The 129896-nt window shown below is 44.7% G+C and overlaps 1 protein-coding gene and 1 long non-coding RNA gene across 7 annotated transcripts in view; both read right to left on the bottom strand.

Annotated features, from left to right (window-relative positions):
• Positions 1 to 37267: 37267 nt before the first annotated feature.
• On the bottom strand, positions 37268 to 100397 carry LOC144268642 (uncharacterized). 5 transcript variants are annotated; one of them, XR_013346823.1, is made up of 4 exons: positions 80871 to 80989; positions 79143 to 79222; positions 39669 to 41354; positions 37268 to 37885 (listed from the first exon to the last, which is right to left on the bottom strand). It is a non-coding gene; the product is annotated as an uncharacterized LOC144268642 (long non-coding RNA). The 5 variants fall into 5 exon arrangements; XR_013346822.1 differs by lacking the exons at positions 79143 to 79222; positions 80871 to 80989 and adding an exon at positions 100069 to 100397 and having other exon boundaries at positions 37268 to 37888; XR_013346820.1 differs by lacking the exons at positions 79143 to 79222; positions 80871 to 80989 and adding an exon at positions 100069 to 100397.
• Positions 100398 to 115493: 15096 nt separating this feature from the next.
• Positions 115494 to 129896, bottom strand: part of LOC144268875 (organic cation/carnitine transporter 2-like) — a 40109-nt gene continuing 25706 nt past the window's right edge. For both annotated transcript variants that reach the window (XM_077824161.1, XM_077824162.1), the window contains 6 exons: positions 126055 to 126181; positions 121829 to 121929; positions 119040 to 119254; positions 117429 to 117611; positions 116543 to 116678; positions 115494 to 115581 (listed from right to left, as the gene is read on the bottom strand). In XM_077824161.1, the coding sequence (XP_077680287.1) occupies positions 115494 to 115581; positions 116543 to 116678; positions 117429 to 117611; positions 119040 to 119254; positions 121829 to 121929; positions 126055 to 126181 (850 nt within the window). The remainder of the gene's footprint in view (positions 115582 to 116542; positions 116679 to 117428; positions 117612 to 119039; positions 119255 to 121828; positions 121930 to 126054; positions 126182 to 129896) is intronic.

The following is a 129896-nucleotide window of genomic DNA, read 5'->3' as shown; positions in this document are numbered from 1 at the left end:
TGCTCTGGCTCCCAATATTGCTAATACCAGTGGAGTCAAGCTGGTATCAGTGAAGATGAGACGTTTTTAGAAGCGTCCTGAGTGTAGATATAGCCGGACAGGCTAGACCACTCGAAGTAGAAAAGCAAATAGACATTTAGCTGCAAAAAAGAAGCTTAACTTTTTACTTGGTTTTGTTTTTCCACATGCTGGATTGCAGTAAGCACTACGCTGCATTAGAAAACACTCCTTCTCCGGCAAGCGGAGAGAAGGGGCAGATAGGGCAGCACACGTGGCCTGAGTTAGAGACCCTGAAATCCGATACTGCTTACAACATGGTGTGTGGAACTCTTGCGTGCAGCTGAGTTTGGGACAATGCTAATTCAAGCTCTAGCTGAGGAAGAAGCTGGGTCAGATCAGTCTCTGGGGTCAGTGACATGTTTGAGGAATAACACCCTTAGTCTGAAGTGAGAAAAGAGATTGGAGAAGTCAGAAGACAGCTGGCAAGGATGCACACACAGACACAACCAGTAAATAATGCTTCTATCCCCTGTCAGCTGGCCTTGATGTGCAGCGTGACTAATGCTGAACAAATATCAGAACATTTAGAGAACTTACGCTCTTGCTAAGGCTTGATGCTTCATTCCTTGCTTACTCAGACAAGATTCTTATGGACTCAAATGGGAAGTTTTGCTTGAAAAAAAAAACTACTGCAGCATGAAGCCCTTAAAGAAACACCAGGATAGGAAGTTAAGACCAAGATCTAAACACTGGGGGCCTGATCCAAAGCCCACCGTGGTCAATGGAAAGATTCCTATTGACTTCAGTGGGTTTTGACTCAGGCCCTTATTGGGCATGAAATAGAGTGTAAAGAAACATGGGGAAGTATACCCCAATAGTCAAAAGTGTGTCATGTAACTCACCACTAATGGAGATACAGAGGAAAATAGAGAAATAAAAGCGAGGCCATAAAAATTAGGGGTTACTGAAAACTAGCATATTTGTGCAAGATTGATGGCCTCTGGAAGCACAGGGAATGAAGTGGTGAAGAAAGATTATTTCATTATCTGTCACTATCACCAACTCATACATTAACTTTGATGCAACTCAAAGTGGCAGACAACTGTGGGCAGGGGAGAAAAGCGCCTTTCCCTCAGCTAGGTATCAAAAATGTCACAAAAGTCTTTCCCCATCATACTGGCGGTGCTTGTGGTGTAGCTGCAGAAGGGAATATTGCGGTTAACCCATTACTGATATCAGCCTCTATGCTTGCTGGTGCCCAGTAGTAAAGGTAAGAATTTGAATGGTGTCAAGATGGATGTTCAGTAGTTAGGTGGAATCAGTTGATCCATGTGGTGGGTTTTACTCAGCTGGAGAGTACATGTCCTTTAAGCACTGGGTTCATTTACATGGTCTTACATGCAGTTGCTGCTCAGAGCAGATAGCATCTCACCTGCCCGATGTGAACTGTATCTACTAAATAGATATTGGTGACGAAGACATTGTGTTCTCCGATGTTCCCCACAAGAGGGGCTATTCCCACTTGCATGGTAATGAAGCACTCCCACAATGCGCCCTGCAAAATCTTCATGGAAGCCACCTAGAGAACATGCTGGCTGCCCTCTGGCTTAGATCACAAGTAGGACTGGAAGCGGGGAAAACATTTTTGCTAAGTGTAACGCAGCATCGATATAAACCTAGAGCGGGATTAGGCTTAGCGCGTAGCAGTGGAAGGAAATCAACTTTGTTTAAAAAGCTACAATTTTTAATTTAATTTAATTTAAAAGGCATTAAAATTTCCTATGTAGCAGGGAAAATGAACTATATTAATGAAGATTTTCTTCAGCCCATAATAGTTTATTCAGTTGGGTAAATTCATCTACACATGGGCTGGATGAATGCACTATAAGGTGGGTAGAAAGCTGGCTAGATTGTCGGGCTCAACAGGTAGTGATCAATGGCTCCATGTCAATGGCAGCCGGTATCAAGTGGAGTGCCCCAGGGGTCGGTCCTGGGGCCGGTTTTGTTCAATATCTTCATAAATGATCTGGAGGATGGTGTGGATTGCACTCTCAGCAAATTTGCGGATGATACTAAACTGGGAGGAGTGGTAGATATGCTGGAGGGGAGGGATAGGATACAGAAGGACCTAGACAAATTGGAGGGTTGGGCCAAAAGAAATCTGATGAGATTCAATAAGGATAAGTGCAGGGTCCTGCACTTAGGATGGAAGAATCCAATGCACCGCTACAGACTAGGGACCGAATGGCTAGGCAGCAGTTCTGCGGAAAAGGACCTAGGGGTGACAGTGGACGAGAAGCTGGATATGAGTCAGCAGTGTGCCCTTGTTGCCAAGAAGGCCAATGGCATTTTGGGATGTATAAGTAGGGGCATAGCGAGCAGATCGAGGGACGTGATCGTTCCCCTCTATTCGACATTGGTGAGGCCTCATCTGGAGTACTGTGTGCAGTTTTGGGCCCCACACTACAAGAAGGATGTGGATAAATTGGAGAGAGTCCAGCGAAGGGCAACAAAAATGATTAGGGGTCTAGAACACATGACTTATGAGGAGAGGCTGAGGGAGCTGGGATTGTTTAGCCTGCAGAAGAGAAGAATGAGGGGGGATTTGATAGCTGCTTTCAACTACCTGAAAGGGGGTTCCAAAGAGGATGGCTCTAGACTGTTCTCAATGGTAGCAGATGACAGAACGAGGAGTAATGGTCTCAAGTTGCAGTGGGGGAGGTTTAGATTGGATATTAGGAAAAACTTTTTCACTAAGAGGGTGGTGAAACACTGGAATGCGTTACCTAGGGAGGTGGTAGAATCTCCTTCCTTAGAGGTTTTTAAGGTCAGGCTTGACAAAGCCCTGGCTGGGATGATTTAACTGGGAATTGGTCCTGCTTCGAGCAGGGGGTTGGACTAGATGACCTTCAGGGGTCCCTTCCAACCCTGATATTCTGTGATTCTACGATTCTATGAAAGGAGAGAAAGTGTGTACAGGTTACACCGTGATATAGGAGGATGGGTGTTTGGGAATTTTTTTTGGAGATTACAGGCTAGAGACATAGATTTGGGGACAAAAGTGGGCAAGGCTGAAAGGAGGACACTACCTTGCAGCTGAGAGTCACAAAAAAGACCTCCTAAAATACCCTGGGATTGTCTCTAACCAGCCCCACCTTCCTTAGTGACTTCCTAAATTAGGGTATATAGTTCAGTGCAGCTTTTCTATGTTCTGTTTTGCCAGTCAAATTAGCTTGTATGTAAAAGAGCTGGAATTGGAAGTGGTGACTATGAAACTGGGAATATTTTCGGGCAATAACCTCGGATGGAAATAAACTGAGCTCCGACCTCAGAGGAGGCTATGTCAGGAGTACAGCGCTGGCTGGAGTAGTATTAAAATAGAACCCTGGAACAGTGCAGCATAAACTGAACACTCTGGAGGGTGCCTCGCACTGCTATGCAGCTTGTTCAGCGAGGCCATCATTTCCAGTATTTCACTGCCCTTCTGGTGTCTTTAGTAGATCTTTCCTGAAAAACATTTTCTTTAATGGCACTGGTTTCTTTCAGTATATTTTTAGGAAAGATGCCGTGCCACTTTGGCCTTGAGAAACATCCTGAGCGCTTAGCTTTGGACAAACTTCATGCCACTAACATAAAATGACATTCATTCAAGAAGCTTGACCCTTGGAGCAGCTGGAAAGGCTCAGAAGCTGCACTCCTGAAAGATAAATGCAGAACTTGCCCCACCTGAACATTAGATCTATACAAAGTGTGCATTAAATATTTAATATTATTTGTATTGCAGTAGAGCGTAAGAGGTTCAGACATGGACCAGGCCCCACTGTGCTAGGAGATGTATAAACACAGAACAAAAAGATGGTCCCTGCCCCAAGGAGTTTGCAATCTAATAAGCCTCCATGTGAATTTCCCTAACTAAATGAGAGCCATTGTGGCTGTGAAGTTGTCATAGGAGTTTGCACTGTGCATACATCTGGCATGGGGAAATTCCCACATAACAAGGGGAGCACATCATTGCAGTGAATCCAATTCTGCTCTGATCTCAGCCAAAGTAGCTAGATGGACATCTTTGGATGACATGAGAATATCTCCCTCTCATTTTGCATAGTTCGCAGAGGTGGAGTTTGTTCTCTTTGTTCCCCAATAACGTCACCGTTTAAAATAAACAGAACCCTTCCCCTCCCCCTGTTCCCCAAAGGATAAATCAGTGTCTAAAGTGTTCGGTTCCAACTGCCCCAATGTAATCAATGGGAGTTTTGCCACTGCCTTCTATGGGAACAGAATCAGGCCCTCCCTTTCCAGTTACGTTCATTTTCATCTGCAGTTGTTTTTATTCAGGTGTTTACTGTAGTTCCCCTCCTCCCCCAAATCAGTTCATTTGCTGGAGAAGGAATGACAAAATCTACCAGAAACAAATTCCGATGGACTCCCATAGCCAGCCCCACAACATGACACTTCATGACGTAACGTCAAAACACACACACACACACACACACACACACACACACACACACACCTTGTTGCAGCGACTATGGACACTTTGTGACTTTAAAGGCAGAATTTCTGGGGCTTTAAATCCAAAGGTTTGCGTTGCTGTGGATACACTGCCATGCAAAGATTGGAGAGATCTGCCTTTGGATATTATTGCATTTTCTAGAGATACCTGTGAAATAATGCAGTGAGAGGGTGCTGATTTTCCCTGTGTTTTAAGCCCAAGCTGCTCACACAACTGCACCTGTCATGATTTAAAAAATGGCATGTGCATTTCCCTCCCTTCACCCTATGTAAAGCCTTGTTAATCAAAAGGGTTTGGTGAGAATTGTACAGCCTATGGGTGGGATTGATCCTCCCCTATCTGGCCCCTAAGCTCCACTCCCATGCAAAGGGCGTGGAAAGCATTACCACCCACTTTGCATAGGAGTAACTGCACCAGGCAGTGGAGACTCAGAGCCTGTAAATAACTCTGTTTGCAGCATCCTGAATCCTGAAGCCCGACTAGTTTTCCAGTTACTCACGGGACTTGCCATATCAGATCCTATAATGGCTTATGATTCTTCAGACTAAAGGTGTAAATGTACAATGGGGAAAACAAAAGGGGCATATTTTAACTTGGAGCTGCAAGACAAGCTGTTTAAATAGCAACGTGTTGAATCAGAGTGCAAATGCTGATCTTCTTTACATTGGTGGACCTTCCCACCAGCTGATGTAATCTGATAATTTTGTAGTGCTCTATATTGAATCAATGTTTTCACTGCCTTTTGCTCCTTCTCCAGAATGATACCTTATGTTCTTAGGTGTTATTGCTTTCACCACGGAAACCAACTTAAATGTCTTTATGCCTTAGTTACTTAGATTGTAAGCTCTTTGGGGCAGCGACCAGTTTTTGGTTCTGTTTTTGTACAGCACCTAACACAATCGGGTCCTGGTCCAAACCAGAGGCATCATAACAAAAGTAAATACATAATCTGTAAAATAGAATTCTGCAAAGTGGATTACAGAGATTTATTTTAAATAAAGGCACTGTATACAGAAGTCTCATTCAACATCTCCTTACCAATGCAAAGGGAAAGCAGAGTCTCCGTTTGATCAGATTCCCTATGGTTTGATTTTTAAGTGCATCAATTGTCTGGATATTAATCATTAATTTCGCAGAAGAAAGCGATGGGAAGAACAGAGTGAGGATAGGGAGGCACCAGAACCTCCTGGATTACAATCAAAGTGCTGCCTTTGACTCATTCTGCCTCAGTTTATCCACCCGCAAAATGGGGATATTAACTCCCTTCACAGGGGTGTTGTGCGGGGCTATAAAATTAATAGTCTAAAAATGCTAATTAGTTGTTTCTAAAGTGCTATAGAAGTAATAGGGTACTTTTTACCATTACAAATAATTTCAAAGTGCAGGGGCAGGTTCCCATAAGCACCATGTCATAGCTACCCTGATGAAATGAACTGTACAGGACAAATTCATTGTAACTGCAAGCCCTTGAAAAAGCTATTCAACTGTGATAAGCTATGTTAAATCACATTCATATTGCAGGCAAGATCCCCAGCTTGTGTAAGTCGGCATTGAAGCTGAGCAGGAACTGGATTTTCTGTTTTGTGGAAAATACCACCATTTTGAACTTTTTCCCCACTCCAAAATTGAACAAAATCTAAAAGTTTTGAAATTTCCCATCTAACAACATTCTGAAAAAAATATTTTGGATCAATTGAAAAGTTTTGTTCTGAAAAGTCAAAACATTTCATTCCAATTTTGACTTATATAGTATAAATATTTTATCAAAATTAAAAAAATTAAAACAAAAAGTTGCTTCGGAACAAACAAAACATTCCATTTGGAAAAAGGTCAAAATGGAATGTTTTGATTTGACGGGAACGTTTTGGTCTGATTTTTTTCCACAGTGGAATTTCATCAAAATTGGTGTTTCCACAAAACATTTCGAGTTTGACGACTCACCATTTTTGACCAGAAAAACAGTCTGGTGGAAAATTTCTGACCAGCTTTAATTTGTATAGCTTTGCCATTTATACCAGTTAAGGATCTGACCATTCATGTCACCATAATGGTTACATTCAAGCAAGCAAAGAAGCTGAGGAATAAGGCTCCCATAGCGCCCTAATATCTACCTGGGATCCTGTCTCCAAGAGACAGACCCACAATACAAGACAAAGTCCCACAGGACATGACAGAGAGGAATCCAAACTGCAAAGTTTGGATCAGGATCTGGATTCAAACTTTTCCTAAATTCCAAGGATTTTGCTTTAGGGCTCATTTTTAGTTACATTCCAGGACAGGTTCATGGCGTTTGTATATTCATGCCAGAGGAATACACCATAGCTATAAATCCTATCATTTGAGGTGAGTTCAGATAAAAACAGAATAAAAACAATTTCATTTTAGAAATGATTCTTCGTGCTTTATTCCAAGTGTGGGGAGGTGAAGCACCTCTTAACAAGCTTTCAGGTTACAGAGCTGAGCAAGTTGTGATTTCCGCCAAAATGATTGAGTCCCAACTTCATGGCTTCACCATTATGTACTTAGAAGGCTGATGTTTTCTGTGCCTCTTTGCTGAGAAAGCCCATCCATGTGCGTACTCAGCCTGTGCACACAAACACGGGATTGGGCAGTGAAAATATGGGCATATACACAAAATAGATGCCTCCCTTCTCTGCTGACTGGCTGTTTGCTCCACCTCTCTCCCACCCCCTTCTTCACAGTCCCTTCACCTCAGCCTGACTGCACACCTGCCTTCCACCCTCCAGTTCCTTCTCCCTTTTTCATTCCTTTCTTCCCTTCAACGTCTCGCTCTTTTCCTTAGTCAGCTTTGCTAATTCCTCCCTGACAGGACTTCACCCAAAAAAACAGAAAAGAAACAAGCCAACAAGAACAAAAGATAGTGGAGCGAGCCTGATATTTGCGATCATCACACTGTTCACTCTGCTTGTATGTTAGATCCCTTTTGTGACCTTTGTCTTTTCTATTTTGCTGGCAAGCTCATGTGGGCTCTAAGCCCTGGTCTACACTAGGAGTTTAGGTCGAATTTAGCAGCGTTAAATCGATGTAAACCTGCACCCGTCCACACGATGAAGCCCTTTTTTTCGACTTAAAGGGCTCTTAAAATCGATTTCCTTACTCCACCCCTGACAAGTGGATTAGCGCTTAAATCGGCCTTGCCGGGTCGAATTTGGGGTACTGTGGACGCAATTAGACGGTATTGGCCTCCGGGAGCTATGCCAGAGTGCTCTGTTGTGACCGCTCTGGACAGCACTCTCAACTCAGATGCAGTGGCCAGGTAGACAGGAAAAGGCCCGCAAACTTTTGAATTTCAATTTCCTGTTTGCATGGTCACCTGCAGCTTGCCACGCTGGCCAGACCTCATCAGCAGAGGTGACCATGCAGAGCTCATCAGCACAGGTGACCATGATGGAGTCCCAGAATCACAAAAGAGCTCCAGCATGGACCGAATGGGAGGTATGGGATCTGATCGCTGTATGGGGAGAGGAATCCGTGCTATCAGAACTCCGTTCCAGTTTTTGAAATGCCAAAACATTTGTCAAAATCTCCCAGGGCATGAAGGACAGAGGCCACAACAGGGACCTGAAGCAATGCCGCGTGAAACTTAAGGAGCTGAGGCAAGCCTACCAGAAAACCAGAGAGACAAACGGCTGCTCCAGGTCAGAGCCCCAAACATGCCGCTTCTATGATGAGCTGCATGCCATTTTAGGGGGTTCAGCCACCACTACCCCAGCCGTGTTGTTTGACTCCTTCAATGGAGACGGAGGCAACACAGAAGCACGTTTTGGGGACGAGGAAGATGATGATGATGAAATTGTAGATAGCTCACAGCAAGCAAGCAGAGAAACCGGTTTTCCTGACAGCCAGGAACTGTTTCTCACCCTGGACCTGGAGGCAGTACTCCCCGAACCCACCCCAGGCTGCCTCTCGGACCCGCCAGGCGGAGAAGGGACCTCTGGTGAGTGTACCTTTTAAAATACTATACATGGTTTAAAAGCAAGCATGTTTAATGATTAATTTGCCCTGGTATTTGCAGCTCTCCTGGATGTACTCCCAAAGCCTTTGCAAAAGGTTTCTGGGGAGGGCAGCCTTATTCCGTCCACCATGGTAGGACACTTTACCACACCAGGCCAGTAGCACGTACTCGGGAATCATTGTAGAACAAAGCATTGCAGTGTATGTTTGCTGGCATTCAAACAACATCCGTTCTTTATCTCTCTGTGTTATCCTCAGGAGAGTGATATCATTCATGGTCACCTGGTTGAAATAGGGTGCTTTTCTTAAGGGGACATTCAGAGGTGCCCGTTCCTGCTGGGCTGTTTGCCTGTGGCTGAACAGAAATGTTCCCCGCTGTTAGCCATGGGGAGGGGTGAGGGGCTAGCCACGTGGTGGGGGGGAGGCAAAATGCGACCTTGGAACGAAAGCACACGTGCTGTGTATGTAATGTTAACAGCAAGGTTTACCGTGAAAGAATGTAGCCATTGTTCTAGAAAATGTGTCTTTTTAAATACCACTGCCTCTTTTTTTTTTCCTCCACCAGCTGCATGTGTTTCAAGGATCACAGGATCTTCTCCTTCCCAGAGGCAAGTGAAGATTAGAAGGCAAAAAAAACGCACTCGTGATGAACTGTTCTCTGAGCTCATGCTGTCCTCCCACACTGACAGAGCACAGACGAATGCATGGAGGCAGACAATGTCAGAGTGCAGGAAAGCACAAAATGACCGGGAGGAGAGGTGGCAGGCTGAAGAGAGTAAGTGGCGGGCTGAAGAGAGGGCTGAAGCTGAAAGGTGGCGGCAGCGTGATGAGAGGAGGCAGGATTCAATGCTGAGGGTGCTGGAGGATCAAACCAATATGCTGCAGCGTATGGTTGAGCTGCAGGAAAGGCAGCAGGAGCACAGACTGCTGCTACAGCCCCTGTTTAACCAACCTCCCTCCTCCCCAAGTTCCATAGCCTCCTCACCCAGACACCCAAGAACGCGGTGGGGGGGCCTCCGGCCACTCCACCCCAGAGGATTGCCCAAGCAACAGAAGGCTGGCATTCAATAAGTTTTAAAGTTTTAAACTTTTAAAGTGCTGTTTGGCCTTGTCCTTCCCTCCTCCACCACCCCTCCTGGTGCTTCTCTCCTCCATCACCCCTCCTGGGCTACCTTGGTAGTTATCCCCCTATTTGTGTGACGAATGAATAAAGAATGCATGAATGTGAAGCAACAATGACTTTATTGCCTCTGCAAATGGTGATCGAAGGGAGGAGGGGAGGGTGGTTAGCTTACAGGGAAGTAGAGTGAACCAAGGGGCGGGGGGTTTCATCAAGGAGAAAAACAGAACTTTCACACCGTAGCCTGGCCAGTTATGACACTGGTTTTCAAAGCTTCTCTGATGCGCACCGCGCCCTCCTCTGCTCTTCTAACCGCCCTGGTGTCTGGCTGTGCGAAACCAGCAGCCAGGCGATTTGCCTCAACCTCCCACCCCACCATAAACATCTCCCCCTTACTCTCACAGATATTGTGGAGCGCACAGCAAGCAGTAATAACAGTGGGAATATTGGTTTCGCTGAGGTCTAACCGAGTCAGTAAACTGCGCCAGCATGCTTTTAAACGTTCAAATGCACATTCTACCACCATTCTGCACTTGCTCAGCCTGTAGTTGAACAGCTCCTGACTACTGTCCAGGCTGCCTGTGTATGGCTTCATGAGCCATGGCATTAAGGGTAGGCTGGGTCCCCAAGGATAACTATAGGCATTTCAACATCCCCAATAGTTATTTTCTGGTCTGGGAATAAAGTCCCTTCTTGCAGCTTTTGAAACAGACCAGAGTTCCTGAAGATGCGAGCGTCATGTATCTTTCCCGGCCATCCCACGTTGATGTTGATGAAACGTTCCTTGTGATCCACCAGTGCTTGCAGCACAATTGAAAAGTACCCCTTGCGGTTTATGTACTCGGCGGCTTGGTGCGCCGGTGCCAAGATAGGGATATGGGTTCTGTCTATGGCCCCACCACGGTTAGGGAATCCCATTGCAGAAAAGCCATCCACTATGACCTGCACATTTCCCAGGGTCACTACCCTTGATATCAGCAGATCTTTGATTGCATTGGCTACTTGCATCACAGCAGCCCCCACAGTAGATTTGCCCACTCCAAATTGATTCCCGACTGATCGGTAGTTGTCTCGCGTTGCAAGCTTCCAGAGGGCTATTGCCACTCGCTTCTCAACTGTGAGGGCTGCTCTCATCTTGGTATTCTTGCGCTTCAGGGCAGGGGAAAGCAAGTCACAAAGTTCCATGAAAGTGTCCTTACGCATGCGAAAGTTTCGCAACCACTGGGAATCGTCCCAGACCTACAACACTATGCGGTCCCACCAGTCTGTGCTTGTTTCCTGAGCTCAGAATCAGCCTTCCACCGCATGAACCTGCCCCATTAGCACCATGATGCCCACATTGCCAGGGCCCGTGCTTTGAGAGAAGTCTGTGTCCATGTCCTCATCACTCATGTCACTGCGCTGATGTCGCCTACTCGCCCGGTATCATTTTGCCAGGGTCTGGTGCTGCATATACTGCTGGATAATGTGCGTGGTGTTTAATGTGCTCCTAATTGCCAAAGTGATCTGAGCGGGCTCCATGCTTGCCGTGGTGTGGCGTCTGCACAGAAAAAAGGCGCGGAACAATTGTCTGCCATTGCCCTGATGGAGGGAGGGGCGACTGACGACATGGTTTACAGGGTTGGCTTACAGGGAATTAAAATCAACAAAGGGGGTGGCTTTGCGAGAAACTGAATGACCCCGTCACGGATAGAACTCAAAACCTCAAGGATAGAACTCAAAACTGGGTTTAGCAGGCCGTTGATTTCACAGAGGGAAGGAAGGAGGGAGGAGAAAATGAATACAAAACAAATCTGGTCTATTTCTTATTTTGAGACACTTCATCTATCTTTATACATTTTGCTGGCAGCAGACTGTGCAGTACAACCGCTAGCCGTCATCATCTCCTGGGTGCTCGGCAGAAGACGGTGCAGTATGACAACTAGCCATCATCTTCTGCTGGCTGGAGGTTAAAAGACAGTGCACTGCCGGTAGGACCGAATCGTCACGAGATGAAACAAGGGAAATGATCTGGCTGAGTCACTCCCATGTTTGCCCAGGTGCCCGGTTAAAAGAGCACCCAGGACTACGTCGATCACGGCTACCAGTCATACTGCACTGTCTGCTGCCAAAAGGCAATTAACTGCTGCTGTGTAGCAATGCAGTACCACGTCTGCCAGCACCCAGGAGACGTACGGTGACGGTTAGCTGAGCGGGCTCAGTGCTTCCCGTGGTATGGCGTCTGCACAGGTAACTCAAGAAAAGAGACGCAAAACGATTGTCTGCCCTTGCTTTCACGGAGGGAGGGAGGGAAGGGGGGCCTGACGATATGTACCCAGAACCACCCGCGACAATATTTTAGCCCCATCAGGCATTGGGATTTCTACCCAGAATTCAAATGGGCGGCGGAGACTGCGGGAACTGTGGGATAGCTACCCACAGTGCAACGCTCCGGAAGTCGACGGTTGCCTCAGTACTGTGGACACACTCTGCCTACTACATGCACTGAGAGTATTTGTGTGGGGACACACACAATCAACTGTATAAAAACGCTTTCTACAAAACCGACTTCTATAAATTTGACCTAATTTTGTAGTGTAGACATACCCTAAGTGTATACAGGGTTTAGCACAATGAGGTCATGATCTTGGTTGGGTCTGAATCACAGGGACCAATGACTACGAAGTGAACTGATAACGATGCCTTACCCAGCCTTTTGTTGCATAAGTGCCAGAGAAATACCCAGGATGAAATCACTTTTATGCTGCTCACTTGCAGTGGAGTGATGAAAAGGAGTTTCTCTGGAAAAATGACAAGTTCTGCTGGCACAAGCTGCTCTTCTCGCCTCCTCCCATTCCGCAGGAATGAGGGTGAAATGTGCTTAAAGCAAAGACAGAAAACAACATTAACTGCCCCGGGAGAGATTTTTCTTTCAGAGTCCTGGGTATGTCTACACGGCAATTAAACACCCAGGGCTGGTCCATGCCAGTTGACTCAGGATTGTGGGGCTCAGGTTAATGGGCTGTTTAACTGCAGCGTAGACATTCGGGCTCAGGCTGGAGCCCTGGCTCTAGGACCCCGTGAGTTGGGAAGGTCCCAGAGCTCAGGCTGCAGCCCAAGTCCAAATGTCTACACCTCAGTAAACAGCTCCTTAGCCCAAGCCCCATAAGACTGAGTCAGCTGGCATGGGCCAGCTGCAGGTGTTTAATTGCAGTGGTAGACATATCTGAGAGCAAAGAAAAGTAACTGAAAATGATGGGCTGATCTTCACCCTGACAGCCAGGCTTGCTCTAGGCAGTCTCCTCCCAGAAGAAGGGTGAAATATGCTGATACACGCTATTCATTTCACTCATGATTCATAGAGAAACTTCTTTATGAAACTTAAGGAAACCCACATAAAATCAGCACCCTGGCACAAAGTGAGGGCAGGCATGGAATCCGCGCATCCCATCTTAGCTAACCTGTGGGCCCATCCTTTGAGGAAACCTCCAGATTTTCACAAGGACTGAGAAGATCCTGGGTGGAGTTAAACAGCTGGACACTGCAGCATGGAGTTACACCAGCAAAGAATTTGGCCTCAGAAGTCCAGAGTCTCCACTAGCTGTCTTTTTGAGTAATAGGAACACTTGTTCGAAGAAATTATGGGCAGGTCACTTTTCACATGCACCTGATGCGCAGGTAGTTGTGTCTCAACCATCAATACCATAGTTTTTGGATTCTTCACCAGTGGGATGGAATGAGTTTCAAAAGGGCTTCCCCACCAACAAAAATTACCAAAAAGCAATCAAAGAATCTCTGCCGATATTGATACAGTATAAAGCATCAGTTATTAACCTCTGCAGGCAGCATATTGGATCATACAGACCAACAACCTGCTCTGGTATGGCAAATCCAACATCCCTACTGTCTGTCTCCAATGCATTTTGTTCAATGTTTGTTCATTCAAGAAATCATTAATCTGTCATAAGTGACAGGCCATACTTTGCCATATACACAGAACCTTGGTAGCCAGGGGAGAGGGATAGCTCAGTGGTTTGAGCATTGGCCTGCTAAACCCAGGATTGTGAGTTCAATCCTTGAGGGGGCCATTTAGGGATCTGGGGCAAAAATTGGGGATTGGTCCTGCTTTTAGCAGGGGGTTGGACTAGATGACCTCCTGAGGTCCCTTCCAACCCTGCGATTCTATGATTCTAAGCCATGAATTATGCACCTCCCCTAAGGGATTTTAGGGGAAATCCAGATGTGTTCATATAACCGCTTGATCAGAGGCTGCTGCTTCTTCTACTACTGATGATGATGACAACCTTTGCTTCCTTTACTGCAACTTATCCGATGAGAGAACACAAGTCAGTGGTCAGAGTGTGAGTTTCAGTGCTAAAAAAAAAAAAAAAAAAGCTGTAATTGGCTGTATAGCTTTGAATTTGAGCAACAGGAGAGGACATAAAGGTGTTGCTCATCTCAAATCAAATGATATTTCTCCAAAGGACACAGTGTGGGAGACAAGACTGGGCAAAGAGCAGGATGAGTCCGGCCATCATTCGAAGTTCAACTACCAGCATCTCACAAAGTAACTTGCAAGCCTGTGTGTTCAGCAGGAGTCCCATTGTTTTACAGAAACCTGAGCATTTGAACTTCCAGTGTTCTACCATGCAGATAATGACAAAGGTCTGTTTCACTCTGTTCATTCTGTCAACCACTAATGGATACCATCAACAGGGGTGAAAGTAACTTAAAGGACTTACCAGTATGCAGGGTGGCCGGGCTCCTGGGCAAGGTGGGGGGTGGGACGGGTGGCTCTGGGCCCCTGGAAGGGGCGGGGCCAGGGCCAGACTCCCCCCACCAGCCCATCTGTGCTGCCCAGCCTGTGTCGCCCAGAGCTCCAGCAGCGATTTAAAGGGACCAGGGCTCTGGCCGCTGCCGGGAACCCCACGCCCTTTTAAATCGCAGAGCCCCAGGGAAGCTGCCCCTTCCCCACACCATGTCAGCAGCCTTGCCGGTACGGTCCTTAAAGCGCTGCCGTGGCAGCCCTTTAATGTTGTCTGTGTGCCGGCCCATACCAGCGGCCACTTTCTTACCGGTACACCGTACCAGCCCATACAGGCTTACTTTCACCTCTGACTATCAAGGTCCTGTCCACAGTCCTTAATCTCTTTAATAGCACAGTGTGTACGGGGCTATGCGTCAGCTCAATTGCCAAGCCCAGTTAGCGGGCATCTGTGTTCCAAGATGTTTTTTATACTATGGGCAGGACAACTGTCCAAAAACAGCACTAGGGAACAGACAGGGATGGACCTACAACAGAATAGCTATACAGAGGCCTGCTCCCAATCTTAGTCTCACAGACAGCTGCTGTAGATCTCAGAACCGCTGTTTTTTTAAAACAGATTTTTTTCAAATAAAAAACAAATTGAAGTTATGTAAATATACATTATCCACGGGGGCGGGGGAGAGGGAAGGGATTTACATATCCATATCAATTTGTAAATGGCAGATATTGAGACTGACAAACAAACCATATTTGCAAATCTACACATCATAGTCCCCCTGGAATCAAGAAGCTCAGCCCCATGTAAATGTTCATTTAGACCATTTTTTTTTTAAATTATTTTAGTGCCATTAGACTATGTAGCATTTACACTGCACTGTTCTTTTCCTCTTCAAAGTTCTGCACAAATGTTAACCTTCTGTAGATCATAGGCACGTTACTATAAATTGACTTTACTGCTCTGTTGTGAGCAATTAGGTTAACACTTAAGAACTAGCAGAATTTTGGGTCTCATTCATCCCTCCCTAGCGTAAGTCCATTTGCTTCAATAGTTTTACACGAGGGTTGGATTTAACCCAATGTAATAATTGACCCAACCACTTTCTCCACCAGGTTATCATAATTCTTGGTTTACTCATCATGAATCTATGGAGTATCTTCTCTACAAACCCTTCCCATTCCTGGAGGATACTTTGCTCATCTAGAGCATCGCAGACTGTAATTACTATCCGTCAAATGACCTAAACAAAGTTATTTGCCATGATATAGTGCTCTATACAGCTCTCATTACAAAGCGCACAGCACGGCAGCAGGTCTCAGATTGTGCACTGTAACTTGCTGCTCCAGCTCGTGTAGACTGTGTGAAGGAAAAGGAATTTCCTCTCAGTGTTTTTATTTCCAGCACGCTTAGCCTTTTCAGAGAAAGTCCCCTTCAAAACCCACTCAAAGTGAGCCCTGTAGAAGAGAGGGAGGGAGAGAAAGGGCTCAGATGGGACCAGACAGCTCTACAAAACTGTGTTCAGATCAAGGAAAAAGCATCTTAAATGTTGCCTACAGAACGTTACTTATAAAATGGGGAGTGTTAATGCTTCATGACAGCTACTAATGCCAGACCCCTTACAAAACGGTCCCACGTTATTTGGCAGCAGTGGTCCAAACCACTACAGCTTGTACGGGTGTTTTGCAAGTGTAGTAAGATCCCCTCCATGTGTCCACATGTGAGTTGTTCAGATCAGAAATATGGGTTCTCAAAATCATTGAGTTAAAACAATGAGTGAGCAAGGTCACTGCCCTGGACTACGCTTACTTTGTAGTATCATATTGTACTTGCCATTATTCCACTCCATTGACCCACGGTATGTCTGCACTGTTGGCTGGCCTGTACCAGCTGACTGGGGCTCACAGGGCTCGGCTGTGGGGCTTTCATTGCTGTGTAGACTTCCAGGCTCTGAGTTGCATCCCAGGCTCTGAGTCCATCCCACCCCACAGGGTCCCTGAGCCCAAGAGTCTACACAGCAATGAAACAGCTCCCACAGCCTGAGCCCCAGGTTGTCTTTGCTGTGTAGACATACTCCAAGAGACTTGGGAGGGACAGAGAGAGAGAGGGAAAAAAAAGAAATTCTATGTTTTAAAAATATCTAGGGACCATCCCTGCCACATAGTGACAATGGCTCTTATGGGCTTGATCCTGCAGTGTGCTGAAAGCTCCCTACTGCTACTGACATCAGCTGCACCAGGTCCTTACTTCCCATCAGTCAGTGTAGCTCTGCTGGCTTCAGCAGAGCTGTGCCAGGGTACAGCCGTGAGGATCTGGCCCAACTGGCTTCCTTGGGAGCTGAACGTACTCAGCATCTCTCCCCAGCTGCTCACCACCTTCTGACAGCAATAGCTACCCAGGGAAGCATACTGGAGTTGCTTGCAATGCGCACATCACAGGGCATCTTTGCAGGACACAAACCTTAAAGGGATGTTGTCAGCAGAAAAGGCCCCAATCTATCTGACTTGCTTTTTTTAAATGAACTATTGTTTGCATGTAACACAGAAGAATTACTATAAATGAAAAAAATTAAGGGGGGAAAAAAAGAGTCTCTGTGTTATGTTTCACAGCATACAGAGAAGTTAAATAAAACAAAATACTCTTGCTGGAAGGTTGCAACATAACTCTACTTTATTTCTGCAGTTCAGAAGAATAACACACAAGAACCCCAAAACAGAGAGAGAAAGAAAGAAAGCAGACTGCTTCCTAAAACAGAGAGGCACATCTCACTCCACCACCTTACTCTAGACTGGCTGTGTGCAGACTGACTGCTGGCAGACCAAGATCGCACCATGCTTCCCGGCAGAGCTCCCTAGTCTGCAAGCAGGACCAGGAAACTCCTCTAAGCATTTAAAGTGACAGCCTACAGTTTCAATACACCACATTCTTTTTAATTTGGTTTGTTTACTTTGGCATTCCACAGCATACTGCGTATAATCAGTTTCAGTGTTTTCCCTTATATAGTCAGTCTGTTTCCCTTGCTCTGTGTGTGGGCATCTTTCACTTTATAACAGAGGCAAGAAAAATAACGTTGAAGCACAGGACAATGATGATGAAACCATGATGAAATATTACGTACAGTACTTGACACTACTTTTTAACTAAGTTCTTGCAATTGAAAAGATTTCAAATTTATGGTGTCCCTTTATTTAGAGGCCACTGCTGGCCAGTGTAACATCCTTTCTTAGCTGATTCAGTGTTATCTTCACCTGTGATCTGAACGAGAGTCCACTGAAGTCAATGGGAATCTTTTCATTGGCCTCAGAGACTTTGGATCAGGCCACTAGAACCTGCTCCCACTCCCTTCAGGGGGCATCTTCACTGCAGGAATAACTTTAAATTCTGTTCTTGGTCCAAAAATCACATTCTTTGCAGACTTCACATTGGAGATACACCAGAACTTTGGTGTCAGCTCTGGCCAGCCGGCTGCATGCTGGGAAGATGTCCTCTTGGTCACCATTCCAATCAGATGGAGTTCTGTACTGGAGCTGGAGAAGTGCATTTGCTGGTCCTGGAAGCCAGGTGTGAACGTGGTTTCGAACTAGAACATATTTTTTGCAGTGATTCCCTCTGCATTCTGTCTGAGTAAAACCAGATGTGGAGCAACCAATTAGTCTGAATGCAACTCACCCTGGAGTAAGCAATGACTCAGAGTTTTTTGGTTGTTTGTGTTTTTTATTCCCACCCTCCACCCCCAATCATCATCTTTTACAGGTAGTCTCGCCATGCTGATCTTTATTAATAGCATTCTGTGTGATAGGTTTTTAGAGTCTGAGCCAAGTCAAGTCAAAGGCAAAATTCCCATTGATTTCAGTGGAAGCAGGATAAGTGCCCTGAGGCTTTGAGTAGGCAGCTAGAGACACTTTGGGCCTGGTGTTCAGAAGTGCATCCATAGCCCCAGCTGAAGTCAGTGGGAGTTGCAAGTGATCAGCACCTCTGAAAATCAGGCCCCAAGTTTAGTTCTTAAGAACTGAGACACCTAAAAATCAGAGATCACTTTTAAAGTGACTTGTTTAAGGTGGAAAGGAAGACTTGTGGCACCTTAGATACTAACAAATTTATTTGAGCATAAGCTTTCGTGAGCTACAGCTCACTTCATCAGACGTTTAAGGTGGCACACTGAAATTAACAGGGCGAAATTACAGTTCCCCCCTCACTTCTCTAGTTCAGAGGCTCTTGTTCTTTTACCAACTGGATCATGTCTTGTGGACACATCCCCAGCCATTCGCGATGGCATAATACCCTTGAGCCAACTGTTTACATGGAAAAATAGTGCTAGGAAAGTAATGCGTTTTTAGTTTCTCTTACTGTGATTTAGCAGCTGGAAACAAGGAAGAGAACTCATGCTATGGGACCAGTCAGCTCCCAACAGGACATAGTTTGAGAACCTCTGCTCTAGAGCACACTGCCCTTGAAGGAAGTGTTCATTTAAGGAGAGTCAGTCCACTTTTTGAGGAAACTGCCTCTGAATTTCCCAGCAGGAGAAAAACTAACTTCCCCTCTGTCCTATCAAGATTTCCCATGGGTTGGAGCAGTACATGAAGTAATATCTTCTTGGCAAAGGAAACAGTGAGGGAATCCTGGATGGTTAGCGAAGAGGTAACAACTGAGAACAGGTGATAGCTCAGGGAAAGTAACCACTAGCTTTAAACATCTGTAACACACGGAGTGTAAATGTGTATTGCCTTCTTTTATAAAGTGCTTTACATTTTTATGCACTGTAGAGACACTGGGCACTTAACTCTTGTGACTCCCTATGAAGGAGGCATGTTCCATAGATAGGAAAAGCACGGCACAAACAGGTGAAGTAACTTACTCAAGGGCACCCAGCAAGGCAGCGGCTGGGCCTGGATTAGAACTCTTGAACTACTGAGTCTCCTCTCTGTGCTCTTTCTTCTGGACCATGCTGCCACAAATAGCTCAGCTGTAGCCCATGTCAGATGAATTTGTGGGCTACACTAAAGTTTCTAGTTGTGATGTTCTCTCCCCACATAGCGCAGGATGTTACACGCCAGGTAATTGTCACACGAAGACAAGAATTGTCAGATGAAGTCCCACCCCATCTAGATTGAGGGCTCAAAGAAAGAAACTGGCCAGCGCAACGCACATACCAAATACCAGATAAATCTCAAAACATTCACCAAACCCATACGTGCAGTCGTAGAAACGAGCAAGTGCATAAATCATTGGCCCCGTTGGGCAGTCTCAGCAGAGAGAATAAGGCCTGACTTGAACAAGAGGTAGTTTTTAAACAGCAGGGGTGCACTGATAGGGTGACCAGACTGCAAATGTGACAAATCAGGACGGGGGTGGGGGGTAATAAGAGCCTATATAAGAAAAAGACCCCAAAATCGGGACTGTCCCTATAAAATTGGGACATCTGGTCACCCTATGCACTGATGAGAGTGGGAGCAGCACATGTGGGAAGCTGGCCCTGCATCTGCTGTATGATCAGATGTCCTCAGTCTCATGGGACCCTTAACAAAGCAGGTGGAGGAGGAAGGAGACTTTTTCTTTTGTGAAGCGGGGAAGCAGCGCAGGAAGAGACTTTGGGCATGTCTACACTGCCATAAAAGCCCTGAGGCACCAAGTCTCAGCACCTGAGTCAACTGACCCGGACATGTGTGGGGCTTGGGCAGCAGGGATAAAAAGAACAGTTTAGATGTTCAGGCTTGGGCCAGAGCCTGGGCTCTGAAACCCCATGAGGGTGGAGGGTCTCAGAGCCCAGGCTCCAGCCCAAGCCCGAACGTCTACACAGCTATGCTTAGCCCTGCAATCCCAAGTCAGTTGACCCAGGCTCTGAGACTTGGTGCCATGTGTCTTTTTTGGCAGGATAGACATACACCACACAGCCCCAAATTCAGGTTCTGACAAGCTGTTTCTCAGTTTTCCCAGCAATGACGTAACCAGGTAAGACACCTGCAACTTTAACGTTAGCAGCCGAGAAACCAAACTATTATATCAGCTAACAAATCACAATACCTGGCCAAGAAACACGTGGGCCCAAGCCTTAACTAGGTCTCTCCCCTACCCATAGCGCTGCACTCACCTGCTTCATCTGATTTCCCAGTAACTGTCTGAAAGGAAGCTTACTTCAGCCTGCAGCTAGTCAGTCAGCTGGAGTTAGGTTCTCACCACTGTTTCATAATGAACTAGTTGTGGTTTTCCACTCTCACATTACGGGCACCTCATGTTTCATACAGAGGAATAAGAACCCAGGGTGACTTTATTCACCAGGTTTTAATTAATGAGTGCCTAAGCTAGGCTGTTTGTAGTACTCAGTTTATCCACCTCCATAACAATAAAAATAGAAGAAACTTTAACTATAAGTTCACCTCCTTATAGACCTTTCTAGCACTGAGTAAAGTATGTGGCAGATGGGATTCCATTCAGATTTCTTAGCATTTCCTCTAATATCAGATTTTCGCAAACCTGAAGTTTCCTAGTCACAAGGATTGTGTTCTCCTCAGTGTCTCCCCCAGCTCCCAGCACAGCTTTTTGTTTTGGAGGAGACAGACTAGCAAATGGTGGAGGAGTAATGAGAAGAGCCAGTGTGACTTTTGAGAACACTTGCTGCCTTCTGTACCTCTGCTGAGCAAACCACAGTGTTTCCTGAACTGAGGTGTGAAGCACAAAATACTTGACATAGGCCTAGCAGACCAACCGTCACTGGTAACAAACAGAACAGTGATCATTTCCTGGTCTTTAATGTATAAATCAGGGAGCACCGATGTATCTGTTTGCCAGTGCGTGATCCTTGTTCCACTTAAGGAGGGATGTTCAAGGAATTTTACTCCAGTATGGATTTGTCTAATCCCTTTTTAACCTATTTCCTACTTAGGAATTTCTAGTGTGTCCATTACCACGGTATCTAGGCTCAAGGGGCCTGAACTAATGGCTGCTGAAGCGAGCAGGACTCTTTCCTGTGACTCCAGTGGGCATTGGATTAGACCCTGAACACAGAATTAAGAATCACCTAACAAACCATCTGCAGTGGCATCCTCCTCTTCCCTACCTCTTATGAGGCTGTGACACTGGTGCTTAGGTGCCAGCTCATGCCAGGGCCTCTAGGCATAGGTGCCGGCTTCCTCTGGGCCCCGGGGGTGCTCAACCCCCCACTCCACCCCAGGCCCTGCCTCCACCCTATCCCTTCCCCCAAGTCCCCACCCCGCCTCTTCCCATCCCCGCCCACTCCCCCCAGCGTGCCCAATCCCCACTCCTCCCCCTCCTTCCCAGAGCCTCTTGCACGCCGTGGAACAGCTGATCGCAGCAGGCAGTAGGCGCTGGGAGGGAGGGGAGGCACTGATTGGCGGGGCAGCAGGCGGGCAGCAAGTGCTGGGGGAAGGAGGGAGCTGGCTGCCAGAGGGAGCTGGCTCCCTGGAGCACCCATGGAGTCAGCACCTATGCCTCTAGGCCTCAATGAACACTGACAAATGCATAGATGGAAACCAGTCTGGCTCACCTGTATGTTAGCATTGTTAAAATAGATGTTAAATTGATAAGAATGTGTTTAGACTTTATGAAAGAGCAAGAACTTTTATTTTTATTTTTTTAAATCATCTGGCAATGCCCAGGGATGAATAACACTTTTTTCTACAGACTTCCTGATAGTACCACAACACAGCAATAATATTTGTAGATCCCTTGTCATCCTCCAAAACATTTCACAGCTATTCATTGATTAATTCTCACTACAGCTTTGTGAGATAGGGCTTTGGCACTTTACAGGAAGTGTGGCAGAAAGCATAATTGAGTCAACTGCTCAACACCTCAGAGGGAGTCAGTGTCAGAATAGGGATTAGGGATGAAATCCTGGCCCCATTGAAGTCAATGGGAGTTTTGCAATTGACTTCAGTGGGTCCAAGATTTTACCCTAGAATTCAAAACTTCCTGTATTCCAGTCCTGTGCTCAGAACATCTTCCAGCAGAACTCATTAATGAGAGTGAACTAAAGAGAACAGGACTAATCTCTTCAGAACCCAGCATGAAGGCTTGTAGAAGACATTCTACCGCATTCTTCCAGTTACAGTGGGGAAATTATCACAGGTGATGTGGTTCATGAGAAACTATCCTGCTTTCTCTTCTTGGTTACAGTGTTATCTTTTGAGGTTGGCTTCTACATCAAAGATGGTCTTAAAGAGGGAGCAATTTCCTTGTAAAACCTTGATTTTATTTTGGGCAAAAGCTGGGCAAGGCCTCTCCTGTCTCCTCACATTTTAATATCCGATGGCTATATTTATCAACAGGAACTTGTCCTCTGTGGGATGTAGAAGCCAGAAGCAAAGCATCGCTGTTGCAAAGCGCAGAACAGTACATATTTTGAAATAGAACAAGAAATACTACACTGAGGAGTGAGTTTGGTTTTTGAGGGAGCCTCTGGGGCCCATACAAAAGTACCTATATAAGTTATAATAACTGATGTGAGTCATTGCTGGTTTTCAGACAAACAGCTTTTCTAGCAAAAGCTTTCATGCTTAGCTAAGGCGTTTGTGAAACAGAGACACTATTTTAAATGTGTCACTTGTTGTTGTTATCAAGTATCATGCAAAAGAAAACCCCAAATCCATCATCCAAAAAGTCAATGAAAGACGCAGCAGCATTAACAGGAGTCCATATCTTCCCTCCAGTTAGGACATTCCAAGGTGGTAGTTCCCCGTAAATTGCAAGTAATGTCTCGGTTATGGGTTAACCTTCTCCAACACTGCTCAGAGACCGTAGAGGGATAAGACTGTCAACTGAAATTGAAATTTCCCTGTTATCCGCATGTGTGTTTGGGGAAGGTATAGCTAGAGATTTTGCCAAGTTGCAGCCTCTGTTTATTAATACATCTAATGCATTTGGGTTGTACTTGCAGTTCACCTGCTCACTGAAGCAGAAACCCTAACACTCAAATGATCCATATACCGGAAAATTGAAGTTCAGAAGAAAATGTGCTGTCTGCAGCTGGAGGGTACTGAATGTGGGTCTCGTGTACAGATCTATCTTGCCTATTCTGAGCCAGATATAGGGGCCTAATCCTCCAAGGTTCCCAGTGTCTTCAGTACCCATTGAAATCTATGGGAGTTGAAGACAATCAACACGTGTGAGTGGAGAGGTGGGGAGACATTCAGGGCCAGCATACTCTTTGTCAATTTGCATACATTGGCTTTGCCTATCCGCAGCAGAATTTAATTGCAGAGTTCATTTTTTCCTATCAGATCAAATTATGTTCCAAGCTAAACATGTAATTTTAAACCTAATGGAGGTTAATTAAAAGCTGAATAAATCTGAAACTCTGTGGCTCGGCAGAGCACTAAGAATTGCCAAAAGACTAGTACTACAAATAGAGAAATCCAAAAAGCAACCAAAAATTGAAGACTGGAGCACAGACATTGTTAGCTTGGCCACCGTGGAAAGAAGCTGTCCACCATAACAGAAATACCCAAGAAAAGCTCTCAGAAATATGCGATGCCTTCCTGAAAGTATCTGAATTTTCTTATTGAATGCATGGGCGTCCCTTTACCTTCCCCTCCTCTTTACGCAATTCCTTCCCTCCCTTTCTCTATTCCCCTCCTCTGAATTTTGCTTCTATTCTTTATCTTAATACTTTTAAACAATTGGATTTTTATAAACAAATTTTGTCTGTAAATTGTTTCATATAAATAAATTCTTTGTATTTTAACCATTCATATTATATTTCAAGTATAGCTGCGTTTAGGTAGCAAATGGTTAATATAGGGAAAGTTTATGTATTTTGAGAAGTTTACATATAGTTTATGTTGGTTTTTTCTGTATATATATTTTAAAAAATTAAAAAGTTAATAGGTTTTGGGGTTTTTTTTGCCTTGTCTGCCAGATCTCACCAGCCTCCATTGCTCTGCCACCATTCAGGGCAAGGCAACAAGGGGCCCAACACGCATAAGAGAAATAGGCTGAATAAGGGCTTGTAGGGGGATGGGAGCTAAGTGCAGCACCAGGGGTGGAAAACCAAAGCCCAGGCCTGAAAAGGTTGCCTGCAGAGAAACAAGCAGAGCAAACACCAGATCTGGCGAGTGTTTGGCACCTCTGTGCAAGGCCTCACAGAGCACTGGGAGGAGGGAAAAGGCAGCTTCTTCCCCTTACGATGTTATAATGCAATGTTTTACATGGGAAAGACACACCACAGGGTACGGCTACCTTACGCGTTTTTTACCCCTCTCTCTTGCTCAAGGTGACCATAAAGCTCTCCTCTCAGAATGGTTAACAGCACAGTATTATCAGTCAGTGCCCTAAGGTCAGCCACTATTCTGCCAGACAGCTATCTGTTTCCCACCAAGCCCATACATCTGGGATTTACTAGTTATCTGTAACTCCTACTAGGGAAAACAGAATTAAACACACTTTGCAATGTTATTGCTAATTTAAACTACAGACAATTATAGTTAAAAGTATGATCATTTACTACACACCCTGCTATAAAAACACCAACATAGCCAATTAACAAATAAAACAGACTCAACTGTCACTGAAACCAGGGCTGAGACATGACCGGGTTAGTGTTTTTGTGCCTGTAGGTGATTGAAAACCATGGGAAAAATCTTGAAGTAGCAGCTTGCAGGAAGAAACATTTCTGACCCAGGGTCCTGCAATTTTCCCTACCTGCTTACTGCTCCTTTCCTCCTCTGTGCCCCTCTCACCCACCACCCCAAGCACAGGAAATGCTCCTACAGTGCATTCAGTACACCAAGGTTACATTTCTAGTGGTTCCTGGCAATTTGTAGCCTCGGTGAGCAGGTAATTATATAACATATTCAACACAGAAGTGATGTCAGAGTACCTGCAGTGAAGTGGAGCACACAGACCCTTCAGGTCTGTCTTTGTAGAAGCAGCCACCAAAATCCCAAGAGAGAGTTTCTCAGTAATCCCTCAAGGGAGTAGTACATAGATTACTAAAGGAAATACAAAAGTCCAAGAGGGTAAACTGTTGTTTTTTGCCATACACAGCAAGGAGAAGCTCTCACCAAACTGAATAGCTTTATTGCTGTGGCCTTATACAGCTGGCTGAGCTATCCCAGAATCCCCTGCATTAGGATAAATCAAACTGCTGGTTCATGCCTATCCGTGCCTAGTGCTATGTAGCATCAAACGGAAGCCCCTATTGATAAGAAACAAAAGCCCCTGGGGACTCTCAATTACCAAAAGCCACTAAACAAAACACACAGAATATATAGGTTTCAGAGTAGCAGCTGTGTTAGTCTGTATTCGCAACAAGAAAAGGAGTGCATTTATGCATCCGATGAAGTGAGGTGTAGCTCATGAAAGCTTATGCTCAAATAAATTGGTCAGTCTCTAAGGTGCCACAAGTACTCCTTTTCTTTTTACAGAATATATAGATAGTGAGAGTGTGCTGGATTAACACTGAAGGTAAAGAGACTCACGCATCCACTGCTTCCATCATTCATATAGGAATAGGAGAGAAGGAAAACTCTAGCATAAACAACAACATATTTTAACACATAGTGCTCTGGCCCCAGGTAAGACTTTCTCAGAGCACTCTCCCTCTAGTGACAGCTTCCACTTCCTTGCAACTTTAAGAAGAAAAAGAAACATGACCTTCAGTCATGCTTGAGTGTTGATGTAAGCGGGGGAATAGTCCCGCTATTGTGGAGAACTTTCCTGGCTTCTGCACTATCCCGGTGAAGTGGACTAGCGAAAGGATTTGAGTCCTCGCTCCCACTTCCTTTACCCAGTGGCCTCCCTGCCCTTGAGGGCTCCCCTTCCACTCTCCTGTCTGGCAGAATCCTCGTAACCCCAACAAGGCTGGGCCCAGGATTCCTGGGGGGCTCGACCCCCAACCCTGTTGTGGTCACCTAGGACAGGGGCTAGGGTGTCCCCACTCCGGGGTACTCTCTCTGCACTGGGCACTTCTCTGACCCACTGACCATAACATACAATTTAAAGCAAATACAAGTTATTAAATCAACAATTCATTTTAAAAAGAATAAGGAAAAATGGGAAAGGTTAAAGGGAACACATCAACCTGCTCTGTGGCAGGGAACATCACAAACTGTGTCTCTGGAATGTCAGGGCAGTTCACAGTCTGCTCCTTGTAAGTCCCAGGTCTCCTTCTCAGGCCCTGGCTGTGCTGTAGGGATGCTGTGGGTTGGACACTTGCTCTGGTGGTGGCCACACGCTCTCAGGCTCTAAGGGGTAGGACCCTTCTTCCCAGTGTCACCCCCGCCCTGTCGGGGTTACGATCCAAGCCTGGCCTGCAGAGCCCCTTGGCTGAGGTGTCTCCCTGTGCTCGGCCCGCTGCCCAGGGTCCCCCTCGCTCTCCCCAGCTGCTCAGCGCACCCAGCTCCGGACTGCTCCAGCCCCAGCTCCACCGCTCTGTCTCTGCACTGCTGCAGCTGCTGCTCTGCCTCCAGCTCCCTGGGCTGCTTCTTTGGTCCCTCTGGCTCTGGTTGCTGCAGCTCTGCTCCCAGGACAGGTCTGCTCTGCAGGCTGCTTCTGTGATTCTGCTCCCAGCACTGACCTGCTTCCTGGGCTGCTTTTCTGGCCCCTCTGGCTCTGGTTGCTGCAGCTCTGCTCCCCGGGCAAGTCTGCTCTCCCTGGGCTGTGCCTCTGGCTTTGGGGCTGCAGCTCTGCTCCCAGCACAGGGTCTGCTCTCTCTGGGCTGCTTTTCTGGTCCCTCTGGATCTGGCACAGCTCTGCTCCCCAGCTCAGCTTGGGCCCCTGCTTTCTCCTTAGCTCGGCCCCCCTCTGTCTGACCCAGGCAAGTCCAGCTCACATGGACCTCCGTGGCCTCCTGACTCCCTGATTAGCCTGCCCGCCCTGTCATTCAGGCTGACCTGGAGCATTGGCCTCTCCCCATTGTTCCTGGGGACTGTCAGTCTCAGGGTCCTGATTTCCCATCGACCCCCCTTTTAGTACGGGGAGCTAGCAACTAAAACACCCCCACTGATTGTTAGTAAGGGGGCAACAGTCCCCTTATATTGACATGGGTTCATCTATGGTAGTGCCCAGAAAGGGACTGCTTGGGAACAACCAGACAAGCTCTTTCTTCTAATTATTTTTTAATATTTATATTAAGGTAGTGCCCAAAGGCCCTGACCAGAATTAAGGCCCCATTGTGTTAGGTGCTGGACAAACACAAGGTTAGATGTGGTCTGTATCCCAAACAGCTTTCAGTCCAACCTCTCAGTCTCTTACCAGTCAGTGGAAGTGTTCGCAGTGAAAGGATACTCAGATCTAGCAAATGCAATGAGTCCAAGTCAAGACACACATTTTCCTTGTGTTCAGCAGCACTGTATTCCTGAATTATTTGGTGACAGGTTTCAGATTGGTAGCCGTGTTAGTCTGTATCAGCAAAAAACAACAACAAGGAGTACTGTGGCACCTTAGAGACCTTTTTAGCTGAATTATTTGGCACCTTCATGTATGGAAAATCAAGCTGACAATTGTGTATTGTAGACCAGTATAACTGAAACCATCTGACAACCCATGTGCTTGAGCAAGAAGAGGCAGAGAAGGTGATGCTGCAATAGTATAATCAAAGGCATAGCTCCCAATTAACTTTATTGCCAGTCTCTGAACAGTTTTCTAATGCTCTGGGACTTACAGTTTGTAGTGGCTGTTTGGGGTGGGAGGAGCCATCACTGGCTAACTTTAAATGGAGGGTGGGAGGAGAGACACAAGAGCCTCAGAGGCAGAACAGAAAGAGCAGAGAGAGGGTACTGACAGCAGAGACAGAGCACAAACGTGGGGGAGTGGAGCCTGGCTGCATAGGGAGCAAGGTGGGATTTTATTTGCCTTGCTGGAGAGACACAGCTGCCAATATCCTGGTGTAACTATCTCCCTTGGTCTAGCGTTTGTACAGCTGCTATAGCCCTTATCAAAAATAAACTGCCCACCTGAAGCTGTGATGGAGCTTAACTAAGAATGGAAGGACTGCAGTTAAAAATACTGAAATGCACTTCAGTCCAGTGATCAGGAAGCAAATGACAAGCAAGCGAGTGAGAGAGAGGGGATGAGCTGAAACACTCAGTGCCAGGAAAAGAGAACTGAAGCGACCACCATTCTTGTGAAAGGAGAAGTCCCTGGGCCTGATTCTGATGTTTCTTAGACAAATTTGACATCAGTGTAGCTCTGCTGACTTCAGAACAGCTATTGCCTGATTCCTACTGGTGTAAAATTGGAGTCAGGTCCTGCCAAAGCCAGGGAGCAGCCCAATAGCACTGGGGAGCCCACAGCACTGTGTGGTGATGGACATGGTGGTGTTATATTTTTAAGCCGTTATTCCTCTTCTCAGGCAACATCTTCTCAGGGAACAGGGAGCAGGGGGCGGTTGGATAGGCGTGGGAGTCCCTGGAGGTCTGTCAGGGGGCGGGGGTGTGGATACTAGATAGGGGTCGGGGCAGTCAGTGGACAGGGGGCGGTTGGATATGGGGTGGAGTCCCAGGGGGGTGGTTAGGGGCGGAGGGTCCCGGGAGGGGGCGGTCAGGGGACAACGAGGAGGGGGGGTTGGATAGGCGTGGGAGTCCCAGGGGACCTGTCATGGGGCGGGGGTATGGATGGGGTCAGAGCAGTCAAGGAACAGGGAGCAGGGGGGGCTGGATAGGGGCTGAGGTCCTGGGGGGTGGTTAACCGTGTGGGGTCCTGGGAGGGGGCAGTCAGGGGACAAAAAGTAGGGGGTGTTGAATGGGTCGGGAGTTCTGAGGGGGGCAGTCAGGGGGCGGGGAAGTGGGACGGGGCAGATAGGGGGCGGGGCCAGGCTGTTTGGGGAGGCACAGCCTTCCCTACCCGGCCCTCCATACAGTTTCAGAACCCCGATGTTGCCCTCAGGCCAAAACATTTGCCCACCCCTGTCCTATCATGATCTCTGGGAAACTTCTCTTTCTATCCTTCCTATCCAAGGTCAAGGAGATTAATATTCTTAAATGTACTAGTGAATGTGGAGAAGGCCATTTCATCCTAAACATTCCTTTCATGGTAATTTTAAATGGGTTCAATCAGCCCAATGGTGATTTTGTGTGTATGTTTGTGAAACTTGAGTAAAATGGTTTGGCCAGTTCTGAGAGGCATGCGGGGGAGAGAGGGGAGGAAGGAAATACACTTTGTATTTTTAAAAGCAATAGTTAAAATAACAGAGAGGGCTGCATGGGTCAGAGGATTGGAAATGAAAGACAGAGATGTTGATCTCTACTTTACCGATTCAACTCCACCTCAAGTCAGCAGAGAAAGAAAATAATTACCATCCAATAGCTCTGACTGCATGAAATGATTTGTTCACTGCAGTTCAGTCTGTTCACAGCACAGAAGCTGCCATCACAAATAGCCTTGGTTAGCACCCTTGCTGTTTGCCTCAGAAGAAAGGTGAGAGGTCCAAATGGGCACAGAGACTGACCTACCTACGAGTCTCCACGGGAGATGCACATCGGGGTGAAGAAACCGGCATTAGTAGTATCCTGGGGCTGACTAGACCTGGTCACACTGACATCCTCTAGTCAGCCCCAGGATAAAGGGAAAAACCTAAGTGACTGGAAATGTCACTGCTGCACAACTAATCCATAGCAATTATTTTCAGTCCACTGCAACAGCAACAGTCAGAATGTCCAGGGATTTTGGATGTCTACTGCGATCGTTTAGAACTAAATCCACCACCAATACAGAGACAGGCTCTAAGGCAGGTTAAAACTTAGTAAAAAATTTGAGACTCAGTAGCCTAAAATCACCCACCAACTGCATTTTGTCTTTTTCTGCAACCCATCTAAGGTTCAAATTTGTGGGAGGGGCAAAATCATAGGCCAGCATCCTTCATTTGCCTCTCCACTGGTCCCTGCAGCAGTACCCTCGGCCTTGGCATGACAACTCTGATCCCAGCCTGGTGTGGAGGGGAGTCCCAGCGGTGGGTGGGCTGGAGAGCAAACCCGCCCCACACTCACCTCACATCAATGGCTACTGTTCTGCAGTGCTGGGCCTGATTCCCTGCCTCGGGTGTTCTGACCTGCTGCACAGGGTCACAGTGCCTCACAGGTTTGGCCTAGCTGTCCCCTGTGCCCAATTGAGTGAGTGGCCAAACTGGAGTGGTGCTGTGACCCCCATGCACCAGATTGCAATGCTATTCATTGGAATTTGGCCCAGCTGCCTCTCTGTCATGAGGAAGGGGTGGCTCACCCTAGATCCAGCGTCCCATGGCCTCCCCTCTGCACTAGGACCGGGTTCCTTTTAGAACCTTCCAGCAACCCACTGTTTGGAAAACACTGGCTTGGCCAACTTTTTGTGCCCTCCTATCCCTACAGTCTTCCATTACACAGATCCTCCAACCACTGCAGGCCCCTTTCTTATACCCGTTTACCAGCCATTTAAAGGCGTTAGCAAAATCTACCAAAGAAGTGACAACATCACTGAACTTACGTTGACCTTTGAGCAGCCTGGGAAATGCTAACCACAAACGTGAAGCGTACATCTCCAAAGCCACAACCTCTCTCATCATCAGTCGTGTCATTTTATTTGAGCTTATTACATTACAGAAAAGAAGTAGTGAAAGGCTCAAAGGTGCACTTTAATGCAGATTGAAATATAATCTCCCACCAGGTTCACAGCTTGTTAGTTAGGCCTTTCGTTCCTTGCTATGTATTATTTAAATCCAGGGGAGCTCTCAGATAATGTGAATGAATCTAATGTGCAAGGGATGAATAAATCCATCCCAAGCAGTTTTAACATGACAGATGGTCAGAAAGTATTTGAAGAGTTCAAAACTTCAATGAAAACATGCGGAAAAATATTGTGGAATTTGTTGGCCAATTCTAATTAGCACGTCTAGTTTCACCTTTAAAATGGAACTGTCATATTTTTATACACTCATATAGCAGTTTTCATCTACCAAGTGCTTCGCGAACATTAGCTAATTATGAGGAAGCATAGTCTTATTGGTTAAAGCTCAGAATTAGGGCTATGTCTACACTACCACTTATGTCGGTATAACGTATGTCGCTCAGGGGTGTGAATAAGTCACCCTGAGAGACATAAGTTACACTGACCTAGGCTTCTCCTACTGACATAGCTGCCATCACTCGTTGGGGGGGTGGATTAATTGTTGACAGGAAAGCTCTCTCCCGTCGGTTTAGAATGGCTCCACCGGAGAATTTACATCAGTGCAGCTGCATCATCAGGTGCATCTGTAAGCACTCTGGTACAGCCTAAGCTTCAGATTTGGGTTTCATCACCAGTCCTGGCACAGAGTTCCTATGTGATCGCAGCGTCCCCCATTGTCAATTGGGGATCATACTTCCTTAAATCACTAGATGTTTGTGAGGAGTAAATCATCATTGTTTGTAATAACCTTGGGATCCAGTGGGTAAGCGTTATATAAATTCAAAGGATGAGAATATTAGTAAGGAATTTCATACTCATTCTATTAACAATTTAGGATCTAAAACAGCTTGCATGGTTTTCCAGAACACATTTCATGTTAAAAACAAAAAGATGAGAATCAATGTTTTACAAATCCCCATATTCCCAAATCCACTTCAGTTGTTCATGCTTCAATCTGTTCTGCTCCAGAACCCTCGCAAGGGAAACAACTGAACAGAACCTGGGTGAGCTAGGGACCCACTTTAACAGGCTGTCACCCAAATGGGATAAAAAGGCGTCCTTTCAACCAGCCTTTCACCTTGTTACACAAAAATACACAAGTGATCACTAGGAAAGGAAACTCAGGAAAGGAAACTCAGAAAAGGAGCAGGAGCCTGTATGGAGCTTTGCAAACATATTATTGCCAGGGTGTTTTAGGGCTTTTCCATATCCCTGCTAAGCTCCGTCTGGGCTGTAGCCTTAGCTGGTATGAACTGGAGGTGATTGACACCACCTGAAGACCTGGCCCTCAATGGAAGTGCTAAAAGGCTTCATTAAGCTTTGATGGCAGCAGTGAGGTGTTGGTAGTCTCTCAAGTTGTTCTGTGTCCCCTAACATTTCTCTCAGTGGTTAAGGTCTTGTGGGAGTGATGATCCCCCAAGGTTTTACCCCTGTGTGGTCTATACCTGGGATTGTAGTGATCTCATAATCTAGTGACAGTGAAAGACATACACAGAGATGAGCACACACTGACAAAGGAGTGCTTGTATGAGAATTAACTTTATTTCCTAGGCCTAGTCATACCAAACAGGTCGGGGCCACTGTGGCTACTGTTACCATTATGAGCTAGATCAGGGGTCGGCAACCTTTCAGAAGTGGTGTGCTGAGTCTTCATTTATTCACTTTAATTTAAGGTTTCACGTGCCGGTAATACATTTTAATGTTTTTTAGAAGGTCTCTCTATAAGTCTATATATTATATAACTAAACTATTGTTGTATTGTAAAATAAACAGGTTTTCAAAATGTTTAAGAAGCTTCATTTAAACATTAAATTAAAATGTTGATCTTACGCCGCCAGCCCACTGCCAGCCTGGGGTTCTGTTCACCTAGGCCGTCAGCAGGCTGAGCGGGGCCTAGGGCCGGGATCCTGGCTGGCAAGGGGCTGGCAGCCAGAACCGCAGACCGGCAGTGGGCTGAGCGGCTCAGCCCACTGCTGCTCAGGGGTTCCATCCGCCAGCTCCTGCCAGCCGGGGTCCTGGCTGCTGGCCCCTCTCAGCCCGCTGCTGGCCTGAGGTCCCGGCCCTACTTACCTTCTCCCTAGTTCTGGCCATTCTCTTCATCTCTCTCTGCACTGAGCTGAGGGTGGGAGTGCACTGAGCACAGGGCTGGGGGTGAAGGAGCAGACTGGGGGTTAGGGTGCAGGGTCTGGCTAGGAGCTAGAATGAGGGAGGGGGCTCAGGGTTGGGGCAGGAGGTTTGGGTATGGCGTGCTTACCTGGGCAGCTCCCATTTGGTGGGAGGGGTGCAGGTGGGAATGTGGGGGGGAGATGCACGAGCTCCCATTTGGTGCTCAGGGTGGGGATGGGGATGTGGGGGGTGGAGGGGCTGGGGATGTGTGGGGGTGCCGAGTCAGGGCTGGGTTCGTAGGGGGGGTGGAGGAGCCAAGCAGAGGGCTGGGTGTATGTGAGGGGGGTACAGGGCTCAGGGCAGGGGCTTTGGGGTGTGCGGGGCTGCAGGGCTCAGGGCAAAGGGCTGGGTGTGTGTGTCGGGGGTCAGGGCAGAGGGCTGGGGGTGTGGGCTGGGGTCGTGGGGTGCTCACGGCAGGGGGCTAGAGGGGATATGCCCCACTTCCCCAAGGCCCAGCCCCCGCTTCTTCTCTGCCTCCACTGGGAGCAGTGAGCAGGCTGACTCTGCTCCTCTCTCCCAGGGGCCATCAGCTGATCAGCCGGCAGGGGCAGGGACAGGGAGGGAGAGGAGGAGGAGGAGGAGGGGCAGGGACCCAGCACACTGCAGGAAGAGGCAGGGGAGCTGGCAGGACCAAGCTTCTGCGCCTTGCCCTCTGCCCCCGCGGGAGGGGGCGGGGAGCAGAGAAAAGCAGGCAGGGCAGGGCTGGATTGTTAATGGCACCCTGCTGCCTGCCGGCACCCTGTGCCATTAAAAATGGGCTCGTGTGCTGTCTTTGGCATGTGTGCCATAGGTTGCCGACCGCTGAGCTAGATCCTCAGATGGCGTATATTAACATAGCTCCACTACAGTTAAAGGAGCTGCATCAATTTGCATGTTATGAGGATCTGGCCAGTTATATTTACATCTATACTAATTACCTAAGGTCACTATGGGGAGCTCTTCTTTCTATGGTTTGCATTCACTCAACAGCCAGGAGTCTCGTTAACAGGGTGGATCACAGAAGGCAAACGCCACTCCCTAGAAGAACGAACGTGGGAACATTTAATTTAGCACAGATCTTTACTTTGTTTGGGGCAGGGAAAGGCCTTGCTAAGTGCCACTGCTTTTGCCAGCGCTTACCGAAGGTCGTATCTACATATCTACAAAGTTACGTCGGCATACAGCCGCCAAAGTCTGCATGTCGCTCGGTTACCTGGCTGCTTGTGTTAGCACTGCGACTACTCACCAGGCACGCTTGTGTCAATGCAAAGTGCAATGCACTATGGGAACGTATTCCAATGTGCCACGCTCTGCCATCTGGCGCAATGCCATATGGGCCATTTTTGCAATGTGTTGTGGGATAGTAATGAATCACCCAGAGATCTCTGGGAGCTAGGGGTCAAGTTCCCAGCAGGTAACTTTCTCCATCCCATCACGCCATCCAGAGCCCATAATTTTCAAACGCCTCCCCCTGCAAACTTGCATGACACTTCTCAGTCTCTGCCATCTCTGGCTGAAGCACAGAGTCCGCAGAGCTCTATGCTGTTCTCGTGAATGTTGCAAATACAGAACACACACTTCCCCTGCATTTGAAGACCTTCAGGAAGTACAATAACCAGGAACACAAGAATTTCTTTGAGGACAGTTTGCTGAGGGACACAGTGAAGAACAATTCAAGATTGTTGGTGGCATTCACAGAGCAGCTACAGATGATGGAGTGCTGCTTCTGGACCTGAGAAAAAAGTACTGACTGGCAGAATCATATCATAATGCAGGTTTGGGACAATGCACAGTGGCTGCAGAACTTTGGGATGCGCAAGGCCATATGACTGGATCTGTGCACGGAGTTCACCCGAGCCCTTCAGTGCGTGGACAGCAGAATGAGAGGTGCATCAACAATGGAGAAGCCAGTGGCGATCACACGCTGGAAGCTTGCAATACCAGATTGCTACTGGTCAATGAGAAATCATTTTAGAGTTGGAAAATACACAGTAGGGCCATTGTTGTACAAGTGCGTAGAAACATTAATTATGTCTTGCTATGCAGGCCTGTGACACTTGGCAACAGGCAGGACATAGTGGGTGGATTTGCAGCAATGGGCGTTCCTGAACAGTGGTGGGGTGACAGACAGCATGCAGCTCTCTATTTTGGCACCAGCCTATAGAATACAACAGAAAAGGAACCTTTCTATGGTTTTGCATGCGTAGGTGAATCACTGGGGATCCTTCATCAGCATCAGTGTTGGTTGGTCAGGGAAGATGCATGACACCCATATCTTTAAGAACACATGGCTGTTCAGAAATCTGAAAGGAGGCACATTCTTTCCTGGCCAGTGAATTACCACTGGTGATATTGAAATGCCAATAAAGATGCTAGAGGATCCAGCCTACCCCTTGCTCATGAAGCTACACACTGGCTACCTGGACAGCACCAAGGAAAGATTCAATTACCAGCTCAGCAGGTGCAGAATGAGAGTTGAATGTGCATCTGGTAGATTGAAGGGATGTTGGCAGTGTCTAATCACTAGTTCGGAGCACAGTCAGAAAATAGTTATCCCAATGGTTATCGCTGCCTCTTGTGTCCTGCATAATATCTATGAGGCCAAGGGGGAAAAGCTGCCACCAGGGTGGAGGGCAGATGCAAAGCAGCCGTTGACTGACTTTGAACAGCCAGACTCCTGGTTCATTGCAAGACCCCACAATGGAAACATGAAGTTGAAGGAAGCTTTGAAACAGCACTTTAAATGTCAGCCCTAGTAGTGGTCTGTGGGCCTAGAGCAGGGGTGGGCAAACTATGGCCCAGGGTCCGCGTCCGGCCCACTAGCCATTTTAATCTGGCCCTCAAGTTCCCACTGGGGAGCAGGATCTGGGGCTTGCCCTGCTCTGGTGCTCCAGCTGGGAAGCAGGATCGGAGGCCAATCTGTGCGGCTCTCGGAAGCAGCAGCATGTCCCCCCTCCAGCTCCTATGCATAGGGGCAACCAGAGAGCTCTGCTTCACATGCTGCCCCTGTCCCAAGCACCACCCCCACAGCTCCCACTGGCCAGAAACTGCAGCCAATGGGAGCTGCAGGGGCGGTGCCTGTGGACAGGGTAGCATGCAGCAGAGATGCCTGGCTGCGCCTCCGTGTAGGAGCTGGAGGGAAACACGCCGCTACTTCTGGGGCCCGCTTGAGGTAAGTGCTGCCTGGAGCCTGCACCCCTGAGCCTCTCACCATGCCCCAACCCCCTGACCCAGCCCTGATCCTGCTCCTGCCCTCCGAACCCCTCCTGCACCCCAAACCTCTCATCCCCAGCCTCACCCCAGAGCCTGCACCCCAGCCGGAGCCCTCACCCCCTCCCCCGTGTCCCAACACCCTACCCCAGCCCTGATCCCCCTCTCCGCCTCCAAACCCCTCAGTCCCAGCCCGGAGCACCCTCCTGCACCCCAAACCTCTCATCCCCAGCCCCACCCCAGAGCCACACCCCCACTGGAGCCCTCACCCCCCCCATGCCCCACCCCTCCTGCCCCAGCGCAGGGCCCCCTCCTGTACCCTGAACTCATTTCTGGCCCCATCCCAGAGCCCACACCCCCAGCCAGAGCCCTCACTCTCTCCCCCCGCAACCCCAATTTTGTGAGCATTCATGGCCCGCCATACAATTTCCATATCCAGGTGTGGCCCTCGGGCCAAAAAGTTTACCCACCCCTGGCCTAGAGCTTTACATGCTGCTTGTAGTGCTTACTTTACATTTATGAATATGACTGGGTGTTTTGCAGTAGTTATGAATTCTATGATGCTCGGCATGCATTTACAAATACTGTCTGCTTTGCATTTTTTGCAAACTCTGCATTCTGCAATGTTTGTTGTGAACTCTGCCCTAGTCTACACAGGTGGGGAGGCCGGAGGGGGGGGTCGACCTAAGATACGCAACTTCGAATAGTGTAGCTGAAGTTGGCATATCTTAGGTCAACTTACCTGCTGCTCCCCCATTGACTCCGCTTCCGCTTCTCGCGAGCTGGAGTTCCGGAGTCAAAGGGGAGCGCATTCGGGGATCGATTTATCTTTATCGATAAATCAATCCCTGATAGATTGATCACTACCCGCTGATCCAGCGGGTAGTGAAGACCTGCTCTAATAGAGTTAATTTAATTCTCCAAAAAACCCTTGTTGAGTGGGAAAAAAAGAAACAACGCTGCAGAAAATCAATGTGCAAAAGCCAAAAATCACATAGACCCTATTACACAAGTTTTTAACTTAATGGGGTGAAAGTTTAAAATTATAAAAGGAAGTAAACATGTGTGTCCAGTTGAGGAAACAAGCATAGTCCAGTGTGGCTACACACACCACCTGCCAGGGTTCTCACAGGTCAGTGTATGTAAAGCTGTGGTTTTCCTTACTGTCCCTGGCATGGAGTGGAAGGGGTAAGGATGTGCCCTGTAAAGCCACGTGGTATATTAGGAGGTGCAGGGAGCAGTGACCATGGAATTCTCCAAGGACTGCAAAGGGTGGGCAGGTCTGGGATTTTTGGACTGGTAGGTCAATCAGGGCCTGCAGCACTTGAGTTTGCTACCTGAGAAGACCTACTACATTAGCTACATTTCCCGCTGCAACTCCTGAGGCCTCTTTCTTGTACTCTCTTTCCTTTTCCATGCTGTTGGTCACGGTGGCTCTCCAAGCCCTTTGTTCATGGTCTGATGAAGCACTGGCATGCAGGATCTCACAAATCATGTCCTCCCTCATTCTCTTCTTTCTCCTCCTCTTCAGGGTCAGGTGTTCTGCTGGCGAGGAGGGGGCACCTCTCAAGGCTACCCTGCCAAAAGCTGCTGATAAAAACAGACAGATGTGCCACTGGATTTACAGTCACAAGAGAAAGGGAAAGATAAGTTTCAAAACTCTTCCCATACACACTTTTAATAAGCCATGCTTATCGACACTTCAGCTTTGGAGTGCCTCTGCGTAGCACTGCTCTCCAGTCCCATCCTTGGTGAGTACAGCCTGTCAGGGAGGCGGGGGGTGGAGGAGAGGAAGGATTTTATGTGGCCTTAAGCTATACAAAAAGACAGTTACCTTTTCCGTAACTGGTGTCCTTCAAGATGTGTTGTTCATGTCCATTCCACATTAGGTGTGTGTGCTTGCCACATGCATCAGTGCCAGAAGTTTTTCCTCAGCAGTATCCGTAGGGGACTGGCTCTGGCGCCCTCTGGAGTGGTGGCCACATGGCACAGGATATGGGGTGCCACCGGCTCTCCCCACCCTCAGTTCCTGCTTGCCGGACACTCCAACAGTGGGGAAGGAGGGCGAGTCATGGAATGGACGTGAGCAACACATCTCGAAGAACACCAGTTCTGGAAAACTGTCTTTCCTCTAACCCTCTTGCCGCTGTGCTTTGCTGTCATGACTGGGGGCTTGGCTACACTTGCGAGTTACAGCGCAATAAAGGAGCCCCGGGCACACTAGCTCACTACCCGTCCACACTGGCAAGGCACATAGAGCGCTCTGACTCTGCGGCTACAGTGCAGGGGAGTGCCACGGCACCAGTGTGGATGAGGTGTTGCATTACTGCACTCTGATCAGCCTCTGGAAACATCCCATGATCCCCTTAAGTCAAGTGGCCACTCTTGTCATTGTTTTTGAATCAATGCAGGAATGTGGATATGCCCTTTGAAAGCTCCGTTTCTGACAGCCGGCTGCTTATCTGCTCTGAGACAAAGCAAACCATTAGTGTGGAATGTTGTGTGTGAGAGAGAGAGACCCGGGGGGGGGGAAGAGAGAGGGGTCTGCTGCTGTCTGAACTTACAAGACAGCATGCCGACATGCTCTCAGCCCCCAAAACCCCACTCTCTCTCCGCCCACATATACACAACACACTCCCTGTCACACTCCACCTCACTTGAAAAGCACGTTGCAGTCACTTGCATGCTGGGATAGCTGCCCACAATGCATCACTCCCAATGCCGCTACAAGTGCCACAAATGTGGCCACGTCAGTGTGCTTGAAGCTGTCAGGGTGGACAAACCGCAGCGCTTTCCCTACTGCGCTCTCCGAAGGCTGGTTTAACTCAAAGTGCTCTACATCTGCAAGTGGAGCCAGGCCCTGACACTCATCTCCTATGCCTGAGCACAGCCTGTCCTTGGCACCCAGCAGTGCAGTGGGTATTGACTGGCAGTTTTCCACAGGCTGTGGGGATTCTAGCCGAGATCCAACTCCCGAGAGTCACAAAGGCACAGAGAACAAAGCTGCTGCTGGCATTCAAAGCTGCCTGGGCCCATATGATGCGAGTCTGTTTACCGCCAGCTAAACTCATCACACATGGCAGAAGAAATAAGGCTGCCATAATCAGAAACTTACGGAAGAGGATTGTAGAGTATCTCTCAGGAGGATAAAAGGGACATCCCTACGTGCATAGACAAAGTGCTCTGCATGTCCCCTGCCTCCACCTAACCCAACAAGGAAATGAAAAGCAGATGCCAACTCTACCTCCTCCTCTTCTTATATGAGTAAAACAATGAAAAGTCGATACCTTTGTCTTGTTAACTTGGGGCCAGGCCTGGCACCATCTTTAAAATTAAACCTTGTAAGGAAAAAATGTACGTATACACTTACCTGAGTTCTCTTCCCCTTCATTAGGCTCATCTGTGCTTGCTTGGTAGGACTTGCCAGACTTTGGTGGAGCTGCAAACAGGTCCTGGCTCACAGCATCCTGTTTCCCCCATCCCATCCTCCTCCTCGCCATTCACAGCTGGGGTCTCGGGATCCCATGAGGTATCCACAGTGGTCTGTGGGTTGCTGGTGAGGTCTCCACCACGGATGGCATGCAGTTCCTTGTAGAAGCGGTAGGTCTGTGGCACAGCACCAGATCCATCATAGGCCTCCCTGGCCTTGTGATATCCCTGTTAAAGTTCCTTCACGTTCACACAGCACTGCTGCTGATCCCTGTCATACTCCTTTCTCTGCATCCCCTATGCAGTCTGCTCGTAGATGTCCATGTTTCTACAGCTGGTCCATAGCTGTGCCCAGGAAATCCAATACTTTTTGTCTACTCCAGGCAGGACTGTATCTTGTACCTCTGTGCGCGTGGAGCTGGCATAGGGAGCTAGGCAAGGCAACTGCATGTAACAAAGGTGAGCTGCTGTGTGTGCTTGCCAAGCTGGGCAATCAGGAAGAGGCATTTCAAAAGCACACAGGGGGACTTAAATGGGGGTGTGTGGTTTCCGGTCTCTGTGACCTATAGGCAGTGGAGATTAAAAATATAACCAGGATGGTCACTGTCCATTGGGACAGCTGGTGGAGGTTGTTGGAATCGACACAGGTCATTCAGTGGCTACGCTCACTCTGCATTGACCTCAGTAGGTCAGCCGTGGCTCTCCGCAGTTTGGGCAGGTGTTTTTACTGTGTCGCTGTAGTGGGGCACTTACATCAGCCAGAGACAAATTTGAGTGTAGACACATACTCAAAGAGGCTGATGCAAGATGACTTACATTGACCTGACTTTGTAGTGTAGACCAGGCCTAAGCACTCAGTGCCAGAGAACCAAATTCAGCATTACCCTGAAGTCACAAGAAGTTCTTACGTTGGTTTTGATGTATCAGGATTTGGCTGTTAATGAAGTCATAGGAACAAGCATGCCAGCAGAGTTAAAACCAGTGATGTCAGAAGGTCCAAAGTGAAGAAACTTTTTCACCTCTGTTGTAATTTAGCTGCTTACAGAGGTCTATACCAGGTTGTTCAGAAATCAACAGCATGCAACCTAAACAAACACATGACACTCTGGCATTATCCTGTCAGTTTCCAGTCAAATCTTTTGTTCAAAGCACAGTATGGAAGCCTAGTTATTCTTTGGCTGGAGAAGGCACAAAGTCCTGGCAACAATAAACACATGGGATCTTTACCAGGTCTGAAGCAATAAATTAATAAATTAGTGGGGATTATAATTCACCACAGAGTGCTAATTGCCAAGACAAAGTCGAGGGCCCTCTGTAGATAAGGCCCCCAACAGATGTTTGTTTGCCCTCTGTATCTGGTTTTTAATTGTAGTTATCCAAGTGATAGCCTGAGCCAAACTGGTTCATCTAGTTTCTGGCATAAGAGTTGTTCTAGAGGATTGACATGTGGGAGTTTAGAAATACAGGAGCAGAAGGGGGTCACATTTTCCCTTACAGCTCCCAAACTGTGAATTATTCAGCTCCATTGCAAATGTGCTCTGCATCCTTGGTCCCACGAGGGCAAATTCTCAGGCCTCCATCTCCTCCCGTTTACTCTTCTGGAGATACTTGAATTATGTACTGAGCACTGTAAGAAAATGAGACAAAATTAGTGTCTAATGCCACCCAGGAGATTGTATTGTTTCCAGCTCCTCCAGTGAAAACAGTACTCTTGCTATTCCTCTCTCTGTTATGATGCATTTGCTTCTTCACATGCTGGTTTCTGTTCTCCCTGTACAGTACAGAGGCAGCCCCATTTGTTTTCTGTACTGTAGATGAGAGCTTTGGGTTTATTAATCATCTTTGGTATGTTTCATGTTTCTGCCTAGGTACTTCTATATCTCTCCAATTCCTACAACTGTGAAATCAGTGGACGTTAGGCACCTAAATACCTTTGAGGATCTGGGCTGAGTGCCTCTCCAAGATTAATAAATTCATTCTGAAACCAGCCCCCCGAAGGAAGCAAGTACTATTGTCCCCAAAAATCAGAAATCCCATGGTATAGTATATTCAGCAAGGAGCATGTTGCAGATTGGTTCTGAATAGCTTTGGATGGCAGGCTATTCAGGTGGGGGCTAGCACTTTGCTAATGGCACTACAGAGAACAGGTTTTCTAAAGCAACACAGTCTTCCCTCTCCCAACCCCAGCTGGAGGCTGAAGTCTGTGGGAGAGCAGCTCTGTGGTCTGAACTGCCGATGACTCCCAGCAATAGGGCAGGATCATGAGTATTCAGATAGCAGCTCCCAGAGCTTTCTACAGCTCCCCATGTCCTGAGAACGTGTCCATCCTACCCTTACTTATTTAGTTAACCAGCAAGGCATATCATTTCCTATGTGTCTCAGGATTTAGGGACATCACTCTCCCCCGCCATCCCAGTGTGGGTTTTGCTGTCAAAGGAGATGGGCTTTCCCTGTGATAAGGTTTCAAATACAGAAAAGAAATGGAGGTGTTTCACACACTGTCCAGCTTGTAAATAAAAACCAGCCAGCGGCGTCAGACTCTATCTCCTCCGCTTCCCACCAAGCTTGTCCCGGCTAACAGCTTGGAGTGTCATGAGGTGATTAATGGAGAGTTTGTTGTGTGGTAGAAATGGAGCGGGGAAGGGGTCTGAAGCACCAGAGTCTGGCTTTACAAGTACCGCTTCCATCTACAGCCATGTAGGCCACGAAGCCCATGCATTTCTGTGTCAAGGGGAACATGAACCCACTAGGGGGAATTCTTCACTTTCTTACGATCTGAGCCAGAGAGCAGCTACACTGGCACCCCCACCCCAGCTGGGGCAGTCCCGCTGACATAAGGGGCCTCTGACAGCTTTTCAACCCCTCCCTCCCTGCCCGTAGGGACCCTGATGTAGGAGCCATTCTAGGGGCCAGAGGGACTGAGCCTATATCGCAGCCCTAATGACCTGCCACAGCCGGAGCACAAGTCAGAGTCGCTCTGAGAGCTACTTTAACCAATGCCAAGGGCTGAACCAGATCCAGGCTAGGGGAGGCAAGTGCCACCCTGAACCAAGCTCTGCCCTGGTGCAGGGATAAATTCAGGCCTCTGACTGCATCTGACTTGCTCAGATGCAATTGCCCAAATTCTTTACTAGACAGTACCAGTACAAAAGCACATTTCAAACAGAAGGCGCCTGTGTGACAGGATGTCGCATTATGAGAGGAAGGTATATCCTAGGTCCCGACTCCCTCACAGGAAGCCTCATCTGGCAGGAAAGCAACACGCTATCGGGCTGTCTGAAGCCTTCCTCTCAATACCTCTGGCGGTTTCTTGCAGTTGTACATCGCAGGAACTCCCACCTCTAACCTTCTACTGAGGCTGCTGCAGCTCTTCGGCAACCAGAGCGGTTCTCTAGCTTCTCACACCTTTCCCACAAGCCTCTCGGGGAGCCCTTCAATTGGCAGCCTGCGCAGAGTTCAGCTTCTGCTTTCAACCCACCACAGAACTATCACATTCCCTTCACCACACACCATGAATTAGGTATCTATTATTGTCCCAGTTAATACTGACGGGATGGGTACTGAAGTGCAGATGGGTTCCGCAACTTGGCCGAAGTCACACAGCATGTCAGTCTGTGGTAGAACTGGGAACACAACCAAGATCGCCTGACTCATTAGCTCACATTTCTGGTCTCTACAGGTCATTACCAATCTGATAACGGTACACACAGCCAGAAGAGAACACTAAGCTTGAATAAACATCCCAAATTAAGAAAAAAGTGCATCTTCAGGAGCCCAGAGCACACTTACAAATCTGTTGTAGGAGCAAAAAGGACAAAAATAGTACGTCCCCGAAGAGTAGTAACTTTGAATCCACCAGAAGCAAACAGTTCTACATTGTTGTTATTACTTATCTGTTTATGTTACTTCAAGCTTGCCAGGCAGAGCTGGCTTGGGGGGGGTGGGGGGGGGAAACCTCAACAAAATCAATTTGTTTGTTGTCAATTTTCAGTGTAAAATTTTAACAAAAAAAATTTTCCTTTGCTGAAAACGGAAAAAAAAAAATGAAGAAAATCCAACAACAAAATTTAAAAAAAATAGTGGAAAGTAAAAGTTTCCACACCAAAAAAAAAATCGTTTACTTTAAAACTCACTTCTCCATTGGAATTTTTTTTCCAGCCAGCCCTACTGCAAAGTACTTTTTGGGAAACATAGATCAAGTCACGGCTCCGAGGAGCTTACAGTCTGAATAGTTTTAACTCTGATCAGTCCACGATGAACCACACAATATGCAAAAATGATGTGGAGATACAGGATACTTTATCAGGGCTAATAGGCCAAAAAAAATAAACCAACCAAGACAATGACCCATTTGGAAAATCCTACATCAAAGACTGGAGCAATGTTTGATGTCTGAGCCATGCTCCATCCCAAATATAATCAGAAAAGACTGACGTGCAACTAATTATCAATTGACTAACCATAACCCAACAATCAACACACTCACCCCTCCTCGGAGATGGTACAGCTGCTACAGCAAGAGAATAGGTCGTTCGAGTAAGCAGTGAAAACTAATGATGTCCTCTCATCTCTGCCTGCTAGAAGCTAAATCCATCCTTCCTGAACTACCCACTACCTCTAGGCTTGCTGATCCTTGGGCCACTAGAATGACTGTGGAGCCCAGAGTGAAATATTAGTAGCTGAAGTTCAAGTCTGTACTTTCCCTGAGAGTCCTTGTGTTAAATAAAGGCGATCAACTGGCCAACATGCATGTTATTATTTTAAACATTTAAGTTACGGTGTCTGGTCCTAAAACTGGAATGTCACACATTAAAACTTGGGCATTCCTCATTCCTGCTCCAACCACTAGACCATAACTCTCTCAAACTGGGAATTACCTACTGAAGCTAAATTTTGAAACAAAAAGTTTTTTAAAAACAAGCCACACTTCTTCTTGATGTTGCTGAATCTTCCAAAGAAAAATTAGCATCAGTTACAAATGCAAATGGCCTGTTAGATCATTGAATCCTTTCACACCAAGAGCAGGATGTAGTCCATGACAGACTGTACCAGAAACTCAATTGATACTATAACTTTGATCTTAACCACAATAATTAGGTCTTCCGTACACAATGCTTCCCAAAATATTCCACAAAGGATGGGTGAAATGATTTGGATAAAACTGATCCAAACCTTCCCCAGACCTCAACTAACCTTTCGTTGAACCTATATGGAGACACAAAAATGAGAAACATTAGAGCAGACATGCCAAACCCACAGAAAAAATGCAGAAATTGGGCTTGTTTTTTGCTTAATTGGCTTGTGAGTTGCTTGTTGGCTAGTTTTTGGCTTGTAGCTTGTTGCAGCTTGTTGCTCTTTTTTTTTTATTGGCTCCTGGCAAACAGGGGCAAGGGAGGGGGAGAGTGTCAGGGGTGCACAGCAGGCCAACCACAGTCCCAGACTGCATGCCGGGGGATCTAGTCATATAGTGTGGGGTTCTTAGGGATTGGCTTGCTTTGGCCTTGTTTTGAAATGGGCTGAGCTTGATTTTTGGCTTATTGTGAAAGTCGGGCTGCTTATTTACCACGTGAAAGTTGGCAACTGTGCATTGGAGACACACCGCTGATCTCCAGGTCCTGACCAGAAAAGCCATTAAGAAGTACTATCCCCACCCCCCATTAGTCCCAGTTCCAGCCTAAATAGTCAGTAAACACCCAAAACGTCAAGCCTTGTTTTACAGACCAGAGATGCTGAGAGGGCTCAGATAAACCTCTGATCTTTAATGTCTATATCCATTCCACGCCTCCAAACCATTCAAGGTTTGCTTATGCCCTAAAAGTGACCATTTAAGAGAAGAAATGGGCTTAAGATGCAACATTCAACACCCAACTCTGGGTTCAGATTTCAAACAGCTTCCACGTCAGGTTGATCTGGCCATCTATCTCTGAGGATAAATATTTTGTACACTAGCCTGATCTCACTACTGCTCAAACAATCGGAAGCCTTTTCTATGTAAAACACTAACCTGCACTTCATCCTTTATGCTCATTGCAGAGCTCAAGTCTTTGCAACTCAGATATGAAGATGTTAAAAATTATGGGCCATGTTAATTTTGAAATGTTTCTGTGGTTTGTTGACATGTGGTACACAGTGCCACTGTTACCACTCCTTCATTGTGACTCCTGCATGGAAAAAACATTGAGACTAATCTGGATGTACTGGGAACACTGCACTACCAGAGGCGAATGGACAAAGGCCTCCTCACCCACTTTGGAATAGCCAACACTTCTTACAGAGCAGGCCCCTAGATTTTCCCCCACCCTGTAATGGGGTTGGCACCCAACTCTCATAAGTGCCCCATTCTGGTTGGGCATGCCTGCGTTCTTTAGTTCTAGTGACCCTTTTCAGTGATTTTCAGGCAGTTTTGTCAGCGACACAGTGCTCCGGCCAAGTCACCGTATCTGTATGTTAACCAACACAAACCCCTTCTGGGGTATATGGTTCACCGGGGCATATCTCAGTACCCCTTTGGTGGTGTGTCTCTCTAGCCCTCCCTGAGCTTTGGTCTTTAGTAATCCAGCCCTCATACAGGCTGCAGCCCTCCCCAGGCTCAGTCTCAGCAATCAGCCCCGAGCTCCCTCCATGCTCCCCCACTCCCTGTTAGCAAACCATCTGTAGCCCTGCTGCTCTTCCAGGCAGCCAGCCCTACAGCCCTTTCTTCTCCTGCTCCAGGCAACTAAGTACTGCACTCCTCTGCAGCTCCTTTTATATGGCCTCCTGGGCCCTGATTGGCTGCTTCCCCTATAGCCACTCTAGCCTGCTTGGAGGACCTCTCCACTGCTCCTTCCCTGGGATGGGTGTGGCAGAACCCTGAGGCCTCCAGCAGGGGGCCTTTGGGCCTAGTCCATCCCATCACACCCCCACAGTGAGTTTTCTTTTACAGGTGCTCTGCCTCTGATCTAACCCAACCTAGTTCACACAGAGCTCTATGGGGTTCCACATTACTTCACCCCTATTCCTTAAAGGTATAGCCAATTGCTTGGCTACATTTGTGGGATGTTATAAAGAATGTTTGAGAGACCAGTTAACCAAGCTTAGCCAACTTTTATTTGTCAAAGACAAAGGAGCATAATACAGAAAGTAAAGAGTTCATACTTCACCAGTCCTTCTGAGAAGCAATTCTGGCAGCATCCCAGTTCACCTTACACAGGTGTGCGCTGAAAATATGCACTTAAACTATTTATAGTATGGTTAGAGAGCATACTACATGTCAGCCAAGATTAAAATCGACCAATCAACTTTTGGTCTTGCTTTTCTTGTATCAAGCGTATTTTTTGTTTTGGATACTGCATTCCAAGTACCAGTTGGACCATTGAGGTGCATTCCAATCTGTAACAAGACACACCTTTCATGCATCTTGCCTTTGAATCTGCTGGAGCCAAAGCTGACTTCAGCGTTACAAAGTGTTACGGGTGTTATCTGAGCCTGAGTGGAAGTGAACAGCATTGTGGGAAAGACATAATACAACTTGGTTCACATAACTGCCCAAATGCTCTATATAATACAATATTAATGAGGTGTGCACTACACCTAACATTTGTAGGGCCTAACACCATCTTTCAAGCACTGCACCTCCAACAGAGGTCATTGTCCTTTTTGCTGCAGCTGGGAGCAGTCTGCTCTCGGAAAGATATCAAGATTCTGATGCTACTCTGAGACCAGTTCAAAGGAAACTCCAGGTGTTGAGCAGCCATTGCTGTCTCACAAACACATTCACCAACCACATTCAGGCCAGCAAATCAGATCCTTTCAGATCTCAGTACCAGCATATTAAAGTGGATTGATGCTGTTCTGAGCATTCCTAATTGACCAAACGAAGCAAGTAAAGAATAATTTCAGGCTGCAGAAAAATGCAATGGGCCTACTGTCCTCATTTACTTGGGTGCAAATCAGGAATAATTCCATTGATGTCAACAGAGTTCCACTGGTGTAAGCCCAGTGGAAGTGAAATCAGAACAGGTTAGAGTTCCCTTGTCACTCAGCATTTCATATCCACTCCTGTGATGACTGCTGACCAATGGAAACACATTTTCTTGAAGCAAAAGTTCTAAATTCTGCTGAAGAAAGCCAAGCCATGGAGCTCTTCTGTTGCATAAGAAAAGTCTCATACTTCAAAGAACTGGTGTGTGAAATATAGCAAGAGAACTACTCAGATATGAAGAGCTGTAAATAAACAAAAAAGAATTAAAAATCAGGGGGAAAGCAGTATACAATAGTGATGCTTCTCTCACCTTATTCTTAGCTGAGTTGCCTAAACTCTATGTGCTCTGTTTGAGATGTCTGGTGCTTTTAGGAAACTAAAACATTTTTTCTTCACCAATGAGAACCCAATAGCATAGGACAAGAGTTCCGTGGTGGGAGAACAAGTTGGGAGATATCCAGAGAGATGCTTTCAGCTTGTTCCAAAATCCTAGCATTAGCTCTAGTACTCTGCTGTAAATCCAGGAAGCTACAGTACAGACCCACAGACAGGGCTGACAAAACATGTCTTAACTATCCCCTCAGAATGGTTAAACAGCTTTGTAACAGCTGCTGGGCCAACTGCACAGACATCTGTTAAAGAAGCGTAAACCTCCTGCAACAAAGCCTTTCCTATAGGATTTAATGCTAACCTTGTTCTCATGAGGGTTTGGTATCAAGCAACTGAGGAAAAGAAAGTCCTGTGTCTTTTTTTATCTATTCAGTAAAGCAAGGTGTCTTTTTGGTGCTTTTAATATTAGGACACATGCTGGGGTGGAAGGAGGCATGTTTGATGGGACAAATCTTGCAAAATTAGAAAGGCTTAGAAAGCATATACAGAAGTAATGGGAGGGCTACTACATGTGAATAGTACTGAAAACCAAACTGGCTGTGGGCAATGGGACATTACATTAAGAGATTCATATTACCTGCAGTGTGAATCTCATGAGTGGGACTGAGGGCACAATTTGACCCTAAAAGGAAAATGGAATTTGAACAGACGACCGTATTATTTACATATTTGTGTGGGGAAAGCAAATTTTGGGTGTGACCATGCTCCCAGTCTTTTACAAAGACAAAATTAACTGAGTCATTGGGAAAACAGAACTGCCTGTGATTCCAAAGAAATATGAAAGGTATGGCCAATGGGTCTCTAAAATTAAGGTTGTAAAAACAGTTCAACATTAAGTGCTCATCAACAGTCAGCCAAACCACATGCCCAGGCACTTTGTGGAAGTAATAAAATGTGTCCTACAGTTCATACTGTAGTCAGTGCAGAAGTTTAAAATACTTACTGGTGTGGAAGTCTTATGTGTATGCAGTCTCCTGAATAGGGGGTCTTTTGGCATAACAAAGGTTAGGTGAATGAGAAGAAGCACTTTGCTCACTTTACCCCACTAAACCCCAAACTGCTCACTCTTAGACTCAGTTCCGGAGCTGTGATTTGATTTTGCAAAACCTCACTGGTCAAGGTTTGGTTTCACAAAACAAAATCCCACAACAGGCATTTCTGGGATTCTGAGCCACCAGAGTGTGAAGGCTTTTCAAGAAAATGTTCCAGTTTTGGCCCATCTCTAGCTATCATGAGAGTTGAATTGACAAATGGACATCTAAGGTTAAAACATCTTGTGCAGAGAAGGTGCACAGGTAAAGTACTGGCGTGACTTTATGGCAATCCAGCAGCACACCTAGCTCTACCTCTCACCAGCAACTTGGAAGATGGCTTGGTCCCCTTACAGCTGCACCAATGTTAGCTTATGACTTGCTGGTTGTCAAAGGCATGAGCCAACTCAGGAGACATATCAGTGGGATACCGAGCTTCCTCTGAGACTCAGAGTTCCCCCATCTTTTTGTATAAGAACAGGCAAAATGCCAGAGGGTCAAAATTTGAGCTTGGGTAAGCAAAGCTCTGAAGTTTACATTTAAAACTGAGCCAGACACTGCACAGTAAAATGCACTGCAAGAAACAATCCAGCACTGGCCTAGAGGATGTACTAGATGTCACAAGACCTTTACCATCTTCGATTTCTAGGGTTAGCTGAATTTTTAACTTGAGGCTGACAAACTGAGCTGAAATCTCACAAGAACCACCTCTCTCGGGGTATTCTGGCATTTCCATTCTCTACCCTCACCAGAACCAAGATATGGAGAGGGACATGACAATGACAAATAATAGGTTCGTGGGGGAGGGAATAAACCTACTGTAAGCCTCCACAACTCTTGGGTTTGGCACCAGTTTTGGGGGTTTGTTTTATCCAGCCCAGCCTCACTCTTTGGATGAACGTGCTCTGTTTCAGTTAACAAGGCAAAACCTGAAGCTATCCTGGCAATGGTCACACTGACCCAGTTACTCTAACACACAACACGCCCTTCAACTGAAGGAAAATTCATTCAACAACATTAAAAAGTGACAACCACCATAAAAACCTTGTAGGTAAAGAAAGAACAACTTCCCGCAAAACCCGCAGGCAGTGATGTTGGGACAATCTGAGAGGTGTGTGGCACAGAAGGGTAAATCCTGCTCTGCATCAAATCTCACAGCCAGGACTCAGTTTCTTGGACTCAGTCCCAGGTTACTGCAGGCAAAACAGCATGGAAACAATTTCATTCATTCTGTTTTGCTGATAGTGGCACATTGGGAGCTGAAACTTTGCACTGGCCATGTCTGCCATTAGAGATCACCTAAAAGAAATTCAGTGCTGTGCCAATTCAGTCTAATGGGAGAAATACTTTATCCTCATGCTGGGGGCAGGACTCCTAACTAGATCTTGGTGGAAATGTTTTAATCCAAAACTAATTTAGATGAAAAATGGCTTATTGTGAAAAACAAAACAAAAAATGTGGAGAAATTGCTTTTTGACATTTTCCTAAGAGAAACAGTTTTTGACCAAAAACACTTTTCAAAAACTGAAAATTTTTACTGAAACCCAAAGTTTATTTTCCAAAAAACAGTTTTTTGAAAATCAAAACATTTTTAGTTTTCAAAAAAACTAAAATATTTTCATGTGGAAAAGGAAAGAAAATAATTCTCCTCCCCCCACAAAAATCCTATGAAAAATAATTGCTATTTTCTGACAAGCTCTACCTCTCACCGGTAAACTGGGGAAAGGGGTGGTCCCCTTACTGCTGCACCACTGTTATCTTATGTCTTTTACATTGTGGAAGCATTTCCCAACACTAAGTGTGGTTGGTTTCACCCCAGAAATGGAGGATAGGACTGGAAGGGACTGTGAGAAGACATCCAAGATAGTAACAGCAGGAGTTAGACCATGAGCCAAGTCCAAGAACCCATGCAGTTCACTGGGTGTTTCCAAGGGTGTAGCCACCTCCTGAGGACCCAGACCAGTAGAGCTAGCTGCTCCATGGAGGCTGCTTTATCCCAATTCAGCAGATTCAAACAGCTGCAATGATGAATCAGACTTTCATTCTTTGCAGGAACATATGATGGGCAAAATGTTAAAGTCCAAAGCTCTGGGTGCACTTTCATCACAGTATCATACATATCTGCTGCTGGGGTGGGAGGCTGGGGAACAGAAGATCCCATAAAGCCTGTGTTCTCCCTTTGCCAAGATTTCTCTTCCCATCTACTATTGTGAAGGCTGCCACCTTCAACCCCCATGCTGGCTGTACTTCGTGGGTTAGTACTTTGAGACGGAATAGAAGATAAGATTAACGTTACTGCAAATAATAATCTCCCTCAAGGTCAGGGAAAACAGTTATCAAAGCAAAGTTTATATTAATTTTATTTCTTGGCTCATTTTTGTTTAAGTAGTTGCTCCCTCTGTGTGTTGGGAATGGATTATCTGTGCAGGAGAAGAGAGGTTGTTAATAGAGAGCTTAAAATGATGATGAAATTGATGCTTCTCATTAGTGGTACTTGACTGTTGAATGCCTTTGCCAGAAACCAAAGACACAGTTACCCTCACTGTAAGGTAGTACCAACTTATATACTGCAGTACAGGAGCTTTTAGAAGCTTGATCTCAATTCAAACCACTTGTATTTGACTGGGATTGAATCATGAAGCCTGTGGGGAAGACCGTTATATTTATATTGGTTATTTATTGGGTATCAGATTATGTTTGGGCTGAGTTATCATACACAGTACTAACAGCTGGTGGGTTTCTGCTTGTTTATGCAGCTAATGGAGAGTCATATAAACTGTCACAGCTCTGATTTCTTCCATCCGCTGACACAGACAGAACACAGGGGACACCTGGGGCAATTTAGAGGGACTAAATTGAAGGGACCAACAGTAAACCAGGCCTTCATGCTCCAGCTAAGGCAACTCACACCACCAAATGTATGCAAATACCACAGGGTTATTCAGGTACAGTTAAGACCAAAACCAATGCCTGTGCATTCAAAGTATCATTTGCATTACCAGCCCCGTACCCCCGAATGTCTAGAACAAATGCTTGGCTTAGAAATGATTGGGAACTCTCTCTCACTCTTTTTTTACGTGGTTTCCACAAAATTAACATTTTCTGGGGGTAATTTTTGATTTTGCTGAAATTTTGATTTTTCCACTGGGAAAAATCAAAAGGAAATATTTTGCTTCCCAAGTTGAAAGAGTTTGGTCGGTTGAACTGTATTTAAATGTTTGTGTCAGGTCAGTGAGACATTAATCTGGGTCCCCCTGAGTTGCCCTATTGCCTCATGGGAGTTGTAATTCAAGTGTCTGGGGACCCTGTTCGTCTGTTGGCCAGGTTCCCTGACAAGACGACATCTTTCATAATGCACTCCTGTCTCACTTCTGGCTGAGCCACCACAGGAGTCCGGGGCCTGTGGTGCATGGAGTCTGGCCAGGGAGCCTCACTCACGGAGGAGAATATGGGCATGCAGCACCTGAACTCAACTCCCATGAAGCAAGGCGGCAGCTCAGGCAGATGCAGGTCAATGTCCAACTGAGCCAAACTGCGATGTTTTGATTTGGGAATGTAACAAATTTTCATTTCAGTAAAAAAGGTGTTGGAGCAAAACATTCTGATGTTTCTGAAAAATTTCTTTTTACAACTTTTTGTTCCACAAAACCTTTTGTTTTCTCTACTTTTAGTCCTGATTTGGGATGAAAAATGTCAAAAGTAGTGGAATTTCCCATGGGATGGAAATTCCAGTTCATGTTGAGCTCTAAACAGGACAAAGTGTCAAGCTACCAAAGGAGTTCCACAACAGATCACAGCCAGCTAGGAGTGCATTATACGCTGGAGAGGGCCATATGCAATATTTTCTGACTGATCAGTCAACTACATCTACTGTGAACTGTGCTTTTAATGTTCCCTTTCTCTGTTCTGCAACATTCACCAGTCCCCCTTTATCGACATGAATTTCTTTGTTCCCATGTAAATTTAACGTGTTTATAAGGCAGGTTAAAAAAAAAAAGTTGGGGCCCATAGTTGTCTAACTAGGGCCCAATATTAACCAGTAGAGGAGGCTGAAAACAACAACAATTTTGTCAAAACTTTTTATGTGGGTCTTTTTGTTTTCAAAATGTTGATGAACAACTGCATACACTAACAACCTGATCAATGCATCTCTAAAGTGGAGTACTGAATATGCTACAGTCAATCATTTTGGGCAGCTGTCAGAGATGGCAGATTGGAATAACATACTCACCTCCTGGGCCGATTATTTGCTTAGCCCATACATTAAGCATTGGAAATGCTGCAGCTAGATCATGTAAAGTACTGAGCATCTTTATCTCCCACTGGCTTCAAGAAGCCGGGAGCGTGCTGACCGCCACATTGAAGTCTGAACCTGCAAGGTACTGAAATCAGACTTCTAAGATACCTCAGCTATTAAACCATATCTTTTTTTTAAACTGAAGTGTGGCAAAACCTGCCAGTTTCTTTATTTACTGCTTCCTACACTGAGGAAAAAGTTGCAGTGACCCCTGATAAGACATGCTTCCTACAGAGGAGACAATGGCTGCTCAGTTTCTCAACTATTTTCAGCACCGCCTCTGTGTGCGAGTCATGTTCTGAGAAATGTTTATGGTTTAACACTTTCAAGTTGTTCTTGTTCTGCACCAGGCCCAGCAGTTCTGGAGTTCCTAGATCAGTGACTAGGCATCTTATTTCTGGCACCAAGCCTATCTGTCCAGCCCAGTTGCAGAAGGTTTCTAGAAAAGGCACCATCCCACATAAAGTGTTAGGGAATTTTTTTCTGAATTACTTGCTTAGAGACTGTCAAAAGTACTTTACATCAGATTCAGATCCTTTAGCAGCTAAATGGGCAGGGTTTTTTCTGCCTCTCCAATGATGGGTATCATTGGAGAGGCAAAAATGTTTATGTAAACCCTGGGAATTAAATCCCATTCTTCATTTATCATTGTACCATAATAAAATAAGAATAATAAAAGATCTTTAAAGAACAATGCAGGTAGTAATGTAATATTTGAACATAGAAAGTTTGTGTTGCTAAGATATTGGTATCGGACTCTGGGTCAGTTCCCACCTCTGCAACAGGACTTCCTATGTGACCTTGGGCAAGTCACTTGATTGCTCTGTGCCTGGGTTTCCCAGTCTGTACAATGGAGATAATTATTCCATACCTCACAGGGGTACTGTGAGGAAAAATTCAGTAATGCTTGTGAGGTGTTTAGATTCAATGGTGATGGAGGCTATCACATAAATACCTTTATGGAGTAAGGCCTTGTCTACACTACGAGGGTAAGTCGACCTAAGTTACGCAACTTCAGCTACATGAATAATGTAGCTGGAGTTGACGTAGCTTAGGTTGACTTACTGCAGTGTCTATACCGCACTGGGTCAACGGGAAATGCTCTCCCGTTGACTTCCCTGACTCATCTCATTTCGGTGGAGTACCAAAGTCAACAGGAGATCGATCTGTGGTCGATTTCGTGGGCCTTCACTAGACCTGCTAAATCGACCTTCGGTGCATCGATCACCACAGTGTCAATCCCCGGTAAGTGTAGACATGCTGTAAGCCTAAAAATTATTGTAGGTAAATAGAATACACTTGTCACCAACAGTTCATCAGATAGGCCAAGAACTAAATGGGCCATGGAGATTGAAGTAGCCTCTTACCCTGACATGGTGCTTCCAGGACAGCTTTGTGGTGGCAGCATGAAGGAAGCTGGCTGCCACCTGCGCTCTCAGAAGGGGTCTCTAGAGTTGTATAAATACACTTTGAAAGAGCATTACATTCACTTAACATAGTACTTCCTGAAATTTGACATGCCTGAGTAATGCCTGTGATCAATGACTAGCTGCCAACCAGCACCTCTGTCATGCCATAAGATGCCAGCACTCCTTCAATTTCTCATACACCCACCCTAGTAATGGTCTGGTGGGTAGCACTCTCTTTGGAGTTACCCAGCTCTGCATCAGGAGAAGCTGGAATGAGAGGGATGGAGGCTAAAGCGCTCCCTGAATTGTTTAGACCTCCTCTAATGAGGAGGTTGTTGAGGCTCCTTACATACGAGCTGGCATTGAGCAACGCCTCCCCGGTTTGCCTTGCTTTGCAGTGATCATGCTTAAAGACTGTTAGAAAAGTAGACACTGCAATCTAGAGAGGTTACTTCAGGATTCCCTGGAAAATACTGCCACTACTGAAGTACCACAACCAGCAGAGAACTTCCTCAGGGCTCTGTGTATTATGAGCTTATGCAGCTGCACAAATGGTCATGTAACTGGATTATTTTTAAACTATCACATAACTTTGCACAGATCTTCAGCTGCAAATTAAGGTGGCTTTCTTCACTTGAGTGCAGCTACTATCTGATAACTTACACCAGAGAACAATCTGACCTCTTAATTCTCTAGCCCTAAGATTGTGAAGAAAACCTTCAAAATAGGAACCAAATGTATCCACACACATAGTAAGGTCTGTTTGCAGTCAAATGTTCTGGTTCATCTCTATCGGGTCTTTCTCTGAAGCCCAGAGATGAACAATTCAAATGGCCACATTATTTCACAGCTGATCAGTTTAGGGGAAACGTAGAATTGATGTGCTTATTTGTTAGTTTTGGATCCTTGCCCTGAACACCTTGCTGCCTAGTTTAAGTGGGTAAGTGGTAATTAATATAACAAACAGGAGAAGTGAGGGAAGAATCATGAAAGCATGCAGTTAAATCAGACTACAGGGGGCATATCCTGAATGCTCAAACACTATTAAGCATTTTACTTTTTTAAAACTCTGCCAGCTTCTTTTCTTTTTTGAACACTGTGTGAATTCTCTGACTCTTCCCATTTCTTTTACATTTAAATGTTAGCTTAACACATTCCTGTTTCTAGGTCAGAGGAGTGCAATGAGCCGTCCCACAGCAAAATTATCTAAGCTTTTAAACAGTCCCAACCTCCGCTCAACAGGTAGATGCTGGACAGCAGCTCACTCCTCCACTGCAGGGCTGATGACCCTGAAGGTAAGAAACCACTTTTCAAAGATAAGTACTGGATACAAATCCACCCACACTCTCTAGATGCTGTATCCTTTATCATCTGCTACTAATTACATTCAAGCACAAGAAAGTATGCCCTGGAAATCCACTATCCTGGCCAACCCTTGGGCCTGCTCTGCTTCTTCCCCCATTGCAGAACATCCACAAGCCTCATAGAGCCGGATGTGGTTTCTTGTTTTTGAGCTAGGTGGTGAGAGTGTCCAGAGCTCTCAGTTCAGTTAACAGTGCTGCCTGCTTCACATGCTCATTAATCAGTTTGCCAGCTGCAAGTAATGTGTCCTTACTTGACTAAAATATCTAACAGTTATTCCCCAAAGGGCTACCCAGCACACACACAAAACCAAACACACACACACTTTCCAGCTCAGCAGTGCAGAGACTGGCTCATTCACACAGTCTTGCCCTTGGCCACAGTTCTCATAAACCTTCATTGCTTTACAGCACGCCCACTCTCACCTCTTGGTTCTTCCAATGCAGATGGTTTTTAATTCCCTTATTTGCCCTTCTCCCTCCCCTATTTGTCAAAGATTTACACCTTCAAACGCTGGAGGGTTTGGTGCCTTTATAAGATACTCTGGGTGGGGAATAAGAAATAGGAAGCGAGCACTGAGGAGAGACATGTGCAGATGATTGGATTCTCTTTCCTCATATCACACTACCAGTGCTTGTTGATTGCAAACATCTGGCCCAGCTTTAACACCACTGACAATCTTCAGGGCACCCAAGATACTGCTATTACTTTTTACCCCCTATTTTTGTAATCAACCAACACCACTGTGAGGGTTGGGAAGTATTATTATCTCCATTTTACAGATGGGGAAACTGAGGCAGGAGTGTTAAGTGACTTGTCCAGTGCAAGGGCAGGAGTCATTGTTAAAGCCTGTTAGAACTCTGTGGTTCCTGTTTCCCAACCCCTATTCAGGGCCTGACCACTACAGCAGATTCTGTAGTGACCAGACTAATGCTAAGCACAGTCATGGCAAAATTATGACTAGAAGCTTAAAGAGGAGCCACTTGTGGGGAATGAAGATGACACCCTTCTGTATGGCCACTGGTCATACAATCACTACCAAGTGCAAGGGAAAACAAAGCAACATGGATTCAAACCATGGGAGACGTGAAGGGGACTCCCCAGCAATAAACCAGAATAAACCGAGAGGAGCGAAGAATAAAACTACATCTGCTACAATGCCAAGCAGCACTCTCTGGCGTCCCTTCCAACAATGGCCAGTGGGTGTGAGAAACTGGCAAGCAATGCTGCACAACTCCCAGCACACTAAGAGTACATTCCTGGCCTGCCATGAATGTATCTCTTTTCAAAAATAATTTCTCCATGTCTCTCCCTCTCTCTCCCCTCACTTCTCCTTTCTGCCAGGTGAGCTAAGGCTAACAGAACCTAGATCCCCGGGTGGAGAATGAGGGAGTTAAGTGTAGTATTTTTTAATAAATACCATATATCCCTCAGGTTTCATTTGGCTGGCAGTCAGGCAGGTTAAATCAAGAGGCTGTTAAAGGAGGAAGCAAACAGGAAAAGACAAAATGGCAAAGATAAGGCTCCTTAAAGGAGCAATGGGGAGATCCTGCACTTGACTCCCACTAGGCTGGCATGGTTTACTCTTCCCTAAAGCCTCTGAAAGTCTAGGATCAAAGGGGAACCTAAGCCTTAAAGCAGCTGGCCTCAGGAAGGAGGGGTGGAGGTGCCCAGGGAGCATCAGCAAGAGCAGCCAGGCTGGCAAGGAGGCACACAAAGAGGTCATGCTGCAAGCAGGCCAGTCTGCTCAGAGATGAGGCTGAGCTGGGATGAGGGGAAACTTACAACCGAATTCAAGAAAAGACTTGGGGCAAGTCTACAGTACAAAATTAAGTTGACCTAAGTTACATCAACGTGCAGCCACCACAGCAATTAAATCGCTTTTGCTTGTGCACACTGTGTTCCTTGTGACAGCATGTGTGTCCTCACCAGGAGCGCTTGCACGGATTTAACTGTCATTGTGAGGCATGGAGGGATGGCTTCTGAAAGGCAGCAACGGTCGAGGTAAGCAATGCAGTGTCTGCACTGATACTGCCTTGGCCTAACTACATCGACCTAAGTGCTACGCTTCTTGCAGAGGTGGTGTTATTAAGTCGACGTAGTGGATGACTTACGTCGGTGGGAGTGACGTTTTAGTGCAGACCAGAGGTGGGCAAACTACAGCCCGTGGGCCGCACACAGTGTAGTGTATTAAATTGCTCCCCGTAGGAGTGTGCTACTTACGGTGTACTACTTACGGCTGCGGGTCCTGGTGCTCCATAAGGAGCACATTCCTACAGGGAGAAATTTAATACACTACACCAGCAGCGGGGCTCAGCTGGTGCTTTAAAGGGCCCGGGGACTCCAGCCGCTGTGGGGAGCCCCGGGGACTCCGGCCACTGCGGGGAGCCCCGGGGGCTCCGGCAGCAGGGCTTGGGGGACGCTTTAAAGGGCCTGGGGTTCCCCACAGCGGCCGGAGCCCCTGGCCCTTTAAATCACTGCCGGAGCCCTGCCGCCGCTACCCCAGGGGCTCTGGCAGCGGGGCTTGGGCGGCGCTTTAAAGGGCCCAGGGCTCCAGCTGCTGCGGGGAGCCCAAGGCCTTTTAAAGCGCCAGCCTGGGAAAGCTGGTCCGGTCCTGCACGGTGTACTGGCTCTTGCTGGTAAGCCGGACCATACCATACTGGCTTACTTTCACCTCTGAGGTAAGGGGAAGTTTATATAGAACTTTATTATTTTACCCCTTTGCTCTGCATAAGACATACCTTTGGATGAAAGAATAAATCCTGCCTTGCTATGAAGAAGCTGTTTCTGAGTCACTCTACACAGGTGCTGTCACAAGTCTCTGGCTGTAAAGGCCTCCAGGGGCCAAAGTCAGTTGGGCCTCTTGGGTTAACCTGGTTGGGAAACAGGGAATGCTGCCACCCAGAGATCCAGTTCAAGAGTGGTTGGACCACAGAATTCCATCCTGAGGGAAGTGTAGGAACCCATGTAGGGGACTAGATGTCCCGATTATTTAGGGACAGTCCTGATATTTGGGGCTTTGTCTTATATGGAGCATGTCCTCAAGGAATCAATTCTGAAGCACTTAGACGAGAGGAAAGTGATCAGGAACAGTCAGCATGGATTCACCAAGGGAAAGTCATGCCTGACTAATCTAATTGCCTTCTATGATGAGATAACTGGGTCTGTGGATGAAGGGAAAGCAGTGGACGTGTTATTCCTTGACTTTAGCAAAGCTTTTGACACAGTCTCCCACAGTATTCTTGTCAGCAAGTTAAAGAAGTATGGGCTGGAAGGATGCATTACAAGGTGGGTAGAAAGTTGGCTAGATTGTCGGGCTCAAAGGGTAGTGATCAATGGCTCCATGTCTAGTTGGCAGCCAGTATCTAGCGGAGTGCCTCAAGGGTCGGTCCTCAGGCTGGTTTTGTTCAATATCTTCATTCATGATCTGGAGGATGGTGTGGATTGCACCCTCAGCAAGTTTGCGGATGACACTAAACTGGGAGGAGTGGTAGATACGTTGGAGGGTAGGGATAGGATACAGAGGGACCTAGACAAATTGGAGGATTGGGCCAAAAGAAATCTGATGAGGTTCAACAAGGACAAGTGCAGAGTCCTGCACTTAGGACGGAAGAATCCAATGCACCGCTACAGACTAGGGACCGAATGGCTCGGCAGCAGTTCTGCGGAGAAGGACCTAGGGGTTACAGTGGACGAGAAGCTGGATATGAGTCAACAGTGTGCCCTTGTTGCCAAGAAGGCCAATGGCATTTTGGGATGTATAAGTAGGGGCATTGTCAGCAGATTGAGCAACGTGATCATTCCCCTCTATTCGACACTGGTGAGGCCTCATCTGGAGTACTGTGTCCAGTTTTGGGCCCCACACTACAAGAAGGATGTGGAGAAATTGGAAAGAGTCCAGCGAAGGGCAACAAAAATGATTAGGGGTCTGGAACATATGACTTATGAGGAGAGGCTGAGGGAACTGGGATTGTTTAGTCTGCGGAAGAGAAGAATGAGTGGGGATTTGATAGCTGCTTTCAACTACCTGAAAGGTGGATCCAAAGAGGATAGATCTAGACTATTCTCAGTGATAGCAGATGACAGGACAAGGAGTAATGGCCTCAGTTGCAGTGGGGGAGATTTAGGTTAGATATTAGGAAAAACTTTTTCACTAGGAGGGTGGTGAAACACTGGAATGCGTTACCTAGGGAGGTGGTGGAATCCCCTTCCTTAGAAGTTTTTAAGGTCAGGCTTGACTTTCTGTCTCTTTCACCTCTCCCTCCACACTTTCAACACTGGAGCCACAAATATGTGCAAATATGTGCATAAATATGCAAATATGTGCATAACCTTACTACATTATTACGCAACCAAACACAGCTCATAAAACAATAAAACCCATAAAACAACCCTGGATGCTGGCAGGCCACATAACGCATGGACTTACAGTCAAGCTGGCCTCAAAGAGCCAAACTCAGAGCTGATGTAAAATACCTAACATTAAGGGGTGTGGAAGTAAATTATATGCCTGGTGTGTGTCCATGTTTAAATTATATGCCCCAGGAAAGGAAGGGTAGGGACTATAGCTGGAAAAACAACAAATGAGAGTAAGAAGATGTGAGATAAACCAGAACCCTCATACTTTATCTTAACAATCAACAGGAAAATGTCTCTTCTGCCACATCCTCACTCTCACATCCTTCAGCATGTGCACTTCACTAATTTGCACCCATAAACAGCTGCTTACACTCTCCTTTAAGCTGAATTGAGACCAGAATGTGCAAGCCATATTATTGCTATTTGTATTGCTACAACACAAGACTCGTCCAACTGCTCAGTATTTGTACTGCCACTGTACAAACATCTCCCTCCGATCCCGTGTTTGTTAGACAGCACACTCCCCCGCTGACGATGGGGTCAAGTCACACACACACACCCATTTCCAATGTGGCTTTGTAACGATACTTACCAGGCAACTGTGTAGCAGCATGACTGGAAACCCCAAGACACACTACACTGTGGTTGAGGCAGGGAAGCCCCAGACTTTCCTGTTCATGCTAAATTCCTCTGTTCAGCAACAAGAAAAATGTTACTAATCAGTGGAGTCTTTGAGATTCAAGGACATGTCAACACAGAAAGACTCCCTCTAGCAGTGAAAACATCAGGAGTCTTCCTAAGTGTAACCTACTTGTTAGAGCCTTGAACCAGGATCCAAAGGACCTGGATTCTATCCCTGGCTCTGCCACTGGCCTGCTGGGTAACCCTGGGCAAGTCACTTCATCTTTCTGTGGCTCAGTTTCCCCGTCTGTAAAAGGGGGGTGATGACACTGACCTTCTTTGGGGCTAAATGGAAGGAATCACATAAAAGCGGCATTAGGCGACACAGTGCTGCTGGAAGTGGGATTTTTGAATGAGGCACAGAACTGAGGGTTTCACCTCCGTTGGTCACTACAGATCCATATAGCCCTCCCCTTCCTCCTTCCCCCCCCCCCGAAAAAAGCAGGAGCCTGAGCCTCTGTTTTACATTGCAGCCTTTGGCCCAAACTTCCAGGATTAGCAACATTATGATCCCTTCCCTAGTGTAAATGGAGTTTCAGCTGATGATAGGTTTTCTGCATCACGTTGATTAGATTACCTCCAAAAGTGTTAGCTGACACAGCCTTGATAACACAGCGTTACAACTCTGTCTGCACTGGGCTCTCATTGTTAGCATTGCTAATATCAATTTAATTCAACTGATGTTAGCAGCTACAGGGATTTTTCATAATGTTCCCTAGCATAGACAAGGCTTCACTGCCAAGGCTAAATTCCATCTTGAGTAATTATATTCTGGCCTGCCACCTGCATTCCCTTGCAGTTTCAATGTGTGATTTTACTAGCTTAAGCACATGACAACAGCTGCTGTGTGTTAATAGCCATTGTGTTTCACCCCAGAAGTGGCTACATTTCAGTGGTGGGTGAAGTGAAGCCAGCATTGCTCATCAACACCTTTACCACCAGTTATCAACTTGATACTATGCATATTACCACCCATGGAATAGGGAATTCGCTGCAGTCTCTCAGTGACAGCCATTGGTAACTGTTTACCTTTTAACAGTGATCAATACATAGTGCAGTATATGCTGCTCCAGCAACTAGTGCTCGTCTTAATAAACTTTGGGTCAGATCCTTCCTGTACCAAGGTCCACACAGCATAAGAGTGCAGGATCTCAATGTGGGGGGAGAGAAGAGAAGGGAGAAAGGGGCCATTGGACAATTGGTTATAGCTTCCTGTTTCTACGGACTGACCTCCCCTGGCTGCAGCTCCAGCAGCTGTCACTTATGTCAGCTTAGTTTGGTCCCCCTAAGGGATGATTACACCAGCTGAAAATTGGTGGACCCCCTCTTCATCCCCTGACAAGCCCCCTATTCCAAGGGGTGTGTCTGTGTGTGTGGGAAGAGGGTTGTTGATGTCGGACTAGTATGCACTGGGGCAATTCCCAGCTTTGGCCAAATTCCAACTCCTTTGTACTGACACACTTTAAAAAAAAAAAAGTGGGATTTTAATACATTGTCTACAGAGTAAACACAACAGACCCCTTCCAGAGTGACACAGAAGGTTAAATCTGCTTTAAAATACTCCTCCCCACCCCCCGCTTCTTGTAAACCAAGGAAAGTATTATTTAGCATCTCTCCCTTTTCCTCTTCTCTCCTCTGGCCTACAGCCAGCTGGAGCCTTTCAAGGCAAATTCAAGGGGTTTGCTATCAAAACACAGATAAATATTGTGTAGACAGAGAACAGTTTATTAGATAGGCTATATAAATAAGTCAAAAGAAAATAACATAAGAACAATGGTCCATCTAGCCCAGTATCCTGTCTTCAGACAGCGGCCAATGCCAGAGGCCTTAGAGTGAATGAACAAAACAGGGCAATTTCAAGTGATCCATCTCCTGTTGTCCACTCCCAGCTTCTGACAGTTGGAGTTTTAGATAGCACAAGGTTGCGTCCCTGACCATCTTGTTTGATGCACCTATCCTCCATGAACACAGTTATACTTTTGGCCTTCACAACATCCCAAGGCACTGACTTCCACGGATTGACTGTGCATTGTGTGAAGAAGTACTTCCTTCAATACCAAATATAATTGACATTATTCAGTGCTAATACTAAAAAGGACATTTTCCCCACTGAAGATCTGCAATTTTAAAAAAAGTTTAGTTTAATGCTAATCCTATGGTCAGGAATTGTCTGAACTAACTAGCCTGCTAGAAATGAATTTAAAGGTGGGCTGCCCCTATAGTATTTCTTATAGTCGAAAACATGGCAAGCTTTTTGCAATTCATTAGTAGTTTTTCAAAAATTGTATCAATTATTTTTGAAAATTGAAATGTTCCAACCAGCTCTGTAGCTGGTCAAAAACGTTTTAGAAAAGAAATCTCTATGACAATTTAATTGAATTCCTTTTGCGTCCCTCCTCCCCACCCCCCACATCTAAAATCAAAATTGAAAATGAAAAGAACAATTGAAATGTGCAGAATTCCAACAAGCTCTCGTGAGTAATGAGAGGTCAAACAGATTTTTCAGGATGGAAATTGTATTTGGGCGGAGAGGAAGAATTCTGAAGTGCAGCATAAAACAATGGGGAAGGATTTTTTTAAACTGATTCCTTCAGGGTCTTCAAGGTGCTAATGAGTTGAAGGGTAAGATTTTCAAAAATTTTTAAGTTACTCACAAGCCGAAGGGGACGTCTATGCTACAGCGGTTACAGAGGCATAGCTATGGAGTTACAGCTGTGCCACTGTAGTGCTGATGCTTCCTACATCAATGGAAGGGGTTTTTTCTTGTCAAACTAGTCAATTCACCTCTTCTGTCGACCTAGCTGCATCTGCAGTGAGGATTAAGTTGACCTAACAACAACATACAGGGCACAACATTTTCCAAATCCCTGAGCAATGTAGCTTGGTCAATCTAATGTTTAGATGTAGACCAGGCCTAAGGGTATGTGTCCTCTATGGAGACTATGCCTGCATAGGTACATTCCACAGCTATGCCAGCAAAACCCTGTACAGTTGACACAGCCATTGGACCATCACCTTCCTGAACAACAGTAGGTTGGTTGACAGAAGCATTCTTCCATTGACATAGCTACATCTACACTATGGGTTAGGTCAGCATAGCTATGACAGTGAAGGGGCTGTAGCTATGAATACCTAACTTAAGTATAGACCAGGCCTTAGTCCCATTTTCAAAAGTGATGAAGGTATTAGGGGCCAGGTTTTTAGAAGTATATAGGCACCTAGTGCAATTTTCAAAAGCATCCAGGCACCTAACACCCATTGAAATCAAGGCCCAGATCATCAAAAGACATAAAGACACCTAACTTCTATTGATTTCAATAAAAGTTAGAAGCTGAAACTACTTTAAGGACTGGGCCTTAGGAATAAAGTCTCCTAAAAAGTCGATGGCACTTAGGTGCCTAAATGTCGAAGTCACTTCTGAAAATGAGATGTAGGCTTCTAAGTCACTTAGGCATTTTTGGAAATTTTATCCTTAGTCCCCAGACCTTAAATAATCCAAATACTTGAGCCACGTTCTGTCAAAATTGCTTTGCTTCCTTCATGTACATATCCATTTTATAAACTCAAGGTAGCTAGCAAGTTTTTTTTTGGCTGGAGGGAGTTGAGCTGTGGAAGCAGATGGAGAATATAAGCATTTTAGCAATTAATTTGAAAAACACCCCAAGTTCCTGTTTTCAGAAGTAGTTTTTTTAGAGTGATTCAGCAGTTTACAATACAAAGATAAGTATCTCCAGATGCAGGATCAGGAAAAGCACAAAAACCAACAATCATAATAAATTTTGCAAAGAACCCACAAACCCATGTTCTGGAGGAGATGCTCTCCAAATGTAATGTTAAGGGCAAGCAACGTTTGCCTTTGTTAGAATTTCCAGTGGAGGCAATAATTCTAAGCATTCCTGGCACACTTTCCTCTCCTTGCCTGTCATTTCACAGAGCACATTAGAAACTCACACTTTCCTTAACTTTTAGTGTGATTGTTCTCCAAACCTCTCTCATCTGGCTGGCATCCAGCCCCCCACAACATCCAGCCCTTAGAGTGTGGATTCCAATATTGTTCCATGGCTCAGCCAGCAGAACATGCTCTTGCTGGGGACTGATGGTCTTGAGGATAACCCACTGAAATCAGGAACTTAACTTTCATTTCTAGTGTTGCCATAGACATCTTGTGTGACCTTGGGCAAAGTTTTAAAAATTGCCTTAGATTTTGGGGACCCATATTTAAATGCTTAGGCCTGGTCTACATTTAAAAATTAGATTGACATAGCTGTGATGTTACACCCCATATTCTTCATGGAAATACGGTTCTGATATGAATATGGTATAATGAAGATATACTTTACGCAAGATGGGTCTTGTAAGGTATCATTGGAAAGGTTATAATTTACTGAATGTGTTTACCCAATTTGTATTTTTTGTTTTGTATCTAAAGCTAGCAATATTGACCATGTCTCTGTATTTCAAATGTGCTACGTTAGATGAGGCCAAACAATGTTAGTGGCTTATTGAAGAAATGCACACAAGCTTAAGGATTATCCCAGGAACTATGTGCAATAGACACCTCTCAGAGATAGCTCTACACAGTGGGAACTGTTGAACCCAAGTCACAGCAAAAAAGCTTTCCAGCAAGTGGGGGGAAGATATAAAAGAGGGACAACAACAACAACAAAGAGGGGGCGTCACTCTCCCTACAGCAACACACCTGAAATCACCTGAGGAACAAAGACTGAACTATGGGAAGTGATGGTCCCAGGCTGGAAGGATTTTTAGCCTGTTCAAGAAAACCTGGAAAAGCCAAGGCAACTTGTGCCTTAAGAATCTGCCAGCCTGTTTATCACTCAGGGTGAGAATTTGCTAACTTGTACCCAACCTATCTAATGTGTCAAGCTCAGTTTGCGGCTTTTGTTTATTTACTAAGGTAATCTGCTTTGTTTGCTATTCCTTTAACCACTTAAAATCTATCTTTTGTTGTTAATAAATTTATTTTGTTTATTATTCACCCCAGTTTACGTAATTTCTAACGGTGGGGGGGAGGAGTCATGCACATCTCTGTTCACATTGAGGAAGAAAGCAGATTTTTATGAGCTTGCGCTGTGCAGATTTTTCTATACAGTGCAAGACCGTATTATTTTGGGTTTGTCTCCAAAAAGGGTGGGCACATGAGTGCTGTGGGAGTCCACTCACACACTTACCCTAAGGCTAAAATATTCAGAAATAGGTGCCTAACGTTAGTCACCCTGCAAAATTCCCTTGAATATAGTGAATGCATATTAGTGTGGAGATAATGATGATCCACTCAGCTATGATAGAGCATACATTGTTGACTCTAATATTTGTAGTTTCTTATATTTGGATCAAAGCAGGACTGATTGCAAACCAAGTAGCGTGAAAGTTTTCAAATCCCCAGATTCTGTTGAAAACATATTTGAGATTTATGAACACTCAGGTGTTTTTACAGTGCTGGCAGCATCCTTAGATAAACATATTCCTGGGACAGAGTCCACTTCATGAATACGGCAGGACCACTTCAAATACGGAAACAGACTGCGGGAGTCGTGCCACAGCACACAGGCCACTTCAGCGGCCAACTTCTCACCTAGGAAATCCCACTTGTAGGCTTTTGCAACAGTCGAAGTGAAATCTGGCCACCTGCCTGGCACATCTGTGCAAAGCATTGCATCAGCACTTCCCATGAACAAGTGTAAGTTCATGACACTAGTTCCACATGTTTTCACACACAGCCAGTTTTACTGATAACCTAGCAACAGTTACACCTATCCGAGAGAGAGATTCTTCTTGTGAAGAACTAAAGATGTTTCTCATAGCAATGGTACAAGAACACATTTTGCTGTGGTTATTATAGGGAATCATACTAGCTAACAGGACTGTCACAAAACAGGCACTACCATCATATATAGGCATATCTCAGCTCTGGGCGTCTGAAAGGACAGAGAAACTATCCTAGTAACAGTTAGGGGAAACAGCATCTACCCCACATGAAGCAAGTCAATAGTCACAATTACATTATATTAGATATTGTTGTATCAACCAGGCAAGGTACTAACCAGCTTCAACAGGACTTTATTTTCAAAGTGGAAACCCCTCTACCAAGCTGCTGCTGCACCCTCTGTAGCTTTCTCCTGGCCTCTCAACTCCTCCCCCTCCTTCCTGTCCTTTCAGACTCCCAACAGCCAGTGCTCCCAATTCTAATAATTACAAGTAACGTCTAAACACCACATTTCCTCCTCTCTTAAGAAACTCTCCCAATTAAAATAAACATTATTGTTCTAACCACAGGAACAAATATGAAACTAGAGACTATACTGTTGGCAGAAATATTACACTGAAAACACTGTAGATACTACGTAACAGTCTCTAGTCCAGACAGGTGGTTGTCTGGGTCTGACAGACGGTCTCTCAAGCCCCGGTTCCAGTGCAGTGTCTTGTTGTGTTGGTACTACGGTGAAGTTATCCAGTGCAGACTGGGTGTTGGCATAATCTCCTCTTGGTACACAGGCAGGTGCAAGATAAGAAGCATTCCATACTGGCCCATCAGAAGGTCGATAGGTGTAAGGTCCCTTCTTCTCTATGACAGGTTTCAGAGTAACAGCCGTGTTAGTCTGTCTTTGCAAAAAGAAAAGGAGTACTTGTGGCACCTTAGAGACTAACCAATTTATTTGAGCAAAAGCTCATGCTCAAATAAATTGGTTAGTCTCTAAGGTGCCACAAGTACTCCTTTTCTTCTTCTCTATGATTTTAAGAGAAGCTGTGAATTTATGGTCCCCTTTGTGTAAAATTCCAGGTTTTCGTATTCTAACGAAGGAACCACACTCAAACTTTGGTTCCTAAGCACCCCGCCGCTTGTCTGTGAAAGCCTTAGACTTTGCTTGGTTCTGTTCAACTGTTTTTCTCACATCATCCTTGTTTGGGGCATCAGGTCGTGCCTTAAACAATCCAGCAATGTTCAGTTTAGTATTCATCTGTTTCCCATGCAGTAACTCTGCGGGTGATCTTTGCATTGTGTCATGTTGTATAGCCCAGTATGCTTGCAAGAAATCAGTAGTGAAGGGTATCCACAATCAACCTTCTAGTTTAGCAGTTTGCAAACTCTCTTTCAAACTTCTGTTAAACCATTCGATTTCCCCATTGGCTTGAGGGTAATATAGGGATGACCTTTCTGTGTAAAATGTTCCTCTGTGCTAGAAAAGTTTCAAACTCCAAGGAAGTAAATTGACTACCATTATCTGCAACCAGTTCTTTGGGGTTACCTTCCCTGCTAAAAACTGAAGAGAGGAACTTAATTACTGTAGCAGAAGAGATTTGCGAGGTAAACGTTACCTCAGGCCATTTACTGAAATAGTCTATTAAAGTGATGGCATAATGGTAGTCAATTGGAGCAGTATCAAAGGGTCCTACAATGTCAATCTCCACTTTTTCTCATGCAGATTCAGGAACAGGCTGTAATGGAGGAGTACATATCACTGCTGTCTTATCATGCATTTGGCAAGTGACACAGAATTGTATGAGTGCTTCAGTTTGAGAGTCCATTCCTGGCCACCAATACAGATCGCATAGTCGTTGTTTGGTTCGGACAATTCCTTGATGAGTATCGTGTGCCAGGTGTATGAGTTTTGACTGTAATTCTTCTGGCACAAGGAGCCAGTGTGTACCTCGTAGCACACAGCCATCAAACAAAGAAAGTTCATCCCGAACTCTAAAATAAGTCAGCAAAACTGGGTCGAGGTTTTTAGGGTGACTGGGCCATCTCTTTGTCAGAAATTCCCGTAGTTTTTGTTGAATTGGACACGCTGAACAAGCAGCTTGAAATTGTTCTCTTGTAACTGCAGTGAAAGTGCTTGTAATAAGCGCAACCACTACACCCTCATCCTCCGATGGACCATCTGGTGAAGGCAAAGGCAGACGAGAAAGGCAATCAGCGACCACATTTTGGTTTCCAGGCTTATATTCCAGTTCATAATTGAAAGAGAGTAGTCTTGCAGACCTTTGAGCAATACAGTATCCTGCTCTTCCCAGTCCTTTTGTGGTGAGCAACGTCGTCAAAGGGCTGTGGTCTGTGCGCAACTTGAACGTGCGGCCCCACAGGTAAGTTCTCCATTTTTCAGTAGCCCAGACACAAGCAAGTGCTTCTTTTTCGACTGTAGAATATTTTCTCTCAGCATTACTTAGTGTCCTTGAAGAAAATGCAACAGTCCTCTCTGTGTTGTCCTCATGCAGTTGTGTGAGAACAGCCCCAAGTCTATAACCAGAAGCATCAGTAGTTACAATTGTGGGCAATGCAGGACTGAATAGTGCAAGTACTGGACTAAGTACAATCAAGTCTTTCACCGTTTTGAAACTAGCTTGTGCATCCCTTGTCCACACTAAGGTTGAACTTCTCCGTAGTAATTCCCATAATGGTTCAATGACAGAAGCATAATTGGGAATGAATTTTGCATACCAGAAGGTAAGATCCAAGAAGTAATGTAAGCTTTGCAAATCTGTTTGAGGAGGAGCATTTGAAATTACCAGGATAGGATCTGGATTAGGTTTTAGTCCAGCCTGTGAAATTGTATGCCCCAGAAAGAAGAGTTCAGTTTGTCTAAATTTGCATTTAGACCTATTGAGCTGGAGGCCTGCTGCGCTGATGCAGTTTAGTACAGACTGCAGGTTATTGTCATGCTCCTCAGAAAGTATTTCCAAACACGATAATATCATCCAGATAGCACTGAACTCCATGTTGATTCTTCAGAATCAATTACATCATTTTTTGAAAGGCACTTGGAGCAGATGCGAGACCGTATGGAACATGTTTAAAACGAAATAGTCCCTCATGTGTAATAAATGCTGTGAGGTCTCTGCTATCTTCATGCAACATAACCTGGTGGTATGTGCTCCGCAAATCAAGAGTAGAAAACATATTTGCTCCACGGAGTTCTGCAAATACTTCTTCTATGTGTGGAAGAGGATGGCTGTCAATCACAATAGATTTATTTGGCTCCCTTAAGTCCACACAAAGGTGAATGCCTCCACCCTTCTTCTGCGTCACTACTATAGGTGAAACCCATTCCGAGGAGTCTCTCTCTTCAATAATGTCCTTTTGAACAAGTTTTCTAAGCTCCTCTGAAACAGCTTCCCTGACTGAAAATAGTAAGCGCCGCAACTTCTGTCATACAGGCATCACATTATTCCGCATTTTAACTTTATGCAGAAACCCATAAGCACAGCCAAGTTTCTCCTCAACCTGGTGTTGGGTCCCAGCAGAAACTGGTGTGTGTACTGCAAGAGTGCTTTGCTGAGGAAGATCAATTCATCCATTAATTACCCTGAGATTTAAAGCAGCCAATAAATCTCTGCCAAGGATAGGAGTGCCTTTGTGGACAATGTAGAACTCTGCAATTACACAGCAATCACCAAAAGTAACTATTACTAGCAGGCAGCCATGTACTGGAATACGTTTTTTCAAATAGCACACCAAGTGAAGTTTGGGTTCAGTAAGAGGCGCATCTTTAAAGTAATGCAGATAGATGGAATCAGGTAGTATAGATACTGCTGAGCCAGTGTCCAACATTAGCTGAATAGAGTGTGGTTTGCCTGAGGGTATGGCAGAAATGTTTACAGTGCACTTTATCTGTTCTGGAATATGTGCAGTAGTGATTTTGTCCACACTCAGCACAGTGACAACTGGTATTGTAACTGCATGCACCTGTTGATTGAACTGGCTACTGCGACATACTTTAGCAAAATGTCCAATCTTTTTGCAATGATTGCACTGAGCTTCTTTTGCTGGACATCCTGTGTAGCTTGCAAGGTATTATGGGGATCCACAGTGAAAACATGCTTGTACTATATTTTGAATTTGCTGATTTGGTGGTTTTTCATTAGTTTTCCTCTTGCAATTGTGTGTCTGCAGTGGTAGTGAACTTTTCTGCAAAGGAGTCACAGCCTGGACTGTGCCTCCGGTATCCATGCTCATTATTTTGGCTTCAGCTGTAGCTGACTCAATCTGAATAGCAATGGTTATTGCTTTTTCTAGTGTAAGTTGTGGTTCTAGAAGTAAGCGTTCTCTTATATGAAGCATGGTTGTTTTCTCAATGAGCTGGTCTCTAATCATCTCATCTACCATATTCCCAAAGTCACAAATTACAATCAGACTCCTCAGGGAAGCAATATACTGCATTATAGTTTCCCCTGGTTTCTGCTCACGCTGGCGAAATCTGTAGCCATTAGCTACTACATTCATTTTGGCACAAAAGAACCCTTTAATGCAGTGAGTGCAGTCTCATATTTATCATCTGCAAGGGAAAAAGTGTAAAATATACGCTGCCCTTCTGCAGTGGTTTAGCAGAGCACGCTTTCTTATTCAGAAATCTCTGTAGCACTGATTGCAAGCAGATAAGTCTCAAACATATGGATCCAGGTAGCAAAAGCAATTGGAGGCTCACCTGGGCTTTGCAGAAAGGGCACAGGTGGGTTCAGAGGCAGAAGATACATCCTCGTTGCCAAAACGTTGTATCAACCAGGCAAGGTACTAACAAGCTTCAACAGGACTTTATTTTCAAAGTGGAAACCCTTTTACCAAGCTTCTGCTGCACCCTCTGTAGCTTTCTCCTAGCCTCTCAACTCCTCTCCCCTCCTTCCTGTTTCCTGTCCTTTCAGACTCCCAACAGCCAGTGCTCCCAATTCTAATAATTACAAGCAACATCTAACCACCACAGATATGTATCAAACACGCACAATAGTTGTACCAGCAAGGTATAGAATGCCTAGAACTGAGTGGCCATTTGATTGTGTTGCTGTAAACCTCAACCTTCCTCATTCTATCCCCTCATTGCTGTTTGTTATGCATTGTCTCATGTCTAAACACCAACACACGCTGCTCACATGAGCAACTCTGTAGTGGCTAGGCCTGGATCCAAAGCCCACGGAAGTAAATAAAAAGACTCCTATTGACTTCAGTGGGTTTCAGATTGAACCTTGCCTGAAATTGGGGCCCTTCAGCTGTAAATGGGACCATGTGTTTCTATTTGTTTCTGTAAAGGTTTCACATCGATTTTGGGTGTTGTAAAAACAACACGTGACAATGATTTACATCCCGATTTTATCTTCTATACAATTTTTATGGGACGATGGGAGCTGCACCATAGGTAAGAGTGAACTGGGCTATTATAAACTAGTGTGAAATGCACTCTAGAGTCTAAATATTCATATAGTGTTTGTCTAAATCAACTACATTGTCAAGAAATTAATAAAAACAATCTACTTTGTGTGTAGAATCTGTTCAATAGGGGTAGGCATTTCGAAGGAGGTAGGCAGCCAGCCCCCATTGATAATCAATGTGATTTGATATTGTCTTGTGCTCCCATTGCTGGTTTTGCATCCATCAGCCTTCCTGTCATCACTACTAGCACATTCATTAGAAAGTGAACAAAAGAAGCTATATTGGCTTAAACTTCTTCAGAAACACAGGGAACTAGACACCACAGAAATAAAATGGAAACAGGCCAAATTCTGCACATACACACACACACGGGGGGAGGGGGGGGTATGATTTCAATTTTCAAAGAGGAGTTCACACAGATAATGGAGAACACAAAATGTAAAATCTCTTTAACAGGCCTGACAAAACCCTGTACCCAAGTGTCACTAAACTTGGAGGAAGTTCTTATCTAGAGCCAAGGGTTGCAGATCTGACAAAGCAGTACCTTTCACCTGACTTTGTTTCCCTCTCCAGCTAATGAGGTAGCCACGTAGTGCCGTACGAAGACATACATTACATTAGGATTTAAAAAACAAAACACTTAGGGCTAGATTCCCAAAAGGACTTAGGCACCTGTCCCTTTCAGTGCCTAAATCCCAGAATCACACCCACCCCCCCCAGGATTCACAAAAATGCAGCTCAGCTGCCCATAAACACTGTAGGTGCCTCAACTTGCTCAGGGCCTATATTTGTGCTGTAAAGTTTGCTTGGCTCCCAAGTTTCTACCTTTGAGCATGCTTATGTGGCTCCACACCAGGTGTCCAGATGCCCAAGCCCCAGTGTGATGCACAAACAGGGGGAAAAGATAGGAGTTCCTCCACCTGATTCACCTGCAGCGCCCAATCCCATAGGTGTGCTCAGAGCTCACCGACGAGATCTAGTCCCAAGAGGGGAACTTACACAAAACAGCTGAAGGAGAGAGAGGAGTAGGAGGCCCTCCCTCATAACTTTTAGCCCAGTTGTTAAGGTTCTCACTAGGGTGACCAGGTGTCCAGTTTTGGACTGGAACATCCGGTCAAAAAGGGATCCTGGTGGGTCCGGTCAGCACTGCAGCCTCTGGTGAGGCTCTAGCCCAGGCCAGACTTCCCTTCATAGAACTAGGTCAAGAAGCCTACTCCTTCTTCCTACCAGCCACCGCTGAGCTGGGCTTTTCTTCATTTATCTCTCTCCCAGCTTGACAACATTCACAGGTGTAATGGCCAGGTTGGGGCTGATTGGGACCACACCCTCTCATTAACCCCTCCCTGGTCAGTGTGAAGTCTGCGTACCCACCACAGATACGACCAAGACTTCTGCCTTCCGGGGGCACGATTGTGGGTAAATAAGCAAGCATCAAAGGAAAAAGAATTTTAAAAAATTATGAAGGAAAAGGAAACTTTCTGCAGTGGTTAAAGCACAGGGTAATAGGAAATCTGTCACAATTCACTTAACCTCTCTGTTCTGTACTTTCCTTCTCTGTAAAATGGGAATATTAATACTTGCTTACTTCACAGATTTGTACTTACCATTACCGTTTATAGAATACTTTGAGCGCCTCAGACAAAAGCAACCTCAGCTATGCAACAATAAAAAATAAAGATTGTAAGCAATTTAGAACAGAAAGACGCACCAGGGAATCATACGGAGCTCTAATTCTAGTGCTACTGTTAGGGTTATTTGCAGGATTCCCTTGTAGGCAATGCACCTTTCAGGTTCTTAGCACATCTCAAAGGTTCGTGGTGTGTCTGACTTTTAAATAGATACTTGAACTGGAAGAGTAAAGTGTTCAACCTAAGAAACAAGTGTCCCATTAACATGAACAGGAAGGAAGCAGCAGCTAAACACTCTTAAGGTTTCCCAACTAAATACATATACTGCTGTTTACTGTGTTACAGTGCTGTATAGTGATGTAACTGGAGGGCTCAGTGTTCCCACCAGTGCCTGAAAGTCACATTCACTCATGTTAATGTTACTCATATGCACAAAGTGAGTCTGAGCACAAAAAAAGGCCATTTCAGGATCAGTATAAATAAAGGGGAAATGAAACTAAATCATACTAAATAAAGTTGTGCAAATATCTGCTGAGGCAAAAGTAGAAGGATAAAGCACCAAGTTAAGAAAGCTGTGGCAAATAGCTCCTTCTAATTCAACCACTTCCCTCTTCTATAGTGTTAACAACTTTCTATGCTTCTTAAAGTGGGTTTGATTTAGTAACATGGTCCAGTTCACAAAAGGTCTCAACTCCTTTTTTGTGTGTATTTTATAACACATAGACATCTAAGTACTTTTCAGCGATGAAGACAAGCATTCAACAGCTAAGTGCTATTCGCAGGCAATTAACTGGGCCTGCCATTTTTTGTGGGCCCAAAAATGGGAAGCTATTGGGCTCTATAGCTGTTAAAATTGCTCTTTGCTGTGAGCTAGGGCTGGTCAAAAACTTTCCATCAAAACTGCCTTTCCTGGGAAAACTGAGTTTTGAATTTTAAAAAAACACTTTTTTTTTTTGAGGCAAGTTTTTGCTTTCCAAGGAAATTTTCACTTTCATCCAAAATATTTTTTCAATTAAATATTGACAGACAGGTTTAAAAAAAAAGTTTTTGTCAAAAAAAGTTCAGGAAAATAAAACATTTTCTCAGCAGCTGTAGTATGTAAGTCTATGAAATATGCAGACCAGTTCCTCACATGTTATTTTCATAAGTAGCCAAAAGCTGCAGCACACTAAATGAACAATATCATCAGTGCTAGAAATTCATACAGTAGAACCTCAGAGTTACAAACTGACTGGTCAGCCACACACCTTATTTGGAACCAGAGATACACAATTAAGCAGCAGCAGAGACAAAAAAAAAAAAAATTAACAAAAAAAAAAAAAGCAAATACAGAACAGTACTACTAAACAAACTACTAAAAATATAAAGGAAAAGTTTAAAAAAAGGTTTGACAAGGTAAGGAAATTGTTTCTGTGCTTGTTTCATTTAAATTAAGATGATTAAATGCAACATTTTTCTTCTGCATAGTAAAGTTTCAAAACTGTATTAAGGCAATGTTCAGTTGTAAACTTTTGAAAGAACCACCATAATGTTTTGTTCAGAGTTCTGAACAACCTCCATTCCCAAGGTGTTCACAACTCTGAGGTTTTACTGTGTTTAAAATACTATGAAAATCATTTATGTATGAAACAATTTTAATGAAGTAATGGATATTAGGAAAAGCTTTTTCACTAGGAGGGTGGTGAAACACTGGAATGCATTACCTAGGGAGGTGGTGGAATCTCCTTCCTTAGATATTTTTAAGGTGAGGCTGACTGGCCTGTAGTTCCCCGGATCCTCCTTCTTCCCTTTTTTAAAGATGGGCATACATTAGCCTTTTTCCAGTCATCCGGGACTTCCCCGGATCGCCATGGGTTTTCAAAGATAATGGCCAATGGCTCTGCAATCACATCCGCCAACTCCTTTAGCACTCTCGGATGCAGCGCATCCGGCCCCATGGACTTGTGCTCATCATGCACTTTCCTAAATAGTCCCGAACCACTTCTTTCTCCACAGAGGGCTGGTCACCTCCTCCCCATGCTGTGCTGCCCAGTGCAGCAGTCTGGGAGCTGACCTTGTTCGTGAAGACAGAGGCAAAAAAAGCATTGAGTACATTAGCTTTTTCCACATCCTCTGTCACTAGGTTGCCTCCCTCATTCAGTAAGGGGCCCACACTTTCCTTGACTTTCTTCTTGTTGCTGACATACCTGAAGAAACCCTTCTTGTTACTCTTAACATCTCTTGCTAGCTGCAACTCCAGGTGTGATTTGGCCTTCCTGATTTCACTCCTGCATGCCCGAGCAATATTTTTATACTCTTCCTTGGTCATTTGTCCAATCTTCCACTTCTTGTAAGCTTCTTTTTTGTGTTCAAGATCAGCAAGGATTTCACTGTTAAGCCAAGCTGGTCGCCTGCCATATTTACTATTGTTTCTACACATCGGGATGGTTTGTTCCTGTAACCTCAATAAGGATTCTTTAAAATACAGCCAGCTCTCCTGGACTCCTTTCCCGCTCATGTTATTCTCCCAGGGGATCCTGCCCATCAGTTCCCTGAGGGAGTCAAAGTCTGCTTTTCTGAAGTCCAGGGTCCGTATTCTGCTGCTCTCCTTTCTTCCCTGCGTCAGGATCCTGAACTCGACCATCTCATGGTTACTGCCTCCCAGGTTCCCATCCACTTTTGCTTCCCTTACTAATTCTTTCCAGTTTGTGAGCAGCAGGTCAAGAAGAGCTCTGCCCCTAGTTGGTTCCTCCAGCACTTGCATCAGGAAACTGTCCCCTACACTTTCCAAAAACTTTCCAAAAACAGTCACCAGTCTGTTGTGAGTGGACCCATTTGCTGGGTCCAGGTAGAGTCTAGTATCGCTTCTAGCTCTGGGTCTATAGGGCTCCAAACTCTTGTCTTACACCATTCTTTGTGGCCTGGGCACCACCACCCAGCCATCCTGAACCCCAAATATAGCATCTGAGACCTCCGAGACAACCTGGCAGGAGAGCAAGGAACCCGGGCTTAGCAAAGAAGTTTCTTAACCACAGACACTACCTCGAAAGCACTCAAAGGTTAGAAATCTTTGAAAACAACAACCAGCAGAGTCCTGAGACCCATCTTCCCCATGTCTGATCTCCCACCTGCTGGGACCAACACAGCTACAACAGTACTGCTCCCACCTCCTGTGAGTCTAAGTCTGTCAGCATTTCCGGCTGCGCAGAGTCCCTCCCACCCCCTTTCTCTGTCAAGTCCTTTGTATATGTGGCAATGGTCAGCTCCCCTGCATACAACAGTTCCCCTGTCTCTATGCAATCTGCTCCACTACTGTAGGAGATCCAGCCCCCTCCCTTGCCAGGCTTTCCCCACTTGTGTAGAAAAACCATTGTTCCATGGTGGGGTAGGCAAGTAGCTGAGAGTGATTCCAAGTAGATGGTCCCATATGGCTCTCAGGGACAGTCCTTCAATGAGGTGTCAAACACCTTTCCTGGGCAGGGCAGCTGTCTTGAATACCATGGAGTAGATTGTTTGGGAGTATGTCCAGGCTGGTTTTCAACACGTAATACAAAATGGAGTTCATTCTTTGATGCAGACATATCCAATTCTGTCACACCAGTTTCCCTTATTGTTTTTTTCCAACTGCTCATTTCTGGAACTAATGAGTGTAACATGCCCAGGGACCTGTCAACAAGTTATATCTACTGTGCAGTATCACCAACCGTTAAAAAGCCATGACTGAACACCCCCCAGACCAGGAGATTTTTTTAAAAGTAATAAATGTTGGGTTCTTATTCATGTTCTGGATTTGAGCTTTGGGGGTGGGGGGGAGAATCACATTTTCAAGCTATTCTCTGTAAACATGAGGGCTAGAAACTTTTAAATAAAAGCAGAAATTCTCATGTATTCACATGACTCCAGGAGTGGGAGCTTTAAGGAAAATACCAAATATCATGGGACATGCAATAAAATTATAAGAGCTGGCAACATGTCTTCAACACCAGCCATTCCCAGTGAGTACTTGGTATATGTATGCAGTTTCCAAAATGACAACACAGGACACCTTTTAATCCCATGGAAGCTACTGCATCAGTCCAAAGAAGCCTGTGTTGTTAATTCATAGTTTACAAAATTGCACTGATTGTTTACCTGCACTAATATGTTTGAACATTGACAAATGCTGAGAATTAATTTCCTTCCAAGAATAGTAGCTGCTCAGACATGTAAAACATTTTACAGTAATGTACACTATATATTTTAATAGGTTAAACTCCTGAGACTGCTGTTCAAACAATAATATTATCCAAGTAATCCAAACAACAGGTTTTTCAACTAAAGGTCAGAGGAACAAATCCCGGTTTACAAATTTGCAATGCAGCACAAGGCAGACAAGTCACTGCCAACTAAGTATTCTGAGGAGCGAGATCTATGGGACAAAAATGAGCAAATGCCCATCCACTACTACAGCTTCCTTTTGCCCGGGAGCTGGATCCTGTTTAAACTGAATGGGCCCTAAAATTTGAGATATGGAATTTTCCTCTTTACCCGCTTTCAGCTTGCCTAGTGCAAACTCTGATACATTTAGACAGAATTAAAGTGACCGAATTTCATGTGACCTTCAGTCCTTGTTCAAAGAAAACAAAAACTATCACAAGGCTTTGCAAATTCAGCGATCGTATAGTAAGCAGCAATAACCTTTGAACTTCATATGGTCTTTGATCTTCCTCTCGAGTCTGCAAAAGCAATTTTTAAATGGGTAATCACCTATGAAGTTTTTGAGAGGAGCAACAGCTAAGCATGAAAGTAACAATTTAGGATTCTCTATATCCACATTATATAGCCATCCAGGTAGAAAGCAGGGTGTAGCCAGAGTGGGGCCTGGGCTACATCCACTGTTTAAGTACATAAATTTGTTAAAAGCCTGTTTTAAAAAAAAATACTTGTTAAAGGGATGTATGGGGTGATATTCAATGTATTTTTAATTCAATGAGTTTTAATTGTTTCTAATCATTTACAATATAAATGATTTACTGAGACATCATCGCCCATCCACCATAGAAGAGCTCTGCCCCTAGTTGGTTCCTCCAGCACTTGCACCAGGAAACTGTCCCCTACACTTTCCAAAAACTTTCCAAAAACAGTCACCAGTCTGTTGTGAGTGGACCCATAGGTTGGAACTCACCTAAATTTCCATTCTTAGCTACATCACCGGTAGAAAGCTGCACACATCTTGAGTTGCACTCTGTTCTTCACCACCTAGACCTGGGGGACCAACATAACTAAATGACCATGTACTGTATGGCTTTACAGTTGTTCCATATTTGTGCCTCTTTTTGACCAGTCCCTTTTAGTACAGAATAGCAGATCAGTGAATGGAACTGTACAAAATTTGGGACCACTAGGGGTATTTATCCAAGATGGAACGCAAATCCAGACTGACCAAAATGCACTGACATTGAGAGAGTTAAACCATTGCCAGCCCTCCCAGCTAGACTGTGTCTACACTGAGAATTTTGGTGAATTCTCTCCCACCACTGGTGTAGCTCCATTGTTAGTAATAGACTGGGTGCAGGTGCTTTTTCCACTGTATGGTCTAGACCTGCTCAGAGCGATGACTCAGAGAACTGTAAGTGCAGCAATGATATCAGAATCTGTAGTTTTTCCAAAGGGATGGGAAAGAAAAATAATGGAGACATACAAACCTTTGCACAGCTTTTGTAAGACCAGCAATAAGGCTGGTTGAAAAATAAAAAAATAATTTAACAATTTCAGAAGTTTAAATTTGTGTGTGTTCTGCCTTGTTTTTTATATTTTCAAAAAGCGCTCGTGAAATATTTTTAAAGTCAATTTTTGAAAATGGAAATATCCCCTCAAAATTTCAGTTTTCAAAAATGATGGGGGGAAACCCAAAAGGAAAGATGAAAAAGGAAAAACAAAGGAGGCAAAACCAAACACTGAAAAATGATAAATGAAAAATTCTGAGAAAAATGTGAATAGAAAAATTTCAAACCCTGAATTTTATTTTTATTTAATAAGCCATTTTTCAACAATAAAACTCTAATTAAGTTGACCAGCTCTGTGCTGCAATTGCTTGGACACAGGACAAAGCTAGAATCCTGGGGCCAAATTTGGAGTTGCACCTATTTGTGTCAGCAGAGTGGTTGGCCTTTGGATGAAAAAGCATTTGGAACAATGGCATGAAGACTAGTTGGCCATAAGCAGCATGTAGAGGTTTAGGCCACATGAAGCCCACCACAGTCAATGGAAAGCACATAGTTAAAATCCCACACTGCTCTGAAATTTTACAATAGTAGAGCCCAATCCCATTAGAAACTGGGAGCCTATTGAAACTCCTCCTCAATGCCCGTCAAATTTGCATCACGCAGAAAGCGAGCCAGAGCACAGCCAACTGCAGCTGGGGAGACTGGTTATATTCTGGCTTGGGAATATCTGTTTTTCAGCTGCTAGAGAGTGCTCAGGAAATTCTGCTGATACAGGCCAGAAAACTAGTTTGATGTGTAACAGTAGTCCAATCAGTCAGGGCTATAGCCTGAAACCAATGTGTCTCTGTTCAAGGACGATAAGCCAAGACCAGGAGAACATCCGGAGTCACTTCAGATAATTGTAGTGCTCTTATGGGTTTGGGATGGGCTTTTATGCTCAGCTTCATTAACCCAGGAATTATTTGCCTTGTTTACCCAAGGCAAACTCCTCAGCTGGTCTGTAGTTTGGATCTGCCTTCCAATTTTCTGTTTTCCTGTGATTTCCTGGAAACATAAACTATGTTTGCCAGCCTGATAATACAAAATTTATGGAGCAAATAACATCTACAGGAAATCTATGGCTAGATGACCCAGCCTACCTGACTCCAAAGATAACACGATACTATATAATTTAATGTTTAACTTACACATTTAAAGGAGCAGCAAACACTTGTCTTCTGTAATGCCTTTCACGGCAGCCAACCATGTCACTGCTTGTTGCCTGACCACAGTTGAGCTTGTTCTTTGCATCACATGGTTTGCTGTCAGGGCGTCAAGTTACCGTTTTATTCATGTTATCTAAGTTCTCGTAGTCATGGTTATAAAAAAGAGAGATACTAGGAGCATGGTTCTACCAGATACTGCCAAACTCAGAAGAGAGAGAGGGAGATCTTTCGTATGACACAGAGCGTGCCACACATCCACTCGTAGTTATTATTTTAAGATTCTTATTTTTCCACATGGCCATTGTCACAGTTATATTTCTTCAAAGTTATAATTAAAGAAAGCTCCGGAGTACTATTAGCTATTTCAGGAATAGTGTGGGCTAGTGGCTTTATCTTGGGAATAGGAACCAAGAACACTAATGTTCTAATCCCAGCATTGCCATCAGCTTGTTCTGTTGTCTTGGGCCAGTCACCACTGGTGTGCCTCAGCTTACTCATCTGTAAAATGGGGATAATAATTCTTGGCTGCCTACCAAGGGTGTTGCAAAGAGAAATGTGTGTAAATAAGTCCTAAATATTACTCCTATTTCTGCTTCCAGGCAGAAGTCCAGTGTGATGATGCATTTTGAGACATAGGCAATGGCAGCATTTGGACAGACGAGAAAGCAGGAGGCTTGGGAAATCTAGGTCTGCAATTGGCATCTCGAGTGGCTTAGACAAGTCATCTACTCTTGTGCATCAGTCCCCTACCTATAAAGTGGGGGTGATAATACTGCCCTTCCTCAAAGAAGTGTTGTGGGATAAATTCATTGAGATTTGTGCAGGGCTCAGATATTCATCACCATGAGTCTATGGCAGGGGTTCCCAAACTTCATTGCATCACGACCTCCTTCTGACAACAAAAATTGCTACTTGACCCCAGGAGAGGGGTGGGACCCAAAGCCTTCAGCCCCAGGCGGGAGCCTGTAACCTGAGCCCCTCCACCCAGGACTAAAGCTCAAGGGCTCAGGTTTCAGCTCTGGGCGGTGGGGCTTGCGCTCGGGCTTCAGCCCTGGGTGGTGGGGCTCGCAGGGCGTCAGTAAGTCTAACACCAGCTCTAGCAACCCAATTAAAACAGGGTCGCGACCCACAGTTTGAGAACCGCTGGTCTATGGTGATGGGGCCATATGCATAGATAGATATTAGAGCTGGTCGGAAATTCATCATCAAAATGCGTTTTCAATGGGAAATGCAATCTCCACAAAATCAACATTTTCCAGGGCACAGCTGCGGTACCTCATGGGAGTCCCATGACCATGGTGCATCATGGAAGATGTACAGTCTAGACCAAAGAGGAGAATGGGGATATGTGGCACCTGACCTACAACTCCCATGAGGCACCACAGCAGCTCAAGGTGACACAGATTAATACTGAACCAAGTTGAAATGAAATGTTTTGACATTGCTGTATTATAGTTTTTCTGAACTTTCCATTCCACAAGAAAACAATGATTGATATTTCTACTATTCATCCCACTTCTGGATGAAAACACATTTGAAATATCATTCCCCATGGGAGAGAAATTCCAATTTTTTACTAGCTCTCATAGATCTAATAACACTGTTAAATTAACCAATTAAGACATAATACTTTAGCTAGTATAGCTGGCTGTACACCTGGCTGGTGATCACATCCGGCCAGAGGTATTCCCCCGGTAACTGAATGCACCCCTGTATTCACACCCTACACACTACTATAATGATATTTGTACAAAATATGCCTTGTGAGCTATCATTTGAAAACTAACAACTCAATGGTCAATATGGTGAAATGTACGTAGCAACATGGTGTGTAAAGTTATGAAATCCCCCATGCCTGATGTTAAAGGCATGTTCAAACTCATGTAGCCCCAATTAGGTAGAACTTGTCAATTAGGTAAACCTGTCTTAAACAAAGGGATGTGTGTATACCTCAATTTGCAAATAAGTTGTAATGAATCTCAAACAGCAAGAGCACGAAGAAAGAAGACAAAGAAAATCTGCATTTCAGCATACACAGGTGAAAAGAAACAGTGTAACACCTCTTCTTCATCAGACTTCATTCATGTCTCCTTGCTCTCAGCGGGAGAGAACTTTATCTAGAGGTCATTCTCAGGACAATGCATTTCAAAGAGTGATTGAACGATAAAAGTAAGGGCAAAAAAAAAAACCCCAAGTTATCTCTCCCGCTCTTTTCTACTAAGACAACAATAAAAAAATAGCTGTTGAGCAGATCCTGGCCTGAGAATTTGGTCGGGATTGTCCTGAAAACTTGTGGTAAGAACTTAGGCTTAAATAAACCTCCGTTCATTTTCTTGCAACCATTTCTGACTTTAATGCCTTATACTCACTTAAAATCTCTTTGAATTTAAATAAACTTGTTCTATTGTTTAATCAAAACTAATCCACTCTTGTGAATTGTTTGGGTAATTCCATTTGAGGTGGCAAGCTGAAGTACCTTGATTCCCTTAGAGGGGCAATAGATTTAATATATCTGGACTAAGAGAGTTGGACAGTGCTAAACATGTTTTTCAGGAGAATCGGGATGGAGAGTGTGTTGGGGTCACCCTGTGTGTCATCACCCAGGCTGGGAAGCCAGAGTGTGACTGGACAGCTAGCAGGCTGTTTGCGAGCAACCCAGGTGGGAGCTACAACAGCAAAGCATTGGGAGACCCCCAAGATTGCAGGGCAGGGGCTGACACAGCTCCTCACTGATCTGGATTGCATCCCATTATGTCATACCTCCACACCAGGGCAATTCCCCAACTGGCTAGTTAAGCTGGCTTTAAGCTGTTCTGCACTACTGCCTTTACAAGGGATAGGGTCTGGCCCAACATATCTGTCTGTCTATACACACACTCTCTCTCTCCCCTCCAACCCCACAACAATCCCATAGGGCTGCTTTGATTAGTACTCTGCAGCTTTCCTCCCTTGGCAGGGGCTAGTCACAGTTGTAGTCCTCAAACTGCCCAGGACCAATCCTCCCCCCACTGAAGCTAGCAACAAAACTCCCATTGGCTTGAATAGCGCAAGGGCAGGCTGCCTGCTCACGGACAACCACCAAGAGTAGGGTCAGTCTCTTCAAGGCAGGAGGGGAGAGAGGAGCCACAGCCACATATAACGTGTACTGAGCATGCTCACAGGCAGGGCTCAGATGTGCTTGGTGCTGCACATTTTTGAAGGGCCTAACGGGCTACTTTGGCCTGTGGTCATCATAGCTGGGGGAGTGTGCTCAGGTGAGGAGCAGCAGCCCTGGGAGCTCCTTTTAGGGAAATGTGTGTCTCCACACCAGCAGCAGAGAGTAGCCAAACAGCCACACTTTGGCCTGCATTTGGAGGACACAGTGTGTGTCAATCACTAAGTGTTTCTCTAATAGCTATTATTCCAAGCATGAGAGCAACCACCAGTCAGAACCTTTCCTATGGTTGATTCACTTATTATGGCTTCATCTCCCTGTTGTCATGGAAGCTGCTCCGAGAAACAGTCACCGGTAAAGGAAACCAAGAGAGTTCACAACACAAAAGCCAAACCAAACAGAACTCAGCTCTAGAGTTGCAAAGCAACAATCAGTGGTGCTCTCTGGGACCATAATCCCTCCTCTACTCCAGACACGTAACACAGTGGCATTCTGGCTCTCATCCCAATCCCAGGCTCAAAATGGCCTGACCGCCCTGGCAGCAGCACAAACAATTCATTCTCCAACACGCCAGAGTTTTGTATTGCTTTGTATTGCAGCAGCACCAAGAGGCAGGGATCAGGGCCCTGTTGTTCTAGGTGTCGTACACACACAAAGCAGGAAGACAGTGCCTGTCCCAAAGAGCTTGCAGTCTCAGTAAACACAGCTGGGGACAAACTGACTTCACCATCATTTCAGTAACTGGTTAATACCTCCTCCAACCACCTGATCTGGGCTGAGCCCCATTTGTTACCACCAACCCATATGTTTCCCAATGCAAACCAGCCCTCTATTAGGGGAATTCTTAATATTTTTTCCCAGAAAGAAAATATTTTTTCTTTTCTGTAGGCCACTCCAGCAGCTTCTCTCTGAACATCTGGACTGCCATCAAGCAGGCTGATTTTATTTGTCTCCTATCTGGCTGCAGTGCAATCATTTCTGATTTGGGAAGAGCTCGGCGCCTGTTTCTACAGTTTGCTGAGTAAGAGAACCACAGATCAAAGTTAATTCATGCTTTTGAAGACTCACAGGGGCTCTATGTTGCCCTAGCTCCTCATGCACAAAGGTCCCTACATGGGAACAAATAGCAAACTGTAGCAATGACAAAGCCAGCAGGACACTGGAAAGGAATTCAGCAAATGGAAACACACACACTTTGAAAAAGTATCCAGATTAAATTTGTGGTTGAGCTGTTTAGGTCACAACAGTCTTCTTTCTTTTCAAAACATGCCAAGCAAAGGCTGAGCTAATTATAGCTAATGTACCAGTCACAAACTGGGCGCGTAGGAGGGAGACTGGTTCTAGCATTCCCTAAAGAGCAATGGTTAATCCTATCCCCAGGCAAAAACAAATTAAAAAACAACCTTCCATTAAACTGAAGTTAAGACTGTAAATACTTATTAATTATTTCAAACAGCACTTAAGAGAACACTGTTGCTCTCAAAAATAACCCTAGAAATCCTGGAAGTTCAACTTGTAAGGCTACACTTAGATGAAAGTCAGTGTGAGAAATCCTGGCTCCATTGATGGAAAACTCCCATAGACTCCAATGAGACCAGAATTTTACTCCAGATTTGTTGGGCCTAAAACTAAATTGGAATCTCAGAGTATTATTACTGGGGTGTCCCAGAGGCTATAAAAATGCCAGGGACAGAACGTGGCTGCTCTAATGCCCTTCCATGCAAGAGAAATTCCTGAGCTACCAAACTCAGTTGTGGCAATAATGCCTCACATTAGCAGGTGGAACTCCTTGATTTAAAATGCTCCCTGCCCCAGTCCTGTGGACGTGCTGCATAAGAGTGCTCTTACCGCTCCAGACTCCAGTGGGGAAATTGAAAAAGGAAGCAGAGCCTGCTGATGTTGAAGCACATGTTGCTGACCTGAGACAACTTGCCTCCGCTCGTGCCCTGGAAATAAATTTTCCCCAGCAGTTTCTCCAGTGACATTCTAGAATGCATTTGGAGGCTGTAATTTTAAGTTATTGGGTGGATTAAGATGCAGGCTGTGGTAGGCCCCAGCATTGTTTTGTTTTCAGATGTGCCACTGAACTACACATATTCATCCAACAAAGGAAAAGTGACCTTGCCAAAACTGAGATAGGGGCTGAGACTACTACAGAGATTCTAACATTTCCAAAGCTAGGTTTCTAGATGTAAGTGGGGGAATAGTCCCGCTATTGTGGGGAACTTTCCTGGCTTCTGCACTACCCCGGTGAAGTGGGCTAGCAAAAGGATCTGAGTCCTCGCTCCCCCTTCCTTTACCCAGTGGCCTCCCTGCCCTTGAGGGCTCCCCTTCCACTCTCCTGTCTGGCAGAGTCCTCGTAACCCCAACAAGGCTGGGCCCAGGATTCCTGGGGGGCTCGACCCCCAACCCTGCTGTGGTCACCTAGGACAGGGGCTAGGGTGTCCCCACTCCAGGGTACTCTCTCTGCACTGGGCACTTCTCTGACCCACTGACCATTACATACAAGTTAAAGCAAATGCAAGTTATTTAATCAACAATTCATTTTAAAAAGAATAAGGAAAAATGGGAAAGGTTAAACGAAACACATCAACCATTCACACAGCCCGACATTAAAAAAGGGATTCAAAGAGCACTGTCACAGACTGGCAGTGTAAAAAGTGCCTTGGGCTTTTCTTTTCAAATCAGGCATAAATCAATTGCCAGCCACCCCTATTGGCCAGGTAAATACACAGAAGCTTCCCACTAAAGCAGCTTTTAATGCTATTTAGTTAAATCAGTTCCTGGCCACACATCCCATGTGCGTGGCACTGACTGCATAGGTTACATTTTTACACAGCACAAGCTGTTTTTATTAACATGGAGAAAAGGCAGGCAGCTAAGAATTCATTCCTACACTGCAGCTCTGGACTAAGCAAAGATTCTTCTCAAGGGGTGATGGGAGATCTTTTGGGGAAGAAGTAACCCAGCCCATCCTGTCGAGTGGGCAGGGTGTGCCTCCCACATTCATGCCTGTATTGCAGACTTGTGCACGTACTACTTTTATTAACCGCAGTGCTTGTTTAGAGGAAGGTGATGCAACAGCCACATGGGAAGGTTGAACTGTATTGTACAACACTATTTACTGCTTCTGAAAAGAGTAAAGAAATCTGACGTTTGCTGCTCTGTTTGCTAACCGCCTGGTCTGTGGCTTTCGTTAGCTGCTCAGGTGTAAAAGCATCCGGGATCAAAAAGTAGTGTATCTGGGTGGAACCACAGAGGGAGGGAGAACCATCACTGACACATACTCCCCTGGTCCCTAACCGTGCAAGCCCTTCCCTGGGGACTGAGCTTGGGGAGGAACAAAGGATGGTCCTTTTCCTCTGCATCATTTCTTCCCTGTTGCACTTTCCCTGCAGGGGTTCAGGCGTAAGCTACTTCTGACCCAATCAGCACTAAAAAATGCTGGTTCCTCCACTCCTCAGTTAAACATCCTTTCCCTGCAAGGGGCTTTGGGATAAGCAGCAGCTGGGGAGAACTTGCAGGACTTGTGCTGCCCTGGGACACAGCAGGGGGCGGGGTGGCCTTGTGTATCAGTGACTGAGCCATTTTCTTATTCCATGGAGTGGGGGTAACACTGCTTCCCCCCAGGAAGTGATTGAACAGAATTGTACAGTCCATGGAAATAACCCATGTAAAGGACCATTTGGCCTTCTATGTTTTATAGCTTCAATGGCCAACCTCCTCTTGCAAGATCGTAAGTTCCAGGCTCATGGGCAGTCCTTGGTACTGGCCTGCTCCATGGTCATAAACCCATCGTTTTCAATTGCAGCAGCACAACTAAATCAAATCTAAACCCACAACAAGGGAATGGATTTAAATCAAAGCACAAAATGCCGCTAAATCAGTAATAAGAATTTACGAGATAAAGAGAAACTGGAAAATGCAAATTCAAATGGCCAAGTTGGACCTTCAAAAATTAGTTGAAGATGGATACTAATGAACCTCTAGCAACAGATTCACTGTTAAACCCCAGTACATTCAAATCCAGGCAGGTCTATTCGTGCAAGGCAAGCTGCAGACATGTCGATCTGAAGCAGCATTTCTTCTAGGACATAAAGCAATACGTTGAAGTTCAGATCAACAGGGCATCAACTATCTATTGTAAACAGTGTTCAAGAGGGAGAGAGCAGAGGGCAATTCTTTGTAAGTCATTTGAGAGACACACTGCACTTCCAGAAACAATGGGATAATAGTGTCAATAATGTAACCTTTCCACTGAATAACCTCCTGGGAAGCTGTTATCCTTATCGCTAACTGGGAATCATTAACCCTACAACTGAAAGTTCATCCTCATACAGGTTGGAATGTAGTCAATGGAGCTAGATAATACCCACTTTTCCCACATTTACATATTTAGGGTTCACTTCTCAGAAGGTTGAAGCCTAAGGTCTGTGTAAGTTTGAGCGCATGCAGTTGTATGGCTACTCAGTTATTGCCATTGTCCATGCCAGGGGGGCTAAATCTCCATTTGTACACAGAAAAGCTGATTTTCATTAGCAGTTCTGTGGTGATCTGGACTCGGATGTATGTGACCTTCCATTGAGTTCCATGGGAACTATATCCACCCAAGGGCAGAATTTGGTGACAGGCAGGACTGGACATTAATATGGGTAGAGTCACACTAGCAAGGATGAAAAAGCAAACAAAACAAACAACGCTCTCCCCCCTCCACTGCCATCACCAAGAGTTTTGGAAGGGCTATAAACTAGAGCTCACTGGACAATGACTATTCCATCTGGCGGAAATTTCCACTGGAACAAAAACTAACCTTTTGAATGTTTTCACCAAGCCAGAATTGTGTCAAATGCCTGTTTTTGGATCGAAACCGGCGCGTGCGCACACATCCATGCACGCCCTCGTGGTTAGGGCACTGGCCTGAGAGAATCTGCTGGATTCAGAGCATCTCTAAGTTACATGCACACAAGAATTACTTTACCCACCGCTGAAATACAGCCTCCCCTCTGGGGAGAAACATGGCAGCTTTTAACAGCTGACAGCAATGCTAACAATGGCTTTGGACAGGAAGTGAAAAGTACCACATTCAGTTGCCTCTGCAGAGGAAATTTTAGGTGGACAGTATACAATTACCCAAATTACTGAACAGTAATAAAAATGCAGAAAAAAGAAACCAGAGACTCAAGGTGTTCTTTGCTCCAATACTCTCATGTTCTAACCATATTAACAGTCATGACATGACGCAAAGGCAAAGCTTGTCTGACATGTAAAACCATGAAACAAACAAAGCAGCTGGATGGAATCTAGGCAAGGGTGGCCAGTTGTTATTCCGATAATTCAGTCTTATGAGAAACATATTAGAGACTATCACCTTTCCCGTAACAGGCTGGCAGGACAGGTTTTACAGCACTTCAGGTCAGGTTACCCTGTGCTAATTGGTGGTGGCCCAGGGAGGATAGTAAACCTGGTGTTTATAGCACTATTGTGCTATGGAGAGATCTTTATTCAGGTTAATCATATTTCTCATTGTGATTAATTTTTATACAGGAAGAACACCGTTGTAGAACTATGGCAAGGTGCCTCCAGCAGAGTTCACTTAATAACACATGCCCTTTCCCCCACAAGGCCTTTTAGCTCAGGGGAGTGTAGTATCACTTTAAATAGCTAATAAGTCTTTTATCTGTAGGAGGAAGAACTCTATGGCCGAATGTGAATTTTCTCTCTCTAACTGCTGTGATCTTATATGAGGCTCCTATTTGGGACATGCCCACTAAGATCAATACCCTTGAGTTGCTTGTGTTCATCTGAGAATGCAGACCCCATTAGATTCCCTATTTGGGGTTCTAATCCTAGGGAATGAGAACAGCAATTTAAGTGGAAATTGTGGGTAATGCCTCACTTAAACAAATACAAAGGTTGTACAAGGTGGCAAAAAGTTGGGAACTGACCCAACTCCCATTAAAATAACTGAAAGACTTTAATGGGGCTTTGACAGCTTCCCAAATGGAGAAGGGGCTCTTGCCTTCATATCATTGCAGGATTTTCTCTTTTGCCCAAGTTCCCCTTCTTTGTTTTTCATCGATAGATCCTCAGGCATCTCTCTCTCTCTCCATCCCCCCATGATGGATTTAGACGGCAGACTATTATACTTTCTCTACCTTGTGGAACTATAAACATTGAATTCTATCTTTAAAGCCTGAGTCTGACCTTATGATTCTGTCAGGTTTTTCTTGTTCTCTTCTCTCTGAGTTGAAAAGAGGCTGACTACCAGTTTTATTATCTGATTTCGAGTCTCCTAAGAAGTGCAATCTAACCAGCGTTAAGTTGGCCATTATTATATATCCAGGAAACCTGCTTGAACAGGTAAAGAACATCCTGGCAGCTTTGGCTGGCAGGTTTTTTTTATTTACAACATGCACTTTAGGTTACAGCTATGTGGCTTGAGGACAGCTGACAGTGTAATTAAACTAATAAACTCGCTAATTTTGGGGCTGTCCCTTATCATAAAGATATCACAAGTATTTAGTGTGCACATGTACAGTGTGATAATGACACATAACCAGTAGGACAAACAGCAATCATAAGAGATTTAACTGGAAAGCAAGGCATTAAATCTGACCCTACTTTATAAATAATAGAAGGCTGACTTCTACCACCCTTTCTAATGTTGAGTAGATCCTTATGCTCAGCAACTAATCCCACTGAAGGGTAAGGTATTTCTTAATATGAGTAAGGATGGCAGAATCTGGACCATAAAACAATATGGCAAGAACACCATGATAGCAAAAACACCTGTCCCCCATTGCATCTATACATTTCATATCTGAAGAGGGACACCAACATTACTGCCATAGACAAAGTCAGTGGTGAATGATCCAGGAGAACTCAGATAAAGTAAGGACAGCATTAGGGATTAAATAGTACACCTCATCCAAAATCTAATGCTAAACCAAGACAAAACAGGTGATTCTATGGCAGGAAATATTACAAAAATATTCCCATTTGCTTTCCCAGAGGTCAAATGAGCACCGATTTCTCCCTGACTATGTAAGAACCGTCAGAGAGTACAAACTGTCCTCCACTTTGGAGGAAACCTTCAAACAGCCCCGCCAAGTTCATAATCAGAAGGAAGCTGCCCACAGACCAGGACCGACCAGCTCAAAGTAGCACCAGACACAGCACCAGATGCAAAACCTGCCAACATATCTCCACTGCTACAATGAGCTTCCTGTGTGCGGGCCAAGATACAAACCCGTCAGAAAAATTCTGGCTGTGACAAGGAGTGCAATCCTACTAATGCAGCTCAGTCCACCGCTCTGTTGGAAGCACCTCCAGGGTAGTTTGGTCTCCATGCTGGTCATCTGATTTCCGTAGAGCCTCAATGTTGAGGGTGCCAGCAAGAGTGCGAGTTGCGACGGTTGTGGTAATGATCTGGCCTTCCTGGTGACATCCCATTTCCTTCCCCCGCATTGCAAGTTAACCTCCAACCTCACCTCTGTCCTACAGGGAATTCCTTTTTCCATGGGTAGTGGGTCTCACACTACACTGTCTCACACTGCTGCTGGGCTGAACACCTTTCACCATAGTACTCTACAGCAGCCACTGCATTTGAGCTCATCTTTGTGCAAAGGCTTCCCAAGAGTACCTGACAGCTGGCCCACGAGATGCGGGATGAAGCCATCAAGGGAAACATGGTCGAAAGAGAACAGGGTGCTAGAAAACACAGGTGAGAAAGAGACCTATGGGCCCTCAAATGAGTCTAGTGGAGTCCTAGGACAACCTCCCTTGCTTTGAGTGCAGCCCTCCTGTGTGTTAGCAGAGCACAGGACCTGCATACACACCGCACCCTTTCTGGAGGATTTCTCCCAGCTACTTGCAGCCAAGCAGCAAACGTCTGAATGTTTTCTCGATTGCTATTATTGCTCAGTGAAAAACTGCCAAAAACGAGAGACCGGTGGGACAGAGCCTGCGTCTAGCAAGCATCCACAGCGGCTGTGAAGTGATAAGTGTTGCTGCTGCAGCTTTCTTTCCCCTGCAGAGGCTCGTGATGAGGCAGGAAAGGGTTGGGTGGGGTGTCAGCTTGAGAACAAGTTGCAGCTATATGAGATGAGAGACTCGAACGCCCGAATTCTCAGAGCGACTGAAAAGGCACGCGATCTCCCCATGCAGCATATGAGACGCAGCCCCACAAAGCACCCACTGGAATGTGCTGTTACTGAACTCACAGTGGCATACGCCCTAAAGCAGTTTGCTGGTTTCCTCCTGGCATGACACACCACGCAACAATTATTGTATTTTCCAGAAAACAACATGCACATTTCAACTGAGTTTTGACCCTAGAAATGAAATATGTGGTGGGAGGTTGCGGGGAGCTAGCCTTGTGGCTAGCTGGTAGGTCTTTGCTGCCATACCAGAGAACTGGGGTTGGGCTCCAGTCCTGGGGCCCAATTCATCTCTGATATAAGTCCAGTGGCTTCAAAGGCATTATCTCAGGAACGAGTTTGGCTCTCTGGTGCCGAGCTCCAGTGAAGGTAGCATGCTCAGCCCCCAGGGCAGGAGGGAGAGCTCAACCCAGTAAAGGAGTTAATGTGGGGACAAACTTGATAGTGCTTCAAACAGTAGACGCAGAGACAAGCCCAACCCCAACTGAATCTGCTGTTCTGGTTTCTGTTATGTAAAACAGCTGTTAGTACAAGGTAAAGACAGGGGAAAACTCCCCTGTGGGGCACTTCTGCTGCAGCACCCCAGTGGAGAGGAGAGATAAAGAAAGGGGAGATGAGATTCAGAGGACATCACCATCTGGGGCCACATTCTGATTACAGTTACATGAGGGCAAATCTGGAGTAATGCCACTGAACTCAATGGATTCACTCCATACTGGTGCTGATATAAGTGACCAGGATCTGGTTAGACAGTATGGCAGACATGCTGCTCCAGAATCTCCATCCCACCTGAGCTTTACTTCAGGTAGGAATGGAGTGGTGGGGCTATGGTGGCCATTAGCCACCATTTTTCCTTCCCTTCTGGAGTCATCCGGGGCCGATGCAACTTCCAACACAACTTACAGCAGCCTTGTGCCCGCTCTAAGTGGAGCCCCTAAGTGGCTGTTAAACTGCACTCTCCACAAGGGCTGTTAAGCGATTAAAAAGATTAAAACCAATTAATTGTGCTGATAATAATAGAATACCATTTATTTAAATATTTTTGGGTGTTTTCTACATTTTCAAATATATTGATTTCCATTACAACACAGAATACAAAGTATACAGTGCTCACTTTATATTTATTTTTTATTACAAATATTTGCACTGTAAAAAACAAAAGAAATAGTATTTTTCAATTCACCTAATACAAGCAGTCTAATGCAATCTCTTTATCATGAAAGTTGAACTTACAAATGTAGAATTATCTACAAAAAATAACGGCATTCAAAAATAAAACAATGTAAAACTTTAGAGCCTACAAGCCCACTCAGTCCTACTTCTTGTTCAGCCAATCACTCAAACAAGTTTGTTTACATTTGCAGGAGATAATGCTGCCCGCTTCTTGCAGGTCCTGTGCTCTTGTTTACAATGTCACCTGAAAGTGAGAACAGGCATTCACATGGCACTGTTGTAGCCAGCGCTGCAAGATATTTATGTGCCATATGCTCTAAAGATTCATATGTCCCTTCATGCTTCAACCACCATCCCAGAGGACATGCGTCCGTGCTGATGACGCTTGTTTAGCATATCTGGCATGTAAATACCTTGCAATACCAGCTACAAAAGTGCCATGAGAATGCCTATTCTCACTTTCAGATGACATTGTAAATAAGAAGCAGGCAGCATTATCCCCTATAAACGTAAACAAGAAGTAGGACTGAGTGGACTTGTAGACTCTAAAGTTTTACATTGTTTTGTTTTTGAGTGCAATTATGTAACAAAAAAATTCTACATTTGTAAGTTGCACTTTCATGACAAAGAGATTGCACTACAGTACTGGTATGAGTTGAACTGAAAAATACTATTTCTTTTGTTTATCGTGTTTACAGTGCAAATATTTGCAATCAAAAATAATAATATAAAGTGAGCACTGCACCCTTTGTTTGCTGGGTTGTAATGGAAATCAATATATTTGAAAATGTAGAAAACCTTCCAAAAATATTTAATACATTGAAATTGGTATTATACTGTTTAACAGTGCAATTAAAACTGTAATTAATCACAATTAATTTTTTAATCACAATTAATTTTTTTGAGTTAATCGTGTGAGTTAATTGTGATTAATCGACAGCCCTACTCTCCACTCAGACCCCTTCTCACCCATCCCTTCCCCCCACCCCCAACATACCCTGTATGAGACGTGGCTAGGGAGACAGTGTGGAGCTCTACACCAACCAGGGAATTCTCTTGCTACAAGGATATTCCCCAGCAGGGCTTGATTCTGTTAGCCCTTTTATGCTGCCAAAACAGCATCATGGATCCACAGTGGAACACAGAGTCTGGAATACTGTGTTTTGTCTAACGTAGACAGTAGGTTCCTTGTGGCAGGGAATTGTGTCTATTTTAGGTCAGGATGGTGCCTAGCACGCTGTGGAAGGCTTCAAGAATAAACAAGCAACAACAAACATGACTAGTTTTTTGAAAAAAATTCCCTTGCAAGTCACTTCTGATGAAGCAAGACAATGAAAACCAAGTGATAAACTAACATTAGAAAAAGGGCCCAAACAAGGACACTCAATGATTCCACTCAATTTCAGTATTAAGGACACCCAGAAAATAAATACAAAGTCAGTAAAAGAGATCCAACATTACTGTCTGGAGCTCAGACCATTGCAAGCCCAATGTGCCTACCACAAACCACGGTGCCAGTTAAGAATGTGTGCATATTTCCTGACTGCCCTTTGTTTCTTTCATATAACCTGCTTCACCTTTGAATATGGATATTCTTGCAGGTGCTACTGCCCTCTACAGTTCCGGGAGAGTCAACACAGCAGCACGTTACAGTTCATTGTAACCATATCATGCAAGATGGTATGTCTTCTCTTAACCCCTATTTCAGTCGCTTATATCTTTCCTTAAGAAATTCTCTCCTGAGCAGACTCACCTCATGTTAAGTCTAAGCCCCACAGAAAATTTCTTATTCCTGGAAAATTTGAAGAAAATCCATCCAGCCATTTTTGGAGTTAGCCCAGCATGAAAAATTAAGTTGTGTGATAACCCAGGGTCTCTGACTCACAATCCCTCACTCTAGCCAGCAGAGACACGGCCTAACTCAGATGGGATGCTTGTTGACCATCCAGACGTATCAGGAAAGCACATATGTCAATTTCAAAAGCCCTTTAGAGTGTCAGCCAGGTCCCTTACTCAGGTGTCTACTGAGAGGGAGAGCACAAAGACTCTTCTCCCTCATGCAGCCCCCATAGGGACCATGCATAATTGCAGCTCTTGTGCTCGAGTGCAGAAGCCACTTTGTGTACTCCTCATGGCTCACGTAATGTCCTAAAGGGGTGGGGAGGAGGCAGTCACAGCCTGGCCCCCAGAACAGGAACACCACAGAGGGTGGGAGAGGCTGCATGCTATAACAGGGTGTAGAAGGGAGCACGCTCCCCCTACACACAAGGACGCTCCAGGAGACATTCCGCCTCCCGCTACTCCCTCTAGGATGGTACTGCTCTGAACCATCCATTCCTCTGGGGGGCAGCTGAGCTCACAGGCCCAAGCTAGCCCTTGTATCAACAGGAATACAACAAATTCGTATTAGCTCACAGATGCTCAGCCAAACCATTCAACACTCAAAGTCCCCTAAAGCTTAATACAATTCTCCTGTGGGGTCAGAAGCTGCAAGGAAGATTGTTTTTCTCCTAATGGTTTGTATTTTGAGCCTAACATTAACCCACTGCACTGATCAATACAGAATTAGAGACATATTGAGCCAAGCTCATTCCATCCCCTGGAGAAAGCCTACTGGCTTCGGTCTGGCCTATTGCTTCTCTCATATCCCAAAGCCAGCTAACCATGCAGTGACAGAAGATGACAAACAGGTGTACAGTGTTGGCAATGCAGCCTTAACCACCTAGTTTTTGGGAAAACCTATGAATTAACTGGTTTCTCTTCCCTCGCCACCCTTCCCCTCACCCCCAACATCAACAGTCCTGTTATGCTGGTTGTAGCTCACCAGCTAAATAGGTTTGCCAGGCCAAGACCAGGCTGGGAAGTTGCCAAGAAAAACTGGGGTGTGCTGCAGGAAACAGTGGTAGTGACTTAGTAGGTGGCACCGACTTAGTACTGAATCAGTGTTCCTGCCTCAGGATGCTGTTGCACTTAGCTAGCCTGTTAGCTGCCTCCCCCAGCCTCCAGGAGCTGCTCTCTCTGTTCTGCTGTTGAAGGAGGCCTCCAGAGACAGTGACTCCTCCTTTGGCACAATCTCACCTGGCATGAGACCACCCACCCCAACCTGTCTTGTCTCTGCTCTGCAGGTGGTGCGGTTAGCCTCCCTTTCTCTGATACACACATGCACCCAGGCCCGGGGTAAACAGCCCTTCTACAGTTCCTGAGGCACTCTCTCATTTGCTTTTCAGAGAGTAAATGAGTGAGTGACATGTCAGAGTCCGTGAAGGATGGTCTTGTGATGGAGGCACTAGACTAGGATTCAGAAGCACGGAGTTCAGTTTCTGCCACTGACCTAGGACAAGTCATGTCACCTCTCTGTGTCTCAGGTCACCATCTGTAAAGTGGGGGTAATCATTCTTCCTTCGTCTGTCTTGTTTAGTTACTCTGGGTTGGTACAGCACTCAGCTCAACATGGCCAAGCTCTGTAGGGGCTACTGTAATTACTCCTGGGGAAATTCTGTGCCACTGTGTGTGCATAATTAATTTGCTCTGCATATTTTTTTTCCAGAAAATAGCTTCTGCTGGAAAGTTGCTGCAGTTCTGCCTTTTCCCCACCAAAGGGCACTGTGCCTTCTTCACAATGCCTGTAGGGCCAGGTCAGGAGACAGGGGATATGGGGAGACAGACAGCATGGGGCAGGGACTGAATGGGAGTGGAGGTGCAGGGCCACATGGGGATGGGGGATGGCTGAGTGGGGGCACAGAGACACATGGGGATGGGGAGAGGGGGCTGGGTTGAGGGGGTGCAAGGACACATGGGAACAGGGGGGAGTGGCTGTCTGAGTGGGGGTGGAGGGATACATAGACAGCGGGTGCAAAGACACATGGGGACGAGCAGTTGTGCCTGACTGAATGGGAGAGGCTAGGGGTCAGCCAGCGTCTGTATGAGGGAAGCTCTTTAACAATCCCTCCCCATACCCGCTCCCCAAAAAAATCTGTTTCCATACTTTTCCCACCCATACCCAACAATCCTCCAAGTTTAAACCCAGGCTATGTCCCAGCAATTACTGCCCTTTCTCTCAGCTCCTCCATTACCCCTGCCTCTGCCAAGCCTTTGCACTGCTTCTGAGGGATATGGGAAATACGTTTCTGTATTGTAGTTTAAATGAATTGTTACTCAGAGTTCTGTATTAATATGCCTAGTAAGGAGTCTATTTGTCCAAAAACATTTCCTGAATCTTCTTTTTGTTATCTCTATTGTTACAGACATACTTGCTGACAGGTATTTTGAAATAAATTACCAAAATAATTGAAACTGGGGTGATTATATTGTGAGTGAGGGGCTACTTAGGAAAATATTTGGGAGGAGCAACCAGGGCACAGGGGCAGGCAGGGGAAGGAGGGGAAGACTGTTGGGGGTGATACAGTGAGAGGCTGGAAGCGGGGGGTAGAACAACACAAAGGGGGGGGGAGAGAGACAGAGCACGCACACAATGTAGGGAGAGGAATGGGAAAGGGAAGAAAAACGGTAGACTGAAAAGATTCCCTCGAGAAGGAGAAATCTCCCTGCCTCTGCTGGGGTTTCCCTTAACTCTGTGTAGTTCTCAATCTACCCTGCTAAGCATAACGTATCTCTGTCTCATGAACAGAAGTTTTCTCTTCCCTTTAGAAAACACCAGATTGCACCATGTCACAAGTATTTCCAGAATCATGGGATGGAGGAAGAGAGCCTCCGGCTGCCTTACAACCACTTTCCCCAGATTACTGAAGATCTCCTATTTTCTTCAAAGAGACATTGCCCAGCCTGTTCAGACCTACCTGGCCAAAGCAACTAAGCGTATCCAGAGACTTTAAATGAGTATGGCTTTCGAAATGTACCTGTTAATGAGGAATTGTGAAAATTGACTCACGTGGGGGAGGGGAGAAGCCACAAACTTATGCAGAATTTAAGGGCTTTTTTTTTTTTTTTAAATATAAATGCACATTACTGGCCCTTATGGTTACAAAGGCATTCTAATGTGAACGAGTGTAAATGGGTGTTTTCTTGAGTCTGCAAAGAGCTGGTTCCCATGCCTTTGCTGCTATTCATAGATCTGCCAAGCAACAGCAGAGTGTAACTAATATAAATGATCAATTTCATTGCCACTTCTCAAAATCCTGGGGAGGGATGTGGTGAGATATACCAGTTTCATGCTGCTTCTGCTGCTTCTTGAGAAATTGCTAAGCAGCAGTGAAGTGGAACACTGGAGTAATTCTACCCTGCACTAGCCTGCTGCATATTAATTGTCCACGTGGACTCTGCTGACATGCATAAACTGTTCATTAGTGTGCTTTGATTAGTCCCATTTCAAAGAGGACTAGATGTATCAGCCCAAGGTATGGGAAGAGAAACAGAAGCTATCAGGCTAATAACGAGCAGCCCCAGCCTTCAAATGGACAATGGAAATTAGCTACAGGAACGGTTTGCTAGGAACAGCAACAACAAAAAAACACCTTACACCTGCTGCCCTATAGAAACTCTACCCCCACCCTCTCCACCGCTCCCTTCCCTCTGCCCCCCTCCCTTCCCTCAGCCTCCCCTCCCATCCCCCTCTCCTTTCCCTCTGCCCCCTCGCTTCCCTCAGCCTCTCCTCTCATACCCCTCTCCTTTCCTCTGCCCCCTCGGATCCCTTCCTACCCATCCTTTCCCTCTGCCCCCTCAGCCTCCCCTCTCATCCCCTTCTCCTTTCCCTCTGCCCCCTCAGCCTCCCCTCTCATCCCCTTCTCCTTTCCCTCTGCCCCCTCAGCCTCTCCTCTCATCCCCCTCTCCTTTCCTTCTGCCCCCTCAGCCTCCCCTCTCATCCCCTTCTCCTTTCCCTCTGCCCCCTCAGCCTCCCCTCTCATCCCCTTCTCCTTTCCCTCTGCCCCCTCAGCCTCTCCTCTCATCTCCCTCTCCTTTCCTTCTGCCCCCTCAGCCTCCCCTCTCATCCCCCTCTCCTTTCCCTCTGCCCCCTCGCTTCCCTCAGCCTCCCCTCTCATCCCCCCTCCTTCCCTCTGCCCCCTCACTTCCCTCAGCCTCCCCTCTCATCCCCCTCTCCTTCCCTCTGCCCCCTCGGCTCCCTTCCTACCCATCCTTTCCCTCTGCTCCCTCAGCCTCCCCTCCCTTCCCCCTCTCCTTTCCCTCTGCCCCCTCCCTTCCCCCTCTCCTTTCCCTCTGCCCCCTCCCTTCCCCCTCTCCTTTCCCTCTGCCCCCCTCCATTTCCTCTGCTCCCTCAGCCTCCCCCCACCCCCTCTCCTTTCCTTCTGCCCTTTGGCCTCCCCTCCCACTCCCTCTGCCCTCTTTGGTGCCCCTTTGGTCCATCTCCCACCCCCTCCCTTTTCTCTGCCCCCTAGGCTTCCCTTCCTACCCATACTTTCCCTCTGCTCCCTCAGCCTCCCCCTCCTTTCCCTCTGCCCCTTTGTCCCCTCAGCTTCTCTTCCCACCCCATCCCTTCCCTCTGCCCCCTCTCCAACTCCTCTATCCTTTCTCTCTGACCCTTCCCACCCAGCCCCAGCCTTTTCCTCTGCCCCCTCGACCTCCCCTCCCACCCCCTCCTTTCCCTCAGCACCCTCTTCTTCCTTCTCACAGTTCCCCTGTCGGATCAATGGAGGATACAACCTTTCTGAGCTGAGTCTCAGGTGCAGGAGATCTCCTCGGGGCTGCCCCCAGTTGGAATCAAGTCAAAGAAACCCTTTACCTGCACATGCATCACCTCCTTTCAGCATAGTCTTTAGGGAGCCACTGTTGCGATCTGGTGGGGGTGGGACAGAGCAGGCAGAGGGGCAGATGCTTAGTCTGGTCCAGCCTGTACCCACAGGTTCACTGCTATTTCCAGATGTCTTTAGGATCCCATTTCTTAGCACACTCCCATTCAGAGGCTGAGTCTTGTTGCTTGTGGTCCCGAGGTGTGGGCCATTGGCTGTGAACCCCAACAGGGCTGTTTTTCTCCGCAGTCAAAACAAAGGCTGGTGACTTTCACTTTTCCTTTAGGCAGCATCCTCCAAAAATATAGGTGGGGGAGGGAAGAGAGAGCTGTGGCTGGGGAAAGTGAAAGTGCACAGGAGGGAGGTGGAGCAACGGCCTAGGATCTAATCCAGTTTGGTACACAGAATTTTCCCAGGGATTATTATACTTCACAGCGTTCGGAGACAGGGGACAGGCAGAATGGGCAGGGGAGGAGAGAAAAGAACCCAAAAGCATGTCAGGGGGACAGGATATGAGGAACTCAAATTCTGTGGGGGTAGAAGATGGTAAATTAGAGTGTTTCAGGCTTGGTAGTGGGAGAAAATCCCTTTTACTAGGTCAGAGAAATGTTTTCCTGCTGGGTTGCATGAAGCCTTTGACCACATTGATCACCGTGCACAGTGGCCTGGTTTTGATGCATCTTTGATATCTCTAGGTTTCCTGTCCTCATGACTGGCTCTCGTTTCTGGCCTGGGAAACTCGGACTGATTCTCTTCTCCCTTTCTATTTAGAAAGTGCAGAGAGATTTTAAGCACTGTGTTGGCTCTACCCAGAGCCCTGTTTCTCCTAGTGCATCCGCCACTGGCAGCAACTGTGAGAAACAGGACTGGTCAAACATTTTCCTTCACAACTGTTTTTTCCATGGAAAATTGGATTCACAACTAAATGAAATTTTTCACAAATGTCTGCTTTCTCTGGAAAACTTTTTTTTTGGGGGGGGGGGGGTCAAAAAATTAAATGTTTCGGCATTCAAATTTCTGATGTTCTAATTTTTTATTTATACATATTCTTCTATTTAATGTTGTTGTAGGTAGGTGGAATCCAATTCTGTTTATTCCAGTTTAAATAAAGTCCCCTTTATCGTATTTTTTGACAACCAATTGTATTCACTTAGCTACCATTAAATAACCTTTTATCACAGTTTTCAGAGTAGCAGCCATGTTAGTCTGTATCTGCAAAAAGAAAAGTAGTACTTGTGGCACCTTAGAGACTAACAAATTTATTTGAGCATAAGCTTTCGTGAGCTACAGCTCACTTCATTGGATGCATGCAGTGGAAAATACAGTGGGGAGATTTTACACCATTGGGAGGGAAATCATAGATCCTGTGGTTGATAGAACTCGTAAAATGGCTGACCAACATCCACTGTTTCATGTTCTCTGTGTATATAAAATCTCCCCACTGTATTTTCCACTGCATGCCTCCAATGAAGGGAGCTGTAGCTCACAAAAGCTTATGCTCAAATAAATTTGTTAGTCTCTAAGGTGCCACAAGTCCTCCTGTTCTTTCATCACAGTGTAACACTTCCCCCAGCTCTCATCTGCGAGGTAAATTACATCACCTCCATGACAGACCACTACTACTAAATTTTGGTTGGTGGTTTTAGGACAGGGTGACTCTTGTATGTTTTTCAAATTATAACACAATAACCTTACTCTGAGAGGTCTGTTTACACCTCTACACTCTAGGCCTGGGGAAAGAGTGTGCAAGAAAATGACCCCTACGAAGGGGTGAAGCCTGGTTAGAAGCAAAGCTAGTTGGCAACACTGATGAAATGAATGAGCTCTGTGGAGCTGCAACCTATTGGTGATTGCTCTGAATATTCTGGTTCCACCCCACAAGTTACGTTATCCAATTATATTTCCTAAAACAAAGCTTTCTGCAAACTTGATTAATACATTTACACAAGTTCCCATCCGAAGAATAACTATCTTTCAGACAAGAGCAGAAGGCTCTGTATATGGCTGAAATCTGCACAATGTCATACAGCTTCAGATAGTAACTGGATGTGATGCAGAAGCCCTTAGATAATATTGTAAAACATATCTGGGATCCTGAGTGTGCTGCCAAAAGGACTTCATTCCTATCCAAGCCATATAAATGCCAAATCTCCCATATTACTTTCAGCTTTCCTGTGAAAGAGGCACAAACCCCATGCTACAGAGACAATTTAAAAATAAAAATAAATCTACACAGGGCTTGTCCCTGCTGGGTGCTCCTGGAAGACACTTGTAGCACAGACATCATGTGCTAAATAAGTCTCAGGGCTTAAAAGTGGATTTTTCTACCCTGAGCTGCAATTGTAAGAGTAAGGAAACCTACTGTCTGAATCCTGGTGGCTTAGAGAACAATGTTAAGGGCCTTGAGATTGTTCATGGTTCAAGGCAGTTAATGAGTAAGTCAGAAGGAAATGAATTAAGTTCATCCCAGGGTCAAGAACCATTCTGTACTACCAGATGGAAGCAATTAAGATCGCTTAAGAAACCAAACTGTTCAAAACTGCAGGACCAGAGAGAAGAGAACATCTCCCTCGCTCGCGGATGTCACTGACTTAAGTTGGGAATGTCTGCAAACAGAAAACTGGCACTTTAGGCAATAACCCAGCCTTCTCCTGTGCAAACTGGACACTTAGTAGTGTTTTGTTTAACTTCTCCTGCACTGCTCCGGGCAGCACAGTGCCATTACCAGGGGAGTTCATTTAATGACTCAGTGTTTTAAAACCATTTTATTTAGTCTGAGAGATTAATCAGTCAGTCAGTGTCCCTGGGCACTTCCTGTTAATCAGTCATATTATCTACCTAGTTTCCTCAAGTAAAGATACTTGAGAAATTAGAGACAATGACAATATTAGCAAACTGAGACTGCGACTAGCTTTTAGATATGCAGGCAAAGAGATATAAGTGACCCGGCTAAGTACTGTTAGCACAAGAGGTCACAGAGGTAAGAAAGGGGTTTCCCTGGAGACATGTACATTCATTTTTAGAATCAGATGAGCAGGTTTTCTCTCTCTCTCTCTTGGGCTGTCATATCTTCACTGGGATTTTGAGAATGCCTCTCACTGGTCTTATATTGAGGAATTACTCACAATTCAAAGTAATAAGACAGCTCCCAGCAGGTAAACTGATGTACTGAGACCAACTACGTCACTTTCCCAAAACATGGCTCTTTTTTTCCGGGCCACACCACAATGCTACAAGTCACAACTTTGGCTCGTTCAGGCAGCTCTTACAACAGCATGGCTTCTGGGCCAAAGCTCTCACACTTTGCCTACAGCAGCTGTTTGTAACTACTGTAGACTCCCTTTTTAAAATAAATGTTGCTATTTTGCTGTATACAGTTGCCCTACCAACAGTTGTATCCAGTACAAATACAGAGAGCAGAGCAGGGTCAGGATATAAACATTGAAACCACAGAATAAAATCCAAGAAGAAAAACGTTTTAAAAATAAATCCAAAGAGCTATTTAAAGACTGTCAATCATTAGCAGGCTGAGCGAGGGGGAAAGACAGTCTTTGGTTAAGGTAGTAGACAAAGGATAATATTTTCAAAAGCACTTAAGTGACTTAGGAGCCTAAGGCCTATTTTAAAAAACGACTTAGGCACTAGACACCAGATACCTAAGTCTCAATGAGACTTCTGAAAATCTGAATGAAACTTCTGTGAGGCTCCAAAAGTCTAAGTCACTTTTGAAAATGGAATAAGGCCTAGATTAATATTCTACCTTTTCAGAAGAAAGAGCCCATAGTCTGAGTTGCTTCCATGAACTAAATTCTTGAGAGATTTTGCTTAAAGATAGCAGAAATCTCACAACACCACATGACGGGCCTTGATTTGGCCTCAGACTGAACTCTAACCAGAATTTAATTTGGGTACAAATCACTGGAGATTCTGGCTCTAGTTCACTGGGTTCCTGGCCCATGACTAGGGCTTCTACCCACTGATGGTAACACAAGTAATAATGATACTTCAAACTTAAACAGGAGTTTACCAAACTTAACTAGAACAAATACATTTCTTAGGTAAATATGGTAACGGTGTTTAAAAATTATCTGCAGACTCCATACTTTGGAAAGGAGAAAACTTAAGTGTGGTGTGACTGTAGTAGGATCACAGAAGTAGGGTCCAGAGACACAAACAGTGATAAACCAGAAGAAAAAAAAAGTATGAACTTTCTAGCAAACAGACAGAGAATTCAGACTGTGGGATTTAAAGAAAACAAAAAGATAAATCCATTAACCGCACACTCTTTGGGGCAAAATAATGAATGGTTGTTTAGTCCAAACTCACTCAGATTAGTTTAAACCTACAGTAATTATGAAGAAACTCGTACAGATACAGACAGACATCATCTTCCTTTCCAAATGCAAACAGATGGACATCATACCAAAAGGACTGAAGGTAAAAAATCCATTACAATCCACATACCACACAGACTATGCTGACAGCTTGTGCCACACACTCTCAAAGAAACTGCGGAACCACCTGATCAACATCCTCTACAACAAACAGGGAAAGATTAACTGGATACTCTCATAAAAAACCAACCTTCCACACAAACTTCCTCGTGGCTGGACTTTACAAAAACTAGACAAGCCATTTACAACACACACTTTGCTTCTCTACAAAAGAAAAAGGACACTAAACTATCTAAACTACTACATGCCACAAGGGGCCACAACAGTGGTTCCCTCAACCCACCCAGCAATATTGTTAATCTATCCAATTATACCCTTAGCCCAGCAGAAGAATCTGTCCTATCTCGGGGCCTCTCCTTCTGCCCCTCCACCCCCACGAACATGATACAGTTCTGTGGTGACCTAGAATCCTATTTTCGACGTCTCCGACTCAAGGAATATTTCCAACACACCTCTGAACAACAACATACTAACCCACAGAGACCTTCCTACCAACACTACAAAAAGAAGGATTCTGGGTGGACTCCTCCTGAAGGTCAAAACAACAGACTGGACTTCTACATACAGTGCTTCCACCCACGTGCACAGGCTGAAATTGTGGAAAAGCAGCATCACTTGCCCCATAACCTCAGCTGTGCAGAACACAATGCCATCCACAGCCTCAGAAACAACTCTGACATCATCAAAAGGCTGATAAAGGAGGTGCTGTCGTCATCATGAATAGGTCGGAATATGAACAAGAGACTGCTAGGCAGCTCTCCAACACCACTTTCTACAAGCCATTACCCTCTGATTCCACTGAGCGTTACCAAAAGAAACTATAGCATTTGCTCAAGAAACTCCCTGAAAAAGCACAAGAACAAATCTGCACAGACACACCCCTGGAACCCCGACCTGGGGTATTCTATCTGCTACCCAAGATCCATAAACCTGGAAATCCTGGATGCCCCATCACCTCAGGCATTGGCACCCTGACAGCAGGATTGTCTGGCTATGTAGATTCCCTCCTCAGGCCCTACGCTACCAGCACTCCCAGCTATCTTCGAGACACCACTGACTTCCTAAGGAAACTACAATCCGTCGGTGATCTTCCTGATAACACCATCCTGGCCACTATGGATGTAGAAGCCCTCTACACCAACATTCCACACAAAGATGGACTACAAGCCGTCAGGAACACTATCCCCGATAATGTCACGGCAAACCTGATGGCTGAACTTTGTGACTTTGTCCTCACCCATAACTATTTCACATTTGGGGACAATGTATACCTTCAAATCAGCGGCGCTGCTATGGGTACCCGCATAGCCCCACAGTATGCCAACATTTTTATGGCTGACTTAGAACAACGATTCCTCAGCTCTCGTCCCGTAATGCCCCTACTCTACTTGCGCTATATTGATGACATCTTCATCATCTGGACCCATGGAAAAGAAGTCCTTGAGGAATTCCACCATGATTTCAACAATTTCCATCCCACCATCAACCTCAGCCTGGACCAGTCCACACAAGAGATCCACTTCCTGAACACTACGGTGCTAATAAGTGATGGTCACATAAACACCACCCTATACCGAAAACCTACTGACCGCTATTCTACCTGTATGCCTCCAGCTTTCATCCAGACCATACCACACGGTCCATTGTCTACAGCCAAGCTCTACGATACAACCGTATTTGCTCCAACCCCTCAGACAGAGACAAACACCTACAAGATCTCTATCAAGCATTCTTACAACTACAATACCCACCTGCTGAAGTGAAGAAACAGATTGACAGAGCCAGAAGAGTACCCAGAAGTCACCTACTACAGGACAGGCCCAACAAAGAAAATAACAGAACGCCACTAGCTGTCACCTTCAGTCCCCAACTAAAACCTCTCCAACGCATCATCAAGGATCTACAACCTATCCTGAAGGACGACCCATCACTCTCACAGATCTTGGGAGGCAGGCCAGTCCTTGCCTACAGACAGCCCCCCAACCTGAAGCAAATACTCACCAGCAACCGCACACCACACAACAGAACCACTAACCCAGGAACCTATCCTTGCAACAAAGCCCGTTGCCAACTGTGTCCACATATCTAATCAGGAGACACCAACATAGGGCCTAATCACATCAGCCACACTATCAGAGGCTCGTTCACCTGCACATCTACCAATGTGATATATGCCATCATGTACCAGCAATGCCCCTCTGCCATGTACATTGGTCAAACAGGACAGTCTCTATGTAAAAGAATAAATGGACACAAATCAGAAGTCAAGAATTATAACATTCAAAAACCAGACAGAGAACACTTCAATCTCTCTGGTCACTCGATTACAGACCTAAAAGTCACAATATTACAACAAAAAGACTTCAAAAACAGACTCCAACGAGAGACTGCTGAATTGGAATTAATTTGCAAACTGGATACAATTAACTCAGGCTTGAATAGAGACTGGGAGTGATTGAGTTGTTACACAAAGTAAAACTATTTCCCCATGTTTATTTCCCCACCCCACACTGTTCCTCAGACGTTCTTGTCAACTGCTGGAAATGGCCCACCTTGATTATCACTACAAAGGGTTTTCTCCCCCCCCCTCCTGCTGGTAATAGCTCCTCTTAAGTGATCACTCTCCTTACAGTGTGTATGGTAACACCCCTTGTTTCATGTTCTCTGTGTAAATAAATCTCCCCACTGTATTTTCCGCTGAATGCATCCGATGAAGTGAGCTGTAGCTCACAAAAGCTTATGCTCAAATAAATTTGTTAGTGTCTGAAGTGTCACAAGTACTCCTTTTCTTTTTGCGAGTAATTATGTTGTAACAGGACAGCATCTAAACACACACCAGGTAACCAACCCTAGTTTAAATATTTAAGGACCCAAATCTGACATCTTTTTAAAACACTGAATCTAATGGTGAATAAATCTAATTTTGGTGTCTTTTTCCTCTCTGGGGAAAGGTAGTTCAGTTTCCATGACTCTTCAGTTTTTGGCCTTCCTACTAGATTGCCAGCAGAGATGTCAATTGTGATAGTGGTTTTCTTTTCCTCAAAGGTGAAGACACCATTTATCTACTAGGAATTGCTCTGATACCACCTTTCCAGGTAGCAGCCACCTAACAGCCATCAGATTGCAACTTCCGGTCATATACCAAGCTGGTCCAAATGTGAAGTGATGATATAGGTGAAAGTCTATGCTATTTACGGGTGCTGAGAGCCATTAAACCAAACTGTAAACCCTGTATATGATAGAAACCACTTCAAACCCTGGGGTGTGACAGCACCCCTAGTTCCAGCACCTACAATGCTATTCCCAGTTTCCTGCGCTGTCCTAGTCTCCTCTACTATATGAAAGACAACAACAAAAGCTAACCTGGCTTCTGGTAGTTATTTCTGCTTTTCAAGAAATGTACAACATAATACAGCGTGAGTCAGAAAGACAAATGATGGGGATCTTGGCCATTCAGTAGAACAACTTGCATGACTTGTCTATTTCAGGCTGTGCAAGAAACAACCCATCTAGTTTTGACCTGTACGCCAGTGGCTCTCAACCTTTCCAGATTACTGTACCCCTTTCAGGAGTCTGATTTGTCTTGAGTACCCCCAAGTTTCACCTCACTTAAAAACTACTTGCTTACAAACTCAGATCTAGAAATACAGAAGTGTCACAGCACACTATTACTGAAAAATTGCTGACTTTCTCATTTTTGCCATATTGTTATAAATCAATTGGAATATAAATATTGTACTTACATTTCAGTGTATAGTATGTAGAGCGATATAAACAAGTCATTATCTGTATGAAATTTTAGTCTGTACTGACTTCACTTGTGCTTTTTATGTAGCCTGTTGTAAAACTAGGCAAATATTTAGATGAGTTGATGTACCCCCTGGAAGACCTCTGCATACCCCTGGTTGAGAACTACTGCCATATGCTATGGCAGTAGCAGTTCAGAAAGACTTTGTATAGTGCATCTCAGTGCTAGATTTCCAGGAGATCTGTGGAGTTTGTAAGCAAATTAGAATTACTGATGCTCTTGCTGGAAATGGCAATAGCAAAGGCCTAATGGGGAAGCATCCGTTCACGAACCTAGCAGTGGGAATGGGAAATAAAGGCGGTTGGGAAGGGTATGTGCAGGAGAGAAAGAAAAGCAAGAGAGACAGGTGATGCGAGATACAGATTTATCAATTCTAAAGAGTCATTGATGTCCTACTATAGAGTTACATGGTCTGATTCTCAAAAGGTGCTGACCACTTGCCCCTCTCATTGACTTAAATGGGATTTCTGGCTGCTCAGAACCTCTGGAAATGAGGCCAACAGATGCGCTCGTGTACACTCGCATATGGGAACCTTGAGAAAAGTTCTTAATGATTTATTGGGTGCTATAATTAGAATGTCTGAATGGATGAGTTAGATAGCAACAACTGCTGTTATAGACACAGTGAGCTGAGCAAATGCTGCCATCTGTTGGTGGAGAGTATACATACCTGACCGGATGCTCTAGCTCAAGGGTGGCCAACCTGAGCCTGAGAAGGAGCCAGAATTTACCCATGTACATTGCCAAAGAGACACAGTTATACATCAGCAGTCCCCCATCATCCCCCCACTCCCAGCGCCTCCCACACACCAGCAGCCCCGCCGACCAGCACCTCCCCCTCCCTCCTCCTGATCAGCCATTTTGTGGCGTGCAGGAGGCTCGGGGTGGGGGGAAGAAGTGAGGGCATGGCAGGTTCAGGGGAGGGGGCTGGAAGGGCTGAAGTGGAGGCAGGGCCTGTGGCAGAGTCAGGGGTTGAGCAGTGAGCACCCCACCGGCACATTGGAAAGTTGGCCTCTGTAACTCCAGCCCCGGAGTCGGTGCCTATCCAAGGAGCCGCATATTAACTTCTGAAGAGCTGCATGTGGCTCCGGAGCCACAGGTTGGCCACCCCGGTCTAGCTTAAGAGAATTCCCTCCTCTTTTAGGGTATGTCTGCATTTTAAGCTCAGGGTATAATTTGCAGCATGAGAAGATCAACCTAGCATGCTACAGAGTGCAGCCCTGGTGGCACAAAGGGCTAGCTGCCTGGAGGACATGCCTTTCTGAGACACAAGGCACGTACTTGGAGTGACAAGCCCCTCCCACTGCTCGCACCACCCCGACTACTTTATTTTGAGCATACTAGGCTCCATCACAGCTAGCATGGGTAGGTCTCCTTGACTTGGGAATTACATCCCAGGCTCGAAGCGTAGACATACCCTCGGTTAATTAGCATCTGTGGAGGAACGGCTGGTACAGAATTTACCTGGCAAAGTTCAGTTTCTTGTTCTTGTAACACTGACAGACCCCAGTTGTTGGCGGGTGGGTGGGTGCGATCAAATTTGAGACCTCTGAAGCTTAGTGTATGAGACTCAATTGCATGAGCTAAAAGCCACATGGCTCTTAGCTAAGGCTGTAGCAGACTACTCAGTCTCTAGATGGTTTAAGAGCTGATTACAGGAGGACGGAGGACCCACCAAGCAGGCACGGGTTACATAATTCCTTTGCATCCCAGTCACCTCTTTGCAAGCCCGCACTCATTTGGCAGTGGAAACTGACAATGCTCCCCTTGGTGAAGACCTACATGTGACATTTGCTTAGAGCAAACTTGACTTGAAATCCACGAGAAAGGGCACTATACCCTGTGAGATGAAGCATGATAAGGCCTGGAAGGTTTGAAAAAGGGAGGAGGCGGCACTGGACGGTCCATATTTCATCTGGTTAATGAATAAAGTAAAAAACCATGAAGGCATAAAAGAACACCAGGACAACACTTCGTATTTGGAATTCTCTTTAGAATGATTTTATTCAGAATATTACAAATAATCTTATCACAATTTTTACAGGAAAATGCTTTAAGAATCAACTATTTTAAATCAACCTTATTATATTTAAAGAGTATTTACATTCACAGAAGAAACCACTCTTTGATTTTGAAAATATTTGGCTTTCTATATACAAGGCTCTGGGCATAAGTGGTATAATAAAGTGCCCCAAGATGCATTTGCAAGCAAGGCACTATGCTATCTAAGCTGATTTCACGTTGTAATCAAATAGTTTTCAGTTGTACAAGTTTAGGACCCAATCCTACAAATTGTAACACAGACAACTTTATTCACAGGAGCAGTCTCACTGAGTTCAATAGGAGTACTCCAGTGAGTGGAGCTACTCATGGGCTTAAGTGCTTGCAGGCTTAGGGCCTCAAAGAGCAATTTATAATAATGGATGAGCCACTTGGAACCAGGACATAAAGAGCACAGCTGTTGTGTCAAGCCAGGCGTCTACCGCACCCAAGCAGGTTCCAAGACATCTGCACCATGGCAGTGGTATTATTATGGATGCTCTGAACAAATGAAAATCTAGCGACAGAAGATCATCTCACCATGCACTTGGGAGAATAATGTAAATTTTAAATGTGCCCTACATTCAAAAGGAAGCCCTCTCAAAAGTGCAGTTTTACATAGCACCGAGGAAGGAGTTTGTGGCTGAAAGTACAGGATTGGGGACTAGAAAACCCAGGTTCTAAACCTGGCTCTGTAACAGACTTTCTGTGGGGCCCTGGCCACCTCCTCTTTGTGCCTCTCTTTCCCAATCTGTAATTTAGGGGTGTGAAGGGGGGGCGGAGAGAGAGATGTACCAGCACTGGTGAAGCTAACATCACAAGTGCTCTGAGATCAGCTGGCAGCAGATGCTACAGAACAATAACCAGCCAGATTCAGAAGTAAAGCCAAACATTCTAACTAGCGCTCAGAAATGGCAGAGAATCATCCTGAGTATTTACATAACTCTTCACAAACATTCATTAATTCCAACCCCCTTGAGAGGTGGTATCTTCATTTTACTGGAGATACTGGGAAACTGAGGTACCAAGGCCAAAGTGACTTGTCCAAAACAATGAAGGGAGTCAGTCTCAGAGCTGGGATTAGAATTTGGGAATTCCTGGATCCTAGCCCTGTGCTCATGACCACTACACCATGTCTCTCATAGTGATGATGGGGGTTCTCTATCAGCAAGGAATCTTATGTACATACAGGCAGTGATTCCTAGCGGATGAGGAAAAGAATGCATGAGCCATTCTGAATTTTCCAGCTTTTATAGATTGAAGACAGCCTGAATCCATTTTGCATGCTGCCCTGGTGTAAATATTACAGTGAATTTACCATCTTAGCACAACCCCTCATTCAGGGGTAGATTCTGCCACCCTTCCAATGAGTAGTACCTTAATCCAAACAATAGGACTACTCACAGACTAAGGTAAGGGTGACAGAACAGGGCCCTCAGTTATTAACTGAAGCACAGTTAAAGCCTTCTTTATAGCCACATATTTATGTTCTGTACAGTATATCTGCTGTTAACTAATGTACTTGTAAAAATTTAAAACGGTGCAATTTTAAAAGCCTTTACATAATAGCAGATGGAATTACACAGAACACCTTGATGACCTCACCTTGGAACTCTACCTGGTGCTAACGGACCCTGTTCTAATGTTACTTTCATAGTGGTCTTTCTAGTTTGGAAAGTGATTCATGGAAGGAGGAAGGCTTCGATTAAATTTACGTGTTGGCTTTTTTTAGAAAGAATGGAGCATTTCCAAAAACCTGAGTTTGAAAAAATGTGTTCAGATCAGAAGGCCCCAATGCCACCCCAACCTACAAAACACGAAAAAGGAGTGACAGGCCAACAGAATCTTTAAAGACCATTACTGAGTTTATGTCCTGACGCTATAAAGGTCTGAACATGTAGCACTCAGAGTAACTCTGCCAAGGTTTAGATATAATATGGTGCCACCAAAATGTTCTACAAGTATCTATAACTGTGCTAAACACCTCCAGACCTTACCTTCTATTGCCATTCCTGATGTCACTGTTTGAAAGTGATTATCTGAATCGTGTTCCTCTAGTCTAGATTTTATCTGTGACTCTCTTCACCTGCACATTGATCTTATTAACATACCTCCCCAAAAGAACACAGGAGGAATATTTCAGTTAGATTCTGAGCTGGTTTTTATTTTACTAAAATTAGTGCATTCTTTTCAAGATCAGAGAATCCACTCAGTCATACAGAAAAATAACCCAGGTGGGTAGTGCCTCCCGTTAACAAAACCAGTTGTGAAAACAGTGCACGGGGTAAACTGTCAAATGGGAATCAGATTAATATATTAATATCCATACACTCTGCAGAAGCACAGAGGATATTTTGTGTTATATTTTCCATTTTTAGAAGACTAATATGCATTAAAATACAGGCTGTGATATCAGAATTGTTTGTTATTGCCATGGTATATCCGCCTTGCATCACAACTGAGAAATTCCCCGTTCAGCTGGCTCAACCATTGTCCTTAAGATTGCTCAGTAAACACTGGAACATTTAAAAATTCAAGAAAGAAAATCTCATTGTCAAGTGACATAATGGAATAAATCAGTGGAGGAAAGTAACAGCTAAACGTTAAGGGTGTTAAGGGAAATTCAGACCTTGGCCAAGAGTTAATTCCAGTTTTAGATTAGGCATCTGTTTAAGTCTTACAGCATGTGGACTTTTAAGTTATATTTTTGAACAGATTCTCATGCATAGGACACAGAAAGTCAGTATGCTGCACTTGACCTCGAGGTGTAATTCCATGTGTTTGGTGCCATTAGCCCCTTCTGCCACGGGCACTGCTGCAGCTACCCTCTATTTTTAGCAGGCTAGCCTATTGCCTGCTAACGCAGGCATGTCTCCCAGAGTTGGGCATTACACCCCAGTGCGAAGTGTAGACATATGCTCTAAGAGACTGTTTGTGCCCTTCTGGTAGGAATGTTGCAAAGTGCAATTCTTAGGAGGGGAAAATGGAAATATAGCCAAAACACTGTAACCAGAGTTAACGAAAGCAAACTCAAAAGAGTCGCCGATTTGACTTGACAGAGTGACAAGTCCCTGCCAAGTGGATTTCATAAGGCAGTGGTGTATGATTTGAGACCAGTGTAGAGTATGGTGTTGACCTGAATCAATTTTGCAAATCTCACTCCAGATCTCATAATGGCCCTAACAGGGCAAGGAAATGTAGAAGGGTGGAGCATGAAACAACAAATCTCCCTTTAAAAGTTAATAGGGGCCCTGCATGTTACTTGCAGTTCCCTTTTACACAGCATAATTTGTCAGTTCTATACCCCAAAATACAGTAACACTTGCCAACTTCTAGTTACTTCCATCCGATGATTAAAGACATATCAATGGCACATCTGATAAGAGATTTAATAGATAGGGATAAGGTACATACAATCTCACACCTTTAGGTGTGGGCAGGCAGAACTACAGAATCAGATCAGGGTCAGCTCACGCACACACAGCACATGCAACGTGCATGCACACAGTAAGGGCAAGAAAGAGAGGAAGGGTCTAAAACATACTTCTATAAGGCAGGAGGTACTGTACCAAACCTGTTGCTACAGCATGGTCTGGAGGGAGAGAATAAGGCACCCTGGCTATCAAGATAATTAGCTGCTGCTAAATTTAACACTGTCGTAAAATGTTAAACGTTTGTAAATAGCTGCTTTTCCAGAAAGAAAAGCCTCTAACAGCTTTGATTACTGAAAGGTAAGACTCTATTTATTAAGCCGCTCCAAAAAAATTAAAAAGTACCACAGAATGCTTTATGAAATTCATTTCTTAAGCCTGTCCCAGGGTGAAGAAATGTGCTTTCAGCATTGTCCAAATGAGAACAAAACAGAAGTTTTCCTGAAATAAACACAAATGCTACCAAGGCAGCTTCTGTAATCAAAGAAATTGGCTCTTGGCAGATTTTCAACACGATTTCTTTGTTTTGCTCTTTAAAAAAAATTTCACCGATTTCATGATATTTGTGAGAAAACAGAACACGTAAAATGACATTCTTGGCTCTTAGTTGAGCTTATGGCCAGGACTTGAGGCTAAATATTGATCTTAATTATACCCATGTAACCCTCTCATATTCAATTCTATGTAGGTGCACAGGGTACGCCCGAGAGTGGAATTTAGCCCTCCATATTGTGAGGAAACTGACAAAAAAAGAACAAAAGAGGAAATAGAAAGTTTTGAAAATAGACATACTGCCCCCAATCAAACTGTACAGAAGACTTAGAAGGATTAGCTTGGATACTGTATCCTAAAAGGATACAAGAAACACAGATGAAACCTATTTATAGTTTTAAAAATAAATAAGCACCTGGAATAGGACACACCCCAATATCAGATGTAAACAACTTCACCCTGTGTCATATTAAAACGATATTTGAAACAATCAGAATCACTTTGCTAGCAAAGCTTCAATATTGCAAATGATTTGTGCAAGAAAATCTTCTCAATACATTTCCAGCTAAAATAAAGTCAAATTTTCAAATTCATTTGTCAAAGTTTTTCTTTTTTCATCCCTGAAGTTGTTCAGGAATTAATCATGTGCAAAGCCACCTGTGTATGATTTATGTAAAATTGCCAAGCCAGGTATTTTCACCACCTTTGTTACTTTATAACAAGCTCCCTGCCTGGGAGCAGATGTGTGTGTTTGTGCATGTCGAGAAATCCAGTGTCACTGGCAGCTTTTTCTTACAATTTGGAAAGAGCTGGCAATTTTTAACTCTTGTTAACATGAGTTATCTTAAGCTCCTTAAGGCCTGAAGTCACTCCATCAGCACTCAGTAACAAGCACCTTTCAGATATTGAGATCTACAGCAAGTGTGTCAGTCATTCTTAAAATTATAAACTGTGTTTATCCAACAGAGTTCTGTGTTTTGGACACATTAAACAACTGTGGATGGAGATCTCATGAAGGGATATACAGTATCTACTTTCAGATAAAAAGAACGTATTGAAAACAGTGTTTCATTTAATAAATAAGTTTATAATTACAGGACACAAAGTGTTGCTACTAGCCCTTTCTGGAAGGAAAATTAAAAGAAAAGTCAGTTTACTTTTCGGTCCATCGTGAAGTATACAGTGTAGTGTCATCAAAAAGCCGTGCTTTTAAGAATCACTGGGCTTTCTTCTTCGTCCTTTGAAACCCTTGTGCTATTAGATGTATGTCTGTACTTGAGTCTGTAAACAAGGAAAAACAATGAATAGTGCAATTTCTAATTAAAACAGTACCCTCCAAAATCCTCAATGTAAGTTTGTCCATATGGGCCTTGATTTGGCAAAGTACCTAAGCATGTGCTTTACTTTAAAAGCCCACTGACGTCAGTGGGATGACTCACATGCTTAAGCATCTTCCTAAATCAGAAAATGAAGTGCTGAAAACTCTCAATGACCTTGCAATTCCATGGGATTTGAAAGTGCTGAACACCTCCAACTGATACCCAGGGGACTTTCTACCCATACTCGTATCAGGAGAAATTATTTGGATGATGAACTTTCATATTATGAAACAACAATTCAACATTTTTACCATGTTTGCTACATGTTAAGGATGTTTATGTTAAATATCTTAAATGTGGTTATACTCTTAAAAAGACTACATAAAATAGCTCATTTTTCACGTTTATTTTCTGTGGGCACTGTGTACTCATGTACACAGAGCCGCCCAGAGCCACACAACTCTGAAAGAATGACTTGGATTCTATTCAGGCTCATGAATCATCAACAGAATCACAATTAAATTCCATTAGTAGGGCCAAATTCTTCCTTTAATGACTCCTGTGCAAACCCATCAAAGACAAACTATACATGCCTACCCATGCTCCATTTAATTTGCTTGTTCAGTTGTCTCTCGTACATTAATCCTTACAACTCCTTTTTGTTCTTCTAAGAACTCCCTCCAATTTCTGAACAACTTTCAAGCAGCATGATGTATGGTAGGCACAGCATATTGCTGGTAGTCATCTCTGCTGTAACTCAGTGGAATTCAATTGCTGATTTGAGATCTTAATTTTTTTTAGCTTACCATCCCTAAAGGACCGCTGGGGACCAAAGAGCTAAGAGGGAACTGTATTTTATGTAGATATTTTTCTCAGAGATGGTAGAATTTTCTTGAGAGAGAAGATTAGAAGGTAACACTTACCCTTTAACCAGCAGCATCTGCTCTATAGTGTCTGGGAGAGGCATGCCATAACTTTCTGGGAGAAACAGAGTAAGGACTCCCGTCAGCACAGTCAGGCTTCCCATAAGGATGTAAGGTAGGAATCTGTCATAGCCACCTAAAAGAACATAGGACATGCTGATATCAGGTTTACATCACCACCATGATGAACCAGTGGTTAATATTTGAGTCCTGTGTATAACGCAAACATATAGCTGTCTAAATTGCAGCACCATTGTGCTGCAAGATATAAACTTTATAAAATAAGTTAAGTCACTAGTCCCCGTGGTTGCAAAGATAAGTTTCACATGGTAAAAATTCGTTCATAGTGGCATTTCCCTGAGTCTCCAGACAGCCTGAAAAAAAAAAAAAAAAGCTAAGAGAGAAGAGTGAACTGCCCCATTCATCCTGATAAGATGTCACCTCAGAAGCCTAACAAAGAGATACTCTAAAACACAGATACTCTGTCAGGATCATTGTTCAGTGATTTTTTGAGGCCAAATGTTCTTTAGGAAACTAATGGTCAAATACAGATCCTATTATATGGGTATAATTTCTTTGAGTTCTGTGTTTCCAAACCACAAAGTATTGAGCAATGTTAGAATTTCTAAATGCCTTCTGTGAGCTAAGGTTACTCACTGAGAAGAGTAGAAGCAGCTGTGATTCTGTTATAGGATATTTGTTGACTAATCTGTGACAAATATAGGGCAATAGCCTGGACTTTATAAGGCAAGACGAGAGCATGACTATACAGACATAACACGGGTTAACTGAAGCACTGGTTCACAGTTACAGAAATCAGCCTACCCTTGCATTTGTTCGATTTTGTTTTCAATACTAGCAGGAGACACAATAGCTGGTATCTTACCGAGGTAAACAAAATAAGGTGAGAGGATGCTTCCCAATCTGGAGGCCATGGAACTAGCTCCAACTCCCATATTCCTCACGACTGTTGGGTACAGCTCAGCAGTGTAAACATAAACCATTGAAAAGGAAGATGTGATCCCAAATTTACCCAGCATCACCAAGATAATGGACAGGACATGAAGGTCTGAAAGGGAGATCCAATCAGAACATCAATAAACTGTAACAAGTCACTGCATCTATTAACCCCATTTTTATTTTTTGCTTCTTGTCAACTTAATTCCAGTGTTGGGGTTTTTTGGTTGATTCATTTTAACATAAAGACTCTTAATAAAACAATCTTCCTCCTAAGGTCATCCACTCCTGCCACCTATAAAGTTTGAGAACAGAGAGACAGCTTAAGGAGAAATCCATTGGCAATGTATTTCTAAGATCCTGGTTCACCCTAGCTAGTGGGATTAGCTTTGTAATAAAACACTTACCAATGTACAGGTGATTTAAAGATCAGGAGTAGCAAATAATATAACCCACTGTCACTCTTGGAGAATAAGCAAGACAGTTCTCCCTTTCATTTATTTATTCTTTGATTTGCAATAACATGCTTATACACCAAGCCCTAAGCACATGGTCAAAGCCATCAACAGATCAGTATGATAACAATCTCTAGTGTACCTAGCAGAAGGCTACTTAATGGTCGGATTCCAAGTATGAGATACCTTCCTTCAAATATTTTTTAATTAGCAAACATTCACTTTTTTTAAAAAGTATCTACACTTCCTTACTTTTAGTATTGTTATTTATCACAAAGGCTACATAATAGCTCTCCTGAAATTCAAGTTCTTAATGAGACCGAAGTAGGAAAAACATTATTGACAATTGGTTCTTCTGGAGACAAGTTCTGCAAGATTATGCCAGGTCCTGGTACCATCCATGCCACCCAATTGACTACTCCATTTGGTCTAAACCTTGTCCCACACCACGAATTTATTGGGACACCAGGGTGTAAATTAGGGCAAAACCAGACTAGAGTCTGAATCTTAACAGACCATAGAGAACAAACTATCTTTACTTTAGAGAAAGAAAAGGCTTAGGAATGTGTCTGACACTGGGTATGTCTACATTAGAGTTGAAGGTGTAATTTCCACCCCAGGAAGACATACCTGTGCTAGCTCTGATTGAGCTAGTGTGCTAAAAGTAGAAGAGGAACCATGGCAACATGGGTGGGAGGAGGGGCTAGTTACCTCGAGTATGTACCTAGGGTTTCAGACATGATCATACCATCCCTCTAGGCTTCCCCATTGCTTGTGCTACCACAGCTGCGCTTCTATTTTTAGCATGCTAGCTCGATCAGAGCTAGCCCAGGTAAGTCTACCCGAGCTGGAAACTACACTTGCAGCTCTAGTGTAGACATACCCCTTGTGTCACATGAGCTCCCTGTGCAGCAGCAAGCAGATGTGGAGGAAAGGGCAAGGATGGGTAAGGGGAATCTGCTTTTGGTCTACAGCTCTGGAGAAAGATTCTTCTCCTCCACAATACTTCACATAGCTGTCCAGTGCTAGGCACTGGAATTTACCCATTAAAAAAATCTGGTTGATATCAGCTAAAAAGTTCATACATGGAGGGACCAGCTGAATGAAGAGAAGGACGCAGCCTCCCAAGAATAATGCAGCAGCCATCGAATACCGTCGGGGGAGATTTCGGAGAAGCAGCCAGGCTATAATATAGGCTGGAATTTCGATAACTGCTGAGAGGAAGCAGTTTACATAGGCATCACCATGCAGGTTAGGAGTGTCAAGTGAGAGGCCAAAATAGCCTACAGAGATTATCATCCTGAAAGACACAAAATAGGAAAGAATCAGACAGACAGACAGACTTGTTCCTGCTCTCCCTCAGCCTCCTATGGCCACAGACTGCCAAGTGCCTCTCACATAATTACTCTGCAAAATATTAAAATTGATTTGCCTATGTAGGGAATGTCAGTGCCTACCAGGATTTCTTAGCTTTGAAGCTAGCATCAGGTAGATTTATTGCTGTACACAGTGGTGTAACAGACTCAGACAAGGCCTTCTAGATACTGAATTGATCTTTCCATTTTTTCCTGAATTTAAAGCAACTTAAAAAACAAAACAAAAAAAAACTCCCATTGAGTTTAAAAATGAATCCAATCTGACTAGATGATTCCAGAGACGTTTGTTAGCCCTGCTGATGCATGAGTCTATGTAAGCACAATCTACTGGACCCTCACTATTGCCCCTGTAGCAACAGTGGCCACACATGGCTTCCGCTACCTTCGACTGAAAAGATGCCCATGTCAATTTCTCTCCAATACAGATCTAGCAAAAATGATTCATGCATTTGTCACTTTTAGACTGGATCCCTGCTACATTGTCTGAAGAACTTCTGATTGTTGCTAGCAGAGAGTTTCTAACATACAGCTGAACATTTCCAATTGCACCAAGTAAAGGGCAGCAGTGCACCCATATTAGAGTGATTACAATAATCATACTACTACTAATAAATAATGGCAGTCTTAGTATGAAAGGTAACAATCTAGACAACTGAACTCAATCTGTTTCCAAAATTAAAATGAGGCCTACAGTAGATATTATTAGCTAGAGACAAGGAATGGGAGAGGGAGCTCTGTGCTGAGAGAACTGTACTCCGAAAAAGAAAACTGGGACTTCACTGCGGCTCTGCAACAAGAGAGCCTGTAAAGAACTAGGGAACTAGAATATCTTGAGACACATTGACCAGGGAAGGTTACATTTCACCAACATGAGACAACCATTAAAGAAATGAGGAGGTCACAGCTATTGTACTGGGAAATCTCTGAACGAATCACGTAGGCACAGAGCTCTCACCTTTATCATTATTATTTATCGAGACCTAGAGCAGGGATTGGCAACCTTTGGAGCGCGGCCCATCAGGAAAATCCGCTGGCGGGCCGGGACGGTTTCTTTATCTGCACTGTCTGCAGGTTCGGCCGATCGCAGCTCCCACTGGGCGCAGTTCGCCATTGCAGGCCAATGGGGGCAATGGGAAGCAGCAGCTAACACATCCCTCGGCCCAAGCCACTTCCCGCAGCCCCTACTGGCCTGGAACAGCGAACAGCAGCCAGTGGGAGCTGCGATCGGCTGAAACAAACCGTCCCGGCCCGCCAGCAGATTTCCCTGATTGGCCGTGTGCCAAAGGTTGCCGATCCCTGGCCTAGAGCCTCAAGGAGGTCAAGCCCTATAATGCTAACTTCACACGTAATAAATAACCAACGAGTTTGCGATCCAAAAGACAATCTGTTTCTTGCTGGGTTCGTACACAGCAAAAAAATACTCATGGTTCAATTGCTTAAAACAAAATAAGAAGCTATCAGTGCACCTGTGGAGACGTACACGTGCCATCTGTAAGGTACCAGGAAAAGCCTCATGATGAAGGAAATATTTAAGTCACTACAGCCATGCAGATTTTCTGGTATGACCTGGCAACCTAAGCTATGATTTACAAACTATAGTTGTTTGGCAGAATTTAATGGGATAGAAGAATGGTTCTTATCACAAATTATCCCTTTGAATCCTGAATTCCCAGCTGTTCTGCCATATAGTCAAATCTGTGCTTTCAAAAATTATTACTGAGCTCAAGGCATCATCAAATCTAGACCGGCCACCCCCTGCCAATGCAGTTTGCATTAGGCTGTCATGTTGGAAAAGCTTAATGCTCAGATATGGATGCTCAAAGAACATTCTTGTAGGGGGATTTACACATTATGTGATGACCAGGCCTCAGACTTCCGCCCTACCTCCTAGAGCCTGGCAAAGGGATTTGATTAGGGGGCTCTCACTTGTTCAGAGGCAACAGACTCATCTCATATAGTTTGAGATGTGTGGTGGGTTATGCACCCCTTTATTTGCAGCTACCCTATACTATACTATTCCTAGTACTAATACCCGAAACATACAGAACACATTATTTATAGGGCAGGAGATGCCAGCTAGTTTTTCCAAGTTATTAAGAGATACTCTATGGTGGCTGCTGGAAGTGAAGTTGGAGGGCAGAGTGGGCCATGCACTTTTTACAATGACAGCAGACATCCCTGCAAGAAGTTCAAGAGCAGTGAGAACACACAGGTCAATATTCGACACTGTTCAATATTCGCTCTTCTCACAAGTCTTTTTTTTTATTAGTTACTGAAAAAAGACACTTCTTGTAATCCTTAAATGAAAAACCAACCTGTTTAATCTGAATCTTGTAGCATTAGCCAGAAGTTTACTGGCCTTTGAACTTTATGCTAATAACTTTGTCTGTGCCTCCTTTTTTCTTAATTTTTTTTTTTTCACAGCAGTTTCTAACAGCAGGTGCTTATCATTCAGCGGCCTTTGTATTCGTGCGTTCTAGGAGCATACTTTTGCTTACCAAAGAATCACTGACAAAATAGTGACAAATCGGATATTTTGGGTCCTCACTAGGTCCAAAATGGTGTGCTTCTGCTGCTTCTGGGAAGTCATTTCCTGTAGCTAGGGGAAAAATACATGGACACATTGTCAATACAGCCAATTCTGTATTGCAAAACGTTTATTCTGAATGAGCAATATGGACTGCAGTAAACATCTTGAGAGGCTTTAGGACACCTTACGGGCAGAGAAATTTAAATCAGGGTGATTATAAATAAGGCACAAATTTTTAACAGTGAGGATAATTAACCATTGGAACAAACTACTAAGAGAAGTGGTAGTCTTTTACATGATTTAAATCCCTTGATTTAAATCATAGGATTTTTAAAAAATCATTAATTTAAATCTTGTTCAGGCTTTGTAAAACTAATTTGAAAATTTGTGCTATTACAACTTTAAATTAAAATTTATAATTAATATATAAAATGCTTTCTTAAAATGTCATTACTGGTAGGGTCTCTTAACAAAACTGCTATTAGCAAGAGACAAAATATTGAAAGTTAAGGCTCTGATCCTGCAAACACTTAAGCAGGTATGTAACTTTAGTTACATTAATGGTCCCTTGATTTCAATGGAATTTCTCATGTGACTACAGTTAAACATCTGCACAAGTGTTTGCAGTATCAGAGGGTAAAATTCTATTTCTACTCAAAACTACTTTTTATTGGCTACAAATTTTGTCACTTCAAAACAAAATTGCTTCAGTGTTAACAAAGAAAAGTTATTTGTGAACTAATTTTTTCTGACTAACTTTAGACTCCTAAACCTATATTTAAATATCTAAGGGAAGGATTTTCCAAAGCATGTAAGTGACTTAGGAGCATAAGTCCCACTGACTTCAAACTGCAAACCCTGATGGAGCTTAATAGCCTGGTCGAAGCATTTCAGCATCCTTGACTTGCGGGCGTTTGATACATCAGAAGATGGTGTTGGTTGGAAATATAGCACAAGGTATTTACTTCACAATTTCATGTCCGAGTTTGTGTGGTTCTCAAAGTAACAATGCTGGACTGGTCTTTTTTTTAGGAAATCAAATAAGGGAATAAGTTCAAGTATCCACTTTAGCAATTCACGACTATGAAATGAGAAGTAAAGAACTATCAACACGGAAACAATCTGATTTAATTTTTAATCATGATAGTTATCCACCCTGGCAATTTATGTTAAGGTGAAAACTTCCATTTCTACAACTGCAATAAGAAGAGCTTTTTGCACGTTAGCTTCATTCCATAAACTGCTATATGTGGAGATTAACACTGAGTGAAGGCAAGCAAAAACAATTGTGTAGGAGGTTCCTTTCTCCTCTCAAGTTAAATTCAAAATGGCCGAGGACAGCAAATTCTAAAGATAGAATTTATGTTGGTTCTTTGAACCCCCTAACCATGTTAGTAATAATACTAAACAATATTTGGCACTTCAATAGTACCTTTCAAACACTAGTTTTAACTTGCACTAGACAGATGATGTTATAGTATACTCTGCCACTGTAAATTTCAGAAGTTTTTGTTTAGAAGCATTTTCTCCTAGAGCATTAGGTTACTTTAGGGGTACAACATTCACTACTTTAATCCGTACAAATCAACACTCAAGAGGTATGCTGGACAATCCAACCACTGGTTTTATCATCTGATCAACCCTATATTGTGATACACCACACCAATTTCCTGATCAGTCTCAGTTCTACATTTCTTGTTTTTACAACAAGCTGGTTCCTGGAGATAGAGGAAATGCCTGGTTTGTCCACATCCTTTTCAGATAGGTCATTCTGAGATTAAATTGCAGCTGAAGCATAGAAATGCATGTAAATAAATGTGAGGTTTGCACATGCAGAGAATGGAAGGAATGTGTTATCTTTGAGGCTGTTGTAACAGTAGCTACACACACCGCATTCCCTAGTTCTCAATGTAAGAATGTATAAAATACTTAATACCAAATCAAGTCCCTATAAGCCAACTGCATTGGAGCTTCTGACCCTAATAAACTGTCAAAAGTTACATAGTGCCTAATCCTGCAATCTTACTGGGCCTGAATCTGCCACCCTTACTCGCAGAATATTACCTTACTGCGAAAGAAGTTTCATTGACTTCAACGGGAAAAATAGTGGAGTAAAGTACTTTCTACATGAAAAATGGTGGCAGAACTGCCTCCAATGTGAGGAATCCTTATACACAGAATGTGTCCCACTGAAATCAAAGAAATTACTTGCATGAATAAGAATTACTAATTTGAACAACAGCCCTAAACTTCACCCCTCAACACCAAAAAACCCTCACCAATGTGCTGTAAATTGTATCTGATCTAGTGTGAGTGCAGCTTTTCAATAAGGCTGATAAAGCTACTGTGGGTGAATGTACACTATTTCTGAGGGTACGTCTACATAGCAATCAGACACCTGCAGCTGGCCCGTCACAGCTGACTCAGGCTCATGGGGTTCGGGCTAAGAGGCTGTTTAATTGTGGTGGAGACATTTGGGCTTCGGCTGCAGCCCAAGCTGTGGAGCTCATCACCTCGCAGGGTCCTTTTGTTGTTTTTATAAATCATAGTCCGTTAAAAAAAGCCTGACATTTTTAATAGCACTAAGAACTAGAGCTTTTGTTTTCCTGAAAATGTGCTGCCCCCTAAAGACATATATGTCACGTGTCAACTGCTTGCAGCAGTGCAGCTCTCCATCTTTTCTTGTAAATCATATGATCTTTATTAAGAACTATACAGTTGTGTAACCATTAGCTGCCAAGAAATCAACAAACAGGAAACTTAAAAACAGGAACATAGTGTAAGTTCTAACAGTTGCTATCTGTGAGAAGAGGCTCTGCCCATTAGTAGCTGGATACACAGACAATGAAATCCTCGATGGGGCAGGTCCCAGAAGGAAGGTATGGGAGTGGCTGAGAAGGCCGGTCATTTGCTAGGAGATAGAAATGATGCTTTGAATGCAACTCTCTAATCTGAAACCCTACTGCTCCTTAAATGAACAGAGTCCAGGAGTCCCTCATCCTCCAGAATCAGTGGCACCCAAATGGGCTCAGTGGGACCTCCAAAAGTGAGACAAGTTTGGATATTAACACATTTTTCCCACCTCAAATCCTACATTGTTTTAGCCCAGCTCAGACAGAAAGAAAACTTCCAGGAGTGGGGGGAGAATATTGGTGGGGCTGAGGGAAGAAGAAAGAGGAAAGCAGTGCATAATGACGACTCCGCCCTAAAGGGTTTTGAAAGTAATGCTGAGCTTGGATATATTTATATTACAGTAATACCCAGAGGTCCTGACCAGGATCAGGACTGTGTTGGACTGGACACTATACAAGCACAGAGGTAGACCCAATCCCTGCAATGAAGGGCTTACAATCTGAGGAGTTACAGTCTCTCCCTTTAACATTCAGCACCAGCCCCCAGTGACATTGGCAGACTTTTGGGTTTGGTCCTATTCAGGGAAGATAGAGCCCTGACCACATAAGAGCTGTATAATACTAAAACAAATAGCTAGACTTTAGTTTTGAGGGGAAGTCCTCAAATAATTTGAGTAGGGCTCTCTTTCTCTAGGAAAGGTCCTAAATAGCATGTTGGGATCCATGGGTTTTCATTCATCCCTTTAGTTTAAGGCCAGGTTTTTGCCTGTTTGCTATCTGCTCTCTTATTCTGTTTCACCATCGGGGGGGTGCTTTACATCTGTATCTGGGACAACGATCTTTACATTCAAAAATCAATGGCTGGAGGAAATTTGAAAGCGAACTCCATCTTATATGATATCTCAGGAATCTCCCCACCATATGGCCAGGCTCCAGCACTCTGAGAAGTGAGAATTCACAGGCATGTGTCAGCTGTCTCATATAAAGAAGCAGAGTCCATTCTCATGAGGGGGAGAAGATTTACTGCATTACAGAGGATAAGACAGCATTTCAGATAGTCTACTTAGTGCAGGGTATGTACAAGCCACAGAGTAACAAGTAAACTGTGAAGCAAATTAAAGAGCCTGCCCTAAAGAGACTACAATCAAAAAGGCACAAACAGGTACAATGCAGAACACAGAGATGTGTTTTCTTTCTGGCTGGAGTGCTCCTGGAATGGAAATCACAGGAGGTTCAGAAGATTTACGAAGAGGAAGGATATGGGGTGAACATCTGTTTGGAAAGTGCCTAGGACGTTATAGGGAGGATCAGGTAGACAGTTTTAATACACATGAAAGTTTACCTCCATAGGATTAAATATTACATCTGGGGCTGTAATACCATTTGTTTTTGCAGCCTTTCGGATGATGATTTCTGCCTCTTGTAACCTTCCTTGAGAGATCAGCCACCGGGGAGATTCTGGAATGACCCTGCAACAAGTTTCAGAACAACAACAACGTCTGCATTTCCACACTGACCACGGCTGCAAAGACACACATACCTATCGCCACAGGCATAAATAGTTTAAAATGTGCTGTACCTTGCAGTGATTAAAAACAAAAACACAACACACATTTATGCAAAGCAGATGAGCATATACTGTGAAAAACAGATTGAAATTTGTTCATGGACTTAAAAGGGACTAAAAAGTTAAGTTACAAATCAAACTCGCGAAGTACAGGAAGAAAATGTTTTATCAAAAGAAACGAAGGCAGTGTGAAACTGTGCGCATGACATTGTGCTGTAGGTGGGTAACATTTGGACAGTGATACATATAAGTTAACAACTGTAGATATCAGTATGGGATGAGACACCTATACACAAGCTGCCTTCACAAGAGAAAGTCGACTCAATTATGTATTGTACTTTCTACTATCTAGGAAGAGAAGTAGCTCCACCTTGTGGACTATTAAGGATTATCGTATTCCATAAAAACAGTATTCAGTGGAGGAAAATTCTGAAATCATATAGATGCCCAAATGCTACTTTTTCTGAATAAAAGTTCCACAGGCCTCAATCCCAACTCATCTCCCAGCTACCAGTGGTCTCTAGTTCTGCCTTTCTTAGCCTGATCCTACTCTCAATAAAGTCCATGGACTTCAATGGGAAAAGGAGCAAATCATTCCCTTGTGTCCAAAATGCTAGGCGAGACCTGGCCTTTCAAAAAGCAAGGCACAGGATTCTGGAGCAGGTTTTGAGTAGGAAGTAGCTCTACACCACCTTTCTACTCTCCTCCCCTGATCAGCCCCACCTAGTGCAAAGGCGGCGGAAGCCAGGGATTAGGATCTGACTGATTATTTCTAATGGACCTTGAACTAACATGGCTTTTTGTTTATTCCTTGTTTGCCTGACAGCAGCAGTGATGACAGAATAGTCCTGAGAAAAATATTTCCCTTCCTATGGTACAAATAATTACGTTTATTAAAAGTTAACATTTTAAAGTTCTAATTTTGTTCCTGCTACAAACCGCATTTCACCCAGCATGGTCAACTTCGATATTCGGTTCTCACAAACTAGCACAGTGCTGCATTGTTCAGGCTGCAAACGCTGCAGAGGAGAATGACAATTTATTCCGTAAAGCTTCTTTGTATTGAACTGTTTGTTCAATTTGATGGAAGCATTTCTAGTAATTTTTTTTAAATAAATGTTGGGTAAAATTTGAGCTGACAGTGTCCCATAAACTGCAGCTGCACAGACTGCACACAGATAGCATTTTTATTTAGTCTTGGCCCATGGTTTGGCAAGGGGGGGGTGCAGGAGTCAGGGCAGGGGGCTGGAGGTGTGTGAGGAGGGTGCAGGAGTCAGGGCATAGGGTGTGGGGGGGTGCTGGAGTCAGGGCTGGGGTGTGTGTAGGGGGGGGTGCAGGGGTCAGGGCAGAGGGCTGGAGTGTGTGTAGGGGGGGGTGCAGGGGTCAGGGCTGGGGGTGTATCTGGACTGTAAGTCCTTTTACGTACCTATTTGACTGATGATACTATACACAGATTTAAAACTGATAAGTCGATATTTACTTTAGTATACTCCATTCATGGACAAACAAACAATGTATCTGTAAAATATCCCAAACAACAAAATGCAAAGAAAGACAAACAAGTTAAACCTGGAGTCACAAGGGGAAAAGCACACACCAACGCATACAGACAGGAAGGTAAGAGTTAGAATCCTGAAAGGTTTCAGAGTAACAGCCGTGTTAGTCTGTATTCGCAAAAAGAAAAGGAGTACTTGTGGCACCTTAGAGACTAACCAATTTATTTGAGCATAAGCTTTCGTGAGCTACAGCTCACTTCATCGGATGCATACCGTGGAAACTGCAGCAGACTTTATATATACACAGAGATCATGAAACAATACCTCCTCCCACCCCACTGTCCTGCTGGTAATAGCTTATCTAAAGTGATCATCAAGGTGGGCCATTTCCAGCACAAATCCAGGTTCTCTCACCCCCTCACCCCCCTCCAAAAACCACACACACAAACTCACTCTCCTGCTGGTAACAGCTTATCCAAAGTGACCACTCTCCCTACAATGTGCATGGTAATCAAGGTGGGCCATTTCCAGCACAAATCCAGGTTCTCTCACCCCCTCACTCCCCTCCAAAAACCACACACACAAACTCACTCTCCTGCTGGTAACAGCTTATCCAAAGTGACCACTCTCCCTACAATGTGCATGGTAATCAAGGTGGGCCATTTCCAGCACAAATCCAGATTTTCTCACCCCCCCACCCCCATACACACACAAACTCACTCTCCTGATGGTAACAGCTCATCCAAAGTGACCACTCTCCCTACAATGTGCATGGTAATCAAGGTGAGCCATTTCCAGCACAAATCCAGGCTCTCCCCCCCTCCCTTTTTTTCTTTTACCCGGGGACACAGACACACACACAAACTCACTCTCCTGCTGGCAATAGCTCATCCAAACTGACCACTCTCCAAGTTTAAATCCAAGTTTAACCAGAACATTGGGAGGGGAGGGGGGGTAGGAAAAAACAAGGGGAAATAGGCTACCTTGCATAATGACTTAGCCACTCCCAGTCTCTATTTAAGCCTAAATTAATAGTATCCAATTTGCAAATGAATTCCAATTCAGCAGTTTCTCGCTGGAGTCTGGATTTGAAGTTTTTTTGTTTTAAGATAGCGACCTTCATGTCTGTGATTGCGTGACCAGAGAGATTGAAGTGTTCTCCGACTGGTTTATGAATGTTATAATTCTTGACATCTGATTTGTGTCCATTTATTCTTTTACGTAGAGACTGTCCAGTTTGACCAATGTACATGGCAGAGGGGCATTGCTGGCACATGATGGCATATATCACATTGGTAGATGTGCAGGTGAACGAGCCTCTGATAGTGTGGCTGATGTTATTAGGCCCTGTGATGGTGTCCCCTGAATAGATATTTGGGCACAGTTGGCAACGGGCTTTGTTGCAAGGATAAGTTCCTGGGTTAGTGGTTCTGTTGTGTGGTATGTGGTTGTTGGTGAGTATTTGCTTCAGGTTGGGGGGCTGTCTGTAGACAAGGACTGGCCTGTCTCCCAAGATTTGTGAGAGTGTTGGGTCATCCTTCAGGATAGGTTGTAGATCCTTAATATTGCGTTGGAGGGGTTTTAGTTGGGGGCTGAAGGTGACGGCTAGTGGCGTTCTGTTATTTTCTTTGTTAGGCCTGTCCTGTAGTAGGTGACTTCTGGGAACTCTTCTGGCTCTATCAATCTGTTTCTTCACTTCCGCAGGTGGGTATTGTAGTTGTAAGAAAGCTTGACAGAGATCTTGTAGGTGTTTGTCTCTGTCTGAGGGGTTGGAGCAAATGCGGTTGTATCGCAGAGCTTGGCTGTAGACGATGGATCGTGTGGTGTGGTCAGGGTGAAAGCTGGAGGCATGTAGGTAGGAATGGTGGTCAGTAGGTTTCCGGTATAGGGTGGTGTTTATGTGACCATTGTTTATTAGCACTGTAGTGTCCAGGAAGTGGATCTCTTGTGTGGACTGGACCAGGCTGAGGTTGATGGTGGGATGGAAATTGTTGAAATCATGGTGGAATTCCTCAAGGGCTTCTTTTCCATGGGTCCAGATGATGAAGATGTCATCAATATAGCGCAAGTAGAGTAGGGGCTTTAGGGGACGAGAGCTGAGGAAGCGTTGTTCTAAATCAG

This window comes from Eretmochelys imbricata, chromosome 8 (genome assembly GCF_965152235.1).
Source record: "Eretmochelys imbricata isolate rEreImb1 chromosome 8, rEreImb1.hap1, whole genome shotgun sequence".
NCBI classification, from domain to species: domain Eukaryota; kingdom Metazoa; phylum Chordata; order Testudines; family Cheloniidae; genus Eretmochelys; species Eretmochelys imbricata.
The sequence above is the reverse complement of the archived record's forward strand: the minus strand, read 5'-3'. Positions and strand labels throughout refer to the sequence as shown.